Source organism: Vidua chalybeata, chromosome 3, assembly GCF_026979565.1.
Source record: "Vidua chalybeata isolate OUT-0048 chromosome 3, bVidCha1 merged haplotype, whole genome shotgun sequence".
NCBI lineage: Eukaryota > Metazoa > Chordata > Aves > Passeriformes > Viduidae > Vidua > Vidua chalybeata.
Window position 1 is genome coordinate 50,524,796 of NC_071532.1, and position 144,179 is coordinate 50,668,974.

Genomic DNA, 144,179 nt, shown 5'->3' on the forward strand with positions numbered 1-144,179 from the left:
ATGCAACCTATGACTGAACACCACCACGTCAGCTAGACCATAGCGCTCAGTGCCACGTCCAGGTTTTCCTTACATACGTCCAGGGACAGTGATGCTACCACCTCCACGGGCAGCCCATTCCAATTTCTGGTCACCCTGTCTGTAAAGAAATTCCTTCTAATGTCTATCCTGAACCTTTGCTGGTGCAGCTTGGAACAATGTCCTCTTGTCCTATTGCCGGTTGCCTGGGAGAAGAGACGACCCACACCTGCCTACACCCTTCTTTCAGGGAGTTGAAGAGAGTGATAAGGTCTCCCCTGAGCCCTCTGCAGGCTAAATGCCCCCAGCTCCCTCAGCTGCTCCTCATGCCCATCTCTGAACTTGCTCCAGCATCTCAATGTCTGTCCTGAATTGAAGGACACAAAACTTGGACACAGGACTCGAAGTAAATAGTCATTCTCAATCTTTCTTGTAGGCTCCTTTCAGATACTGAAGGATGAAATTAGGTCCCCTTGGTAGATCAATGCTTTTCCTGCAGTACACTAACAGAATTGTCTCCAAGCTCCTTCGGCTTCTGGAGGGCATCTAACAAAAGCCGTGGTCTCCTGCCTGACCTTTTGACTACCTGGTCTGATTTAAATCCTGCTGAGTTGGCAGTCCACTACTTCATATATTTCTGTCATTCTTAATTTATGTTTGTTTTCTTTTTTCACTTCACCTTCCTTCACAACTCTTCCAATGTTTCTCTTTCCAGATTGCTGTTGCTGACTGCTCTTTTTTCCCTTAAGCACCTCATCCTTTTTGTCTCTTAACATAGTTACATTTTGAACTTAAAGTAGACATTCATCTTTCTTGCTATTTGAAATACACAGTTAACTAAAGTTTTCTGCTAACTAAAGTTTCTGAAAATCACACGTACGTTAGTTTATAGTTAAAATAATAGACAAAAGGTTCTTCCCAGAAATGTACCATTATCAAACTTTTGCAACTCCAATTACACTAACAATGAAACCAAACAGATCAATCACATTCTAAGTTAAAATTCCTTAAAATAACCTATATTAAAGAAATAACTTTTTAAAAATATTATATCTAATTATTATGATTTTATAGACTTAGGCCAATTTGGCATCATCGGTCACTTACTTGGAGCTGTTGTCACATCAGTGTCTCTGCAAGTACAATGATTGTGACCCCCCTCCATGGTTAAATTGCACATTTTGATTCTATTAGTTACACAGATGCATGTGTAGAAGAGGTTTCTAAATCACTTATCAGTAAGTGTTTGGGTTCCAAGTGCCTTTGCTTCTTATAGTGATTGTGGGCTAGTTCAGTCACTGGAGTTTGAAACATTAATATATGCATATCTTTACCTATAAGTTAGTGTAAGCACCCCAAAATACTTCTACTTTCAAAATAATTTTGAGGTTTATTTGTAAGAATAATTTGGACATCTTATTATTTTAATTGAGTGAGTAATCTGGACATTTTATTATTTTAATTGAGTTGCTATTTTATTATTTGCATCTTTGCAGCAACAACTCTCTTTATACATTAATGGAGATCACTTGGCTGCGCCAATTTGTACAATACCCAAAGACTAATACAAGGAGGAAGTTCCCCAGCATGGACTAGTCCCACATAACCAAGTGTCAAACAGTTCTGAAGTGTGTTCAATAACTGTACATTTCACTAAACCCATTATATGTCACATGAAAATGTCACATCATTGCTTGCTGGAGAGATGAATGCTTTTCCCTGTGGTATAGCATCTCTCTGAAGCTGCTCAGATAGATAGTTTGGGAATCAGATTGTTGGGTCTCATTTCCAACTCCTGTACCATAAACTTACATACTTGCTTTGTGCCAGTTCAAAGACTGAGCAGAAATAATAAAAATGACATGACATGTAGCAAATTAATTTCTACTTCCAAAAACCTACAGATGAATGCAGCATCTTTGCCTCAGAGAGTCCCACTACAATGTTTCTGTGTTTGACTATGTGATTGTCCTTCCCTCCCCTGATCAGCCCCTGAAAACCTCCAGCCCGACAAGGGATTTTTCTGTTCAGAACTTTACTGGTGCCCATCATGCCAGACTTAGCATCTATTGAGATAAATAATTAAATCTTTTCAGTGGCTTTTCATTGGGAATTAATTTTGTTGGTCTGGAAAATATGCTGTTTGCCACCGGATGAACTGAGGAAAATAGTATTCATGCATATTAGTGAGTAACTTCTCTGTATTGGCACTTGCAAGTGCAACTGACACAAACAATTTAGACTTCTAGGTCTTTTGGTTTGGGAAGATTTGTATCACAGCATTCCCCAGAGCTCATATTAGATACACAAAGAAGGTTTATGTTTAAATACCCACCAAAATGTATCATTAGTGATACACTTTTGATATAGTAGATTCAGCCTTCAGTACATGAAACACTTGATTCGAGTATTTTGATTTATGTTTTAAACAGAACAAGAACAGGACCTTTTTGTCCTGGATTTTTAGGTATTGTACCTATTCTTCTCTTTTTAATGTACCTTCTTAGAATTCAGAGTTCTGAATAGATAAGAGTTAAACTATTCTCCATGTGGTGCTTAATTTTACTGTATTTTATTGTCTATGAAGAAACTGTTAGATTACATATATTGATATCAAAAAAAATCCATCCTTTTAAGACATCCGAGTTAGAGAAAATCATCATTGTCACAGAAAAGCCAAGTTCAGTGACCCAAGGGGATTGAAGTGCAAGATTGTTTTGCTGCCCATAACTCTTAGAATCAGACCTAAATTATACATCAATAATACATTCTTCTTAGAAAAGATATATTTTTACAGTTTGATATGTGACCAGAAGTATGTATGTTTATTAGTACTAAAAACCAAAAGGAAATTTATTTATTTAAAGGCAATACCACTTAAAACTGGTTTCAGTGTCTTTTATCAGCTATGAACTTTCTGAAAACTAGCTGTTACACATATTAAGACTAATTTCTAAAAGTAAATACAACGCATAAACAGAGGCAGGGTCTGGTGCTCATCAGGTGATGGAGGTGTGCCATGTCTACACTCTACGTGCTTTTGATATTCTTATTACAGTTAGTGGGTCTCACGTACCACCTGATTTGCACTGAAGTAAGATATATGCTCAGATTTTTTTTTTTAATTAAAATACCTTCAAATAACTTTCAGCCTTATAAAGTATGTATTCAGGTCCAGTTTCCATTTTGCATCTGGTTCTCCAAGTTTAGAAAAATGGCCCTGGGGTTATTTGTCATTGCCTTTCTAAATTCTTCCGCATACATAATGCTGTGGAGCAGGTTTTACAATCTCTGTCAATATACTCCCTTTACTTGCAGCTCATCAGGAGTTCTGGGAACTTGTTCTATCCTGATTCTTTAGTGTAAAGACAAGTAAATTAGGTCTAGAAATGAATGGGAGATGTTTAAAAATATTTCCTGTTTCAGACTGGTTTGTTGTTACTGCCTCATTTTTTTTCAAAAAAGAAGATACCTTTGGACATAAGGTACTTTATTCCAGACAGAAGAAGATTTTGAGAACAGTGTTAATAATTACAAATTAAAGAAGTTCCTTTTCTGCTTTTCTAAAAGCATATGTATTTTCTTTGTATAGAAGCAACATTTTAGTAGGAATATAGCCATTTTACAGACATTGTACCCATACTTTTGTAAATTTCTGCATGTATGTTCTGTGTTGCAGTTTACAACCTCTTTCCAACCTTACATTTTTGCAATTTTGAAAAACATGAGTTTTGTCATGTGCTGTTTTTACCTTCTATGAAATGGCATCCATATTTCCAAGAACCTACCAGTTCGACCAGTCCTGTTGGGATTGTTTTTTCATCAAAAGGGCATCCTGCATTTAAGGCTATGAGATTTTCCATGGTGAATATAAAAATCCTTTCCACACAGAGCCAGGTATCAGACAGTAACAACAATGGGGGTTTTGTTCTTTTCCTTCTGTACAAGGAGAGCACCTTTGCAAGGAGCATTCGTCACATGAACAGTGGATCTAAAGCAATGTGGTTAGTCATGAAAGTGAGTGTACAGGCACATCCTAGAAGGGAAAATAATAACTTCTTTCTCAGCAGCCTCCCTAGAGTGTTGTGCATGAAATATGCATGGGATCCTGGCTGAAACCATCTACTGTCTCTAAACCTTCTCAGTTCAGAATGAATAGTGTCCTTTCCATAATGTTCACTATTGCACCAGTTTTCTCCAGTCTCTCCTTTAAACATTTGATTTGTGTATGTCTATCAGGGTCCTTGTAAAAGTTGCCCATATTTGAAAAACTGAATTCTTTTCTCTTTCATCCCAATACTTCACCTGATTGAAAAGAGAAAGCAATCAAAAGAAAGCATTTAAAAGAAAGGGTTTCAGTTAAAGCAGTCAAATGGAAGATACTGGAGAAGAGCAACTTTTACTCCTTATGATTTTGGCAGATTTCTACAGAAGATTTCATCTCTGCATGTCAAAAGGTGGTGAGCCCTCTACCCTTACCCTGCCAGACTTACATGTGTTTGGTAGTTTTCAGAGAGGCATTCCTTTACAGAATATATTGAAGGCAGAGTGATTTTTTTAATGTTTACCTGCCTGAGCAGCTGATTGAATACCATCTCTCTTTAGATTTTAAAACTATCTTTGTTTCTTCCAAAAGGAAAGAATGTCTCTTGCTTGCATGATACTATCAAATAAGTCTTTTATTGAAATGAAAGCTCCTTTTAGATCCTTACAATATTTAACTTTAAATTCATCTGGCCTTGCTGCCATATTTATTTACAGTTTATCCATAAAAATGTCTACATCCTCTTTTATAAATATATTCTCTACAATTTTGTAGAGTCAGGAGGGATGAGATTAACTTTTCTTTGTACTTTTGACACTAACATACGTATTTATTAATAAAATTATTTACATATTGATAGCAACTGCCTTGAAGTATTATAAGGCTATATTCAAATTACTTTTTAAAAATTATTTGTAATACCTTTGTAGTCCTTCAATATTTTTTTTTTTTGAAGCTATAGAATTTTCATTACTGAAGTCCCAGTTAGTCTGAAAACAGTCTTAACCTCCATTACCTTTATTTACTCAGCTTCCGGTCACCCTGAATTCTTGAGCCGTTCTCATTGTTCTCCTACCTTTCACTCTTTCCTCTTGCTCCCTGAATGTGGAAATGCAGTGTAACTTGATGATGAAACAGGATGTTATCCCTTCCTGATGGGATTATTCCTCACTATTCCTTCCTGATTATTCCTCATTATTCCACTGAATAATGATCTCCATCTGGGAGGGTTGTTAATAGCTACTTCAGGAAACTTCTGGCACATTACTGAATTTGTCAGAAATTGGTTACGAGGTGGGAAGAAGTGCTGAAAGCAAAATTTCACATCTCTCCCATATTACACACATACTCAACCCTCCCTTCTTTTTATATTCCCTGCTTTTGGCTGTATATATAAATGCATCTGTCCTTTTCCTTACAGTTACATCACTTACATTTTCTTTTCCATCTTGCTATTTTTTACCTAAAGAATTTTCAATTATAATCAATTATGCAAGATCTTTAAATTCCCCCTTTAACCTTTCATTCTGCATATTTTTTCCTCACAGACAGCAATACAATCCTGCGCAATTTTGATACTCATGGGGTTTGTATTCCAGCCTGTTCCTTGTGCTTTGGTACCTTCTCTATTCTGGATTCATGGGTTTACTATTTCACAGAGCGATTCTCCCTCTTGGTCAGGATCTGACTCAGCCTGTTCTTTTAGCTATTTTCCATTAATATCAGTTTCCCAAGGAATTGAATTCATTCTTTTTTTTTTTTTTTTTGTCCACAGCGATGTTCTTTGTATGTTAAGATAAATAAAATATAAAATCCCTTTTGTGTCTTATATTTTTTAAGGATATCTATAATCTAGTCTATTTCTTAAATTCCTCTAGAGCAAAACCACCCCCATGTGCTTTCAAATATGCTTCATTTGTTAAAGACAACACTGTTGTGACATTTCTCTGATGTTTCAGTCAGGTATAGGGGGGATATTAAGATGCTGTGTGCTCCATCTGTGGTGGCTTTAGGAAGGAGTCTGATAATTAAAGGTTTTCCTCTCTATATATAACTTTGCTTTAATATGGTTTACAGACTCTCATATCTTCACACTTTCTAATTTTTATGCTATTTTTTCTGTCCCTTGTCTTACGCTTTTCTCTTTTTTCCCTTCTGAACATCTTGACTTATTTTGAAGATCTATTTCCAACTGCATCTCTTTATCCACTTTTATTGTGAGGGATTAGCAAGGGAAGCTGGGATCCATGCATGATCACAAGAGAGGCAGTGGCCACCTTTGCTGGCAAAAGCCCCATGCTGCTGCCCTAGCGTAGGCAGTGGGCAGGACTGTGTGGTCTGCACCAGCAGCCCACAGCCAGGGACACACAGAGCAGCAATGCAGAGGGACCGCAGCTTTGGCCTGGCCCTGCAGCAGAACCTGGAATGAAAGCAGCTCCCTTGAGACAAGGTTGGCCCTGGCTGTGGCTGCCCTTCCAGCAGCTGACCCAGACCCCACAGCCAAATCGCCATCTGCTTTGATCATTGACCTCACCTACACATCCCCAGCTCACATGTATTCTTATAAAATCTAGGATAATTCCATCACATTAAGGAGCATAACTTGTACTTGCTTCGTTATACCTGACAGCAGAACTTGATTTCAAAATACAGTAGCATTTTCATTGTACTACACAGAAACCACTCACAGACCCCATTTTTTTAATTTGACAGTAAAATACGTAAAATATACACAGAACTGAAACTTTTTTTTTTTTTGCATTGAGAATCTCAAGATGTCAGAGAAGGATGTAGTTTTCCTGTCAGTGTATAAATAATTTCTGAAGAAAAGCTATTACCATCAAAACTTGACTCAGTTAGCAAATGCTAATGACAGTCCTGTAATGTAAAATCAATAAAAGTTATTTGAATTAAACCTCTTATTTGAGCAGAGTGGAAATACACTTAATTAACACACATTCAAGTGTTCTAAATAAATGCAATCTCTTTATTTTTGAAACATCATGTTCTGTTCCAGTCATTTTAGCAGGGCTATATTTGGTAGAATTTGGGCTAAGCCTACATAGTGCTATAACGTTCTGAGTTTAAGTGGAATCATTGCCAAGTGCTTTATTTCTCTCTGTTCCTTTAGGAAAAAAAAAAAAAAGTTCAGATCTTACAGTTCTTTAAATTAATCATAAAATGAGTGTGTTATGGACTGGAAGGATGGAATGACTATACGTGCATAAATACAGAGAGATGATTGCATCTTTTCCTATCCACTCATTTTTTCATTGAACTGTCAAATTATGTGTGTTTTCCACCAAAGTAATTTTCCAGAATTTGTGTCTTTGACAGAGGAAAGAGAATATTCTTGAGTGCATGAAACACATATCTCTCTTATAGTGGAATATTAAATAAAAGGTAAAGAAAAGCAGCACTTTGCATCATTACTCTTCCATGTGCCTTTTCTTTTAGGCTAAGATCAGTTTTGACTCTCTTATAGAAAATAATTAAATGAGGAAGCTATTAGAATGTACAGTCATCTCTCTGACTGATGGGCTGTGTCCTGAATTCTTATCTCTTCTGTACTCCCCAGTGATCAAAACCCAGTTGTAATAAAAAGCAATGCTGATTCTTCGCAAGAACCTAAGCACTGTTGCTACCTGGCTGAGGTAGTAACCTAGATCTCATAGCCTGAATAGGAACCAAAAAGTTGCAGACTGTCTCAGCCTCCTTGTCCTCCTCTGACCCATGGACTGATGTACTAGGAGTTTTCTTCATGGGAAATATCTGGGTAGTGCTTCTTTTTATAGGTGTCTTCCAAATGGTTGAGAGACAGTAAGGGCAAGCCTCAGGCACGATCCCTGCAATTCATTTGTAGAGGATGTAGCGATAGGAGGAGTAGCACTGGAGAGCAAAGCAGGGCTTCCCAGGAGCACACAGTGGGTTCATGCTTGCTTCCCCACATCTCCATCTACAGCTCATCTACAGAGTGAGAACAGAAATTACTTGTTCCACTTCCCAGTCCATTTCAATAAGAGTTGCAGCCCTGGTAAAAAGCCTGGGACTAGGGTGGCCAAGAGTGCACCAAATGTGTTTTGTAATGATGGACTTGGTGAACTTAGAAGTCTTTTTCAACCGAAATGCTTCTATGATTCTATAACTCAAAACCTTTCTCTTGTTTATATTTGATCATAATAGTCTAGCCACTCAATTGACTGAAGACTTAGGAAAAACAGCTGAGAAAAAGAAACCCAAAAATAGTTTATTGAGATTTTTGGTCAGATTATTTATTTGTGTAGTTTGATCTTATTAACTTGAAAGAAAGAGAACACTTTTAATGTGGAGCTACAATATTTACATGAAACCCCCTCCCACAAACTCAGAAGCTACCTTTCACATAAAACCTTTTTATCAATAAGGGCTTTTCTGATATTGTCAGTGTACTGGAAAAGCCATATATATATTATTAGATATCCAAATACACTAAATTGAGGTGATGCACTCGAAGTGGCAAACCACTGCTTTTTTGAACAAGGCATAGTGGAAGAGGATGCAGGAAACTGTAAGAACAATAGGTCTGGTCCCATTTTCCTCTTCTATTTATATAGAGATTATGAAGGAAGTTAAATGGTTCTGTTTCCTCACATCTGACCCGTGAGAAAAATAGCCTTTGCAGTCAGTTTTAACTTGGGAACACATACAAACTCTATTTCCCAGTCATGAAATAAAGGATATGTATTCCTCAGAAAGGGACTAAACAAAACAACTCTTTCATTTCTTCTGGTGTGAGATACTAGTCTCAAGCCTTCTGCTTGCCTCTGTGATGGAAACATTTTGATCTGTAGTAACCAATTAACCAACGTACCAAGTCTTTATTGATACTATTTGCTATATGCAAGTGGTTAATACTGAGCCTTTGTTAACACTGTTAACTAATTATTAGTTAACATTGACTTAACTTTGCTTTGTCTGTGATACAATTGATTGTTTGAAGAAAAAAAAACTACCCCTCCAATTTCTGTTTCCTGTTAGCACTGTAATTACAATTATTTCTGGATTTTAGAGCAGCAATAGATAAACAAATTCTGGAATCATCAGCCCCCTCCCTACCCTCATAATTTCTGCCCAATTTGCAGATCAACAGAAGCCTACTTTCATGTCCTCTAATATTGTTTTACAAGATTCCATTAAAATTGTAATGGAGATTAACTGTTTACAATGGAGTAATATGCTGGTTCCTAATACACTACATAGTGATGATGCCTTCAAAGTGGCAAACCTTTGCTTTTTTGAATTGTGAAAAACAGAGGCAGGAAACTGTAAGAACAAGTTGGTGTAAACTTACTTAAGGAAGGCTTGGATTCAGAGGAAGTGCATTGAGAATTTTCTGTAGCTGTTCACAGAGAAAACACTTGCCTGTGTGCAAGACAGTTTTTGTGCTTCTTTCAGTAAACATAAAGGAAGTGGGATCCATCTGTGTTGTTTGTGTGACAGAACTAATAATATTGGCTTCAAAATATGACATCACAATACCTTCAGAGGCAAATATTATTCATGTACATGTAACACAATCACATAGGATAACTATAAACTGAACAAAAGAATGGTCATATATTTTTCTTAACTGTATTTTTAAATCTAAGCTTCTGCTATGTGTCAGAGGTCCTTGGACGTAATTTCCTCAAGGAAAAATAAGAAAGGGTAAGACTTATCCCAGGGTCTTGGGATATTCAATTGCAATTCACTTTGCAGATGAGAAATTAATAAAACTTAGATATTAGATGCAGGAGAAAATTGTCCCGTTTGTAATCAAACCATGTGGCATAGATAAAAATGCAAACTAATTTGATATTCTCATAGTACTTCCCTGGTAGATATTTATCTCCTGTCTGAAATCAACACACAGTTTAACCTTCTTCACCATCACAGAAATCCTCCTAGGCTATTAGGTCAATATGCGACACCACTGCTAGTATTCCATGGGAAACTATGCTGGGAGTCTGATCGTTGTTCCCTCTTGCAGTTTCACACAGCAGGAATTCAATTATTTAGGATCAAATGACTTGTGGCTGCAGTGACAGTGAAATTAATAAAATTTGATGACACATGAATTTGAACCTCATTTGGATTTCAGTGCTGGTATTGTATCTTGAAGCCAGAAAAGAATTCCTGAAAGGCAGTTTGTATACAGATCTTACTCTAAAAAGTACACTTCCCCATATGCAGGAAAGAATAAAGTGTTTCTGTATGTGACTTAAAAATATAATATAAATTCAGTGCAATTGCAAATATTATCAGATTCAAATGGTGTGATATGCACCATAAGTACTGTTTTTCAGCTGGAATGCAGATAATCAAAATTACAGACAAAATTGATCCTTAAAAATGCCTATGAACAGGAATCTTGAATTAAGTGATCATTAACTGTCATGAATCCAGTGATAAAGAATGTCTTCTTCCCTGTTTTTAGCCAACTGTAAACTTCTGTGAACCATGACTGCATGGTCAGCAGGTCTTGACATTTCACCAATTAAAAAAAAATTACTCTGACGACTTTTGCCATGACACAATTTCATATGCTAAGTAAATGCATTCTGACAAATGCAAATCCATAGTTCCATTTCAATAAGATTTCCTTCAGGAAAAGATTTGATATACTTCTGCCATGACTCATGATAATTGCCTGAGCTTTTATGAAACTAATAAAGATATTACATCTACAACTGTATTTGATATGAATGTGAATAGTAATTCCATATTAATGTAACTGTCATCTCCACTGCCATTATTTGACATCTTTTATGGAAAGTCTGTATTTTTGGTTTTCTGAAAAACTCTCCAAAATATCAGTATGTGTATGTATATATGTAAAGGGAAAGGTGAAAGGGAGATGATTTTTTTTCATTATGCATACCAAACAAAAGGACAGAGGGTCTGAATGATTCAACTGTTCCCATGCTGTCTGGAGTTCTGGAGATGTGCTGCTGTTTCCTTGCCACACAAGATTTTTGACACCAGGAATATGAGAAAGTATTTAGTCTACATGTGATTCTCTCTCAAATATTCAGCTCTTATAACAAAGAACAATCTAAACCACATTATATAAAATCAGCTATTAATACATTTTTTTCTCTTTGTAAACTGTCTCCAAACACTGTTTGATGCACTGCTCTCTCAAAACATTCATGCACATCCTCTTTCCTTCACATCCTTTTGCGCAGAAAAACATCACCCCCCGACTAATTTTGACTTTGTGCCTGTTGAGAAAGGCTTTGGAGTCAATCTTACAGTTTTCAAGTAACTGCTCTCAAACACATGGTTTCCCGTATAACTACTGTTATTTTAGCTTGTATTGATACAGCATCTTTCTGTCATTTCATGCAGAGGTCTACTCTTGGCTTAGGGGTGGAGCAAGTAATTTCAGTGATTTACTTCAAGATTTTAAATACTCCTCTTTTCTATTCCACTGTAGTAAAAGTTTACATGCTAAATTTAGGAAGCAGCAGCATTATATTGTTTGAGATACCTAGTGAATAATAAGAAGACTTTGATGCACTGAGGCCATTCCTGAAATAAATTCTCTCTCCTGGACAGACATCAGTGAGCTTAAGTGAATCATTCCATCTACCTCAACTGAAGTGCTCATTCAAGAACCAACACTGTCAGCAGTCATTGTGTTTGTATTTTGTTGTGGTGTGTTTTTATGTTCATGAAAGTTAGATTAAGATAGTTATTTTATTAATGTTAGTTAGGTTAAAATTGTATGTTCCTTGTATCCTCCCATTTCTTTCCCTCACAATTGGTTTGATCCAAATTGTTTACCCAAAAGTTCCCGCCACTTGGCTCCCCCGTTAACTGTCAATCTCCTCACTCCTCCCTGCTTTTTCCTTGTTTGGTTCTGCCACTGAGCGTTTGTTAACACACCTCTAGTTGTCAATCCTGTAACCAACCCCAAACCAAGTTTCTTACAGAAGTTTCTGTGTCAATCATCCCAGTTCAGCTCGTCTATTTGTTCTCTGATTTTGTACCCACCCCTGTCATACTGTCATTGGTTGTTATGATTTATGTAATCCCCTTATAGTTTACCCCCATTGGATGAGACAGGTTTACACCCTTTTCCGCCCACTCCCTATTTAAGTTGCTGTAACCCTTGATTTTACTGACACTTGTCATCTCTTCATCTCCTCCCAGCGTGTTTCGGCTATCTAAGCTGCGTGACCCACACCGCAGCACTCAGCACTGCCAGGGTGGCCAGAGCCATTCCCCTGGAGTGCCCACTCTTGTGGTGGCCACCCGGCCTTATACGAGCAGTGCTAGCCGGAGCATTCCATCCGCTCGAGGTCATGGGGAGTAGCCGCTGCAGTATTTGTAGTCTCTCTTGATCTGAGGCTGGTCTGGCATATTTGTTTTTACATTAAAAGAAATGTTTATGTTTTGCTAAGTTACTTTTTCAACTCACTGAGAAAGTAAAAAAGAGAAAGTCTTGGGTTTTTTTCCTATTGTTGTCTTCTCGTTTGGTCTTTTTTGGTCATTATATGAAAAGTAAAGCTAAGAGCCCATATAATTAATATTTTTAAATGTGGCTATACATGCAAATTCATGGAAAGTTTCCAGAGCATCATTATGCTTTTCATTTTGGCTAAATTACTTTCTCCCTTGAAACAATTGCTGACTTAAGACAGAGAAAGTGGTCAAGGAAGACAATGATTGGACCAAAAACTATGAAGATGCTTTGGATATGGAGTGCTGTTTTCCTCATTGATTGGCTTGTCTCAAAAAATAAGGCCATTCTTCTGACTGCCCCTGATATCCATACTCTCTGAATATTACTTATTCCCCTCAGCTTTCTAAAACAGCACTGACTTGAACTTTAATTTCTCATTGTACCCTGCCATGTTCTAGAAACAGATATCTTACATTTTCTGTGGGGTTACAAAGTCCACAGGAATAAGGAATGTAGTAGATCCTCTACCACTTGAAATCTTTAAATCATTTGAAGACTTCTAGGACCAATTTTAGCCTGGGCTGATGTGGCTTTTGAGTCATAACCCTACAGCACACCTGTGCAATGGGTGTAACACACCCATGGTGAGAAGTGATTCAGGGCAGGTCAATGGCACAGATACCTGATGGGGCTGGGCTAAGACAAGACACATCCACACACTCCTGTTTGAATCACAGCACCACAGTTTCCATCCAGCTTTGGAGACAGTACGGAGAATTTGGCACTTTGAACAGGTACAAGTTACTGGTGTTAAAGCAAGGGGACAGGACACAGGCACACGCAGCAGGAATTGATGTCTCTACTAAATCAACATGTCAAACAAAAATGTGTTGTAAGACGAAAGTAAGACCTGGATTATGTAAGAAGCCGGTTAAAATGATCTCATCTAACAGTGAAATCTGCAATCATGGTGTCAGTTCTAACATTTTTTAGCTGGGGAGGATCTCAACAGAAAATACTGTGTATGCACATGTGATGCATAAGCCTGCCTGCACATAAGCACATATAATACAACAAAAATTAAAAAGAACATTATTATACAAAACAAGAACAGCATGGATTATCAACATATACTAGTAAAGTGAGACTATCTAGTTAATATATGCTGGAAAACAATGTAGATGGCCATTACCTAGCAAATGACATTGTAACTTTCCCCTAAATTTTTCAGGCTTGGCCCTAATGGTGTTACACACCTGTCTCTGGAGAAACCTGTAACAACAAATATGTTTACCACGTGTTTACTGTAAACATTAAGTACTTTTGTAAAGCTAATTTCTCATGGGGTGAGAAGCTATTCAGATTCCGTTCAGAATCAATGAACAGCTGAAAGGTAGAAGGAGACAAAGAGGTAAAGCTGGTATGAACTGATAGACTGAAAGAGGTTACTAATTACTAGTGCACTCTTAATACTATTTCTGTTTGGACCTTCTCTGCTGTTCAAAGCTGTCATTGAAGACATGGGAAAAGAGGTAATGAAGTTTGTGTGATCCTATTTTAAATTACACAGTAAAATACCTGATGGTACTGAAAAATGGAAAGTAGTGTACTGGGGGGAGAGTAATCCTAATTATCTGTAACAGAACAATTAATTACTACCACTTAGGAAACAGTTTTTGAAACCATTGTGCAAGCGCTTAGATATTTTCAAAAAGTCAAGTAAAATGTTGGGAATTTTTATTATTGGGAGTGAGAACAAAACAGAAAACATTCTTACATATTTTGTATATACTATACCTGCATGCTGAATAATACTGACAGTTCTGCTACTTCAGTCCCAGAAACTAACACAGAATTGTTTGAAAAATTATAAAGAGAAACAAGAAGGATCAGCAACATGGAGACACATTCATCTAACATGAGATTAAATTAGGGACTGTGGTGGAGGAAGGAGAAGATAGAATAATTACTTGCTCCAGTAAGTGCCAGGAGCCAGGAGAAAAACCGATAGTTTTCATTGATTGCACTGTTTTCCAAATGCCTTCTCTTGGTCCCTGCTGGAGGCAAAGTGTCCAGTTAAATTGATGGTTTGATCAGATGCAGTATGTCTACTGTGTTGCTCTCAAGCAATGTTTTTTACATCGTGCATAATTCCTCTGTTTGGCTGCCTTCATGGGCATCTGGGGGAACAGTAACAATGAAGAGAGATGCCAAGAGAGGTCAAATCAGAATAGTCTGTTTTAAGGCAGAATCTCATGAGTTTTAGGGAGCACTCTTACACAGCTGAAATGCATAATGAATTATGAGTCTGAGGATGACCTTCACCAGTTACATGAAATATGTATGAGCAATATTTCCATGTCTGTCCTGTGAGCTTGTAAAGGACAATTTTGCACTTTCATTTCTAAAACAGCATCAATTTGTGGAAACAGAGTGATGGGAAATCACCATCTCCATAATTATCATGTTTCCTGCTCACTGCTGCTGCCCCTGTAATAACATAACCAGTCATTGAGTTCTGATGCTGCCCAGCTAATTTTTGTACTTTGGCAGCATCTGTTACCTTATGTGTCATGGTAACAGATGGTTTTGACTTCTTATTAACCTATTTTAACATTATATGACTAGGAAGGGCCATGAAAGAAATAGTAACAAAAGTGTTTCAATAATCTCCTGATGCCTGGAGACAAATACTTGGGAATAACACTTCATTTTCAAAAGACAGAATAAAAACAAATATATTAGGCTTACTCAAAAAAAAAAGTGTTAAAAGAAAATAAGATGAGGAATTACAGAGTTTTCTTCATCTTTCTCAGATATATAGTTGATGTTTCTTATAAATTAGGGTCTATGAGTCAAAACTGAAAAGAATTTTTAACACAGATTTCATCATCAGCATAATAATAATGCTTTTAGTCTGAAAAGTCACAAACTATTACTTGATCAAACAAATTATCCATAATAACAATCAAATTATGCAAAGGCCTATATTATTTGTGCAAATGTAATGAGGTTTTTTGATGATTAAGAAATCTAGATTATGTGCAACTGAAAGCATGTAGTTAACAATAAAATCAGAAGATAAGCACTTTTATTCTATACTGCTAAATAACTGGAATCTTTGATATATTTGGTAACATACTAATCAGATTCACTTTTAAAAGCTTTATCTCAGATCTACCTTAAAAACTACCCTTTTTTACTGTAGCATTTAGCATTTTGTCAGCCAATATAACAAAGACCTTAGAAAAGCAGTACACACATATGGCATCGTATGCACAGAGCATCAGTGCTCTTCAGATACTACATTCTCCTGGGAATTTTCAATGTCTTTTGATTCAATTCAGATTGATTTAAATTTCATTTATTTCCTTAGCAATTTAGTAATGTAGCTCTTTTAATCTTGTTTTCCTTAATATCAAGGTTTGTTTTTCGCAAAGAGCACCTCTTACTGATGTAAAATCATCATAATATCTAATCTGTTCCAGAAAATATCTTGATAGCATATGGAAACCAGAAAGCAGTACGGTTTTGGGTTTTTTTTTTAACTATCAAAGATTCTGTAACAGATCAATACATAGTGATAATTCAATGGAAAAGTTAATCTTTTCATGAAAACACCATCCAAAATATTCCTTGCAAATCAATTTATCTAGCTGCAGGTTTGAGCCCTAGCAGAGCTTGCTGCAGTGGTTTGAGGTGCCATTAGTTATTTATTCCTACTCACACCTGGGATGGGAGAATGTAATAGGGGACTGGCCCCCACTGGCACAGCTCACAGTCTGAGAAAGAATCTCAGCCTCACCTTCAGAAACTAGTGCAAGAAAACTGTGAGTTGCAAGGGCTGGAAATAGTTTCTTTTATCAACTCTGCTTTAGGGCAGTCATGCCTGGTGAGGAGGTGGGAGAGACAGCTGGCAACGGCAATGCCTTCAGCTGTGGCAGTGAGAATTTTTGGGAGAGCCTTGGTAGGAACCTTGACTCTGGGGGCTGGCGGCAGCTTCATTGCTATGTAGGAGTTAATGCAGCTCTCAGCTTAAATGTCTGAGTCCTTGAGAGAGGACGTAAACGTTTCTATGAGGTGAAGAGAGACAAGAGTAGTAGTGAATGCTATGATACAAGACAGAAAAAATTAAGTTGCATTCTTTCTGCAGCGTAGGGTGCGATGATATGGGTGCTGAACGGAAACACAGATACACTGCATCACAACTTTATCGACGGTAAATGGTGTTAACTTAGCTCGTTCGTTTTCTTTGGAAGGAGAACTAGTTTTCTAGGAGAAAATAAATGCAGGAGGCCTAAGGAATGTGGCATGAAATCACCCGGGGAAGCCAGCGGAGATGGGACATAACGGGGCATGGGACGGTGATGGAGAGTGACTGAAACAAGACGGTAAATTATAGAAAGCCGACCCACAGGAAGAGGGGCAGCTGCTGAAGGGCTGGCCTTGGAAGGCGTTTTACCTGGCAAACTCAGTAACGCCCGCGCCGCGGGAAGAATTTAACCACGGCACGGCACGGGGAGAGGGATCCCGGCAGGGCAGGAGGGCAGCAGCACACTACTCCCGCACTATCCAGCCCGGGCAGAGCCAAGATGGGCAGGAGCGCCGCCCCGGGGCCGTAGGAGCTCAGCGCGGGAGGCGGCGCGGCCCCGGCGGGGGCAGAACCACCTCCGCCCGCCCCTCGCCGGCCCCCGGCCCCGCCCGGCGCTGCCCCGCGGCTCCGCCGGCTCCGAGCGGCTACAGCAGCGGCAGCGGGTGAGTGCTGGCGGGCGGGAGCGGGTCGGGGACAGCGTTCCTCCGACCGTACGTCGTTCCCTCCCTCCCTCCGGCCCAGGAAGCCGTCCTTCCCTCCCTCCGCGCCGGGGGCAGAGGCGCTGCCCGGGCAGCGGGTGCGGCTGCCGCTCGCCCGGGCGGGGCCCGCGTCCCGGTGCTCCCTGCGCGGGCGGCGGCGGGAGCCGGCGGGAGCCGGATGCCGGCGGGATGCGGGAAGGGAGCCGCGCTCTGCCTCCCAGCGCGGATGGGCGCAGGGGCCATCAGTGCCTGCAAGGGGACAGGTCGGCGCCGTGGGCTACAGATGCGTCTATGCGTGTGTGTGCTCGCAGCGTTCGGCGCTCTTTGCCAAATAAGGAGAAGTTTAATTTCCATACCACATACTGCCTTGCGGCAGTGTATTGGCGTCAGGAGTACCAGAGTCTAATAGCTGGCGTGCACTTTTGATAGTTGGTGTGTTGAGCATCTACGGTATAAAGCAAATATTTAAGTTTTGAAATACCGAGCATCCCTACTCCTTGCTCAGCCACTCCTTGCTCTGATCTCAAAAGTCTTGCCTAATAATGTAGAATTTAACTTTTATTCTAAATAATGCTGTTTATATTGATGATGTACATGTATGAAAATAATTAGAAATCAACGTGAATTTAAACAGCTGAAAGTAAAAAAGAGCCTTTAAAGTGAGAAGAATGTCTTTAAAGAGAAGATAATTTATGCCGCTGTGATGACCAGTATCAAAACTGGCAGTCTGACAAATAAAAGGAGTGTAAGCTTTCTAAGAGATGGGTCATATTTTCCTTGCTGACTTGATCTGTTTAGTGCAGAGTCCAACAAAATCCGGAAGTTTGTGGAGTTCATCTAAGGCAGTGGCAGCTGTGCAGCCTTGCTGCCCTGCCCTTTGCAGCGGTGGTCCCACGGCAGCATGTCCCGTTTCAATGTCACCTGTCGGTCTGCAGCTGATATCCACTGCAGTGCTGCTGTTACTGTGCACTAGGGATGAACTTATGGTTTGCCGGGGGTTTTGCCCAAAGCCCATGCTAATAATTAAGCTTGCTCAGTTTTGCATGTTAAAAAGGATCATTTTTTTGCATGTGAATTTTGGATCTAAAAATCGGACTCTGCTGCAAAGGCTTTTTTGCCTCTTGTGTAAATCATAAGGGGTCAGGAAGTAGAACTATGTCACCCTTACCTATTTTAATTCAATAAAAAAAGAAAGGAGGGGAAGCTTGTCTCTTAGGAAGAGTATGTGATGCATTAAAATGTCTATTTTTTAACTCCACTTTCATACTAGTGCAAAAATCCCAGTTTCTTGAAATACAGAGTGGGTCTCCGTGCTCACTGAGCCGTTTTTAGCAAGTGCTCAGCTCCAGAAGCTCTCAGTGGCTTTTGTTCCAGGCTGCATTGTTGGCACTCCTGGAAACTGCATTTGATGCTTTGCTTTATCTGCAATGCCCAGTTTCTTGTGCTTACCTCAATGCAAGTTTTTGCTTAAGGAGTTCAGCATCTAAAAGTTTCATTGTGTTGATGCTGCTTTGTACAGGGTAGGCCATAAAACACTGTTCAGGTGTCTGCAGTTGTTAACCTTGGGCACTTTGTAGCCAGGCAGTGTTGTGTGTGACTGTGGTGCTGCCAAATGCCGTGCCACATATGGCTAAACTCTTGTGAGGCGTCGGTGCACATCGGTGCAAATTGCTGCGTTTCAGGCAGAGAGGTGCCCCAGATAGGTCTGGCAGTGTAGTAGATTCTCGGGATCATTTTGAATGGCAAAAATGTTGACTGCCTTATGTCACTTCCATAGTTTGGATCAGTTCTGCTTTCAGTAGCAGGTATGCAGGAGCTGCTGTCCTTTAAGACACCGTGTGTGTCTGCAATATCTTCCCAGTATATGTAGAAAGCTATGGTGTGGTTTAAGAAACCAAATCTACCACATATCCCAGAGAGAAATTTAAAGGCAGATGTTCCATTTTAATTGAGGCCATTGATGGAAAGTTGCAAAGCCCCTGAAGACGTGTGATGTTAGTGAGTTGCTCTGATTGTGGGGCAGCTTAAGCTCATTCCTTAAAACAAACAACTCTCCTCTTCCTTGACCTTTCCACATCTGTCATATTTTGAGATTGGCTCCTTATATTTGTGTATAGAATGTTATAAGATTGTAACTTCTCTTCCCTTCAAATGCAGACGTGTAGAGGCTCTTTATCTGTTCAAGACTAAAATCCTAGATTATCCTGTAAGACATGCATCTCCAGGCTACTGGGATTTATGAAGTGTTGTGACATTCCTAAAGAACTGAGAACATGCCAGAATGGTGCAAAGGATTTACAGAATTCCTAATAACTTTCTAATTTTTTTTTTTTCCTTTTAGACCACGATGAATGTGGAACATGAAATTAGCCTCTTAGTTGAGGAGATTCGGCGGCTGGGAACCAAAAGTAAGTATTGTAGCATCTCTGTATGGATGTGGTCACATTATAGGTGCATGTATGTACATACATGCCACCATGCATACATGTCATACAGATGTAGTCATGTTACATCAAACTAAGAACTTGGCAAATTCAAATAAGCAGGTAACCTGAAAACCTGCATATGCACTTCACGTTGGACTGTAAGGTACTGCCTGTGTTCCATCCTTTAAAGTAGTTCTGTTATAAAGTTAAACAGTTAAGCCTCTGTAGCAGAGAGGATGTAGGCCTGAAATCCTGCTCACTGAATCCTGAATCAGCTACAAGAGTCACCTTTTCTTTAGGCTTTCAATACTTGCTGCAGTCACCACAGAAGAAAGTTACACCTTCTCCTTCCACCTCCTTCCTTGTTAACTCTTTACTTCAGAATTCATGCATTTCAGTTCTGTTAATGATCTTATTGTTTGGAAGAAATTGGTCCGTATGCCTAAACTAATCCAGGAGTTATATATGTAGTTCCAAACTTCCTTAAATTTGCTTAGAGGGTATTATTTTCTCTTTAAGATTGGTTCTCATTGCTAAAACTCCTATTTCTTTACAAATATTTATGCAGTTTGTGGATGTGCTACCTGCTCCTATATGTCAGTTCTGGTGCCATTTGTTCAGTTCCACTTGTTTTTCAACACCTGAATGCATATGTACATCTTGCATTTTCTATGACTGTATCTGCTTTTTAGGAATAACATACCTTTAACATACCTTTTTAAATTTTTGCTTTGTGTGAAAATTCACATTGCAGCCTTTTCAATGTGACCCTTAAAGATTAATGAGTGAAACAATTGTGAAAAAATATTTCAGTGCATGGTTTAGATTTAGGTTGGAGGAGCAGGGTGTTGGACTTAATCCTTATAGGTCTCTCTCAATTTGAGATATTCTAGGATTTTAATTATTTAAAACTAATTTCCTTCAAACACTGTGAAGAGGTTCAATAGCCTCTGCTTGTCATAGGTTTCAGAAAGTCATCAATAAAAGTAAACGGAGCAGATATATGGTCCTCGATACAAATCTCTGGAAGGAAAGGCAAAGTTAGATTAGGCAGGAGTTCTGCCTACTGTTTATCATCAGCATTCATAATAGTATCCCAAATAAACTGGGAAACACAGTGGGATTTGCTTTCAATGTTCTCTGTGTCACCTTATCTTCCCAAGAATCTTCTAACTTGAAGGAAATCTATATTGTGTCTTTTATTTAGATGCTGATGGACAAGTGAGTGTGAAATTTGGTGTGCTGTTTGCTGATGAGAAGTGTGCCAACCTCTTTGAAGCCCTGGTGGGAACTCTTAAGGCAGCAAAACGACGGAAGATTGTCACTTACCAAGGAGAGCTGCTTTTACAAGGTGTTCATGACAATGTGGATATCATGCTGCTGCAGGACTGATGCAGTGTTTCAGCTATGTGTTCATGGAATTGCTTGAAACAGTTTGATCAATCAAACAATTGTTTGATTTGCCACATTCTCTTAATAAGGTTGATCATTCCAAGACATTTTGATGTATTTTCTATATCTTTATAGTCAAAAGAAAACTGTCCTTTTTTAGAAAACATTTTCTTTTGTAAGTCTTCCTAAAATGGTACTGTATGTGAGTAATGTAAAAGATGCCAGATCTTTTTCTCTTCTTTTTTTTTTTTTTTTTTTTTTTTGATCTCAGGTAATTCTCTCAAATGTCTGATGGTTATTTTCAAAATATGAAGAAGAGGACTGGTAATTTAATGTTTACAAATGAAAATGTGCCATGAAAGTATAAAATAAAAGCACATACTTAAATTTGTGTTATTCTTACTGCTTTGGTTTCTCTTTTTATTTGCAATCTGAAATGAGAGCAAACTGAATTACTGCAAGGAGCATATTTAGGCAACTGTTCAGAAAGCACAACAGTGAGATAGAAATAATTTTGCAACATGATTCAGTAGAAGAATGACTGGCCTTTGGATTGAACAGATTGTGCACAAAAAGCCATGAATGTTAAATGTACCTCATTCATCTGTGGCAGGGTCATATGCTTTTGTTTTCTTGTCCTCTAGACTTGTGAAGGAAGTGGGTGAAGGCTCCCTGAACGCTTTCATGCAGTGTTAACCGGAAGTTAGTACAGCAGCTTCAGGCTGTGATTCTTTTCCTCATAGAAGTCCTACTTTCTCTAAATGTCTCCAGGCAGAAGGTGGCAGAGGAGGGGAAGAAAAAAATCCCTCTTGATTGTTTTCTAGCTTACTGCCAATTCTTTTTATCAGGTAGAAGTGTACCCTCCAGTAGGGAGAAAGAGTTGCTGCATGAGGAAAGCAGCTGTGAGTAAGCAAACTACTTACTGCTCTGTGCTTACACTCCTCAGCTGCAGTTCTTAAAGTTGCAGGATAGGTGAATTTCCCTTAGCAGCCTTTTACAAGTGCAAAATGTTTGAAAAGTGTCTCCTCATTTACAGATCCAGCAAATGTGTGCATTGTTATGGAATCTCTACAAAGCTGTGTAGTTCCAGCTGCTGCCCCTTTCGTCTTATTTTGCTCTGCTTTGCGCAACAGGAAAACAACTTAGATCCTGTGTGCAAACAGATCTGGGCTGCCTCTGCTTGTGCTGGCCCCAGAAGCTGGAGAGCAGGGAAGTGATATGCAGAGAAACTTGAGCTGTCTGGGTCCAAGCCAGCTGGAGTGGAGGAGCAGAGCAGGAACTCAGCACAGCTTACTGGCTCCAGTGCTCTGCCACTCTGGTGCAGCTTTTCTGCTTCCAGATCTGAGCTGGGAAGTGCCTGCACCCCCATGCTCCTCAGGTAGAAAGTAAGGGGAACAGAGACCCATCCTTCTGCCAGAGGGCTGAGACCAGACAGCTGCGAGTTGCCAGATAACTACAGCTGATTTTTTTCTGCTTCTATTTTGCTGCAAGAGACTGGGTTGTCTGCGTTCACAGAATAGCCTGAGTATGCTGACAGATACCAAGTGCTTTGTGGTTGTCTGAGATGCCAGTTTTGGTACAGAGGGTACCGACCTATCCCAGACAGGAAGTAGCGCTCTATGCAAGCTCATGACAGCTCTTTAAGAACTGAAGGGCTTAGCCTTGAAAATTCAGTAAAAACCAAAGTTTAGTTAAAACCAGTGCTGAGTTGGAGCCAAAACAGGACTATGAAGAGACTTTTATGTCTCTCTTACTTTAGATTTATCTTAACAATACTAATAAAAGTGCTCAGGGCTTCTGGGAACACCATGTAGAAAGAGACAGAGAAACTTGGAATTAAAATAAATCTGTAACAGAGGAGAATGTGGCTTGTGTACTGCCTGAGGCAGTTGAGTTTCATTTTCTCTCTGATTCTGAAAGCAGGAGAGGAACAACAGGAACAAGGATGTATATCTGAGAATTTGCCTCCAGTGCAAAGTTTAATCCAGTATCTACTGGCCTCAGAATTGTGTAGGGTTTTCACTTCAGGTTATATACAAGCACTGTTGACTTTGTAATTTATTTTTTTCCCCAGAGAAAATCAAATACTAACATTTCGTCCCATGCATGGGACAACACATCTGTTAAGGAAATAATTTCCACAGCAAATGGCCTGGACATGAGACGTAGTTCCTGAAGCACTTGATACAATAATAGAAAGCTGGGGGGAGGAATTAGCTATTTCTATAAACAGTACAAATCAGTATAAGTCAGCACTCCTCTGCGATGTGTTTGTGATCTTGCCAGCTATGGGTCTGAAGGAAGTTTGCAGGTCAGCCAGGAGCACCAGTCATTCCAAAACAGAAAGTAATTCTGGGGAAGTAGGAAGAATCAGAGATTTTTGAGAACAGCATAAGAGCTATCAGTAGCTGTCACCAGCCTGCGATAATGCTGGGAAATCAGCGGAAGTGTAGCTTGGCTAATTTAGTCTCCATCTTCATAAGATCTGAGAGCATGGTGGAAACTTGAAGAGAGGTTGGATGAGCTCCAGGCAAAGCTAACTGACACAATTTAAGATGTCACCTGTGCATGTCTTCAGCTGGGACTGTTAGAGTAGCTGATGGAGTGTGTGCACTCACACTCACTCAGCTGTTTCCATACAAAGTCCAGTGACTGGAGATAAATATGCTTTTCAAAGGAGTTTAAGCTGTGAAGGTGCTGAGGTGCAGGTCTGTGTAACCTCTTGTGGGGGGTGGTGACATTTTAAACTTTGCAGCTATTTCTCTTGTGAGCATAGTTTTTTTAGTTCTGTTTGTTTTGCTAGGAGCATGAGCAAAGCAAGGATTGAAATATATGCAACACTATATTTTATGTGCCTCTCTTATTGGAATGAATTTTGAAAATGCATGTTGTGTTTTGCTTGTTTCTTATGTTCCCTCCAAAGCTTTGCTGGAGGTATTCTTTCTGCTCCAAGGATTTCACTTGATGACAGCAATGCCACTTTCACCATTCATTCCTGTGTAAATCTTTGCCACAAAAAAAAAAAAAAACCCCGACAAAAAAACCCAAAAAACCCGAACAAACAAAAAAAAAACCACAAACAAAAAAACAAACAAAAAACCCAAAAAAAACCCCCAAAAAACCCACAAAAAAAACACTTGAAGGAAAGAACAAGAAGAAGAAGATAAGCAGGAAGATTTTGCATACTGAAAACTTATTATACTGGCACTGATACTTAGTGGTTTTATTTTAAATTAGTTGAATGTTTTATAAATAGGCTGAGATTCTCCTCTATTCTGACAGCACAAAATATTAAGCATGTTTAAACAGTTGCAGAGCCTTTGCTAAGATGACACCACATGATTGTCACAGGACTGGCCTTATGGCTCAATACCAAAACACTAAAGCTTAATGATATCTTCGTATATCTCCACTTAGTATATAAAACAGTCCTAAAAGTTTGTTCCACAGTCTACAACATAAGTTACGTTCAAAATTACTTGAAAATCTTTTGTCTGATAACATGATAGGAATCATGCTTTCAAGGACTTAAAAAAAGCACAACGTGTTTCTTTTGGAAACTGGCAAAGTCATAATTTTGCAGAATTCATGTGATCTGCCTTTTCTATCAGCAGCAAAACCCATACCAGTTTAGATCTCCTAATGATTTGATTTTCAATGCAAGATATCTTCAGCATTTTGATCTGAAATGACATTCTCAAAGAAAGTCAAGAGCAAGTTGAAGAGTTGCTCCAGTGCAACAATTTCCAGGATTCTGTATGGTCAGTATTTCCAGGTACCTCTGGTTTAAAAATAAGTCAAATGGATTATTTGAGGATAAGTGCTTGACAGTGTTTCTGGAAAGCAGTGTTTTTAACATCTAGTTACATAAACTGACTAATGTGAAATTATTCTAATAAACTTTTCCTGAGGGTGGTGGTTCAGTTTAGTTCTGCCACTCTGAGTACAGCTTTAGCCACAAATGCACTGCAGTGCGTATTTAAGCAGCCAAAACCAGTCTGCTTGCACACATTTTGAGTAATACACCAGAAGCAGCATTACCTGCTGGTGTAGCCTAGATGTCATTGCAGGTTATGCTTATCTCTGCCAGAGCACCTGAGTGACTCAAATATCAGCCTGGTAACCTAGAGAGTGAGTTGTTCGACCTACAAATGCTCTCCTGAGTCTTGTCAGATCAGATCCAGATCAAAACTCCTTTCAGAGAAATGCTTAGAGTCAGACCTGAGCATTTTCCAGTACAGCATTTTCACAAATATAGAGCATTATGTCCATGACCTTGTTCCTTTTTGGACCTTCTTCCTGCAAAACCACTGAAAGCTGAATGACACTAAGGGTTTTGCTGCCACCTTGCCATGCTTAAAGCTCTTCTCCAGAGAGGACAATGGTATGTTCCGTGTACTTGTATATGCATATTATGCATACTTATTGGTACAAGAGGTACTCAAAACCTGACTATTTTTCCCAGTGAGGAAACACGCAGTAAAATGACAATTATATTTGAATGGGAATATAGTGATCTGCATTTCCTGGTCTTTGCTAAGTCTGCTAAATGCCACAGAAGATCATGTTAATAAACTTGATAGTCTGTATCTTGCAGAATTAGGTCTTTTGCAAAGTTTTGGTAATAGAAGACATATTACTGCCAGGTCTTTATTAGTCAAGAGGCCTTGGTTCATCTCTGCAGCTCATGTTCTAAAAAGCTTCCTTTATAAAATTCTGTTTTGGAGCACAGTATGATTTTCTTGGAAATCTGCTTTCAGTTTTCTTAGGGGAAAAAAACCAAAGTTGACAGTTGCTGAAGACACTCACCATGATTCATCAGGACTTCAGCACCCTGAAGCAGTTCACACAGAAGTCAAGATACAAACACAGAAATAACTGTGTTGCAGGTAATTTCAGTGGCATGGGAATATTTAAATTCAAGTATGTGACATCTGCACGGTACTCTGGTAGCTCCAAGTCCACAGATACCTAAGGTTTCACTAGAAAACTTTGCTGGAAACCTAAAATCATGCAAACTTTCCTATACCCGGAGACATTGCCACCTTGTCTCCACTGAACACCAATGTGCCTAAAGTCAACCAAGGATGTGTGCTGGGAAGCAGGGACACTGAGTAGTCCTTAGCTTTATACAAAAATGTCCATAACTTTCTCCTTAAGCACCCACTCAGACATCTTTCATTATCCCGACAAATTGGTTCTGGCCTGAAGGGGATGGGAGCATCAGAAGCGGATGGGTACAAGTTGCTGCCAGGCCCCTGCATGGCATGTGGTGTGCCAAAAAACATCAGCAGGAGAAGAGAAATTGTTGTGTGAATAGCTGTGCCTCAGGCTCCTTGGGAAGCTGGTCTGTGCTTCTGTGTCAAGCAACACTGAGGTTGAACGGTTTGCTCAGCACCAAGAGTGAGATTCCCTAACCTGTGTCTTTGTGTCTGGAAAACAAGGCCTCTCTGTGTGCTCACATTTGCATTGTGTTCCACTCAAGCATGTCCAGCCAGCTGGCCCCATAGCAGGAAACTGCTGTAGTGGGACTTCTCAGAGTTGTTTTCTTCTCTATGAACACTTTTGGCAGTTTATAGAGTCATAGAATGTTTCAAGTTGGAAGGCACCCATAAGCTTGTAGCACACATTGCTTGGTTCCCTTTCAAACACCTTGCATAGTGAGAAAAAGAGCTCCCAGTCATGCCTGGGACCCCATTCATAGATGTGCACCCTAGTATGGGTGTTGACAGCTTTGTTGACATTACTGAACACATCTCTTAAAAGTATAAGAATATGTGGCACAGAGAATGAAGGGTTAAAACATGGCAACACCACAGTCCCACTGCCTTTGCTAAGTTTAGGCCTGTACAGGATGTGCTTCCCCTACATTTTGAAAGCAGCCAAAGACAGCAGGATTTGCATTTGGATGTGAAAGTCCAACCTTCCTCTCTGCGGTGTGCAGCCCGCGCGCCAGCAGGATGTTGTGGTGGGTGACAGGCAGGGGTGAAACCCTTCTGCAGAAAAGAAAACAAAACCAGTTCATGTCCGCAGAAGCAAGAGGGAGTAAATGGTACAAACACAGCAGACTAAAAGATACTGTGAATTTTTGCTTTATGGCAATCCAGACTACTCGTGAGCGTGCAAGCACTTATTTTAAATTGCTATGTTTTGAACAAATAAAGAAACACCACTAAAGCTGTCTAGAAAACTCCTGACTTGAGCTGTTCCTTGCAAGTTGAATGTGTTGCTGTCAAGTCTCATGACAGTCTCCTTTAAATTTAAGAAACAAAACTAATCATCTTTGCATTGTTAGTTACAGACAATGTCAATAATCTTGTCCAGTTAATGATGTCTTTAGGGTAAAATGCAGACAGTTGGCATTTTATCCATTTATAATAATTTTCTTAAATGGCAGTGCCATCCCTTCTCTCCCTCTCTGCCTCTCCCACACACACTCAGCATTTTATGAGTCAGGCTGCAAGAATATGAAGAGGCTGATGCAAAAATTAGAATTTGCAAAGTTCTTTTTTAAAGAATGCTTGAGGTGCTTTTTCTTTGCCGTCCTTACTTTTCATATTTCCAAGCTGCTGTCTGCATTACAAGAGTAATGTTTTCATTAAATCTAAAATCTTGAGGGTATTGTATGGCTAAGATGAGGCCACAAAAGAAATACATTTTCTTTGCATCAAATTTCTAAGAATGCTTCTGTATCTTACAGAATCTTTATTTTTGCAAGCATCTAGAAGCCAGTGGGGCAGTTCACATGAGATCAAACCATGTATTAGGCTGTGGATATAGAAGCAAAGAAGCAGTAAGTGTGAAAATCTTGAGTTTTATTACTGCACTTACTATCTAAGCACATTTCCATCCTCAGCACAGGTAGTGTGTGAGCCACCTATGCATTACATCATGATCCTGTGGCTTCACAACCACAGTAGTTAGGGCTACCATACCACTAAACCACATGGTATCAAGGCCACAGCTTGGACATAAAATCATACTCTAGACACATCTGTCTCATGAGAATGGTTTATATTACTAGCTTAAAAAATTACCATTACTGCTTAAAAAAATCTACCTGGCATGAGCTGTGTTTCAGGTTTAAAGGTTCACTGGGGTGGTACAGCTGTGAAGGCTGCTGGGTGATCTGGTCACCTGGTTGCTGGAAGGCAGCAAGCCTGGGGGAGAAGTTCAGGATGAAACTTCTGAGGAAATCTGAGGTTCTACTGGGTGCTCTGCCCAGCCCTGCCCATAGTTGTGAGAAGAGGCTCTGCTCCAGAGACACTGTTGTCTCTACCATGGATACAGCCATGCAGTTCCTCCTCACCTGGAGCTCCACAGTCTGAGGGGTGAGCATGATACGTCCACCTCCCAACCCTAAGGTGTGCCTTTTGGGGTGACTATCCAATAGGGTGACTATCTCTGCCCTTTTTGGAGAAAGTAAAGTGTGAGTTTGTGCCTCTATAACACCAGCAGTCCATTTCACAGGTACCTATTCTCTTTTGTTTTAATATCTCTAGGGTATGCCCAAACAACATAACCGTACCTGTTATGCTACCAAATATCTCCATTTTTGCATAATGGGTAGACACAACCTTTTGAATTCTTAGCCCAAAGACCCCAGAAGATGTTCTCATTAAGGCATCTGTTCGCAGAACCTATCCCTATGGCTTTTCTGGTAGCACCAGGGCTTTTCGGTGGAAAATCTCCAGAGTAAGTATTGTTTGAATTTGTCCAATTATGCACCACAAATCCAGTCCTGACTAGAACATCTGTTTTACTGATGTAATGCTGCAAATGACAGTATCATCTAGACTTTCATTTAGTTGCTTTCCAAATATTTTTCTTGTCAGACATTTTTTCCACTATTACAGCAAAAAGATTTAAAAAAATCCATGTAAGACATTGTTTTGCACTGGGTTGGTAGTAAGGTATGAGAGAGATGGAGAGAAATACAGTGCAGGGCACTTTCTGGATTTCAGAAAGAATGGCTGACAACAAGTAGATTAATAAAATAGCCATTTGAATAAGAGAATAAAGAGAGAAAGATAGTAAGTAATTCTTAAGTCCCCACAGCATCAGACAGGTCCCATATGTATTTTCTCAGGGCAGAATCTTCTAAGGAAAGGTTCTTCCTTTATGATCCTTTGAGCTAGTAAATAATTTCCTTATAAAAAACCCAATTCTTTTCCTGAAGGATGATTTCATGAGAGCTTCTCACAGCACTTTCAGATGAGGCCAAGGCCAAATGGGATGATATAATTGCCGGTACCAAGGGCAAGCTGTCTACAGGCTCCTCACTGAATAATGGGGTGGCCAAGTTTGTCCCATGGTTGAGGGGTCAATCTGTGCAGCACAACTGAGGCTGAAGGCCATGATGGATATGCAATGTGGCACAGCACAGGCCTGGGACTGCTCAGGTTTGCTGTGGAGGGTGATTGATTCCTTGATGCACAGCCTCCTTCTGGTCAGAATCACTTCATAGATGAATTTTAATTGATTCCTTCTAACACTCCTCTTTGGCTCACTTCTGAAATGAAGTCATTTAATGTACCAGTGAAAATGGGAAGAAAAATTGGGGAAGTACATTCTGATGTTGTTTTCAAGCAGAGTAACTGGTCTTCTTGAGAGCTTGAGTGTTTCATGTGTTGGAGTGGACATTAAAAATTGTCCCAATGGGAATTTTGCCAAATACACATTTCTATAATGTAAGAACTACAATGTATCACATAAAGTTAGGATATCAAAACATACCTAATCCTGCTTGATGTCATGTGTTGTTTCTGGGCCTTCCTCTTGCAAAATGTTGATCTTTTCTGATTTCCAGAAAATCAGAAAAGGTACTCTAATATTGGCCCATTTTTTACTGACCCAGACTCTTCTTCTCCACCCTGTCATGTCTAAACTGTCAATTCACCACCCATGGACCAGACTGAGGGAGCTGTGGTTACAGTCAGGGAGGAAGTGTGCAGCAGTGTCAGGGTTTCATTTTGTAATATTCACTTGCTTTTTTCCAAAAGACATGCTCTCTCCTTTAGTCTCCTGCCTTTATTTTTCACAGAAATTTCATTTCCTACATGGTGGAACAAGTGAAGCAAGGAGCCTCATTAATTCCCAAACTTGCTTTTTCTTATCACTGTTCTCCCTGTATGACAAGATCCCTGTAGAATAAAAAGGAATAACATTTAATTATGGGTTATCTTCCATTGTACATACACTAGGATCCAAATTAAGGCTCTATGGAAGATGCCTTTTATAATTCTAGAGTGTTTAACCGCATTCTAAAGCATATCATGGAAGTGCTGTATGATGCATCTATATATTCATTGATAAGCATTATCTCCATATTGATAAGCATTTCTACATACAAATCCTTCACTAGGAAGATGGAAAACAGGGTCTCACTCTGGATCTGTGTATGAGTTGTTGGTAGCACACTCTCTTCCACCCCTTCACAAAGGCTTGTGCTCCATTATTTTGGCAGGATACTGATGGGGCAAATGCAGATGGCCAAAGGATTTTAGCAACCTGAAAAATGCTTGTCATCCAAGCTTGAATGGAGTTCCATGGGAGGCAAGGCAGCGCCCATGTCACCACTCCCTGCTCCAGACTTGCAAAGGCCTGCCACAAGGCAGAGGTAGCAACTGAGCTCCTACAGAAAAGGTCAGATATCTTTTGCAGTAGCAAAAACTAATCAAGCTAAATATGTAGCTTCTCACAACTTGCACATACAAATTCAGTTTGCTCTCTTGTTATTCTTACTGTTAAGCTAAGTCATGGCAAAAGGCAGGAAAATTTCTTCAGAAGAATGATTTTGGTTTGCTTAAAATTTGGTAAACTTAGAAATGTGTCTTATTCCTTTTTTTTTTTTTTTCCTTTTCCAGTGGCTTTTAGAAGCAAGTGTAATCTTTAAACACACCCTATCTGATCCTGTGTCATTAATGACATCTTACTGAGCATCACCAATCAACAGCGGTTTGTTCCTAAATCCTTTTTTAGAGATTTCCTTTCTTAGCATTTCATATTAGCACAGTACAAGATCTCAGAGAGTGCAAGACTTTTATAAATAATACATAAACTGGATGCAAAATTTGTTTCCCCTCCAGTCCTCAAGACTGCCTATGAGCAAGGATAGAGGATGAGATGGTAAAGACTATAGTTGTCCTACACTCTGGCTGATGTTGCTTACAGGAATGAAGCTGCTGTGCTCCCACTTTTTTCCACTTCCATTTTATGTAACTTACACAATTTTGTAAGTGCCCTTGATCTTTCCATCTTTTTTTTTCCTCCTTATTACAGCAGGGCAGTCTTGTGAAAGCAAGAATGTTGTCTCTCCGGCTTCTTTCTCCTTGCAGAACAAAGCATTCCTCCATTGTGGCTTTGCATTTTACCCAGATGGCAAAATTACATACAATATTACTAGATCAAAAAGGTGTTTGAGATCAGTTTGCACAACAGCAGGTGATTACATCAAATGCAAACTGCTGTATGATTAAACCTAATATTTCTAAACATATGCTGAGCTAGAAAGGGTAAGTTTTTTGGAAGTTTTCCAGAAGAAATTATTTGATTTTGCAGTTTGTATTTTGATGTTTATTGAAAATGTCTCAATCAGAGTTGTAAGATTGGGTTCAATATATTCAAAGTGGTTTGAATCTTTCAAGATCATGTCTTTTTTTTTCATTTCCAAACCCAATGGCTTCAAATCATCACATTCCACCACAGCTGAAGTGAATTACATATCTTAGCAGTGCTGCAAACTGCAGTCTTCTATCCTGGAACTCTCTCCACAAAGTATTAATGTTCCCCAATGATTTCAAATCACTTCACACACTATAAAAAGGGCTAGGTGATTAACACTCTTAAAAACTCCTTATGCTTGGCAGAGATTTACATTTATATCCTAGTCATGTTGAAAACCAGGTTGATACTAACCAAAAGATGTATTATTTTGTACCTTTGAATGTAAGGTATTTCCTAAGCTTTTTGCTCTGCTAGTCAGCTAATTGTGGCAGAGTCTGTAAAATTACACTCTGCCTCTCAACTTCACCAAGTTCTCATAAAAAAAGCTGAGAAAACTGGTGGGAATTTTTTGGCATAAAATGCAAACTCTGCCACTATTAAATTATATTTCCCTAAGCTAAATACTGTTTATCACTACCCTTTCTTCTCTCCTTTTTCTTCTCCATGAGCTGTAGAGAATCTTCTGTTCAGCATGGGATATTGTTTACATGGACAAGGGGATGGCTCTGAGACCATACAAAGCAGATCCAAAGCTGCATTCAAGGATTAGAGTAAATCCACTGTATTTCTCCCTCCTCCTCCCTTCCTATGATCTGGTAAAATGAGGAGACACAGAATAAGTGCATGTGAGGTGGGATCAGTGGGTGTTGATGTGTTGGCTAGAAGCAGATAGACCTTCCAGATTTGTTGCCAATGGATACAAAAGTATTTGCACAGGTGGAGTAAGAACAGTCCACTGTGGCAATTCTCCTGTTTCGGTTTTTTTTTTTTTTTTTTTTTTTTTTTTTTTTTTTTTTTTTGTTTTGTTTTGTTTTTTTTTTTTTTTGTTTGTTTGTTTGTTTTGTTTTTGTTTTTAATGCAGAACAAGTTATCCTTTCCCTTTCTGGAAAGGAAAGGGCAGAGCTTATTGCCTTTCCTAACTAGCTTTGAGCACATACAAAATCTCCTCTATTCTTGTGCACATAAATACAACCTTCACTCGTGCTGGTTCTGTCTTGGAGATGAACTCCTCCAGTTGGTTTGAATGATTTTCTCTTCCTTATATTCCTTTTGCTCTACCACACTTTTTGATGTTAGCTGTTGCTATTAGCCCTCCTGAATGGAAGTGCCAAAATCTGTGAGTTTGCCTTACCTCATCAAACTGGGGCTAAATTCAGTTGTCAGCATATTGCTGCCACTATGGTCAGTCCCATCCAAGGCTATAATGAAGGGCAGTATCAGCCACGTACAATACTTGTGCTGCAAAGTGCAAAGCTTCTTGATGAAAGGATTCCTTCCTGAGTATGTGGCTAGGGGATTTCAGGCTACCAACAACCCTGAGAGCAAACAAGCTGAACCACATAGTTCTTTTGCAGCACAGAGAATTACTGATGTGTTGGTAGGGAAAATCAAACATCAGCTCCCCCAGAGCACCAGGTTTGTCCAAGCATCTTATTTTCTCTGCTAAGTTTGAAGGTTTTCAAAATTTATTTATTTATTATATTGCCTTTCTTTGTCCTGTAGGGAAATGAAAAGTCTGCAAACTGAACCATGCCTGCATATGTATATCAAGACAGGCAGTCTCATGGTCCTACAAGCAGAGAGTCTGTAGGATGAATTGAGCTATAAAAACAGGAGCAAGAAGTCTGTGTTGGTCTGCCTTTAAAAAGAATAGTCAGCTATAGGATCTGTGAAGATCTCACCGTGATGCCTCTGAGATTAAGAAAAGTCCAGGCTGTTGGTTTTATTTTTTAATGGGAAGCTTTTAATCTTCATCTGTGTTTTGTATGCACACAGAGGAAATTTGGAAAATTAAATAGAAATTTAGAAATTAGCTGGTCTTCAAAGCTTGTCACTGTTATTTTTTGTGCTTGCTATTGTGCCCCTATAGAAGCAATCAGAACCCCCTAGAACTACTGCATGGGGCTCCTCATTTCCTCTCAGCAAAGAACAAGTTACAAGGATCCAAAAGTTAGGAAGTGCAATCTGTTCCTCCCAGAGAGGGTCCAAGGGATACCATGACAGGTGGGCTGCCACTTTTCCCTCTTCCAGAGGAGCTAGCTTGAGTTTAACTCTGATGGAGATCAATTGTTTTGCCTGAGGGAAGCAGGATGAAAGCTAGTGCACTGGAGAGCTTGGATAGCTATTTCCTGGTCCTGGCACCCAGCCCCAGCTCTTTCTGTGACAGCTTGATGACTCGTTTTTCCTGTATGCAAGATGAATGTTTCAGTATTTACTTACTTGGCAAAGAGAAATGATGATTAATTTGTCTTGGTTTTTGCAGTCTGATGTACAGAGTGTGATTAGTTGCAGTATGTGTACACATCACCCCCCAGCAGCATGAGCATGAACCTCAGCAGGAGCAGCTGCTTTCAACTCCTCCTCAACCATGCAGGGAGGTGCCTGGATATTCCCTTCCTTGGTTCCACACAAAGGTGGTTGTTTGTCTTTTATCTGAAGGTTTAGTGCAGGTATGGGTGTTTTGAAATCCCATGGTTAACCATTCCCCAACTTCTGGGCTGGCCCTTTGTGTGGTGATGAAGATACAGTGAATGTCATCTGGCAGTCTTAAGGGGCCAACTGTATTACAGATTGCCCAGGAACATCATCTTCATCCTTCTGTCAGGGCAATACCTCCCATGAAGACAAATTTTAATCTAATTGTAACAGTATTCTTTGAGTACAATGAGAAATGATACAAGAAGTTTGTGATGACAACAATATAAATCAGCACAGCAGTCAATGGGAACATCCCACAGGCCATTCATCCATACACTTCCATTAACTGGTGTTCATTCTGTGACTTCATTATTTTTCCCTGCTTTACTGCAAAGGATTTACAGGTCTGGACATTAAATCTATCTGACTTCTATAACAGAGTAGTAAACAACACTGCAATCTAAATTTAAACTCAATACCTGAGAGACCTACTCTTTCAGATTAGAGATAAGGGAATTTAGGGGAATAAAAATGGTCGGCTCTTCCAAGACTCTTCATCTCTTCTCAGTGTTTCCAAAGACTAAATATCACCTTCACACTTTCCGCCCTTTTCATCATGTGCCTGAAGCTATACTCCTTAAATTTCATATGGATTCACTAGAACTGCTAGAGCTTGTGGTTCCAATACCAGCTTTTCCTTTCTGTAATGCAGAAAAGAGAGAAGGAGCCTAAATGATCTGCTCCAGAGCCCTCAGTCTTACTCAGAGATATCAAGGGATGATGGCAAATTAGAGAATAAAAAAGACATCTCCATTTTTTTTCTAGTGTCTCCTTTCTGGTTGGTAGCAGATCTTTTTCTGCTGGAAATTACATATATACTAAAATTTCATTATTATCACTTACGGTTATTTAATGCATGTTCCCTGGTGTGAAACTCTGCGATATCCAACACACTTCTCTTTTGGACATTGAAAAAGACTTCTTACAGAAAGAAAGACCTTTCAGCCTGTGACAGGAACGGTGATGGCTGTGCCAAGTGGAGATGCTGATGGCAATTGTGTACCACCTTCGTGCTATTTATGACTTTTACCCATCCTCATCCTGTCCAAGTCATCCCAAATACTTCTTGTGGCAGAAGGGTACTGAATTGTTACCTAATGGAGGCTATTCCTGAAAAATCACAAACCTCAGATGTTCAAAGCAGCAACCAGACCCAGAGTAATGAATACCCTCATATTAAGGGTATGTTTCTGTGGCAAAGCAAGTACATTGGGCATCCTCTTATCTTCTCCTTTTTGAGTTTTCAGGTTGCCATGCAAGCTTTTTTTTCAACTTTTCACTAAAATTATCTGCAGTGGCCTCTTTTAGCTTAATGCTCTGCCCAGCAGCAGGGGCTTTGAGAGAGGCCTCAGTTTGCAACACCCACTGCCTGGATTGTGTCTTCATGCAAGCAGCCCAGAGGGACCCAGGAGGGAGGTGGTCAAGCCAAACATAAGCTGCAGTGTGAATAAGCACAGGGAAGATGGTGCTGGGAAAATCTCCTGGGATCTTGCTGTTCCGAGTGTTGGCGGGTGGCCATGCCAGACCCCCTTCTGAGAAGCTGTCTCCAGCTTGCTGGTTTTGCCTTTTTCAAGGAAGTAACGTTTTGTACATTATTTGTAAACAAGTGGAGCTGCGTTAAAAACACCCACTTCTCTTATCATTACTCTTCTTACCAGAAAATTACTACAGAACCTTGAATTTTGGCTAGACATGGAGGTTAAAATACAAAAAGAAGATAAATACTAATTTAAATACACAAAGTCTGCTTGGTTCTCTTCAGGCGTCCTGCAAAACTAATTTTCTTTTCCTCCTTACCCCCTGCCTGAGGCACCCATTGTCTATAATTCAGGATTCACTTGGGAATGTAATTTCTCTTGGAAGCCATCCTTCCTTGTTATTTCTGATTATTTTTTTCCCCTGGAACTTGACATTTGTGGGAAATACTAATGATTTCTGAGTTTTATATAATTTGGGTCAAAGCTGAAAATTAAAAAGAAAAAAAATATATTGTCCTTGAACTGGGAATATGGCCTTTTCAGGCAACTTCATGTAACTAGAGCACTCCTGAATTACTGTATGTATTTTTGTGTAATTTCAGGATAGCATTCTGAGGAGTTCCTCTGCAAATGCACAATGCCATTGATTTTTCAGTGTAAGGCTTGATTTTAGCCATGGATTTCAAGGAATTTTACAAAGAACATCCATCTAATGGTCCTTATTCTAAGGAACGTGAGATTTTAAACTCATGAGAGAGGATGATTTGCTCAATATCATACCATAAATGTATGGAATTGTTGGGAAGAGAAGGCAAAACTCCTGTAAGGAAAATCAATAATTCACAGAACATATGCAGCAGACCCTATCCCTGTATCTCAGCACGAACTGATGGTTTAGTTTTGAGTCACTAATACAGAGTCTATTGGAATTAAAGCTATTTCTGAATGACCTCTCTCAAAGCTTGCAGTTACATTTATTCATGAATTTTAGTTCTGTTTAGATGTTTAGATGTTTACAGCATCCCATTTGTCTTGTTCTATTGGCCTGTAAAAGAACAAAATGTACTATTCTTCAGACCTGAGTCTATATAAAGAATGACACTCTATTGGCATATAATACTGGGAAAATATGAAATAACTAAGCTGCCTTTGGCATCTACGTATTCAAGTTGGATTAGTAGAAAGAGAAAGGTCAAAGTACTGGCAAATTCCTTCTCTCATCTGGAGGGAAGTGAGCAGAAATCTCAGAGGCAGATGTGGAATTCTGACTGATAATATAACAGACTGAGCTGAGAATGTGGGGGAGGAAAATCCAATCAATTTAAGTAAAATGTAACAGATATAGCTATGAGTAAGTTTTATCTCTATTTAATAATAATAACGAAAAAGGTTTTAAAGTAGAGCAATTAGTTGAAAATTATTAATTTAAAGATAATTAGTTGGAAGAGATCTATGAATGTGAATCTTTCTCATCAAGGCTGAGAAAATATTTCTGAGTTTATTTTCTCTTTATTTTTACATTGCTTTCATACAGCTGCAAATTATATCTCTTCCTTTGCTACAACACATCTTGTTCAAAGCCATTTTTAAAAATCTCACAGTTAATGTTTTGTTGAACAGTAGAACTTGAAACCAGAGCCAGAAATTCCCTGAAAACCCAGAAGGTCTTGTTCACTTTTTAAATGGGAAATTATGGATTTCATGCTTCTGAAAGCAAATGACTGTATCCTCAGTCCAGGCTTCAGATGCCTCAAGACATTTAGTACACAATTTTTTCTCTTCTTTCCTATGCCATCAGTTAATTATGAACCTCTCCTCTCCTCTCCTCTCCTCTCCTCTCCTCTCCTCTCCTCTCCTCTCCTCTCCTCTCTCCTCTCCTCTCCTCTCCTCTCCTCTCCTCTCCTCTCCTCTCCTCTCCTCTCCTCTCCTCTCCTCTCCTCTCCTCTCCTCTCCTCTCCTCTCCTCTCCTCTCCTCTCCTCTCCTCTCCTCTCCTCTCCTCTCCTCTCCTCTCCTCTCCTCTCCTCTCCTCTCCTCTCCCATGCAGTAAAAACCCAGAATCAGTATAATCCTAAGACCTCTAAGCTGCCAGGTGCAGACCAGTTCCTGTGGTTACAAGCTGACCCAATGGAATGGGCTCCCTGCTGGCTCCAGGATCTTAGTAGGGCTGAAATATACTGTGGGCTCCTTTTTGGCATCCATACATTTTTTTTTTTCAGGCACTGGCTATTGCTGCTGCAGTCAGTCACAATTTGACCTATATGCTGGAACAGATTTTGGTGGATGCCGATAGCGGGGGAGTAATTCACTACCTGGCATTATCTGACTGTACCAGTCAGCAACTCCCACGAGTCTGGGGGGAAAAAAACCCTAAAAGTTCACACAGAGCTATAAGCTATTCTGTGACAGATTTAAAGCCTGGAACACGTCTTTCCACAAAATATACTTACCCCTCACTATACTTAGGCATGTTCTCAGAATAATCATTCGGGATTAGCTCTTGAAATAAAATTAAAGTTGCAGCAGCAGCCATACCAGGGTTGTTACCAGCAGGACCCAGACTGGGTGCATGCTGAGGGTAACAGCTGGTGCAGAGAAATGAATAACCAGCCATTGTCCCTGCACCTGGCTGGTACCAGCTCCCACAGCCGGAGACGATAAACAGGGCAGCCACAGAGACGATTGGTGTATTTTTCTGGAGAGAAATGAATTAAATGGTAATTGTGGCAGAAGTGCATGATGTGTAGGAATTATGTATAAATGAGATGTGATGAACAAGATCTTCCACTTTCCCCCATCAACGAAAGCATTTTAGCTCTCTTGTCTTAGGAACAGAAAGACCTTGGGGAGAGGGTCCTTTCACAAAATGGAAAAGAGGGGGATCACCAGACCAGGAATGCAAATGAGCCTTCCGGCGCTCTGGATGAGACTCTAATCCTCATTTTTCTTTGCGGGTGTGGTGGAGATTTGGATTGTTGCTTTTGTTAGCTAAATGCAACCAAGACACAACTTGTACAGGAGGCCCATCTGTTAATAAGGGTGAAGATGGTGAGAGAATGGCGAGTGCTGAGCTCAGCCTGCCCTGCCACTTGCAGAGGCGGGCATACACAATTGCTACAAACCTCAGTGTTGTTTTCAGACATGGAATGCGGAATAGCTGACTGTTATCACCACAAAGGGCTTTGCCTGGTGACTGGGAAGGGACAGGTAAGCCTGCTGCACTGGCTGTTTTTAGGAGGCTGGAGGAAGAAACCTTGTCCCTGTGCTGCAGCTGCCCTTGTCCCATCACCAGGAAATAAGGACTGGGTCAGTGGGATTGAGTTTTAGCACAAGGAGAACATAATGCCCATGCTTTGCTTTGGAGTTATGACCTTCACCTTTGATCATGAGTGCTCAAAGTCCCTTGAGTTCAAGGGACTGCATACAGCACCACTTTCCCATATTTCACATACAGCTCTGCAGTGCTTTACAGCATCCCTACCACAGATATCTAAACCAATCTTCCCATTCAATTGAGTAGTAGCAATTAGTAATAGCAGAACCCATCTCCTGAGATCTCATTATAAATCCCCAAACCCATGCGTTTACACATAATCAGTGATAGTAGCAGAGACTAATCCCCTGCCTGTTGCTCATCCCAGGGATGGCAAATGTTTCCCCACTGGATTTTTGGAAACTCAATTGAGTTTTTCAAAAGTAAACACCACAAAAGTGAAATAAATACTTTCCCATCCCTTCTCCTTCAACAACTGTTGCTATATCACCTTCCTACAGTTGCAGAGAAAACTTGCCCATGAGTGTCTTGGAGCCTTTGCACAAAATAGCATCCATTATTCAAAGAATGAGTAACAGCTGACACATTATATACTGTGTTTCCTTTTCCTTTTCTTAAGAAATGGCAGGAAGAAATGCTAACTAGCAACTTCTTTGTAGTAAACACTCATGGAGAACTGGGAAAATTTCCAAGTTATGAATAATTTTGTGTTTTGCAGCTTCCCAAAAATCAGGTGTTTTTCACAGACACGTGATATTCCCATGGAAAAATCTGTGCCCTGCCTGTAATCTCAGCAATGACTACATGAAATTGATATATTTTTCTTCAGCTTCATCACCTACCAACTTCTGAACAGCAGCAGTGAAGGTGAGAAATGCCACCAATTTTCCCTCAGTAGCTGCAAAAGCTATAAATGTGATGATCTGGAAGCAAAGCTCCCAAGACTTGAAAAATACTTGGGGCTTCACAAAAGTCTGTATTCAGTCAGTTGTCACAAATTACTTATGAGCTGAGAAGCTCACATTTTTACTGACAAACTTCAGGGAAAACTGCCCAACTGCAATGAGCCTGTCTGCCACTGTTCCACACTAGGGACAGAAAAAGGTACTTCAGGAAGCCCAGTTTTATTGTTTTTTGAAATTGGAAGGCTTCACATAACACTACTTAGGAAAAATGGTGACTTCTAGGACCAAAACTACTTACTGAGACTGGGTTGAAGAACCAAAGTCACTTCATCTCTTGATTTTGGAGTTTGGGCCAAAGCCATTGAGGAAAGGGGAGCTGCAGTACAGATATGTCCAGGCACTCAGCAAGGGGCTTCTCTAACAGGGGATGGGAGGTGAAAGTGGCAGCAACAGAAATCACAGAGAGGGGTGACAGAGTGAGAGGTTGAGGGACTCATTTCTCTTCAGAATGGGTACTTGTGAATGGCAACTAACTGGAGCCCAGTTGTGAGTTTTTAGTCATCTCAAGCAGCTGGGTGAGTAGTAATCTGTTATCTGGAGAGGTGACAGTAATAGCTAGCAATAAATCAACCAAAGTACTCCATTTTATCTCCCACAAAAGACGTTTTACTTTTATTTCTTCTTTATGGGTAGTTCTATTTGATCAGCTTGAACCTGGACGTGAATGAACATTTGTTGTTCAATTCATTGTTTGGAGAACTGGAGAGGTCTGAGTTTGAGTTTTCACTATTTTAATCGAATTATTTATTTTTAAACTTATGCTTACATAAAAGCACCTAAATAGAAAGTTTAGAATACAGTTTTTTTGTATTAAATATTTCTGAGAGAAAGATTTGAAAATAATTCACAACATCTTCCCATTAGCTCTCTCTCACACTTTTTGACAGTCATGGAGTGGAATATGTCTCTCTGTCAGCAATTTAAGTAGAATGGCACTATTTTATCTTCTCCCATTTCTTGTCGATTGACCCTGATTTCAAGTGTCTAATCTGTATCTATTGAGAAAGTCTTGTTTGTTCCTATACCATCATGCTGATTAGGTGTAATAATTTATTTCTGTTATTGATGTTTTAAGCTCATTTTTTAACCTCAAAGAGATTACACCAAGAATGAAATACTGGCCAATACCTGTAAACCTAAAGTATATTGCTCAGGGGAATTTTTATTCTCTGTAGAAAACAGACCTTGTACATTTTCTCAGCCTCTTGATTCTTTCTATGTGCAGCTCTTTTGAAGTATAGAAATATCATGCTGTTTACACTGCTGCAGCTGTGTCTTAAGGTGTCTTCTATGTTCTAAATCAAAGTTCAGTGAGATTTAACAATTTGTGAATGGCTACAAATCAAGTATGCTAAGGTCAAGTTCCTGGGAGTGTTGCTAGGTCTTTGTATAGAGAAAGAAATAAAATATAAAAAATAAAAAACAAGAATAAAATGCAGTGAAAGGTGGCATGTTTTGCTATCATCTTCCATGGAGTTTTCACTGTTTTATAGGAACTTGAAGGCTTGAAAAGTTTTTCTTGGAAGTCTGACCCCCTGTTACAGCAGGCAAGCACCTTTATGTGCCTGTGAAATAGTGGAAAGGTTCTTTTTGATTTTTTTTCCTTTATAAACCTACAGTACTAGGGGTAAAATTTGCTCTTCCCAAAACAGATTGAAGTCCTGCAACTGAGGTGGCTGGAATCAGGATTTGTCCAGACTTGTGACCTCAGAAACTGGCCACAATTTCACCATTCCTCTGGTTTCTACATAGAAATGCAATTTAGAAGCTTCAAAACTGTGAACTAAGGTAGGCAGGGACATTTTACTGTGGGACTGCAAGACACTGGAAAGCACATAATTTCAGAACATTTCCACCAACACAAGGAACCTTTTAAAAATATCTCTGAAATGCTGACATCTGCAGGCAAAGAAACTAGGCTATTTGACTCAAAACTTCTTGTGATAGTCGCTTCAAGAGTATTTGAAAATACAGCTGCTAATTTTCTTGGGAAACTAAGGCCCTGGCTACAGGTACAAGATGATACAGAATGTATGTCATTTTTAAAAGGAAAAGATTTGGGAACTGTTCCAGTCATTTTGCCCAGTTACTTCAGACAAAATTGTGACTTACAAAATGTGGCACATTCCTATCAGAGAGATCTCACTTATTTTGACCCATCCACTTTGCTTTGATCTCTAGAGCACAAACAGCTCAGGTATGGTTTTGTCCTCCCAGCCACAGACCAGTAACATAATTGCTCAATTTCTTGCATGCCTGTTTACTTCTTCCATAAGGAAGTCATGGATCCTCTCCAGGATCTGGATGAGAAGGAAAAAAAAGTTAATTTATGTGCAAGGAAAAGCTTGCCAAGCTCAGAATAACGGCTCATCCTGGGAGCTGGAATAATGTTCTTATGATAGGCTGCCGTTTTTTATTCCCAAGTTGGATAAGCTGGTAGGCACAACGTGAGCGTACGGGCAGGTGACACCTATGAGCAATGAGCTGCTGCTCGTCGGCCAGGAAAAGGCCTGTCACGAGTGCTGCTGTTTTGCAGCTGACGGGCAGCATCTCGCGTCCCTGAGTGCAGGAATCCCAAGATTATTAGGTACCCATTTTCCGTAGTGCCTCCCACCGAGCCCGGAGTCCTGGAGAAGATGAGGTTGCTGCCCCTCGACAACGCCTCTGTGGAGGCACGGTGCTTCCAGCTCCGCTCCAGAGGAGCGCGGCACTTGAGTCCTCCTGTAACTCGCATCCAAAAGGTTCGCCCCCGCAGTCCGCCACCTACGGAGCTACCCCCATCAGGAACCACATGAGCTGAGAAATCCAAGTCAGGGCTGTGCAGCTGTAAGGCTTTCTGCTTCGCACCCCCCACCCGAGACCACATTGTTTTGGTTTCCTTTCATCTCCTTTTTATTCCTGCACGTTCAGGTGACATTTTCCAAGTGTTCCCCGCTGTTCGGACATTCACAGCACCCGGGACGCCGCGGCGGGAGCGCCGGGGCCGGAGCGAGGGGAACGTACGGAGACCCCCGTCCCCGCTCGCCCGTCACCTTGCCTCGGCTGCCGGGACACCGCTCCGGCTCCCGAGCGCGACCCGCCCCTCCCGGGAGGCCCGCGTGCCCCCCACCCGTGCTGGCGGGAGCGGGGCTTTCCCTCTCCCGATAAGCCCCTCCCGCCGCCCGCGCCTGGCTCGGGCCCAGCCCCCCCCCCCGCAGCGCACGCCGCTTCCCGCTGCCGCCCGCGCCTGCTCCGGGAAGAAGAGGGGCGGCGGTAGCGGGCGGCCGAGAGGGACACGCCTTTCGCCCTCCCCGGCCCGGCCCCCCGGGCCCCCACCGCCCACCGCGGGCGCGGCGCAGCGCAGCGCGGCCGCCGCCGCCCCGCCATGAGCCGGAGGTAGCGGCGGCGGCGCCTTCCGCAGCCGCCGCCGCCCGCCCGCCCCGCCGCGGCGGCGGCCGGGCCCGCGATGCCGAACCAGAAGGGCGGCAAGGGCAAGAAGAACAAGCGCGCCAACAGCAGCGGCGACGAGCAGGAGAACGGGGCGGCGGCGGGCGGCGGAGCCGCGGCGGCGGCGGGTGGCGGTACCGCGGGTGGCGGCGGAGCCGGAGCGGCGGCCGCGGGCGGCGGCGGCGGAGCGGGCGGCGGAGCGGGCGGCGCGGCTGCCGCGGGCGGCTCGGCGCCCGGAGACGTCAAGAGCGGTGAGCGGCGGCCCGGGCCCCGCGGCCTCCCGCGGTGGCGCAGGCGGCGGCGGGGAGCGGGGGGGCTGCCAGGGGGGACCCACGGGGCGGGGGCGCGCCCGGAGAGAGGGGTTGTGCGGGCGGGTGCCCGGGGCGGTGGGGGGTGCCGACTGGGCCCTGCGCGGCTGCCGCCGGCGGGATCTCCCCGAAACACCCTGCGGGGCGGGGGCTGCGCGCCGGGGTGTCCCCGCCCGGTGACCTGCCGGAGGGCGGGGGCTGCCCGGCGGCGATGCTGAGAGCGGCGGGAGCCCGCGGCGCCCGGGTGCCTTGGCTGCGGGCGGCCTGGGAGCGCGGTCCGGGGGCAGAGCGCATCCCCGGCGGGCGGGAAGCGCATCGCTCGCCGGCAGCGGATTCGGAGCTCCGTTGAAAAATCCCCGCTTTATTCCGTCACGATTAAAAATGGAGTCCTGCTTTTCGGTCAGTTTTGTTTGCCGTTGTACAGCAGTTAGGTTTGTCAGGGCAACGTGCTCACTTCGCATCAACCATTTTATGCTGCCTTTGGTCGGTGGGTTGGATTTTTGTTCCCGGCGGTTTTGGTAAGGTGGTGTCTTGCAGAAACTTGAATTGCTATTTGTGTTTGTTTCGCTGCAAAAGGATGTGTCAGGTAAAACTAAAGGCAGGCAAAGATTTTATTACAGTTTTGCTAAGCTAAAAAACCCCACCTCTTAGTTCTGCTGCTAGGTTTGCAAACTGCGGTGCAGAGTCCCTACTCTTCACTTTTTTCCTCTCCCAAGTTCAATTTCAGCTTTTTACTCTCCATGCTTTTCAAAAAGTGGGAGGGTGGCTACAACTGGTATTATGCTTTGTGACGATAGTTTTGCCTACTGCTGTTAGAAAGGCACTTGCAAGTGTCTTAGTTTGGTTTTTGAGATGTCTGATTCCCATGTATTATTTAATGGAAACTTTTCCTTGGAAATATTATCAATTAATTATGAATCACTTTAGCTCACAAGTTCTTTGCCAGACTGCTTTTCTAAGAGTATTACTCCAGAGAATCATGGAGAATGATTAGAATTTCCTTTTTGGGTTTGTTTTGGGTTTTTTCTTTACTATTTGCTTTAAGCAAGTGAACAAGAAAAAAAAAAAAAAGAGGTTAACAGGGGTTAGAATATTGCTGGAGTATTTTTATCATGGTTTCAGTATGGTAATGTAATATCTCCAACATCCACATTGCAGGTGGTGCCTTACACGTTGGCTTTTCTTTGGATGGGGAGGAGGACTGTTTTGAATTTTTGTTTTGCTCAAGCACAAGTGGCAGCAGTGGTGCATTTCTGGAGTGGCTGTATTGTCTGTGGATGATGAGGTGGTGTTCCATCTGCAGGTGCTGTAGGAGGTGATGCCAGTGAATGCTGGTAGTGGTACAGCTCGCTAGCTGGACTGGTTATCGGTCGTCTTCTGCATGTGTGTCCCACATGCTTGGCATAGCCTTCCCCTGTGCTGGCCAGCTTCCTCAGAAGTTGAGGCTGCCTTTCTGACATATAACGTGAGGTGCTCTTTTATTCTCTTTCCCTGCTTCCATATCACTTCAGTGGTCAGAAGCATCCCATGACTCTTTCACCAAATCCCTCACTTCCCTTTTTTTACCCCTTTACCACAGAGGTGCGACCTTGGCTTCAACATTTACTGTATGCTGCTTGGTCAGCACACCTGATCTTTGCCTTGACAGGATCATTGCATCTCGTCATACATTTATTTTCAGATAATTATAAAGGCTGGAGGGGTAGATGTGGTTGCTAGCTTTATTTTACACTGGCATCATCAGATAGTCCTGAGCTATACATTTTGTAAATTGTATTCTCCCTGGTAAGTGCAAAGCTTTCAACAGTTTTGGTTCGGGTTGTGCTGCAGAATTGGGAATCTGGCTCATGTGCAGGGAAAAGATTATACAGTGATAATGCATTCCCTCAAGTCTTCAGACCTAATGAATCTGAAATGAAGCTTTGTACTGTAGCCACCGCCCTGGAGGCAACTAGCCCATTACTAGACTCCAGACATTTGTAAGAGGCTGTGCACTTGAGGGTTGCTTGATCACTGAGCAGTTTATGGAGGATGTGGCCTGCTGCAGTGAGTGGTGGGGTTAATAGAGTTCTGCTGTGCACAGTCAAGGCTTGACTGTTCATGGGAGACTATCTGGGTTGTGGATTAAGTCTGCTGGGTTGCTGGGAAGCTCATAGCTGTGCTGTTTTGGACACTGCAGCTGCATGCTGTGACTTGTGCTGCCCAGGCTCACTGGTCCTGTGAGACTCTGGGCTTGCTCTTCTCTTCTGCATTGTCACCCTATGCTTCTCTAGTGTAATTTGTGTGTGCCTTGTGTCACTGCTCTCCTACTCCACCTGTACCCTGGGAATGCAGTGCATGATCATAATGACATAACCTGCTTTCTTTCATTAATGGGGCAAGACAGAAGTATGCAGAGATGAAAGCAGTAGGTTTAACAGTTGAAAATGTCTGTGCAGACCTTGGCTTTGCATTGTGATGTCAGTATGATAGTCTAATTGCACAATCACATCAGGACCCTATTTTGCTCATGAAGAGACAGTGATTCAGGTATGGGGCTTTTATAAGTCTTCACAATTTGTTGTGTGGTGCATGTATTGTTTCTGCCCCTCATCCATGTGGCATAATGAAATAGAATTTTTAATTTCCTCTGGGCTTCTCTGTGCAGCACTGACTAGCTGTGCCATGTGATTGAGATCTGCCATTACAGCATCCCTTTATCGTGGAAAGTTCTTGTTCACTTTTACATTGTGATAAATTTTGCCTCAATCCCTGCACAATTTTTTTCCTTTAAACTATCAGCCAGTTTTTGACATGATGACTGAGAAATGTTAGCAGACTTTTCTCCTGCCCCAACAGGGGATTTGTTTATGGTTGTTTTTTTTTTGGTGGCATTTCAATTTTTTGGTGGTTTTGAATTTTTGGTCTTCAGAGCTCAAACTACGCTTGAAGGGTTCTAGAGTCCCACAGGGGAATCAAGAAAGCAGAGAGCATAACCACTGACCAGATGTGATGGCTTTTCTTACCTTGCACTCTCAATTTCTCAGCAGGTATTGGGATGATGCCTACAAGGGGGATTCACATTCTCTAGCTATGTCCTCTGTTCCTATCTCTTCCATCAGACCATATGATAGATTAATCTTTCTTGACCAAAGTACCTCCATTTTCTGCACTAAGTGATGCACAGGTCAAGGAGAGGGGGTTATAGGGTGTGGGTGGACTGGTTTAACGGTATCACAGTGCACAGGGAAAGTGAGATGTGATGTCACAGAAAGTCTCATTTCTTAGATTACATGTCTTCAGAGTGATTGAATGATGTTTATAAAAAAGATTTTAATTTTCTGATTTTCTAGCTGGTTTTCTGCGTTACTTTTTATAAAATCTGAGCTGTCATTGTGTAAAATTATACCAGCAACTGCATGGGATTTTGCACTTACCCCATTGATGGCAGTGTTCCTGATGGCACTAGTTGGTTACCTTCTGCAGACATGAGTGTAACATTTTGTGGATACTTTGTCCCATCATCAGAAGAGGAGAATCCACCTTTCAGATCTGAGGCTCTGAGGAGCAAATTCCTATTCTGTCTCTGCCTTGCTGAGGCTGGACACTTTCAGACTGTGCTCCAGCTGTTTTATCCCTTTATTCTCTAAATGTCTTGCTCTAGTCTTGACATAGAGTTGTTACTGACCCTAATATTCCTTATTCTATCCATTTTCTTTGCCTTGTTTCCATTCTTCATCTCATTGTCCAGTAGAGCCAAGTCCTCTTCTTTGGCTTGGTGATCCCTATCTTAACATCTTGCTGCTTCATCCCTCTGTCATTGTCACTCTGTTCTCTTCAGCACTGTTGCTGTGGGAAGACTAGAGAAAAGAAAAAGCTGTGTCTCCATAGCTGTGCTTTTCCCCTTTAACATGTAATTCAGTAAAGCCAGCCAAATTAAACTAAAAATACCCCCACAGCATAACTGTCTCTAAATCACTGTCCTACAGTGTACTGGCCACCTGTTTTAAGACTTTTTTTTTTTTCTCCCCCGCCATAGGTGAGCCCTTAAACTGCACAAGTGTCAGGGCTGGTGAGGTGCTTGGTTGGCAGGTGGAGCTGGTGGCAGTCAGATCTGTTGTGCTTTTGAACACTTCACCTGGGTTTCACAAATTTGTAAGACTGATTTACTTTCAGATAAAAATGCTAATGTAGGAAAAGTGTATGGAGAGGGAAATCAGTAAGCACAACAGTGACTAATGTGTTGAACACTGTGACTGGCCAACAATTATGATTTATTAAAAAAGAAATTATTATATCCTGGATGTGGGATAGTTAAAGATGGACGTAAAATTCATCAATGCAATGTTTAAATTTAAAAATGTGATTTCAGAGAATGAATTGTTGTAGTGTTTAAGCCTGGATTAATATTTGCTGTCAAATGTTCCCTGCTGCATATAACATCCAGTTCCAGTTTGGCACTCCAGTGATGTTCAGTATTGGCACCTTCTGATTATTTAGCCTGAGGGAGTCCCACTAGTATCAGTGAGACCACTTGGAAAATTAAGTTTCTATTCTGTTGCAGTGACTACAAAATTTAATACCTATTAATTTACTAAGGGGAACTAATTTTGCCTTATAATACCATTGTGTTCTTCTAACTGCAGAAATCAATTGAATGCAAATTTCACTGTCTCTATCAATGCAAATCAGGTTCAAAAGGACTTTCATGCTAGTTTTAGGATTTGAAAACTATGCAATTACATGCTTTGGTAGCAAATGCGGTTCATGTTTTGCAAATCTTTGCAAATGGAATCATGTTCATGGTGTTACTGAGTAAAACAAATATTATCCTTTCATGCAAGCAAGTACACACCTATTTAAGTTTGAGGTTTTTAAGTTATTTGCTATCAAAATGGTTATCAGTGCCCTGACAGCATTCTGTGGTCCTGTGATTAGTTATTGCTCAAGTGTAGTGCTTTCATGAATAAAGTTTAGACTTGATGTTTGCTCTGTTTCATGCAAGGAAATACAGTTTTTGATCTCATTGCTTTGCTTTGTCTGTACTCATCCCATATCTTACCCACAGTGATCTAACAAGTAGTGACAAAATGATTTTTAGCCCTTGGAGACATTTGTAAGTTTTCTTCAGCCTTGCTTACAGCCTTGCATATTGAGACATCTTTTGGTATTAAAGTACTGTCATGGCTGGCAGAAGTCCATCCTTCTCTGCTTTTCTTCCTGCAGCATGTGTAAGGGAAAAAACAGAGGAAAACCTTGCATTCAGCTCAGAGTAAAATACTACAGCTAATCTTCAAGGTGTCTAAATTATAACAGGATTAGTAGAACATGGGCTTTCTTTAAACTCTTTTGATAGAAATTCAAATAATTTCAAAGAGGCCTCTTGAAGCAGTAATCTAGTCACTGGAGTGGGTAATTCCATTTTGAAAGCTTGTGGGATTTCAAGTGGAGCATTGGCATTTCCTGGTAGACTTTAGTGACATTTATCTTGAGAGCATTCACTTCAGCCTTTATGTCTTTCTGTCAGTCTCTCAGAGTCCATCAGTCCTCCTTCCTGGGCTTGAGAGGGATATTGCTGTTGTTCCTGTCTCCCAGGATGCCTGCTGGGAGAGGAGGCAGCTTCTGTTGGAGCCTGGCTATTGAGTGTGCCTGGCACTCCCCATCTTCCCTTGTGTGCACTGCTCCCATTATGGGAGCAACAACTCTGCATCAGGAGCTGCTGTCTTGAAGAGATGCTGGGTACTGCATCTTCTGTTTCCCACCGAGTTTCTACCAGCTCTTTTTAGCCTTTGGCATGGAAAGCAAAATACAGTTTGTCGCACTGAAACTTGGGAAGGATAGACCAATGACACAAATATCCCTAGATTTGAAAATATAATAGGTGTTGGTACCACTTGATTCAACCTGCTTTCCTTTCTCTCTTGCCTTCTTATGCTTTTGGACTGGGTGTGGTGGCTAGCTGGCTCTCAGTCTGGGCGAGTCCAGCCTGCAGTGTTTACATCTGTGCTTGGCATTAGGGCATCTACTGCATGCCACAGTTATCTCTATTTCCAGCATGAGTTGGAGTTTGCCACTGAAAACTTGTGAAGGCAGGTACAGTAGAATCTGCATTAGTTATTATTAGAATGACTGTTTCTTGAAACACCAAGGTTAGTTCTCTGTAGCAGTTCAAGTTATTAAAAGCTCTTGGAAGACTAAAGTGAGAGGATTTAATGGTTATGGTGCTTTTCTACGGGGACAATTCATGTGCAGACTAAGCAACAGCCAGTGTTCAAAACACATTAAGGCCCACCAGTCTTGAGATAGTCATTAATCTCTGCAGTCACCTTTATAGAAGTCATCAGAAAAATCCATGTGATGCTGAGGAGTCTTCCTAGCTGGGGCATGATTGCTTATGGCACAGAGTACCAGTTGTCTTCTGACCTGGTTAAATGAAATCAGAGTTCACATGGGAGTATTGGGAGTGCATAGTTGTCCTGGTACTGATACAGGTAGAGGCTTAGGTCTGTTCTCTGGGGATATTTCCAGTTGGATTCAGGTGTTACATCACAAGCCAGGGCAAGATTTATTCTATACAGAGGGGGTCTATACATCCCAAGCAAAAGTCAAAGCTTTTGTTTGTGATTGTTTTCTGTATTTGGACAACACATATTAAATGCAAAGAAACTGGCTAAGTTGGCTAGATGATAATTGTACCGATGATGGTGATTTCTACAAGACCATATGAATTCTTGTGTTGGATTTCAGCAGCGTAGGCAGTAGGTTCAGCTTGGAGGACAGATGGCTGTGTAAACAAGCTACAAAATTGTTGCGCACATGTAAGTGCCTATCTTCCTTAGTTTGTACAGTTTCAATCTTGATTTTCTGCCTTTGTTGAGGTGATGGTTGAGCTGGGAGTGGGTGGTTGAATGAGAGCTGCAGATAACTGTATCACATGCTGGTTGCCGATTTCATAAACAGGCATTAGCTCAGACTGTGCTGTTAGTTAGAAGGTGTTCGTGTGGCAGGTATGAGTTAAGCCTTCACGATTTCCATGGTATTTTCCTGCTGCTATGAAGTTGCTAGGTGTGTTTTTTTTATTTATTTTTTTATTGTCAAGAGATTGCCTTGGAGGTCAGATGTGAAGTTAGCATAAGTGAAGTGCATGGAGATGCTTCTAGTAGCTACTGAGCCCTCTTGGAGTCTCATCACCTAAATTCTCAGCTGAACAGGGTTTAGCAGCTCCAAATTACCGGAAATCTTTTCTAGGGGAAGGTGATCACTTCATGTTACTACTCACTTAATAGAATAAGTGACATCTTGCACGTGGGGTAAAACATGAGGGAATGGGACTGCTTATGGCTTAAATCCCTTCTGAGTAGGTGTTGCCTGGAGCTGTGTGTTCCTTGGGGGCAGGTTTGAGCTCTGGATTGGCACCTATTGACAATGTCAATATGTAGGTGCATGATAGATGTAAAGCTATCAGCCAGACTGGCTGCAGACAACTCCTCGTTGCAATGGCACTTGCTCTGTCTGTTGCTTACTGCTGGCCTTAGCTTCTCTTTCCAAGAGCAGGAGGGACTGTTATGGTACAGAAAAAAGCCTGTGATGCTGTCCTGTTTTTTTTCCCTTCCCTCCTGGAAGCTTTCGTCTTGATCATTTGGCAAAGATTGCTTAAGAAGTTTTGAAGAGATATCAGTCATCATCAGTGAGTGTTACCAGTATAAGCCCCAAGCTGAGCTGTTCTGAAAGACTTCTCTTACTGTTTATCAGCTGTTAGTTGTTGTTCCTGCTGCACTGAAGATCCAAGCCTGCCTTTTGGATCAACTTGTGAAACGATTTTTCTTACTGCATTCTTCTGCTGCTCTTAGGCTCTTAGGAAAGTGGTCATTTCTGTATTGCCATTTTATTTGTACTATTTAACCAGTTATGAGTATGACAATACCATTTTGTCACATCTTGGTAATCTTTGGAATATTAGATTGCATTACAAGGTTCAACAAAGCAAATACATCAGACACTTAATTCAAGTTTTCTCTTTCTGTCTGTTTTGTTGTAGTGGTGGTGGTTTATTTTCTACAGCTGCATTACAGTATTACTGCAGTAATATGGTATGACTTCAATTAAAATAAAGCTATGCTGATGGCAGGGGAAATTCAGAAGATTCATGCAGATGGTTGGTAGGGAGTGGCCTTCTCCAGGAGCGACTCAGCTCTGGTTCAGGCTGGCAGAGTGAACAATTCCTAGCTGTGTAAGGTTGTGAAGAGAGCAGTGTTCATGGGAAAGCAGGCTAGAGGTTAAAGTGTTCGGTTTGCAAGGTATCTGTCCCACAGGAGCCCTTCTGGCCTAGGTAATGTGCTGGCAACTAGTGTGTCCTTGGCATAGATGAAGAGATGCTAGAGTAACAGTAGACCAAGAGCAAACCACAGTTAAGTGTCTTGCAACTAATCTGGAGCCAAGACCTTTCCCTTTTTTGGGGGACAATTTCTTTTTCCAGATCCCTAATAATCTACTGTTGCCTGACAGTTGTTTCAAGATGACAGTAGGGCCATTTTGTCAAGCCACCACTGCACTTCCCTCTCCCTGTGCCCCCAGCCTCACATGTTTAACACCTCCCTTGAGTTTTACCAGAGATGGCAAATCTGTGCAGTGAGCTGAAACCTATGCCGATGAGTATGGGAAATAATTATCTGTTTCTGTCCACTGACTGAAAAACTCTGGTGCTTAACACAATGGATAATGTGGGAGCATAGCAGGGAAGAGTGAATTTTGCTTTAGGTACCTGCATTGAGGACTTGGAACAAATGAGAGCAGTCATGAAACTGAAGCCACGGAATCATTGCATTTGGCTTGCTGGGTGCATCTTTGGTTTAATGATGGGTGAGAAGTAAACAACATTCTCCTTAGTATACTTCACCAGAGGGGAGTTCCTCAGGCAGCTGTTGTTCTTCTGCTTTCATTTGGGTCATAAAATGGGAAGGATGGTCTTCATATACTGCCTTTCTTTTTTATTAAAAGGTAGAACCAATTTGTGTGGGAGGATTTTTTTTTGTTGTTGTTGAAAGAGTACTTCTCAGATGTTCTGTTTCTGTTCCTATTCCTGGCTTTTATGGATGTTTATAAACCTGAACAGAAAAAATGACAAAAAGCCAGAAATACCAATCCAGGTTCCTTGCAGTCTTCTGTCATATTCTCATTTTTGAAAGAAAAGTTAATTTTATGGTGACTCTGTCAAACATAAAACACAACCTTGTTTAAACAGTGAGCTATCTTTGCACAAATGTACGTGTGTTTGGAATGTTGTATGTTATTTCTGTTTTAGAAGACATTTATGTACTGCTCCTTCCAACTATTTTCAAAATCACTGTTCCAAATCACTACAGAGGAATATAAGAAAACATTTATTTTTTTATGTGGAAACATAATGTATTGAAAGAAGCAGCACACGCTTGTAGTTGCAACTTGACAGCCTACGTTGAAGCTGTTCTGCTACACAAAACTGCATGCTGTCTTGTTTTGTTCTCTTAGGCTGTGAAACCCATCTTGAAACTGAGAGTTAAATAGAAATTCTTTTATCGTTATTTTGGCATTCTTTTGAAATGAGCTGCTGGGAGATTAGATGTTGCTCTGATACTGTGTAATCTTTCATTTTCCCTGAAGTTCAGTTTCATAGCTTTGGAAAGCAGAAACTTGTTGAGTTGTTAGCTACTTGGAAGCAAATTATATTTAGGTGACAAACCAGCTTAGGGCTATAGGTGTGGATGGGCAGTTTGGCCATGTAATTTCTATTTACTTCCCACCATAATCTCTCTTGACAGTAATTGTTAACACCATCATCATAAAACATTAGGACAATGATTCTAGCTCTGACCTTTTGAATAATATCTTAAAATTTATTTCTAATTATGGGAAGTACAAGGGCTTGATAACAAGAATTTTTTCAAGTCTTGTAATACTGAAAAAAGTGCTCTGTCTTATTTATAAAATGGTGATTAAATAACCCAGACCACTTTCAAGGGTGTGAATTGATGGGAAGAGCTCTTCACATTACCTAAAAGGAGGCTGCCATACTGATCTGAATGCTGTCTCTTTTGCTTCTAAGGCATATCTGTTGCCATGAACTGGAAAAATTGCACAGAAATGTCTTTTCTGTTTCTCATTTATTCTTTATGGAGGAACATGTGGCATGGTTATGTTTGGCAGGACACATGAGTACAGAGAAAGTCTGCAAGGGATGTTCGGTCCTGCACAGTCTGTTTTGTACAGATAATTTGAAATGTGTGGCAAAACCAAATGTTGGCTTGAGGTTTTTGTATGCTTTTCAGGTAGTGGAATTTTCTGCTTTCTTAAATACAGGAAAACTACAAAAAGCAGTAGAACTTTCTACTGAGACGACTTAAATTAGCCATACTGGGATTCTCAGTTTCTGTTGTGGAAATATTGCAGCAATTTAATCAGGGCCTTCTCCAAACGAGCAGACTTGATAAAAGCAAATCTGCATCAGTGAAAGCAGGTGCTTTGACTTGCATGGCATAACCTGTGCTGTGGAGCATGGCAACATGGCAGAGAGACCTCTTAGTTTCCTGGAGTATTTCCTATGCTACAGTGACAGTAGTGAAATGTCAGATGAGTCCCCAGAAGAGGTGAGTAGACACCAGCTTCTCCTCTGAGCAATGATGTTTTCCAAAGCAATTTCAGTGCCACCATTTAACAATTTATTGGGGTCTTTTGCATGTTGGAAGGCCTTTGTTAATTCTGTTGCTGTCTTCCAGCTGCTCTAGACCTGCTTTTGCTGTGGTGATTATGTGACCAGCCAATTTACACTGCAGATAGCAGATCAGATGAGGGAATGTGTGAAAACTTCATAATCATCTAGTTAACTTAAATGTTGAAGAAGACATCGCTGTCCAGAACTTGCAGAACTTGCAGCTTTGCCTTTGCAGCGGAACCCATGGTTCCGCTGTGGGGGAAGTTCCTCAGGTAATCTGGTGTCTGTAAATTCTTAAGGAGAAACTGGAGAAGATCTCATTCCACAGTATTTCCATTGACTAACTAGGAAAAGGGGAAAAAAAGGTCTGTTGAAAGTCACCTTTATTTTAGCCTCTAGACACCGAATACATGATGATAATTAAGTAATTGCAGACATATTCTCTGGAATACATGCGCTGTGGTGATGGTTTTTGTGTTTCAAGTCACTTATTTTATTAATTTCATTTTTTGTCCACATAGTGAAGAAGAGTCTGTAAACTTCTCAGGGAACTTGAGATCATATGTTTTTGCATACAAACTCAAAAACATGTTCAAAGGCTGATCAAGGAAACGCTTCCCTTTTTTAGTCAGTTACCTATGCTGGTATGGATGAACACGTATAGTGTCTGTATTCAATTCTAGACTTGTCTGTGTAGTACTTTCTCAGCTGTCAGCTATAATTATACCTGCAACTGTTAGAACATTTACTCTCTGAAACACAGTGAGAGCATAAGTTGTTTTTTGGCATGTTCTTTTTCTTTTGCTGCCTTCTTGTAATGGTGGAAAGGAATATCTACCAAAATAGATGAATAAAGGAAATGCCTAAGTGAGAATTGTTCATATTGGTGCCTCTGGTACCTTGCCTCACATATGACTTCTGACAATTGACCTTTCATGGGTTCAGTTTAACTGGTCTTTAATTGCATAAGGATGCTATAATTAATAGTGAACTATACTTTCAGACCTTAAATATGATGAAGGAAAGATTGAAAATGAAGAAAAGCTTTGCAGAGATGCTTGCTGTAGTAATGTGACTTGAATTGAGGTCTGGGAGAATGTGGGGGAAACCTCTGAACTGGTAAACTGACGGATTGTGTTTCAGAGCAGGTAAGTTATTACTCACTTCTGGTCTTGGCCAGCAACATTTTAGTAAATAATAGCTACATTGTACTTAATAATACTCAGTAAAAGAGTGAAGGAAAAATTAGTCACTGATAGCCAATAAAATTGTTGCTTCTCAAAGACATCTCCAAACTTGAATGTTCTTAGCGGGCTTTTCAGAGATGCAAGACAACCAATAATAAAATATTTGTCACATTATAGAAGGAACTTCCAAAGAGTCTTCAGGAAAAGCCTCTCATGTCTCTGTTCTCTCCAATTTGGTAATTTGTTTTTAATGACTGAAAAGTCCATATTTTGAAATGAAATAGGCTTTTTCTTCTTTGAAGGAAAGCTTCTGGGAATGTGTTCTGCTTGCAATTTACAGGCCACTCCCTGAAGGAAAGGTATTGCAGAAAAACTCTTCTTGTAAGGGTGTCACTTCTGGCATTAAAAACAGAGACAGAGAAATTAAGTGAAGGATGTGGCATCTTCCAGGGAATGGCTCAGGAAAGTTTTTCTGTGCAATTTGTGCCTCTTTCTTTGGTATAAGTAAGTTTTAAGAACTTCAGTAATCTTGAATTTATTGAAAGTAGCTTTGAACATTTTGTTTGTTTATAGCCTTTTCCAAAAACTTGCTGGGAAAGGGACCACTAGCACAGCAAAGATCTGTTTTTGCAGAGCATCTAATTTGTATATAACTGCTATAGGACAGGTGATGATGGATAGCATCTCTCTTACTGAGAGTCAAAGTACATCTAGGAGCATAAAACCTCTCATTCTACTGCAAATTATATAGTTTTATTTGTGCAAGCATAAAAATGGGATTAAAAACAATGCAACAGAGTGGTGTTTTTTTAACCTGCTCATCAGATAGAAATTTAAAGTCCTAAGGGGAAAAAACTTCAGTCATGACAGTCTCTCTCTCCTCAAGACTGTGCACCTCTGCCATAAGTCCTGGGGCTCTGGCTGAGACTTCAGGGGAACTTCAGGAAGTTGATTGCTGTGTTTTAGATAGGGTGAGGCAGCACTTGACCACAGAAGACCTGGAAGAAGCCTGCTAATATTTGAAAGCAGCCTAAAAAGGTTGGAACAGAGCTTTCTGATGAAGTGCAATAGTTAGGAAGACAGAAATACAGAGAAGAAATTTATTTGTAATACTTGAGTAAGCATCTGTGGTGGGGGTCAACCTGCTACAGCATCTAAAAAGTTCTTACAAAAACTGCAGTAGAAGATTTCCAATCTCTTTGAGACTCCCATCTGCAACAGAGCAGCCAGCAATGAGAGTCATATGTAGTCTGTGGTACTTTGGTGAGGAACTGGAAAATGTCATTGGTTCATAAATACAGAAAATTCTTTTGTAGAGCATTTTTTTGTGTAGAAGCTGATACTGTTGCTGTGAGATAATTGAAGTAAACTGTTCTTTGCTCAAGGATATAGCAAAGCTACTACTTTGCTGATAAAATATCATGTTGCATTTAGATTTTTTTCACCTGTCTGTGCTGCAGAACTGTTTGGTTTGTGAAATTTAGCTATCCAGAAGGTCAGTGGTGGTGATATAGTCTGTATTTGCCTAAGCAATGTAATGAAGGCTCTCCTTTCTATACTAGGAACGTAAGCTCTTTGTTGTGCTTTTCAAAGTTCTCTGCTCCCTCCTTTTCTCCCTAGCTGTTGTCTCTTGCTCAGTCCCCAAAAAAGAAATTTCTTTTCTCTCAGAAAAGATCAATTCCTGTCCCTCCCCATGATTGCAAAGCTGGGCTTACTTGCTTACTTATGTGTATTGCTTATGTGTTTTTCAAACTGACATCTCTGTGTGTTCTCCCCATGTTGCCTCTCAGGCTTCAAAGCCAGCCCTCCAGTAACATTCACAATGCTTTCTCCCTACTTCTTAACACCTTGCAATGGTATCCACAAATGCTTGAGGAGGGCAAATGCTTCTGAGCATTTGGTTTGGTTTTGAATATTAAACAGACTATAGTGTCATCTTGATTGTTTATTTGTGCATTTCTTTATCTCTTTTCACCTGCTTATCTCTTTTTGGTAAGTTCTGCTTTTTTGCACCAACCCAGAGCTCCTGCTTGTGGCCCTTCAGTAAGACAGCCTGTTAGTAAGAGCTTGCGTGTGTTTGTCACAGTATTTAAAGAAAGTACTGCAATAAATGGGCTATTAAGTTATTAATGTATCTGTTTTACCTTCTACAGAAGCCCCTTGTGCTACTCCACTGATCTGTAGTTTTGGGAGGCCGGTGGACCTGGAGAAGGATGACTACCAGAAGGTTATATGCAACAACGAGCACTGTCCCTACAGCACTTGGATGCACCTTCAGTGCTTCTATGAGTGGGAAAGCAGCATCCTTGTCCAGTTCAATTGCATTGGCAGAGCCAGGAGTTGGAATGAAAAGCAGTGTCGCCAAAACATGTGGACCAAGAAGGGATACGACCTGGCTTTTCGGTTTTGCTCCTGTCGGTGTGGGCAGGGTCATTTAAAGAAGGACACAGACTGGTACCAGGTGAAGCGAATGCAGGATGACAAGAAGAAGAAATCAGTGTTGGAGAAGAGTACGGGAAGGTCCATGACGGAGTCAGCAGAGGAGGCCAAAAAAGGCAGGCCAGCTAATAAGCCGCAGAAAGGCTTGAGTAATGACCTCCAGCGAAGGCACTCTATGGACAGGCAGAACTCCCAGGAGAAGGGTGTCATGGGTGGCAGCTACGCCGTTCGCTCGCCTTGCGTCTCTCCTGGCCAGTCCCCACCCACCGGCTACTCTATCCTCGCCCCCACGCATTTCAGCGGCCCTCGTTCCTCGCGATACTTGGGAGAGTTTTTGAAGAATGCCATTCACCTGGAGCCCCATAAGAAGAACATGGCTGGTGGGGGCATGTTCAGGAATGCACATTTTGATTACGGGGCAGCTGGCTTGCAAGCACATAGATCAGGACACTTTGATACCCCAGTGCAATTTCTGAGAAGGCTCGATCTATCTGAGTTGCTCACTCACATCCCCAGGCATAAATTGAATACTTTCCATGTGCGAATGGAAGACGATGCCCAGGTGGGCCAAGGGGAGGATCTTCGGAAGTTCATCCTTGCTGCTCTCAGTGCCAGCCACAGGAATGTTGTAAACTGTGCTCTGTGCCACAGGGCGCTGCCAGTGTTTGAACAGTTTCCGCTGGTGGATGGGACCCTGTTCCTTAGCCCATCAAGACATGATGAAATTGAATATGATGTTCCCTGTCACCTTCAAGGTACAGGTTGTCTGTCAGTCATACTAGGTTTCATTAAATGATGGAACTGCCTTCTGTGCCCTGTCCCTGCCATTACAGATTTTCATCCTGGTTCCGCATTTTTAAGCAGTTCTGTAAAGCTTGAAGTAATGTCCAAAATATTCATGTGGATCAGACTGAAACACTTAGAAGAAATTACAAAAAGATGCCGTATAGAAAGATCCATGCCTTGTGTTTGGGTTTAGAACTAAACAAGTTCTGATCCGATTTCTAGGTAGACCATGAGAAGCTTTTCCAGCCAGTCTGTTCTGGAGCTTATGCATGCTCATTTATCTCTTGGGAACTTTATTCCAAGATGTAGATCAACCTTTTAAACAACCTTTTCAATTTAAGCATGCTGTGCTGCAGCCTGGGTGAAAGTTGTATTTGTTCCTCTGATGAGGGTGAGGTACCTCTCATCTGCTTTCAGACTAGAGAGTATCAGTTTTGTTTTATAGCAAAGTATTATTTCTTAAATACAGAAAAGGCTGTAGTCTGGCTTGTGTAAACATAGGCCTGGAGAGGTTGGATGTAGTAAGAATAAGCTTTTAATATGTTGTGTTAAAGCAGCAGTGTAGCAGTGAAGGTTTTAGACTTCCAAACTTACACATGCTTGAGCTGTGTCTTGATTATGTCCTAGCTCTCAGATGAGTTGAGACCATAGCATGTGTTTCTTTTTTCCCTCTTAGAGAAACAAATGGATGTGGGCCAGCATGAGCTTCAGCTCTTCCTGAAAGCTGTGGCCCAGACTTAAGAGAGCAGGGTGGTACATGGCTGGATGTGCCTGTCCTGCAGCCTGCTGGCAGCCGGCATGCCTAAAATAAGTCAGAGAAAGTATTCTGAGTCTGGTGGCCAAAAGCATAGAATTATATGTTGAAAAGTGTATTGGTAAGGGATTAACCAGAGGTATTTTAGCATTAAAGTTTCTCACCTTTCAATAAAATACATTGTATCCCATGCATGGTCATAATATGTGTTATGTAACATACCTTTGCTTAGTAAATTTTGTATTTTTTTTTTTCTTTTCTTAAATCACTATGCACTAAGTCACTAAACTGTATTCATGCTAACATTATTGTTTCTGTCTTGCCTAATGTACTTGAAGGAGAAAAACCAATAGGCAAATATACAAGCCAGAAAAGTTCCAGGATAAACAGGATATACCTATGTGAGATAACTATGCTTATTTGCTTTGATGGAGAATCACACAATGTGCTTGTGATTTTCAGTATAAAAAGCTGGTTTAGTAATAATAGTGAAACTCATTGTTGATTAGCATTTGCCTCTAAGAATGAAACTGTGAAATGATTTTTTTAATCTTAATTATTTCTTCACTGTTCGTTGATATATCTGAAAAACTTGTTCAGACAAGTTGCTGTGAATAATTAATTGTTAAAATTTTTGCTTCCTTGTCCTGGGTAAGATGGTTTCTTACCAGAAGTATTCTCTGAAATGCAATTAAGCTATAAGGTGCTATTCCAGGCTGTTATTTTCTTTTCAGTACAGAAAATCATTTGTGTTACCTCAGGCATGTTTAAGATATTGCCTCATTTCCAATACAAAAAGTATCCTGAAAATTAAATGGGGGGAGAACGTAGTATTTTAAAATGCAGAAATGGTGCGGAACTTCAGATGGGGAAAGATATTTATCTTCTTGCTCAACACAACTGCTGTGCATGGAGTTGTTTGAACATTACCAATCTTGAGTGTTCACTATAGGAACAGACTTAATTATATTTGTTATATGTATATTATATACATTTTAGTTTCATCCCATCATGTTTTCTAGAGCTGAACATGCCAGTGTAGAATAACTAAATTTTTACCAGCTCACACTAGTAAGTGTATTTTGTATGTATATTTTAAGAAGTCTGTTTTTTCTTGTTTTTCTAAAATAGTTGGCTTAAAAACCAAAACAACTAAAAACACAGACTATTAAATTTGTGTCTGATATAGACTAATCATAAATTATTAATATTTTGTTCCCATTTTTGTAGAAGAGTTACAAGATCTGTGTCTGTTGAATTACAGTTTGTGATGTGTTCAATGCTTTGATGCTAAAGAGCACAAATTGCAATCCAAGGTGAACACATGTTGAACACAGTCCTGTTTTGTTGCTAATCTGTAAGTTCACTACTGCTTAGCTCTGTCTTACATAGCAGTGCAAAATCTGGTATGTTATAGGATTAGTACTCGCTGTCAGGCCACTTCTAATATCCAACTATTAAACTGCAAATCAATTTAGTCACTACAAGGCAGGCATAATTTTGGTACCAGATCTTTATAATTTATGTTGGAATTTTGGTTTTCTGTGAAAGTCGGTCTCAGATTTTGCATTGGTTAGTTCAGTCACATGTATGTAGTGAAAATAGTTGATTTCCAGGTCTGAGCCACTTGTTTTTTATGGACATAAATGTAACTCAGGTTTTGAAAGCATTGTGCATACAGAGCCTAAGGTGATGACAGAGCTCATTATATTGATAGTTCTGAATGGCATGTTAAAGTCTTTGTATGTGCTATATGTAATGTAAATATACTTGTTGTTAATGAACAGTCAGAAAAAAGTACATGAAAAAAATTTGCTTTTCTGACTGTTGCTTTTTTTCCATGGGGACTGTTAATTAGGTCGTTGGTTCCCTCTTTGCTGGAGTTGCTGGTAACAACCAGCAAGTTGTTAAATGAATCTGTACCACGTTTGCTAATAAGCTTCAGCACTTCTCCACTTCTTATGTCAGGTGGGGCTGAAGCTAGGGCAATATTCTGGTTTTGGAAACACAGCAGATGATCTTTCAGCTTAACCTGGCATCACTTATTGGAGGTTTAACAACTCCTTTTATAAAATATTCTGCTAAAACTTACCAGCAAATGATGTAAGGGAGAGTGGGCAGGGTGATGACTAATTCCTGAATTCTGCATAGCTTCAGTCAAGCCCTGTGTATTTCCTATGGAGAAGTACTTTTTACTTTATCATTCACTCTTTATAAAGAAAAAAAAAAAAAGATGTGATTTATATCACTAAAGGTCAGATATCACATTGCAGAAGATGTCTGTTTTAGTCTTCTCTTTTTGGCTCCTTAAGATGTGTCTTTTCTGTCCACAGGAAGGCTTATGCACCTCTATGCTGTTTGTGTAGACTGCTTAGAAGGGGTTCACAAAATTATCTGCATTAAGTGCAAATCCCGATGGGATGGAAGCTGGCATCAACTGGGCACTATGTATACCTACGATATTCTGGCAGCATCTCCCTGTTGTCAGGTTAGTACCATACATAAGTAAGACTCATAAGGTGAAATTCCAACCTATTAGATAAAGTCAAGGTTGTGTATCTTTTCTCCCTTTCCTCCTTCCATCCTTCTTTTCAAGCCTGTACCTATGAGTGCAGTACAAGAGGGCTGATGGGTCTCTGTCCCTTAGTCTTCAGACTTTAGCTAGACTAAAGTCATTGCAAGGGTCAGTGGTTAATACACTTAATATTTTTAAATAAAGCCCCCTTTAAATGCATTGGTAATTAAATCTGATGCTTCATCACTAGCATCACTAGTGTCGGGCATAGTTCCACATTTTGAGCAGACGTTTCATGTTTCCAGGGTTTTTTAGTTCATAAATTGTGTTTTATCATAATTGTAGCAAAAGGCACCAAGGGAACAGAAAGTGTCCAAAGTGTCTTTGTGCTTGGAGGTTACTCAGCTCTCCTTAATCTTTGTTGTGGCTGACCTTGGTGATGGCACTCACCCACTGTAGCCTGAAGCAACTTTGTGTTCATTAAACATTCACCTAATCTATCCCTTGAGAGAGGAAGATCCAAGGCCTGGGGCTACTCCAGAGTGTGCCTGAGACTGCAGGATTGTTTGCATTCCAGAGAATTAATTGTCCACATGATGGACAGAGCACTTCTGCTGTGCAGGTAGGGGTAGACAGCTGTGAAAAAAACATCTGCCTGGGAATGACTCAGTGCTCCGTTCCAGATGCTTGCTGGGACACACAGATGGTGATAGTGGGTCAGGAGGGGAGTCTTGCAGAGATACACCCATTCAAACTGGGACCATTTCATGGTAATGTGCATACTTTAAAGCCATCTGAAATACCAGTTTGTCAATATGCAAACTGACTGTTTATTTTAAATTTAATATATTTACCAAAATGTGTTGCTCAAAAGAGAAATTATATTGCTGCTGCTGGTTAAGGTGACATTGGTAGCAATTATAACTACAGACTGATACATTACCTCCAAATTTAGTGTCTCTTAAGGCTGTAACTTCCTTCTAAAAATAGGAACTTCTAAAGGTAAGGAAAGCTCTGATACTAACTTGGTACCTAAAAGTCAGCAGCTTCAAATCTGAATTGCTTCTTTTGAATGTACAAGAAAAGATTTAAGAGCTCATTATACAAGAGTCTTAATTACATGATTAATGGACAGTGTGACAGTACATGGTATAAGAGCTTGCTGTAAAAGCATTAGCTGCAGTGGCTGTGATTACCAGATAATAAGCATTATTGTTTCACCATGATTGTTACAGGTGGTTCTGTGCATACAGAAGAATGACATTTAAATATGGTATATAATATAATTCCAAAATGCCTTTCTGGATTTATTTTGAATATTTTCATGCCTTACTTCAAAATATTTAATTCTACATCACAAATTTGCATGTAGAATAATAAACTGAAACCAACATCAGATTGCTAACTCTTAGCTGATGTGCTGGACAGTAGTAAAGGAGAAAACACTTAGGTTAAGAATTCCATAAAAATTCATAACCTAGTAGATTGTATTGCTTAAAATTTTTGCTTTTCAAGCAGAGCAGATTGCAGTGAAGCTTTTGATTTTTTTTATTTTTGAGTCTGGTCTCAACAGGGATAGTACTTTAATAATCTCCTCCTCTCCTCATCCAGGAAAATCCTGTAAATCAAGATGGCCTAAACAATACTTTTTGTTCTTTTCAGTGAAGAGCTGAAGCTTTCATTAGTGTACTGTGCTGTGAGGTTAAACTAAGGTGCAGCTCAGGCCCTCGCTGCTCATTTGCCATTTTTACTCTTTAGCTTCTTTACAGTCTCAAATCCTTTCTGCTTCTCTTGATTATCCAAAGGGCTTGCTGTGCTTTCATGCTGCCTGTTGCTTTCTTTGTATCAGATGGGCTGTGTTTCTCAGCTAGATTTCTTCTGAAGTCTCACTTTTTTGCAACAGCTGAATATTAATATCTCTGTCCATCCTTACCTATGACCTTGAATTATTTCTCATATCCACCCAGTTAATGTTGCTTCTTTCTCAGTTGGATTTTGTAGAATAGTTTGTGTATTGAAGTGATGTTTAGTTTGTATAACCTGATAAGTATTATAAATGTTTAAATAGACACTTAAAGTGACACAATACCATGTTGTGCTGATAAAGTAGATCAAGTTATAAGTTTGTTAAGCCAAAAGATTAAAATGCTGATGTATTTCATAGACAGATGATGTTCAAACGTCAACCTAAATGGTTGAATTGCATGGCACAAATATGAAATTTCTCTCTTTGCTTTGATACTTCATTAATGATTTATTGAGACACCACGTCTTGTGCTGGGGGTTGAGGAATTGATTCAGAGATTAAGCAGCACAAAATAAACCTTGATATTCTCTACCTTCCATCAGTCAGAGTGGGAGGTGACTCACTCCCCAGAATTTGGTGGTGGTCTTTAATCTGAAAGGCATGGTGTGTGCCTGCGAGTTCCCAGTCCAAGTGAGGAATGTCCCTACCGGCACATCCCATTACTGCCAGTTTCCTGACTGAGCCCTTCTCCTGCTGGCAGGGACAGGGGACTGCCTCTGGCACCTTCTTTTCCAGAGGTGAGAAGCTGAGGGGAGTGTGGTTATTTCAAAAAGGTTTTTTTGTTTGTTTCTTTGTTTTTACAGGCTCGACTGAACTGTAAGCACTGTGGGAAGCCAGTAATAGATGTGCGGATTGGCATGCAGTATTTCTCTGAATACAGCAACGTCCAGCAATGTCCTCACTGTGGAAATCTAGACTACCACTTCGTGAAGCCATTTTCTTCATTTAAAGTTTTGGAGGCTTATTGACGAAAGCTTTGCTTTAGTAATAGCTATTTTATGGGTATTTCAACTTTATTACATATCTTTTTATAGGATTCATTCTGTGATGAAATCTAATTTCTTTTCTAACTGAAAGAGCAGCTTCTTTGTCAGTGTACATATTAATATGTATATATACATGTTGTTAAAACCAGAATCCTCCTGACAAGATCTCTGTGAAGGTTGGAGGCAAGCCGATTTAATGGCCTTTCAATATATCCCGTGTGTGGGGTACAGTTCAGCTAAAAATTATTTGGGTTTATTTTTTGTATAGTTGTAATACAGTTTATAGGAAGGGTGTGGGGAGACATAAAGGACAGAGAAATATGTCCAGTTGGAAAATGGGTAATTGCATAGGGTTGTTCCTCCAGCTTGGTGGAAATGGGAAATCCTCGGAAAGAAATGTTTCTGTTGTTGTTGAATTTGTTCAGCCTTTTGCATTGGTTCCTAGGGGTGCAGAAGCTGGCCCTTTGTTGCCAGTCCCCTCAGCAGGCTTTCTTTCATATTTCCCATGACCAGGGTAAACTGAGGTATCATGACAAGTGAATGTAAATGTGTCAGAAAATGCAATCTTGAATGAATTCTTTCAGCATCGCGTCTTCCTGCTATGTGCGTTTGATGTGCATTGCCCTCACTGAGTTATAGTGCAGGAAGTAGTGCTGCTTCCAACAGGGCTGTCATGTGCCCAGCTGGGTCACCTGCTCATACCAAAACAAGTTGGAGATCTTAAAATGCTTTATTTAAAGGTATTTCTTCACAGACATTTTAGGGAAGGAACTGGCTGAGCTGAACAGGGATGTGATTGTATGTGCCTGCTGGGACTGAGGCTTTGCTGTCTGCTGCAGGCTGGTGTGACTGGTGTGGAAGGAGAACCATGAAGTGGGTCTGGGCCCTCAGACCTGTATGAGCTGACAGGTACTGAATGCAAAACATGTCATTACTTTTTAAAGCAATTAATTGCTGCACCTTCTTCTTTCAAAATCGTGGTCAGTCTAGGATCTAAAAACAAGGAGATGTTTTAAGAAAGTAGACTTAACATATTTACTTTCTACATGCCTCTATGCTGTACATAATAGACTGCATTAAGCAGTGAATTTGTATCAGAGAGCTTGGCCCTGTAGACTCTTCAGTTGTTCTTTCTTGACTCCCATTTCTTCCTTCCTTAAATAAATTTTTCAAAAGAGGTCATTAATCTTTCGCTTGGTTTCTCAAATCGGTTGAGATTTAAGGGACATTTGGGTTTTTTGCTTTTCTCAATAGTATATTTATTAAGTATTTGTCCACTGGGGAAGTGTGGGGTTTTTTTCTGTTTACATGGTGGGATTATTTTTTGTTTCTTCTGAAGTCTTTTGTTTTTCCAAATTAGAATCTTTTTGGAGTGTATCTGTTAAAACCATGGTCTTGAAAATGGCCCTGATAGTCTGCCACCCTGGGAAAGAAAGCAAAAAAGTCAGAAGCCAAAATAGTGGTTTTTTCCTATGTTGGACTGAGAATTACACTTTCTACTGAATTAAGAAATTACTGTGCACATAAAACTCAAGCTGAATATCCATGTTTCTTTGTGTGTAAAAATGCCGAGTTCAGAGTTTTATTTCCTGGCTGTCTCCACTGCAGAATTAGCTCCTTTTAGCATTAGCTACCCTTCAAGTAATACCCAAGCTGCACAGAGCGCTTCTGATGGTACAGTTTGAGTGGCAGTGTCCTTGGGTGCCACCCTGCTCATGTGGTCCAGCGCTGCTCTGAACAGCCATGTTAGCAGGCTGTGGTAGCCTTCACCACTCCTCTCCTTCTGTGCAAATTCCTGGGCTTGGTTTTGGGTCTGGAGCACGTTCTTGGGGTTTTGTGCAGTTGTCCTGTTGGCAACAGTTTGGGAAAACCTGTTTCTTCTTCTGGGAGAATTAATGGGAAAGACATTGAGAGACTTCTAACACTGTCCTTTCATGGCTACTACAAAGTTACACGAAGCCCAGCTGCAGTGGGACCAGCACTGTGCCCATTGTCCCTAGGAGCAGGACCTGGCCTGGGCATACCTGGGCAGGACGGAGATTTCTTGCAGATTAAACCTAATTAGCTGTGCAGTGTAGACTTCCCTTGTGAAGAGCAATGGAATTATAATTTGCATTAACTTCAGCTTTGATGGTGTGCTGAGCAGCCTGCTGGACTTAGGGTGGCTAACAAGGTTGGAGTTCTGTTGCCTGGCAGTACTATGAGAACCAGACCAGACAGAAAACAGCGGCTGTTGCAGCAGCCTGAAATCACACAGCAAAGACAAAGCTCCTGAAATTTAGCAACTAAAGAGAGGAATTAAAGCATACATCTCTTACTGTAGGTTCAGTCTTCAGTGCCAGTCACACGGCATGAGTCTGGGCTGTCAGCTTCCACATAGGATACATGGCATTGTGTGCCCACTTTTTTTGTACAGTGGTGGGAGGAGGTGTCACTGTACAATGCACATGGTAGGGGAGAAGTGGCATCTGGAGTTGTCCTAGATACTTGTTTGTTTGCTTCCCTTAGAGTAGCTTAATTTGCAGTTCTGCCCTTTAAGTTCTTGGATGCCTCTCTAGACCTGTATGTGTGACAATCAAAAATGAGTAGACATGGAATAAAGGAAATATGGCCAGCTTTAAAAATAAGTATTTGAGAGATTGTGTAATACATCCAAGTCAAAACCAGGAATGGAACAGACTGAGAAAATGGGAAGGGAAAAGCACATTTAAAGTCGTAACACTGACAAGGAATTGCATACAAATCTCTCTAAGAAAGCAGTTTAGTTCTTTGCCAGCTTTTCCTTTTAATTCTGCTGTTGAGTCTTACCTACTGCTTAAGGAACGCATATTTTCTTGTAAAACACATCTCTCAACTGGAGGCTAGCAGCATACATAGCACTGTAAAAATGATCCTCAGTGGAAACAGCTGAGCTACAGAAAGGTTCTTCTGAACTTTCCCTCCAAAGTAAATTATCTCAATTTGTAAAGGTTTTCCCTGCTTCTTGTTGGTACTGAAAGCTGCTCTTGGGTTGCTGGAAAATACACAATTGTCTCTAACATGCAGATTCCAGTCAAGCAGTCAGCCCTCACCTTTGGCCAGGAGAGTTTCCTGGGCTTTGCTGAAGTAGAAGTGCAAATGCAACTTCTTTGGGACCTAATGGCTACTTTGGAGGTTAAACTAGACCACAGTTGCTCTGTTTCCTGTCTTGACGAGCACTGGAAGTAGTCATGAGCTTACAGATGCATCATAAGGGAAAATTACCTCCCAAGCTAAGGAGCTGCTTGCTTTGTTTATTTGGCTAGTTTATTCTTCATTACCTTTCTTTTCTCTGATGCTGTGTGTTCTTTTAAAGCTGGCCCATGGTCAGATTAAATTTGCCTGAAACACGTTTTGTAAATGAGAATGTACTCCTCTGGATTTGGAGGTTCATTCTGCTCTTCTGAAGTGCACGATACTCCTTGTGATAGCAATAGGAGTTGCATGTGCAAATGCTTTTCTTTCCAGTAGTTAACTCTCCTTTCCATAGGAGAGGCTTGCATTTAGGTAGACTTCATATTTTGGATGTGTATAACTGAATTAATTCATCACTAAGATGTCTACAAATAAATTTTGATAACCATAGCTAACAAAATGGACATCTTTTACGTGTTGATGTGTAATTTGATATTTACCAACGTGAACAGCCTGAAATTGTTGTTCTGTCTAATGCTGCAGAGTCATTAAAACTACAGTGTTTTATAGCCAGACCATAGACTATCCTATAGTCTATTTACATTAACATCTCCAGTAATGAGCTGTGTATTCATAATGAGTTTAATTGGAAAATTAATTAATATTCCTACAAGGGAGGCATCTAGCCTGATATTTTTCTTTTTTCCTTTTTTTTTTTCCCCTCCCATGTGTTCCTCATTTTGCTGTACCAAGTAACCAAGGACAAACATGTTGTAAGGCCACTGGTGAGAAAACCCCTCAAAAATATACTTGTCCATAAAAGTTTCTTGTTGAGACATTCTTGGATTGCACTTTTGCAGATGGAAGAATATGTACATAGCAAATGAATGTTGATGAAATTAAAATAATTGGTTATGATATCATTTACATGTGTTGTTAGAGAATATTTTGTTGTGAGTTCTCTGTATTAAAAAGTAATAAATACTGTCAGACAGCTGATGGTGTGGGTTCTTCTTTCCCTGTTTCTTACGCCTGCTCTTTATAGAATTACTCCAGTTGCTTTAAGTTTAAAGGACACAGTAAAACCAGGTTTTTTGTGTTGGTTACAATGGAGCTTTGTTGTTGTCATTTTGAAGACTGTTGTACTACAGGGGTCATGGTGGGGTGTGTGTGATGCCACCTTGCCAAACTGAAGTCCTGTTCACTTTGTTGACATCAGAAGTGCTCCTTCTGTAGCACAGTCAGTCCTGCATGAGCATTTTTAGGAATGCCAGTCTGCTGTGCCAGCTGCTGCCTGTGGGGCTGAATGGAGGACAGAGTGCAGAATCCTTCACTTCTCAGTGGAGTCTGTTAATGGAAAAGTACCCTGTGATGCCTGTGAAATACCAGAAGAGCTTCTGGAGGGGAGAACACAAGAAGATAGCACCTAGGGCAAAAGGGTTTCCCATGTTATGACAGAACACTTCATCGCTGAAACCTGGTTGCAAATCTTTGCTTCCTAAGGTTTTTCAGCAGTCTAACTAATAATGAAATCTTCCATTTTAGCAAACCTTGCTCCATATGCTTATAGCATGATTTTTCAGCCTTTATGTCTTACCACAGAGAAGTTCAGGAATGATGCAAGTGGTCAAAGCCATCTGGACATACAAAAGCTAAAGCAAATATATCTGGGAGAGAAGGAGTGCCACAGTTCAGGAGGCATGAGGTGGGATTTGGAGATTTGGAAAGACTCTCTAAAGAGCCCACTGTAGCTGTGCAGGTTTAATTTTGGAAGCAGATACTGCGGCTGGTTTGAATAACCTTGAAACTGACAACCTGTATGTTAATTGTGAAAAGCCTTCTGGATAACTGCTGCTTAAAATACAAGTATCTGCTCATGGGATTGGAATGTAAATAGCTGTCATCAGCTAATTGCAAGTGACTGCAGTGATTCCATATTGATATTTTGCTGAAGGGTCTTAGGTCATGGTTTAAGCCGTAAGCCAATGTGGGAAAACTAAATGTGAACTAATGTTTTGTAGAGACTGTTCCCCTAGAATAATTACTGCAGTCTTTGGTACTGAGCACTAAACTGCAGAATTTCAGGTTTGATCTGCTGTGTTACTGTGTTGCTAAGAAATGGAATAATACTGTGAGAATGTAAAGGAAGGAAAAAGTTACGGAAATAAAAAGATGTTCAAGCCATTACATGATACAGTATGTCGTTAAAATAGGGGTGGCACAGGCAGATTGGGTTAGGAGCATGCCTGGGCTCATTTTCCTCTTGAAGGCATCCCTGATTGTGTCAGAGGAGGGGAATGAACTATTCAGGCTGCATATGTGTGTAGGTGTGTGCACCTAAAAATACATGCCCATGTTTCACACAGATACATTTGTATTTGATTTCTATTCTGACAGTATTCTGTGAAGCAATTTCTGTTCGTTCTGAACCTGGACATATAAAACAAAACTGCTGCTGCAGTATTTTAGGTACAAGAATATTTTTTGGCCTTAAATACATCTGTTAGTCACTGAGCTTCCTGCACGTTTGCTTTTCATTCAGTAATGTCCAACCAAGATCAATGGGATGTGGAGAGAAGCTAAAGCAGCTGGCATATAGCTCCTTAATCTACAGACCACCTGATCTGAAATTCACATGGGCTACTTTGCAGAGCAAACCAGCTGTGGTGGCATCCAGGAAGGACTCTCAAGTCATGTTTCAAGAAGATATATTCTCCTTCCTCGCATGAAGAAAATACTTTCCTTCTTGTACATTTCCTAATGTACCTCCCTGAGGTGGTGTATATTCAAGAGTTTGCATTCAGCTCCATTATATAATGTAACCCTGGAGCTACTCCCTTTGTTAAACATGCACTGTACTTGTTTTCTTGTGAGAAAAACGCGTGTGCAGATCACATCCATCTTACAGTTTCTGTGTCCCATTTTTCTGGCTACATACTCATTTAATAGGCAGCTGAAAAAAGTAAAAGGCTCTGGCTGAATCTTTTCAAAACAAATTCTCCCTGGTTATCCAGATAGAGTTACAGAATAACAAATCAATGCTGCCTTTGTGTGATGCCTGCATGACTGTTATTAATACAAGAGTTATTAATACAAGAGTTATTAATACAAGATGCCTGCATGACTGTTATTAATACACACTCCATAACTGTGGAATGGAGTCTGTGGAGATAGAAGATAATCCAGCCATAATACCAAGGGACCTTAATGTATATTGCCAATTGCCAAATACTTCAGCCTTTTTCCCCTAATTTTCAGGTGTTTTTTTTTTTTTTTTTTTGTTTGTTTGTTTTTTTTTTTTTTTTTTTTTTTGTTGTTGTTTTTTGGGTTTTTTTTTGTTTTTTTGTTTTTTGTTTTTTTTAGTGCCTGAGCTTTTAAATGAGTCTGGCTCCAACTGAAGTAATACTTTGTGTTTGCAACGTGATTAATGTAGGCTCAGTTTAATTGCCTGAGACTTGTTCTGAGAAACATCCCTGCTAGCTGATTACTTCTATACTGTTTGCAAACATCCCAATCCCCACATGACAACCTGATCCTTTTGTATTTGTGTATTTAGGATGCATCATTCTATTGGCACAAGACACAAGTACTAGCTGAGGAAACTTGGTGTCTCTGAGACGAGTGCTTCCATTTCCATGTATTTTAATAAGACCTGGAGGCAGCACCTCTGAGGTCAGAAATAAGGAGGACTGAGAAACTGAATCAGAATCTAAAATCAATATTTTAATAACAAGGGAATGTTTTCTTTAAAGCTTTGTTTAAGTGATTGCTATAGTTACAAGTCCTGTAACAAGGATATTCCAGTTATACAAATAATTGAATTTAGCCTGCTTTTAAATCTGTTTTTTGCCAAAGAATGTATAAGACTTTGTGGAAGTCTTTCCTTGCCATTGGACAGCCTCTCCTTTTGGTGCAGTCATGGCTAGTTTGGCTGCCAGGTTAATGGCAAAAGGGGATCAGGCTGCAAACCTCAGCATACAGCTGGGTGGAACATAGAAACCGAATGGTTGAAAGCACAATAACACACAAAGTGTAATACACTGCTTCAGGCAGCGCAGCAGCCAGGTTGGTTGAAGTAAGAAGTGCAGAGTAAGGGCTATTTCCATTCAGAAGTTTTAAGGCAATTCTTCCTGTTGATTTTGTATTCAGTTCCTCACTTAAAAATTGGCAATGCTTCTGCCTTGTTGAATTTAACTTCCTCTGCCCCTGGCTGGAAGAGTCCCTGTTCCACTTCTTTACCTCTGCTGTCCTACCCATGCTGGAGTTGAAGAGATACTCACAGCCGGGGGGATCATGGACCTGGCTCCTTGCAGACCCACTGACCTGGCTCTGTGCACTTTAGTGCTTGCTTACAAGATGCATTGTGGAGAGTTGGAAGCCTTGGAGAGGGCCAGCATGGACATGGCTGAGCTGAATTGTTTTGCTTCTGTGTTCTGCCTCTGTCATGTCTGATATGCTTGTGATCTTCGGAGAACTATTTAGGAGGCTGTCATGGAAAAGCAAGGCAAAAAGCAGCAGCACTTAGCCACCCCTGTTGCTACGTGTCAGTGATGTGAGACCTGTTACACAGGGAACCTAAAGCATCATGAGCCTGCTCAAGTTCCCAGCACCACGCAGACGTCTGGAGAGGGTCCTTGCTTCATTAGTCATGCACTGGAAGATTGGTGGGAGCATGCTGTCACTACCATGGTGTGTGTGACTGCTCAGTGCTCATGGAGAGGAGGCGGCCCAGCTCTGCAGCAGGTGGAGCAGGATTGCCCACCCACCTTTCGCTCTGTGGGAAGATCCTAAGAGAAGTAGGTTTCAGCAGCTGCCTGTTTGTGGCTGGAAAAAGTGAGAAATGAATAGCTTGCAGCAGATCTAGGAAGCCTGTCTTGGCTTCCTAGATCTGCTGCAAGCTACTCATTTCTCACTTCCTAGATCTGCTAGGAATCAGGATTTTGGCAATGTAGTTGTCCTCTGTCTCCTGAAGTCTGTGGAAATGGGGTTGTGCCTGCTTATGCCTGATTTGTACTAGTGTTTTGGATAATTGATGGACACCAGATCTTCACAGTACAGGTATTGCTGAGAACAAGCACGGTACAAATTAGTCTAGTCATGTGTTTTGCAGATCTCTCATTAGCAAAGAATTCTTAATAAGAATTAAATATTAATGACGGTTTATCCACTAAATCCCTTTCACAGGAAGAAAAGAATCAGAAATATGACTCATACGGTAAGGTGAGGACATTTGGCTGAAGGCATGAAAGAGGTGATGGGAGAATTAACACTGCAGTTCCTCTCTGGATTGTGTGCAGCAGAGCAGGGCTGGAGGGAGAGACATTCTGACTCAACAAACTGGGGGAGAGGTGGAATTATCACTTTGCTGAAGACTAAGAGAGCTTCACTCAAGCTGTTTGATGACTCAGTTTATTTGCAATATAAAGTTTAGCCTTTGAGAAACCGTTGTCAAATACAAAGACCTCCCTCTGGTCTCTGTCTTGTCATTAAGGTCACTATTGCTGGTGGGAATCACCACCCATAGCAATGGTCACAGCCCAATGCAAGGACACCGTGGGATGGGAGTTTGTGGGCTGCAGTCAGCTTTCGCTGAGAATGGTGTCTGCACGCTGGCACTTGCCTCTGCAGTGCTGTTGTGGCCTTACTGGAGTTCTGTTATTTGTGTAGATTTTGATGTGCTTCATGTCTGGCCTCTGATGAAAATGTGCTGTCAGGAGAGGAGTGCTGGAGGGCCCAACTCCGCTCTGCTCTCTCTGGGTTGAGAGCAAGGCTGCCCTGTTGTCCCATGATCACTCAGCTGCCACCTCGGCACAAACACACACCTACACTTAAAGCAGCTGGATTTTCTAGTTCAGATTACTGCTGAATCCTCTCTTCCCTCTGTGCTCAGCTGCTGAGTAGTGGAAATGTAGTTTTGTGAGGTAAGCCAGAGAGAGTAAGCCAAGTTTTAAACTAGGTGTGTATAATCTTCAGAAAAAATACTGTGTAACTGTGAACTCTCATTTTCTTATTATTATTTTGATAATAAGGCTGCCAAGGCACAATAAATGTTCATGTGGGAACTTACACTGGCTTGACTGTGTCAATTTGAAAATGCACAGGACCCAGAAATGTCAGTATTGCACTTTTGGAAACCTGTAGTGTGGCAGTGAGGACCCCAAAATAAGTCTGACTTTCCTCTGCAGTACTGTTGCTCCCTCTGACTGCTACAGCGGCACACTGCACACTGCAGTGGCACAGAGGAAGATATTTCAGACAGGCTTTTTTGAGTCTTGGAGTCAGGAGTGCCAGGGCACAGACCATGTGAGAGCTTCATCATATTGACTTAACCTTGCCCCTGTCTTTTGGGACCAAGCTGATGCCTCACAAGTCCTTGCAGTTATGTAGTTCATCAGCCATGACTGTTAGCTAAGTTGTTTCAGCAGTTTTCAAAATAAAAGTATGTATCCAACAGACTTCAAAAGGGTTATCACACATATATTTTTCAGATTTTGGTGGTTGGAGAACCTCTGGGAGATGCTCTGTAGGGTCTGTTTCTGTTTAATATACTTAAAATGATCTGGATGCAGCAGTTGAATGTCCTGTTGGCAGGTTTGCCAATAGTACTCAACTGGGAGGTGCTGGTGACTGTGGAGGGAGGAGAGGCCTTGCAGAGGGATCTAGATAGATTGGAGTACTGAGCAATGATTCATGGGATGAAATTCAACAAATCCAAATGCCGGATTCTGCACCTGGGACAGAGTAACATCAGGTACAAGTATAAATTGGGAGAGGAGAGTGGAGAACAGCTGTGCTGAGAGGGATCTGAGGCTGTTGGTGGGCAGCAGCTCAGTGTGGGTCAGCAGTGTGTGCCCAGATAGCCAGGAGGGCAAACTGTATCCTGGGGTGCATCAGACATGGCATCACCAGCCTCATCTTGAGCACTGTGAGCAGTTCTGGGGCCCACAATTTAAGGAGGATGCAAAGGTCCTTAAGTGCATCCAGAAGAGAGCAGCAAGGCTGGTGGAAGGACTGGAAGGCATGTCCTGTGAGGAGTGGAGGAAGATTTTGGGCTTGTCTAGTTTGGAGAAAAAGAGGCTGAATTTTGACCTTGTTGCTCTCTGTAGCTGCCTGAGGAGGGGACATGGAGAGGGAGGTGCTTATCTCTTCTCACTGAAATCCAGTGATAGGACGCATGGGAATAATTCAAAAATGCAACAGAGACTGGGTATTAGAAAGCATTTTTTTTTAGCAAGAGGGTGGTTAAACACTGGAACAAGCTTCCTAGAGGAGTGCTTGATGGCACAAGAATGTCAGTATCTCAGAGGCATTTGGATAGTGCCATTAACAAAGTGCTTCAATTTTTGGTCATCTCTGAAGTGGTCAGGCAGTTAGGCCAGATGATCATTGTAGGTCCCTTCCAACTGAACTGTTCTATTCTACCCTAGTCTAGAGTAGCTTCTCAGAAATAGGCTGGTGGGACAAGACAAAATGTCTTTACAAGACAGACTTAAGCTTCTTAACCTTTAAGGATTAGAAAGGACTTTTGCTTGTTTTGCTTTCTCTTTGAACGTAGCATGTGGGTGTGCTTTAACTAAGTTCTTGTGCTGCTACATTTTTCTTCTTCTTGATCCTTGTAACATTTTGCTTGGCAAGCAGGAACAGTATGTGTTGAAAGTTCATACACCTGTGTAAATGTTATTGTTAACAATTACTGCTCTGCTGAGAACTCACAAAGTTTTGACAAAACCTCAGGAGAAAAATTCTATCAAGCACAGGAACCTGAGCCTATGGGAATTAGTGCTCAAGTAGCTGCTGCTGTGCCACTCATCCTGTGGGAGCTGCAGCCGCAGAGGGATGAGGATTTTGCATTCCAAGGGACCTGGATGAACCCACCTGTTGGCCAACAGTTTTTTCTCTGCTCATCTGGCACAGCTGCCTACAAAATCATCCCCTGAGCAAAGCCAATTCAAAATGATTTGGTTTTCTGGAGCATTTTCATAACAATTTAAAGCTGCCTGAGGCATTTTCACCAGGTTGGGTTAGAAAATGATCACATGAGCTGCCATGCTGGAAAAATAGGTGAGGGTTTCCACTCTGATGGAGTTCATGGTGAGGTACTGGGAAGACTGGTGGATGAATGGGAAGTGGTAGCTTCTTTACTCAGATAGCAGCAGTGTGAACAGGCAGGGAATGCACTGCTGCAGTTAAACATGTACATGGGTTCTCTTGCTATGAAATGGGAATGTCCTATGTCATCTCAAGGGCTGGTTTTGTCCAGCCTGGAGAAGGATCAGAGGAAATCTTAAACTAATGATGGGAGGCTTTAGAGAAGACAGTGATGCATAATGGCAACGAGAGAGGTCAAGGACATGGGCTGCACCAAGGAAGATTAGATAGAAAGAAAAAAAATTCACTGTGAAGAAAAATCAAATATGGGAATAACTATCCAGAGACAGGCAGTCTTTATCCTTGGAAAAACTCAAAAGTGACAGGACCTGAGCAACCTGATGTAGTTTCAAAATTGATCCTGCTTCCCGTAGGAAGGGGAGGTGATCTCTAAAGTTCCCTATCAATATAAGATATTACATGATTATAATTTTTAATGGCATCTTAAATTAGATGAGAGCAATTAGTCTTACTGAGGAGTAAATATTACTTGCACTCAAAATAATTCACAACCACATTCACTACACACATTTTACAAGCAGCAATATGAAGCAGAAAGGTCATTAATTCGTGTGAGACACAGGGTCTCAAGAGCAGAGATCATAATGCAAAATTTGCATGAGTTCCAGGTGTACCACCACCTGGTGTCTGCATTCTGTGTCTCCCCTTGCTATCCACTGGTACCTGTGGGACTCTCCAGGGTGCAGCAAGAAACCCAGGTCCTCTCTGGAGTAGAAGGGCACCAAGCAGAGCAGCAGTGTCCCTGCAGCTGTGGTGTTGCAAGGTTTACACCACTAAAACGTCTTACTACAGCTCTACGGGTCTGTAACAAAACACCTGCATCATTCAATATGTTACATTAATACATAATTAGGATGTCAGTATGGTATCTGTCAATTCACCAGTAACTGTGGCTTAAGCTGTGTTTCATTAAGAAACTTTATTGTTATGTGTGTAACAGAGATATAGAAATAGATAACAGCAAACGTAATAAACTAATGATGTGGAAGTCCTGGGTGGGTTGTCAGCTGCTGTTCTGCAGGCACAAGGTCACTGTGATCTTTTACAGAAGGAGAAGTTCAATCTTCTTTTGTCCTAGCTTTGTCTGGAATAGGGTTAATTTTCTTCCTAGTAGCTGGTACAGTGCTGTGTTTTGGATTCAGTATGAAAATAATGTTGATAATACACTGCTTTAGTTTTTGCTCTGTAGTTCTTATTCTAAGTCAAGGAATTCTCAGTTTTCCATGCTCTGTCAGTGAGCAGGTGCACAAGAAGCCAGGAGGGAGCACGGCCAGGACAGCTGACATGAACTGTCCAAAGGATTATTTCACACCACAGAGTGAAATGTGCATCTTTCTTGGGTTTTATTCCTCTCTCACTCTTTGTTATCTCCTGTTTCATCACTACTATTATTATTATTATTATTATTATTATTATTATTATTATTATTATTGTTGTTGTTGTTGTTGTTATTGTTGTTATAATTATTATTATCATTATTTATTATTATTATTGTTATTATTGTTATTCTATTTTAATCTATCACAGTCGTTAAACTGTTCTTATCTCAGTCCATGGGTCTTACTGTTTCTGATTTTCCTCTCCATCCCACTGTGGGGATGAGGGTAGTGAAGGGGTGGTTACGTGGTGTTTAATTGCCATCTGGGGTTAAACCATGACACCTTTCTGAGGAGCCAGCTGAACGTACCGTGCTGTTGTGAACTATGCTTGTAAACTGTAGTTATTTTCATCTAAAGTGTTATGGGTGTATTTAATGATGCAGAAAATGCCAGGTGAGATAAATGGCTTGACCAAGGCAGGTGAGAGATCTGCTGCTAAGACATCTCTCATGGTGGCAGGTCCATCTCTTTCCGACTCTATGTCAAGCTGCTTTTTCTGTCATTAAGACTTTTCTGAACAGACTTTCTAGCTGTGCAGAATAGCACCAGTTAAAGATGTGGGTTTGTGCAATAGTCTGGCAGCTTAGAGAAGGTCTAGAACCACAGACTTAAAATCAAAACTGCCTTCAGTTGATGTAATTCAAATGTGACCCGGGATTTCAGGAGGTAACACTGCATTACCAACCCACAGATAGAGGCTGCTTCTAGTAAAAATGACACGGACTTCTTCACCATTTCTCTTCTTTCTGTGAAAAAAATGCCTCATTTTTTTTGACATTACATTCAGTCTTCAGTGTAACAGAAGCAGAGTCTTGTGTTTTGGGATGCTGTGGTCTATAAACTTTGATTTAATAAGAGAAAAGAAAAGAAAAGAAAAGAAAAGAAAAGAAAAGAAAAGAAAAGAAAAGAAAAGAAAAGAAAAGAAAAGAAAAGAAAAGAAAAGAAAGAAAGAAAAGAAAAGAAAAGAAAGAAAAGAAAAGAAAAGAAAAGAAAAGAAAAGAAAAGAAAAGAAAAAAGAAAAGAACTCAGTACATGCATATTGCTGAGTCATTTTGCCAATTAGCCTCTACCACAGTGACTGGGACCTGAGATGTGATCCTAGAAGTTTGAGTGATCACCCTGCTGCTGGCACTTGACCTGTTCTCCTGTATGAGATCCCAGGGTGTCTGTCTGGAAGTGTGAGAGCTTTCTTTGTATGCAGAAGATGTAACACACAGTTCCGAAGGCTGCAGCTGGTCATTATCAATGTGCATTGGATATTGTGTCTTCCCTGTCTTTTGTTGGGGGGGTCAGACTGAGATTTAAAATACAACTTTCCAATTTCTCTATTTGGTCCAGGAGTTGTCTGTTAAAATAGTCAATGGAAAGGCTACCATTAACTCTGAGAACAGCATTATACTCCAGAGTCAACATCCAAATATGTGGATTCCTTTATGAGAAAAGGATGGGTGGAGTTCAATTAGCAGTTATGGTGACCAGAATTGAGGTCATGTTTCCCTAGATACCATCAGAACAAAAACCCAACAGGATCACTGCAATGATCTGAGTTAAAATTAGCTCTTCTTGGTGATTGTGGTGGTGTATTTTTAACCTGAATTGTTTGAGTGACCCAATTCAAATGCAGCCATGCAGTAGCACACTGGTGAGGACAGTGGGTGTAGCATCTGAGTGGGAGTGATGCCTTGAATAGGGGCACAGGGGACAAGATGTAACTCACATTTCTGCCAGAGATAGCATTTTATTTTTATTTCTTTGGAAACTGGTGAGAAACACATGGGAAGAGATAGCATGATGACTAGCAGCACTTTACACTTGGGACTTAAGGGTCTTTTCTGTGTAGGATTGGCTGTGATACTGGAGGTTTGTTCAGCTTGCAACTTTGTTTCTCAGAACCTGAACTAGCTGGCAGTGTGCAGGCTACAGCTTTCTGGTGTCAGCCATAGGGGACTTGGACCACCTAACCTGAGGAAACAGAAATTCCAGAAACCAAACGAATGCCAGCAGATGCTGATTTTAAAAAACCTATTGCTTCTTAGTAAGGAAGAATCACCACCTCTCCTCACCCCCAAATCTGTGCCTGATGGTAAGGAAATAACTGTGTGAAATAAAAGCAAGACTGAAGGAGTCAACCACAGAACACACCAGGACTGATGACACTGCCAGATCAGAATAATGATGACAACAATGAACACTGTGGAGGCAGGTCTCACTGCCACTTGCTGCCTCCAAATGAGTGTTGAAAGCCATAGAAGTGTGGGTTTCTTTGCCTTGAGTGTAGAGGCACCTGAGGTAGTGCAGCAGAGCTGTTGTGCAGACTGCCATCCCAAAGGCTTTTCACAAGGTTACTGTGCATAGTCCATTTTATATTGGGTACCAGTGGAAAAAAAGAGCAAGGGAGGCCAGGCATTAATGTTGAAGAAGAATGAGAGAATCTAGGTTAGCACACAGAAATCTGTGATGGTGATTTAATCTTCCAGTCTGATGCAGTGGATAATAAAGAGGTCATTTAAGTGGTTAAATTTTACAGATTTTCCACTTCTACTGAGGGTACTCCAGCTTTCCACAGCTATACAGGCCATGAGATTACACATAAACCATCTCCATCTAAATACTCTATGCAGACTGGGATCAGCCAGAATTTTCCCTACAATTGTCATCTCTTGTAAACATGTGAAGCCAAATCCTGAAACTAAAATCTATGGAGGTCACTCTCCTGTGCTTGCAGTACTATATGTGTGCATACATACTAAAAATGAGGAGGAAACTGCTGGGATAAAATTCAGTTGGTACATGAGAAGAGAAAAGAGAAGAGAAGAGAAGAGAAGAGAAGAGAAGAGAAGAGAAGAGAAGAGAAGAGAAGAGAAGAGAAGAGAAGAGAAGAGAAGAGAAGAGAAGAGAAGAGAAGAGAAGAGAAGAGAAGAGAAGAGAAGAGAAGAGAAGAGCAACAAGTATGTGAGAGAAACTCATAGTAATAGGAGCTGCAAGTATGTGAGTGCAGTGTTAGAATTTCAAGGGCAAAAATGAGGAAGGTGGAATAGAGTGGGAGTAATTTCCCCAGAAGGCTGTGTATTTATTAATGAGAAATGATGCTGTAAGAATAAATAATAACTATGTAGGAAGTTTTTATCTGCAGGATCCTTGTCTCCCTGCTTGCTGAAGTTGGAAGGTATGAGACATGAATTACATAATTAAAAATGTGACCATAATGATTATGTAAAATGGAACCAACCTAAAGTTGCAAGGCCATTATTATTGCATTAAATATTTGAATGTATAAGAAAACATCAACAACTGAAGGTTACTTGAAGAAAAAGAAGAACATATTTAAAGAAAAAGAAGTCAGTTTCATGCAGGTGGTTACTAAAATGGCAACAGAATCAAACAAGATCAAGAATTAAAATCCCCAAAACATTAACAAGTATATAAATTGCATTAATTTTAAAAGTCACCCTGATAACAAACAAAACTTGTAACAGAAACTATATTTCTACCAACTTAAGTCAATGGAAACTAAAAGAAGTGTAACAGCTGAGTATAACTTTTTATCTTAGGATACAGATTTGTTATAGATTAATGTTTTCACAGGCACATAACTGGCTTGGTTTTCAGAGATGGCCATTCACTTAGGGCTTTGAATCTAAATATTTAATGGAATTCATGTTGTCTAATTTAGATACCTAACAATAGACATATTAAATTTAAATTAGTTGTCTTAGGCTGGCTCAAGCATGTGAAGAGAAAGATCATCTACAGAGAGAAAGTAATTCCTTCTGACTTAGATGCCAGTCTTATAATGGGATAACATGTCCTCAAAAGATGCTTTTCCTTCTCCACTGCTTATAAAAGGAGCTTAAGATAACCAAGACTCAAATTATCTACTTTCACATGATTAAAGACATGAGATAAATCCTGTAGGTCTTGTTATCTAACGTAAGGCATTCACAATTGAAAACTGTAGTCATGATAGCTACAGGCCATATCCAAACACACTTTTGCAGTTTATGTTCTGTATAGTCCAAGGGTTAGTTCTGTAACCAAGCAGTTCACAGACATATTTAACCAGGGTATGGACCATCTTGGCAGTAAGCAAAGATTCAAACCCCAGTTTTGGAGGGTGGCATGCTGGAAAGACTCTGTGGCCACTGTTTCCCACAGTGTGTCAAAGATGACATCTTTCCTCTTGGTTCACCTGTATTTCAACATTGGCTTGAATGACTCGCTTTGTCTTTGGGGTCTTCTTGGGATTTGTCTATAAATATGGGTTTCTTTGATTATAAGATTTTCCTTTCCAACCTCTAAACATCTTGTTTAATTTCCCTTTTCAAATTCTTAAGCTATCGAGCTAAGACTCTGAAAGGACTGGATGGAATTCAGAGGAAGGAAATGAGAAACAAGGAATGTCCCCCAGGATTATTTTAACCTTCTTTCAAAAAGCTTGCTTACTCTCCTTGCTGGAGACTGTAGAGCTGTCTGGGTAGGTATCCTCTCTTGCCTCCTTCCTTCTTCATCTCTGTTTTTTGGCACCAGAACAAACCAGTTTCTGACAAGGTGGCTACATTATTAAGCAATAGTTGTTGGCAGGCAGATGGGAAGAGCTGGTTAGACAAGAAAGGGGATGGGAATGTGGCCAGCCCCTGGAGGTGTCTGTGAGAGGGATTCCTGCTTTCCTGGTTCCTCTTTGCTTCTGGCTTATTGACTTGTGCTCTGCTTCCAGAATGGGGTGACAGGTGAGTCCTCATCCTTCTCCTGGGAGCATTAGCACATGCAGCAGTGCCAGGAGGAAGCTGTGGTTCATCTGGCTGTAACTGGGAGGGACAGCACCATCCAGAAGCATGATCTCAGGATTATTCTCTTGTATTCTTCTGGAATACATCTTGGTACCTTCCACTCTGTTTTCTGCTCCTTGCTTAGAAACTGGGATCTGCAACCAACTTCTGAACTTCTAACCTCGTTTGTGAAATGGAAATAGGCATGATCCCCATTGTCAGCCTTGTGATTCCAAACAGTATGATAATGTAGCAGTTTTCTGCTGGATGTAGAAAGAGAGTTGTGACCCCTGCCTTGGGAATTGCCATCAATTTGGAAATTGCTGTTTTCAGTTTTTTTATGTGAATCTAGAAAAGATCTTTCCCCTTTCCCGTAGTTCTGTTGAAAACAAAACCTATTCTAGAACACCGAGCAGAAAAGACCAATGGAAGGTAAGGCTGAAAGCTTGTGGGTGTTTAGGTTACAGTGCTGAGTGGTCATCTCCTTGCCCAAACATTCACCTCTGGTTGTTGCACTACTCCTTGGATATGGCTGACCACATTTATGGTTTCACTATTTCACTTTGTAATTACAGATTCCTTTTACCTCATTTATTAAAATCACTGTGTGTCTAAGTAGGCCATCTTTTATGCAACGTCACAATAAATAGGTAGGACTAATTATGAGTCTTTAAATATATGCATGAGAATTTCATTGGTTTTTGAAACATGGAAGTGCAACACTAAAATTATTTTCCTGAATGAGATGACTCATTATGCCTGGGGAAAAAAGGATCCTGTGATTTCACTGTATTTCCATGTCATTAAGAAAATATTATACTTCAAGCAGATGAAGGACTGCAAAATTTGCAGACCCATTATTACTGGAGAGTGTTAGCAAAAAGAAGTGCATTGCATTTGCATACAAATACATGAGGGTGTTTTAGGAATCAATTTTTGTTTCTTAAAAAAAAAAGGTTTCTATGTAGAGGACAAAGCAGAGCTCTGGTTTGCAGAAGACAAGCCTAGACACACGGTGTCTTCAATCCACTGCTTCCATGTCTGTGTCCCCTGTTTGCTCCACAGACTGACCCTGGACAGATCTATCTTCTGGGTCATCTGCACATTCTGCAGCTTTTGATGGACACTGAATGGGTACTGGCATATTCCCAAGGAAGATGGGTGTGTTTTGATAGAGGGCTGGCACATTTTCGGGGGTTGCTGGCATGCTTTCAGTGGGTATTGGTATATTCCCAGTGGGTACAAGCACACTCTCAGGAGGCATTGGCACACTTTCTGTGGGTGTTGGCACCCTGTCTGGAAGTGAGGGCATGCTTTTGGTGGGCTTTGACACATTCTCAGTGGGCGCTGTCATACTTTCAGTGGGTGCTGGTATGTGTTCAGTGGGTGTTGGTGTGCTCGTGCTGGGCTGCTCACAGTTTTTCCCAGCCTCTGAATGTGGAATGAGAGGAGCAGGAGGTTCTGGCACCAGGATGGCATTACATGTTTGAGTGTCACAGGTCTCTGGATTGCTGCTATTGCTTGGGAGGGACTCCTCTGCCTTGTGGGACACCCTGAAAGCTTCAGCCAGCTGCTTCAGCATCCTCTTGTCACTCTCATGCAACTCAGTGCTCGCCTGCTCAGAGGGGGAAGGGGTTGTTTTAGTATCATCATCTTCATCTTCTTCTTCTTCTTCTAAGATGCCATTTCCATTCACCTCTTCTGGGAACTGTGCTTGCTTTATTTTTTTGTACAATTCATTTCTCTCTTCCTGCAGAGCACGGCAGAGGTTTTCTAGTCTCTGGATTTTCAGCATGAAGCACTCATATTCTTTGGACCTCATGGCTTTCTGTAGTCAAAGACATCAGGCAAAAGTACAGGCTCAGTTTGGGTGCATGCAATTCATTAGTGAAACTGGCAATTAGGAAATTATTTGAGCAGCCTTCAGAGGATGCTGCCAGGTGGCTGGCTTTCACCAATTGCTCTTCAATAACTATGGTGTTTTGGACCAAAATTTCTAGAGGAAATTCATCCCTGTAACTACAGTGTATTAACATTCTGGATACATATTCAGCTCAATCTCACTCAAATATATTTGCAGGAATACCTGCTGGTGGTCTGAAGAGATGGAAAAGCATAGTGGATGTCCATACAGATAAGCAGCCAAAAGCCTGCTTAGACTTTTGGTTGGTGTGGGTGTGAATTTGGAGGCAAACAAGCCGCTTTAATTTTTGTTTGTTTGTTTGTTTTTTGTTTATCTTGCTTCTGGGCTCTGTAAGAACATCCTGAATTGGAACATTTTCTACACCCAGTGAGGAAACCAAAGATACAGAAATCCATAAAAACAGAAATAGCAATAGCACAGAGCTACAAAGCTAACCAGAACGATCTAGTCCAAGTTCAGCTTATGTTTGGGGTGAAACTTCAGGCAGCCTCTTATCTTCTTTGAATGAGTTCCAATGTGCTTATGAACTTTCTTTGCAATGCCCCTGGGACAGCACATTTAAAAGCATGGTGAGACACAGTACTTGCTTTTGACTCTTAGAGTCTGACTATACAGGAAGTTAATGAAAGGCATGATTTTAAAGTTCATTAGCTAGAACACATTAATTCCCTGGGTGGATGCTCTTATGCAGAAAGTAGCATGAAGTGAACTAATGCCAATTTGCTTGTATAGGAGAGCATTAAGAATCACCCATTTTTAGAGCACTTAAAATTCAGAGTTACATAATTCAGTTTCTCATGGATGTAATGGATGCCTGCATAATCTAAAAGCCCTACCAGTTGGGACAGTCTTTTTCTCTAAAGACATCCAATTATCAAGGTAGCTTGAAAGAAAGACCCTTAGATTAAAGAAGACATTTTTCACTGACTTCTGGGATTATCTCATCTCCCAGTTAAAGCTTTAGGTGGGGGAAAGGATGCATCTTGAGATGGAAAGACTGCTCACCTCTTCAATCATGTCCAGTAATGCTCTGTTACAGTTCTCAAACCTGGATTTCCATGTAGCAGTATCCTTTTCTAACTTCTTCATTTTCTTTGTCATCTATAGAATCAGGAAGAAAAGCTGAGTCACAACAAAAATTCCATGCTGAAGATGAAATTAGGACAGCACCTTTATTCAAGTCTTTGGCCCTACTCAGAGCTCTGCTACCAGCGGCTGTAGTGTCTGTGCTAAGTAATAATTTATGTTAAGGGATGGATTTCATTTGAAGTAGCTGCTATATCACTTTCAGCCTCTAGTCTGTAGTCCCAAAAGTAGGATCAATTGATTATAGCCAACTTCCAGCATGCAAACTACCACAAAAACAAAAGGCAATGAATTTGGTGGAATCTGTTTGTCTCTTTACCAGACTACAGTGTTAGACTGCTAGGAAGTTAAAGATGGGCTCTTCTGAGCTCTTAAGGCCAGGGAAATTCCCCCTGGACTAGTCACCCCTCTATACTAACTCCAGAACACACCACTAGCTAAATAGCACCATTGTTCCTGTTGGTTTTCTGCAGGCAGAACTCTCTGTGAAGAATTATTAGGTGCTGCCTGGATCAGGTCATGAGGATTTTGAGCCTTGGTGGCAGAGCAAAATATTGTTCATTATGAAAGCAGGTACAATATGTAGATGTGTTTGGTTTTTAACTCCCATTCATTACAGGAAATAAGAACCCCAGCTGCAAGGAAACTGTCTCTTGGACTGTTTCCACATGGTGTAAAGGGGTTGGTGGGCTTCAGCTCTGCCTACACACTCTAGTGGAAAGATGTGTAGCCTATGTCAAACTCTCTGTACCAGTGTCAGTCACCCAGAAGGTTCTGAGCACTCCTGGGAACATGGTCTGATAAATGTGGCTCCAGGCTCCCCTTCTGGTATGTCTTAGGGTTCTGTACCCAACCACCACATTATATTTTAGGTGAAATATTTATTCTTCCAGGCATTTTCAGTTTTAGCTGAAATGGAGAGCCTTCTACTCTCCTTTCTGCTGTTCAGCTTGTAAAGCTGAAATCTAACTTGCTGTCAGTCATGGCTGAGTGTGTCCTAAATCTTATTTGAATGTTGATGAAATTATTATTCAAAATGTGCAGAGATGGTCTCATCTCAGGTAGAGTTATTAGAGTGAGAAATATCAAAATCTAAAAGAAAAGTATCAATTACAGAGTTCAGGCATGAGCTCCTACTCACTTTTTCCATCTCCTGTTTGAATGTGGCAAACACTTCATTGCTTTTGGCCAATGTATTCTGAAATTCTTCAAATCTTTCAGAGTAGAGAGTGATCTGTATTAACAGAGAGAAAAAAAAAAAACAAAAAAAACACCAAAAAACCAACTCAGTAATTTCAGAACATCCAGGATGGTGAACTTCTACTTTGGTAGAAGATAATAAAATAAGTATTGTGTTTGGACATGGAAATTAGTTTGTTTGGAGACCGTGAAAGCACAAACATCAGGGAACAGAAACTCTTCGCAACTTTTTATGGTTGCAAACTATTATGATTCCTCCACTGCAGAAAGATAAACTGAGTAAGAATAGAAAGAGCCAGACAAGTGATTTTAAAAAGACCTGGCAGTTAGGGATGCCCTACTCTCCTGAATGTTGCAGCTGTGGTATCCCTATACAGGGTGTCCAGAAGAAAAGTAATTCTGTAGATACCAAGACTTCTGAAAACATTTCCCTTGCTTTGATCTCTGGCCCATCTCCATGGGCAAGGACTAACCTGAACTGGTCCAGCCACTGGTGCTGTAGAGGACCATTCAGTGTGATTAGCTCAAGGTGAGAGCCAGCGTGAGCAGAGCTGTGTCTGAGCTCTAAGCCTTGCTTCACCATGCAGATGCCACCAAACCCCAGCTTTTACCTGGGGGTTTCAGCCCTGACAGAGTAGGTCAATATTGCATGGTTGCCTGGCTGTCCACCTCCCTTGTGGATTTCTCAGAGTACTCTTCCAGCCAGGCTGGGACCTGGTTGCTACCTTGGCTAGGATGCTTTTGATGTCCAAGTGAGCTGGGGGAGAGGCATCCCCACACCACGCTGCTGTCATGGTTTCCCTTCTTCCATCTTTCCACCTGGCTCAGGCTGTGGCCAGGAGCTGCACAGGCAGTGCTTGATGTGCTTCACTGGACTCCCCTGTTGAAGAGGAGTGTCACTGCTCACTTTCTATGTTACCTGGCATGTAAACAAAGCCCACCCTTCACTTTCACACCACTGTGATTCTGCACTGGATTCTTTCAGGATGCATCCCTGCACGACAGCTTGAGCAAACTGAGAGGGCACCTTGTCAGCTCTGTTTTGGACTGCAGCTGTAGGCAAGGCCAACAAAGACAGAGCAAGCCATCCCCAGCCAGCCTCTTCTGCCAGTTTCACTTCACTCTGTGAAGCAGAGCAGAAGAAAGTTCTGTTGCAATGTGCCAAATTTCAGACTACCAGGGCTCCATATTTTGCTATCAGTTTATACCTGGCAGACATGTGAAAGTCTATCTGTGGCTGTATTTTGTCATTATTACAATTTTTTTTGGTATGTAAAATCATCAGATGGTTTTGGGGGAACAAATATTCTAAAGATCTGAGGTCAGTTTTTCTGTAAGAATTTCTTGTTTTCAGCTTTGGTTTTTGTTGTTTTGTTTGGTTGTTTTTTTCTGTTTGTTTAATTGTTTGTTTGTGTTTTTTTTTCTCTTTGGAAAAGAAGACCAGCTCCAGCTTGTTCCGTTCCTTCTGGTGCCAGAACATCCCCAGCAGTGTTTAGGTCATCAGACATTTCATCTGTCCAGCCTGGCAGCTGTTAGGAAAAGTGATAGTGTCACATGTGGTGCCTGAGGCAGGGTGGCTGCAGAGCACTAGGAGGGTCAAGAGCAGCCTGCAGTATTCCAGGGGTGGAATACGGGGTGGAAGCTGGCTGTCCTCTCTCTCCACACCAGCAGGGAGCTGGATAAAGAATTACCTAGGAGCTTTTCTTTAGTGTAGTGCCAGCCAACTCAGCCCCTTCCCTGATAATACTGTGAAGTTACTGAGGAAAAGAAGATTTAGAAAATGTTGCTAATAGTGGGGTGGGTTTCATTCTGATTTTGAAATCAAGTACAGTTATATTATGCATCATGCTTGTTCAAGCTAGTTGTTATGGTGCCCCTTGCCATAGCCACAAATGCAGGGTTCCAGCCAGGTATAACCTGGGCTGTAAGGGCCTCGGAGGCTGAGAGGAGGGTACAGGCTGCAGCCCTTCCCCACGGAGCTGGGTGAAGACACGGGACGTTAACCCGTGCAGAGCACTCAGTGGTGGCAGTATGAGAGCTAGCTGACATGAAGCTTGCATGTTTGTATTTATACAAGTCTGTAGCCAGAGCTGTGACCTAGGCACAAACAAAAATGCAGAGGGATTTGTTTTAGCAGCCCAAGTTCCACAGCCTAGGTGGGACACTGATACCAGGTGTAGCAGTGGAACGTTGACATTTGGAAGAGATGTCGCAGCTCTAAGGAGAAATGCCTAAGCTTCCCAAAGTCAGATGATGGAGCAAGGGTAGGAGTCAGAGAACTGAGGCTCCTAGCCCAGATCTGTTTTAAAAAAGCTCACCTCAATTCTGTCTCTGCTTTCCCTTCCAATTTTTGCATATTGTTTAATTAGGTCAAAAATATTTCACATTTGAACAGGGCAAGCTCTGACCTCAGCTGGGGCCCTAAGCAGCACCACAACACTATGAATAGCTTCTGCAATTTAAACTGAATAATAAATGAATGTTTTCAAAGTGGCTGGGAACAGACTCTGAGAGATGTCACTCACTGGGAGCATGCACTAGTGCTCCAAGATCAGGGAGACGAGGACTGCCTTGCTGCATCCAGCAGGACTGTGTGAGAAGGGAGGGCAGAGGCAGCACTGCTGTGAGTACAAGGCCTTGTACTGTGAGTACAAGGGGAAGTGGGGGCTCCTCAGCACTGCCATGCTGAGAGGGTGCTATGATGGGGATACCCCTTTGGCCTTGTTTTGTTCTTCTTGGTTGCCATGGTTTAGTGGTTGCCCTGCGCTGGCTACCAAACTTTAAAAGTCTCAGCTGGCTTCTATCTTTTTATTTGGTTTCAATGCATGAAGCTAAAATAATTTGCCTAAGCATTATGCCTGGGGAGAGCGTGCAGCATCCTGGGAAGCAACACCACAGTTTGGGTGTACCTCCTCAGCTGGTGCCAGATCCCTGTCACCATTTGGAGTGCAGGATTTGGTTGTCTCTGGCACATTGTACCATCCAGAGACCGGCTGGCAAGAATATGATGTCCCCAGTTCCTTCCAGCTCAAGGAAGAAGTGGGTGTTTATCACCTCCTTTGGAACAGAGTGATATCTCACTGTGAAGGTTATATTATGACTTCTCCCTATCTCACTGACCCAACATCTTCTCATAAATTTCTGTGCAGCTGTTCCTCTGTTAATCATAGAATGACTTGTGTTAGAAGGGACCCCAAAGACCATCCTTGCCATGGGCAGGGACACCTTCCACTAGACCAGGTTGCTCAAAGTCCCATCCAACCTGTCCTGGAGCACTTCCAGGGATGGGACATAATATCTATTTATTGCTTTGTGTTGTTTGTATCAAGGAGCTCTTTATGCTCTTTCTGTTCTGCAGTTGCACAACACCTTGCATTACAGCATCTGGATCATGAGGGAGGTCCTTTGGTGCTACTATATTGGAAATAAAAATTTTTGAAAATAATATTAATAATGTTATTATTCCCAGTAATTCCAAATGAAGGCTGATATGTAAGTGACAGAGCTCTCACACTTGAGCAACACACTTAACTGCATGTTTCATTTCCGGAAGTGAATCACCTAATTTTTGTCTGCACAAGTCTGCAAGGGGCACATGCATTCGCAATGCCTTTACAGACTTGACTGTAAAGGCATTTTTGATTCAAATGTTCTAGTTTTTATCAATATCTCCAGCTTCATTAAACTGGCTACAGAGGTCTGCCTGCATAATATTTTTTCGTCTGGTTGAACATAAAAGTTTAATTAAAACCACTCTGAGAAAATTGAGAGCAGGTTTGCAGTCAGGACAGACTCAGCTGGAGGTCTTTGAGGCTTCATTGCAGAACCTGTCAAACTATTGTCAGCAGCAGTTTATATGATGTTCTTCGGTGTGCCACTAGCTTATCTCAGCCTCTGAAAAAGAACATGAAAAACTAAACCCTTCTTAGCATGTTTCCAAGTTATCAGTTTAATACTGAAATTTCTTGATGGTTCAACAGGTAGCAGTTAGACCATCTGCAAGAAAAAAGCTGGGACAACTTGCCTGTATGATTAACTGTGAGCAAGGGCTAGAAGGGTGCTTCCTAATGGATGAGGAGATTGGCAGCTGCAAGAGGGGCTGACAGACTGACACCACCCCCCCTCAAGGTTCTGCTTGGGGGGAATCTTTCTCACAGACAGGTAATAATTCTGAATCTACATAATTGTTTCTTACATGTAGAAAAATCTATTGATACTCTCTCTTTTTGATGTCATCTAGTGCTCTTACTCATTGATTCAAGGTCTCACTCAACTATTAAAAGTGATTATTGCATTGCTCCCAAAGGGTAGTATATTCTGCCTATGTCTTGGTTTTACTGCCTTTCACTCCAGCTTGACTCCTGGCATAATTTTGGCAAGTAATTTTATTTTATTGGAAGTTTCAAATTACAGTTACGCTCTGAAATCCTAAAGACCCCTCTCTATAAGCCCTTAGTAGACAGAATTCCTGTTAATGAAAATGCTGCCTTTGCACCCCAGTTCAGAAAAGCATATGGGCATAGCAGCTCCAGTTTGGTAAACTTGTTTCCTGATATGTATGTACTCCAGTGCTTTACTGTACAAGAAACCTGCCTGACAGGTAGTTATGGTGACTAATCAAGGCACTGTTCTGTGGTTGAGCACTATAAACACTCGTAAATCAGCACTTTAGAAAGATTAGGGTCAGAAGGGACCTTTAAAGATCACATAGTCCAATCCTTCTGCCTTAGGCAGGGACACTTCCCACTGACCAGGTTGCTTCAAACCCCATCCAGCCAGCCTTGAACACTACCAGGGACAGGGCAACCACAACTTCTCTGGGCAACCTTTTCCAGTGTCTCACCATCCTCACAGCAAAGCATTACTCCCTCACATGTAAAAGCCTCTCCTCTTTCACTTTAAAACTTTAACCCTTTATCCTATCACATGCCCTGGCAAAAAAATCTCTCTCCATCTTTATTAAAAAAATCTATAAAAAAATCTTTTAAATACCAAAAATTTGCAAAAAAGGCCTCCTCTTTTCTTCTTTGGACTAAACACCCCACATGTCAGTATGATTTGCAGTACGGACATTACCTTACAGTTGACTCAAAAATAACCTGCTTCTTTTGCAATAGCCTATGGGATGTAGAATGAGGCTAGAAGGACTACATAGAAAGTAGTTTGGATACTTTACCTGGGATGTGCCTCATGGGTTAAAAACTGGCAAACAAAGGCACACCATGCAATCACCTCTCCTACGTCACCTGTGCCTGTAGGACAGTCTCTTGCTCCTTTAACATTTTGGCCTGGAGCTTCCATTCTGCAGCTTGGTTCAGGAGCTGTGTTTTGGGCAACAGAGAGAAAATTGTTAGGTCCCTAGATTATCAGGTGGAAATCCTCATCCTCCAGCTACACATGTTTCTGTGATAAGGAGTGATCTAACTTTCAGGTGAATATAGTTAGGTAAGGCAGACTGTTTAGTGTTATCCTGAGACATGGGACAGGCTATTTGCATTCCAAGGGCATGTTTGAATAGGAGTTCAAAACCTACTTGGAATTAAGTGGGCGATGAAAAGTGTGGTATTTAACCACATCTTCAGCAGACTTCTAGAGAATGGTTATGATACTTTCTGGCATATTAATTTCAGCGCAGTTCCAGCCAAATTCCCGTTCTTCAATGAATAGCAAATTTCCTTTTGCATGAATGACCATGAGTTAGCATGTGGGTATGGTCATAGTCAGACCTGCATCAAAAAATCTGTGAGTTTTCAGAAAGCCAGTGCATAGTAAATGTCATACATTTGCTGCTGCCTGTTATCTTTGGGCTCTGTTTCCAATGGCAAGTGGAGAATTCCAACTCAGGGTGATAAATGTCTCAGTTTAAGTAGGCAGCCCAAGAGGAGCTTGACTGCAGTTTCTTTCCTGGCTTCTCCTGGGAAGGTGTGCTTCCCTACTCCACGGTGTTTGGTAAAATCACATTCTGATGTGCAGGCTGCAGATAAAACAGGTGAAGGATTGGTCAAGGCTGAATGAACTGTAGGAATGAGGTTTGCAGAGACCTTTCCTGGCTACAGTTCTGAGTCTGCACTTCCAAAGTACACAGTAATATTTTAGCTATTGGTTTAATCTGAAAGCAGGAAACATTTACCAGAGTGTTAAAGAAATGTCCCTGTCATCTACCAAGCATTTATAAAATGTTTTATTAGTCAGGCCAAATATATTTTAGAAAAAGAATGCTAATGATAGCTTGAGAAATGAGACATAAAGAAGTTATTTTACCACAGGATTTTGCTCTGTTGGATTAAATTGAACTTAAATGGTACTGTAAATTGTATTTAGAATAGCACAACTGGGCTCTAAAAATATATTGATAATTAAAAGGACTGTGTACGTCAGTGGATCTTATACTGGAAGTGAAGGGTAAGTAGAAGCACATGCAGAAAATGTATTTGATACTTTTGATAAAAGTAAAAACTTTTATTCTAACCATTTTATTGGAAATAAACATGTAAACTGTGCAAATACCACCTGGTAAAAGAGCTGAGAATGAACCCTAAAATGCTGATGGTCTCCAGCTGTTTGTGGCACAGTGATTAGACTTGTTGCATAAACATATGTATATTAGCTCTAGAAAAATATTTCTTCCATCAATTCGGCCCTTTGATTTGGACCTGCTGAATTTATACCATCTAAAGTTTCCTAGACAAGAATGTTTTACAGCTCAATTGTGAAGCAATGATGTGTTATACTTGTATTATACCTGCCTCTTAATATTTATTTTGAGAATTTAATTTGATGATTGATTCCATGGAGATAAACCAAGTTCTTTAATTCAGATCTTGTTGATTCAAATAGGATATGCCATGGCCAGTAAAAAGAGTTGGTATGGGTTAAATGAGTATCAGTTTGTGCATTTATTTTCTCAGAAAAGGATACGATTTACATGTACCAAAAAAAAAAAAAAAAAAAAAAAAAAAAAAATCAATTCTTTAAAAGTTTAGATGAAATCTGGATTTTTAGGTTTCACCTTTCTTTGATATCTACTTTTTTAGAGTGTCTTTTAGAATTTATAGGGCTTGAGTGATTTAATGAAAAGTGCTTCAAAAGCCTTCAGAGCTATCCAGTCCCTAGACCAGCCATTACTTCTAAGAACTGGAACTTTTATCTGAATTGCTTTAATCTCAGCTAGGGTTACCTCCATACCCAGTGTGACTGGAATAATGAAAAGTCCCACCTCTTGCACCATGTCTTTGGCCACAGCACAACAGATGGACAGAGAAGACAAAGAAAATTTGCTTCTTTTGCTGCTTAATGAAATCTCTCTCTCTCTTATTGACCCACATAACTTCTGCAATCAGCAAAAATCCAAGAGTTAATGAACTCTTCTGTAATGGAAGAAAGCCAGAGAGAGGCTTGCTCAAATTAGCACACGTTCTTATGCAGCCTGAGGTCATCTCCAAACACCAAGCTGGGAGAAAATGAATCAGAACTGATACATTTATTAATAGACTATGAAGTGGTAACAAGGAGGCTGAAGTATCCAGAAATGAATAAATATTGCATGTGGTGTTTACAGAGCAGCACTTTAGTGAAGGGTAGTGATGCTACACTCTATTATTAGAACTATGATAGCTGCTGGAGGCCCAGACAGTCACAGGGGCTGGCTTAGTGAAATTTAAGCTTCTCTTTTTGCTGTAAGACTCTGTAAATTCCAATTATGTTGTGCTGACCAGTTGTTGGACAGTGATAAAATTGCATTCTTAGGTCAAGTTGTCCCTTTGTGGAAACCACACATTAGGAACCATTGCCGCTTCAATAGGGAATTGCATTCTTTGATGCATGTGTAGAATGAACTGCGCAAGCAATGAGATGACCTCCTTTTGAGGTATACAGGCTCTGCAAGAGGGAATGTCTCTTATTGTCTGAGGTAAAGAAGTTTTGCAAAGGGGCAAAGATTCCCACATGGAAGAAGTGCATGGGAAGGCATCAAAGTGAGCCTTCAAAGAGTAATCAAATAGATAAAAGCATACAATAATTTTCATTTAAGAACACTTGCAAAATCCTGCAGCAAAGGTCATGCACAGGGATGACAAAATTCTATGGATAGAAAGGTTCTGAAAGCTGTTCTAACTTTGCACATTACTGAGCTGGAGAGATTTACAGCTAAGCGAGAGAACTCCACCAAAAGCACCTTAGTTTCATACATACACGTGTATACATTACTCCCACAGACACTAGCACAATAGCTGGGTGGGTGGGACTAAGAGCACATCAATAGGATGGAGGTGGGAGCCAAGTGTAGGCCAGCTCTCTAGGTGCTGGGCTACCTGTGATGAATTGTGACATGCCTAATTATGCCTTGACTCATTACATGGCTTTTGGCCTTAATTTCTGCAGCTAAATCTACGTTGCTTGGGGGTGATGGTAGCCATACATCACCAGCGTATCTCAAGGACAGGATTTTTAAGCATTTATTTGGACAATGGGAAAAATATTCTTTGTACACTATGCATACCATTATACACCCACTGTGTAAAGGTTTTGTAGCTTGTTTTCAAACCTGTTATTTCTTACACACAGCAAAGCCCAAAAGAAAATCTTCCTCTCCCACTTGTAGACAGTGATGACTTTCAGTGCTTTAAAAGAAATGAAAATACCAATTTTGTGCATACCAGTTCTGGATAATACATACAAAGAAGTTTTGGCTAAAACAGGGACAGTCACAGATGACAAGCAGCCCTAAAATTCATGTTCTGAGAGATGCAGCATGGAAGATCATTGACACAAGGCTGTATATGCCAGTTTTCCACAGAGCCAATGCCTGGTCTTTTATATCTTGTTTTGAGGTTTTTTTCCCCCCTCAGTATTTGAAATCTGGTACTCATTAGCAGAACTCCCTGATGGTGACATCAGTAAAGTAAGCCCATATTTGCTTTGCCATTGTAAGTTATTTCTTGGACATCTGGAGATTTCTGGAGTTTAATTCTGCCAAGAATCAATGGTCATGAATGAAATTTTGGGGTTTGGCTTTATAAAGGTTTCAGAGTGAAGGAGAATAAGTCAGCTGGACTACAAATTGTCATGCAGTGATATGCAGATTTGCACAGAGAAACCCCAGCTCATTTTCACCCTCACTCTTTAGCAGGGAGTAAAGCTGAGCAGAAGTGGGTGTTCCAGCTGCAAGATAAGTGCAGAGAAAGAGGATAAATGCTCTAATGGGCTGCTTTTGGTAAGAGATATATGCTGTGTTTCCCCTGTGCTCTAATGGCAAGTCTTAGAGCCCCATATTTTCATCTATTTTGAGTATTTTAAGATACCCGTTAGTGCCATGCTTGTGCTAATATATCTATTTCCAGATATGGGGAAGGGATAAATGTCCTCTCTTTATAGAAATCTCTCATGCTGCTCCTGAGTTAGCTGGAGGACTGGTGAAAACGAAAGCTTTTTTCCAGCTGATGAGAGCCTGTCACTCCCTCTGAGAGCTGCTGCTTCCACTGAGAAGAGGGACTACGTGCCTGCATTGAACTCCGATCCTTTGTAGATGTGAGGATTGCTGTGAAAATACCAGGCAGTCTGAGAAAATTATTTTTAGTCTGATTGAGTCACAAAATGTGTGAGACTACAGATGGAGGAGTGCCCTCCTTCCATCCCAGCTGTGCATGCAGAGGACATCCCTCCTGCTTTTCCCTGTCCCCCTGCTAGAGATGTCCCTGCCTCCAGAAAGGGAGGAAGAGCAGACAAAGCTGCTAAACTGATCCAGACCCTGCCTGCCTGAAAGAGGCACTGGCAAACCAGTGCAGGGAGGGAAACAGTGAAGGGGAGGCTTTGTAAAAGCAAGTGGCTCCTGTGGATTCCTCCACTGGCCAAAGCGCATCCACAGCAGGATGCCTGGGGAGCCTTGGAACCTGGGGGAATAGCAGCCTTCAGCCATTTCACTTCAATCCCACATTCTTGGTCTCCTCTCTGATGGTTTAGATGTGTGCATTCATTGTGTGGGGAGATGGAGTATCAAGTACCAGAGACAACTGAAAACCAATGGCACCACCTGACCCAACATCACGATGCACCAACTGCACAGTAGCAGTGAGTTAGCTGAAGCAGTGGGCTCTAACGCGCTGCTCTGCAGCGTGCCTCTAAAACTGTAAATGTCAATGAAAGCAGCCTTTCAGAGGCTGTTCCTTTGCATTGAGTGCTGATGGTAGCTATAAAAACTTCTCAGCTACTGTACCCTGGATTGGACCTGAATATGTTAGTGAAATAGCATGCAGAGCTTGTTTTGGCCAAAGCTAGAAAAAAGACAGACAAATTAGAAGGATAGGTACATACATATTCCTTCTCTTTCTGGTGTCGCTCCTCTGCTTCCTTCATCATTTCCTGAGACTGTTCCAACTTGGCATCCACCAGTTTCTGTTGAAGTTCTCTGTGCTTAAATATTTTGTCAAGGTGCTACAAAAAATAAATTCTGATGAATGTGAAGGTTTAATTATCTACATAGACCTTCATGCTTGTACATGTACAGCTATTTACTGGAACACTTAAAATCATTGCAAAACAAGAAGACACTCAACCTATTGCAATTACTAAAAAGTTACAGCTCTGATAAGAATAAACTGTGCCAGAATTGGCATGGGAAGGGAAACTGGTGTACATTACCAATTTTGATTTATTGTAAGAAAAAAATAGCCTTAACATCTTTGCCAGTTCTATGGTCAACATATGCAGTCATCAGTACAATCTAGTATGACTGAAGATCAAATAATTGCTCATGAAAAATAAATATGCTGGGGACAGACTTTTTTTAGCTGTTAAATGGCCATTGCATGTGAGCCACAATGTGGATGATGGTGTAGACACATTGCACCTGCAGTATTTGGGAGCATGTGCACAGCTCATGACATTCTCTGTGTAAATAAAAGCCCAGCACATCCCCTTTGTTCTGGACACACCTGCACAATGGAGGGCCTGGGTGACAGGACATGAGTGGGGATCTGGTGATAAGACCAAACAAACCAGAGTCCTCCTCTAGCCTGTAAAATGTCTGCCTCCATGGTGACTTTCAGGAGATAAATGTTGCTGATGGCCTTCTTCACTCAATTCACTTAGATAAAATTCATAGGAGCAATTATTCTGTGTTTGTCCCTCCGGTTTACTTTTTCTTCTTATAGACACCACAAGAGAAGAGTGTACATTTCCTTCATTCAGTATAGGAATTCATACATGATTCAACAGATTTGGAAAAGCAGGTATTGTATCAGTCATTCCAGAGTGTAAAGACAGATAACTTATGTTTTATTCAGTATGATAATGTTGTCTGATTGCACTGAGGCTCACAGTAAATGTATTTAGAATCTATAAAAAGACCCATTGTGATATTTGTTGATGTTTATAATAAAATTTAAAAACTGGTAGTTTGGGATTTTACTGGATGATTTTTTCTGGTGTCAAAAAAAAAAAAAAAAGAATCTATTTCAATTCAAAGTGTCTCCTTTATCTGTCATCCTAAATTTATGCTTTTGGGAAAGGGTCAAATAGTTTACATCAGAGTCCTTCTCAGCAACCTGCTTCTGGAGGGAACAAAATATATTTGTTGTCACCTGCAGAACAGGCTGTCTAAAGGAAAGGGAGCTGGGATGTACTCAGGGAGTTTAATGGGAAGGAGGAAAGGGATGCTGGGGGAGGTCCCCAGGGATTTGGAGGAGCTGTGACGGGGTTGGGGCAGCTCAGCAGACAGCTGGCACGTCTGGCTGCTTGGGTGCCTCAGCGCCTCTCCCCACAGCGGCAAGGCTGCCGTGGCTGCCACGGGCGGGGCGCCGTCCCACACAGCTCCATACCGCAGAGACCGGAGGGCTTGCTGCAGGCAGTGCTGCTCAGAGGGCAAAGCATGGTGGGGGACAGCCGAATGATGGCCATCCTGCTTCCCCTGGGACAGCCGGGTGTGCTGCCCGTCCCAGCCGGCTCCAGGGCACTGCTCACCTCTTCCCGCAGCTCATACTGGTCAATGATGCTCTTCAGCTTCTCTGCCAGCTCCGTGTTCTCCTGGCAGAGCTTCATGTTCCTCTCACTTTGCTGTTCGATCTGAGCCTGGATTTCACTCAGTGTGCCCTGGAAGTGATTAGTTATTTCTTTCCTCTTCTCATCTTCCTCCCGTGCCCGCTGGATTGTTTCCTCCTGTTGTTAAATGGGAGAGAGCACAGTAAGTGAGAGGCATAATAAGCAGTTCCTGAAAAATACTGTTTCAGAGTAGCATAAGGCTTCCCTTTGAAGGATTATATGTGTTTGCATTTCTCTTTGCAGATTTTCTTGCTTTCATCTGCTCCAGCATTACACATGATTCTAAATTTACAGAGCAAATTACACAGTGGCCTTGAAAAAATTAGGGAACTAAGAATTTGCATTTATAAAGATGGATGTAGAGCAGAGCTTCAGGTCAAAGCAAACCTGAAGGAGAGGACATACATCCATGTCTTGATTCATGATACTGCATCACAGTTTTTTTTTTTTTTTTTTTTTGGAAAAAGATATTTAGTGGAAACAGTCAAAAGCTCTTTTATCAAAATTTTCTTTGAATTAAAAAAATCACCTTTTACAATGCCTTGTTTTAACAAGGAATCTTCATATCAAATTCATTCATTTGGGATTTAAATTTTTAAGAGAAATCCATCACTTGCTGAAGAATCCCTTCCAATTCCTCAATTTTCCTTCCCTAACTTTTTAGTTGACATGAACATTTGCACTAATTTGCTAGCTAGTGAATTCAAGGAAAGTTTTAAAGTTGTTTCCCACAGAATCAAAGCAGACATTCAGATTTAATTTTTTTCCCCTATTGTTGAAATTTGTTTATACAAAAGACAATGCAGAAAGAATCTGGATTCACTCCTTTGGATCAAGTAATGTAGACAATTTTTATCCCTTCTTCATTTTCTTCCAGGGCAGTCTGCCCTTCTGAGGAATGTAATCCTGATATAGAATTGCTAGACCATATCTGCTGTAGTTACAAATCAGGCCAGGACTGTGTTAAAAACTCTACAGCATGCAAATGGCATACTCTAATAAGGTTTCAACTAGCATAGTAATTTGCATAAAAATCTCTGCTAACACTGCATATGGATATTTTCTATAAATATATTTGAATAAAGCCTTAGCTGACTCTAATAAGGTATAATTTGTATCATGAATGTGACATAGCAGGTGTTGATTCAGGCCCTTCTCATAAAGTAAGGTGAATACCAAATGACCCAATCTCTGTTTAGCATGCACAACACGAGCCTGATCTAGGACAGCTGCTGTTCAAGGTAGGGCATGTTTGTCCTTTTGCTGTCTGGGGAGCGATAGGGAGGCCAACACCTTGGATGAAGGGAAGAAAGCAATGGAGCCATCAATAATACCCTAGTGCACAGAAATTAATAATACCCTAGTGCACAGAGCCCTGCTGTGCTCTGCACTTCACACAAGAATCTGTGTGTGTATTCATAAAGAGTAATACAAAGTGTGAACCCAGAAGGACTCTCTCTCCTAATAGGAAGGAAAAATTTCATGTGGAACTGGGCAAATGACTTGGGAGTTGGGTCCTGGTTCAGTACCTGGCTTGGAAATTGGACACACAAAATTTGCAGCAAGATGAAAGAGAAGGTCTTCAATTTCTTTTTATCAGTTGGTGAGAATGATTTTGAAACATTTTGCTTGACCAGCAATTGAGCTATTTGTAGGTATTTTTTGTTGGAATCCTTTTAGCAGAAGAATGATCTTCCAAAGTAGAGTTAAAAATGCTGCTCAGAAGGTGTTTTAAATCTATTGCTTTAGCATTCCCAAAAGGAAACATTTAATTTTCTTTTGAAAGGGCATGTTTTACAAACAATGTTATCCTTTTTATTTTTATTTGAAACTTTTTCCAAATTTGACTTGAATTCCTAGGTAGTTTCGATTAAGTCAGAATTCCAGTTTATCTCTAATACACTGTTTAAAAAACTCCTCATGCCTCTCCATTACATAGGTGCAGCCCTGAGCAGGCAGAAGAGTGCAGGTGCTTCACTTCCAGAAGTCAGAGTGAGAAATTGAACTTGCATGTCTGAAGTTCTATTTCTATGGCTTCAAAACACCCTTCCTCAAAAACATTTCATTGTTGTAACACAGGTAGCCTTATAACATATCACTACCATGATTTAAAGCTCTCCAGAGCAGTAAGTCCATATGAATATAAACCAAAAAAGGTGGAGTGTGCATATGTCACAACAAACAGTTCTGTTACAAGGTGAAATGAGACGTCCTGAAACTACCAACCAAGCAAATGTAAAAAACCCAACCCTCTGCATACGTGTTACTCAGAAGATCTTATTTCCTGCTCTTCTGAGGTAGAAAAATGATACAATACAGAGCACAGAGACAATATAGAGATTCATGGCTAAAGACACTGACCCAGCAAGCATTTATTTGCAGGATGCAGGATTTCTCTGTATCTGTTCTGCTTTGGAGAAAAACATATTTGAGAAGGATATTTGCTTGGGGATGGGGGCTGGTATGTCCTGGGGAGCTCCTCAGAGGCCCTCATTTGTTAAGTCCTTGAGATCCCAGTCACAGAATAAGGGTGGGTAGGGGTAAAGGGAACTGGCGGAGCAGAAGGACAACAGTGTGGCTACGGCACTGAGCAGAGACCAGCCATAAACTATTGTTCTCTTTTCTCTGCCCTTTCTGAACCTTTGCACTCCCACTCCATGTTTACCCTTTCAAACATATGTTCTTGTCCTAGCGCAATACTGCTTTTGCTCTCGTGTTTTGCTGCCAAGAGTGTAAGAATGCATTGAGTAAAACCTTGTTAAAATTAAGACAGGATACTTTGCAGTTCGGGATTTAGCACATGAATGTGAGATCATTTGCGAACAGAGGAGTGTGATTGATGCTGGAATTGTTCTTTTGCCTCTCTGGGGCAGTTCCAGAAGCCTATTGGTCTGCTGAAGCCATATCAGCCAAGATTATATGAGTAAGGAATCCTCTTTTCAATGAACTGTGCTCTTCATTCCCAGGCACCATGGTCTGAGCCAGTTTGGAGCTGAGCCCATAACTGAAGCTGTTGACTTTTGTGACATTTGTATGAAAGTCATTGCTTAATGCCTGGTGGCAGGAAGGATGAGGGACCTGAGCTGTTCATGTCACTACAAGATGCTAAGTAGCTACAAAACTGCCAGATAATTGGCAGAACATGGACTCCATGCAGAGAAATGAGTTGCTTTTGCTCTTAGCAGAGATGCTCTCTATTGCAGTGGGAGCAATTCTGCTATTTTGCAAACCTTTATTCTGCTTTTCTTGGAGGGAGAGTTAAACATCTATGCAACTGCAAGGAAATAATCAGAATAGCTGGACTGTACGTAAATGAGAATTTGAGGCTGGTATCCAGTACTAACCAGAAATTTTTCTTTGTGGATTTTCAATGCATCTCTGCATTGCATATTCATCACCACTTGGCTGCATGGATCTGCAGTTAATGGGAATTCCACACACCAGATGAGTGAAGATGACATTTATATGACATGATGTGCATATAATGTACCACATGGTAAGTCAGAGGGGGTTTTTGATCTGGGCAGGCCAGCTTTCTCCTTTGCTATTGAAATGACACAAACTCCTAGCTTCTATTTTCCACGTTTTGAAACATAATCAAACTGCTAATCCCAAGCACTAAAAATTATGAATCTCTGTCCTGCCAAAACCAAGCATAAGATTTTAAAAATACCATTTGATGGATTTTCTGGTTTTGGGCCCTCTCAGTACAGTCATAAGTGAAAGAAAATTGCACTCATTTAAAGAAATAGAACATGAGTTTCTGGACATTCACAGATTTCCAGAAGCATAAAGCATAAAGGCAAATATTCCAAGAACTATACTAAAATTCTTAGGGAGACAAAACTGGATAAAGATAATGAATGCCTTTGTTTATTACTTTATTTCTCATGTGTTCTGCATGTGTATTTTGTCTTACTGTCTTACTTAATTTTGGGTTTTTTTCTACACTGATAGCATGGAAACCAGAGGAAAGATAGTATTCTGGGTTTCTTAAAAGGTCTCCAAATTCTCATAAAGAAGTGATGAAAATTTGAACACTTCTTCCTAATACCAGATCATCTTGAGCATCTTCCCTGGCTCACCCGGCAAAGATACACGACAAAAATAAGAACTGAGCCTGAAATTTATAGGTTTATTTAGAGAACGTAGTCACAAAGTAAAGCAGTCCATCAGGTAAAAAGATGTTGAAAAGAGACTTTCCTAATTGTAAAGATGAAATGTGTAAGGAAGTATTTATATACAACAAGAATGGAAAAATCATGCTCTCTAGTAGGAAGATTAATAAGCATAAAGTAGCTGGGAAACTGTATGATGATTTCAACAAAATTTGTTCCAAATAGAAATAGTTTTTCTAAATGCTCCAGTCTTCACTGATTTGTTCCACTGATATGATTTGCTTAGGAATATCAGTTAAGGCTATGCAAAGCACTGTACACTGTATCCTTAATTCACTTTAAAACTGGCTTGTATTTCTTTTGAAAGATTTTACCCACAGGTGACCTGGTAAATCACTGTGGATCAATATTGAGGAATAGCTCAGGCCTAATACAAATGACAGGCACAAATTTAATTTTCACTACCAGTTCTGTGCGACTATAACTGAGCACAGAGAGATTTGCTTCTAGCTTCCCTATGTGTTAAACTGCTTTTATCCTTCTACTAGGGCACAGTTTGAGTGTATGTGTGACTATTCCCTCTCCCAGCTGTATTCTTACCAGCACACAGTGAAAGCCAGAGCAAGACCTTGAAGGCCCACTCCTGAGCCGATGGAAATGAATGAAAAGGCATTACCAGTAATCGAGGTTATATCAGGTGGAATTCTTGCTGCTGACAATTCCTCTGTGTAATTCCATACATAACTATATCCCCATAAAGAAAGGGTTTGAACAGATCAAAGCAGAGGCCTTTTGTATACTAATACCAACACCATCACTAACATGCACTCAGAAAAAAAAGGATGATCACAACAGAAATTCTTGAACATACATTTTTCAAGGAACATAATCATATTATAAATTTCACATTTAAATGGTGTGATGCACCAAGCAATTGGCAGACATGTTGTATGGATCCCAGCATTTTGACACTCCTGAAAATTTTCTCTTTTAACTGATTCTCATAATCCAAACAACTTCCACAAATAATGTTGCCGTTCTTCCTGTCTTGACATTTGGTGTCTTTAGGCAAATGTCCTGATTGACTGACCCTCATAAATCAATTGAAAAAGTCTAAGTGCTCAAATTACATGAAAACACCCACCAGCCTCCTGTGAGTCCACTGGAGCAAAGCTGGTGTTCCTGTGGTTCTGTCCATGCATGTGCATTTGCATCTGCACTTTGAGGGACATGGTCTGTTAGCCCCGCTGCTCTCCTCTGCACTGAGCTCCCTAATAATGCAAGGAGGGCTTAGAGCTAGTGTGGGCAAACCCAGTGTCCAAAAGTACTGGGATATTTCCAAATGAGAAACAAAGGGCTCTTGGTGTAAATGGACCTCGAGATTAGAGTGTATATATAATTATAACATATTGCATGTGCAGATGCAAAAGTCCCTTTGATTTGGTACTATAGGGAGATGGCAAGATGTCAGCATCATCTTTCCCCTCACTGCTGGGTGCTGTGATAAGGCTTCCACTCACCTTGAGGTTCTTGTTGTGCCTCTGGAGCTCTCGGCACAGGCTCTCGAGCTTGCTGCGAGCGAGGATGGCTCGGCTGTGCTCACTCTGCAGCTGGTCCTTCTCCTTGCTGATCTGAGCCTGTCTCTTCTGTAGATACTTCAGCTTTTTCTGCTCAGCACGATGTTCTTCAAGCTGGGCAAAACAGGGATTAAAACAGGGAAACATTGATTAAAATGAAACAAAGAAGGATAGAAAAGAAAATAAAGTGAGCTCTTTTGGTTTGGGGAAAGTCTTCACACTTTCTTAACTTCTTACAAAATCTTTTCTATTTACCAGCACTAATGTGATAGGAGAGAGGAACCTGGAGATCCCCAAGCCTGCTTGCTGCAACAGTCCCAAGTGCACTGCAGTGTGGGTGGGTGAACATAATTTTTAACATTCTTGTCACACCATTTCAGCTCTTCCTTCACTGGTTTGAATTTCTTTGACGGACATTTGTGAGGTTTTTATTTTTGTTTCAACATTGGGAACTAGAGTAGTCAGTAGTGCTTTATGTGATGAAATTTATCCAGATCATGAGGTGATACAGTAGTTGGTCATTCTATTTTATTTTTCAGTTTCCAGAAAAAGAAGCAGTTTCCTAAATATCCAGGAACCTGCTGGACAAAACAACAGAAGAGGTGCTGGAGATGAGGAATGCTGTTCATGTAGGGACTTTGTTGCTGATGGAGGAAAATTCTCTTCAGAATAGAGTTTCCCAAAATGACACGTGGCACCTCCACTTGCCAGGCTCCTCTCACTCATAGGACCATGTGAGAGCATCTGTCAGTTGTGTTTCTGAAGGTTCTGTCATTAGTGAGGGCGGGTCATGGTGTATCAAACCTCTTTTGGGCTCTTTGCCTCCATATAATTCCTGAAGGAAATAAGGACAGTCCCTGATGTTCCCTTGGGAGCCTGCTGTTCTGTGGGTACATGACTCCTGCCTTCCCTAGAAGGCTGGTGGGGAGCGGGGTGTATTTGGAGGGGGCAAAGAGGACCAGCAACATAATTACTATTAGCACAGTCTGGTTATTTCTTTTGATGCATGTCTACCACTGGATATTTGGGAAAAAATTCCTGTACTGTAAATTAATACCCTAACAGTGAGGTCAAAGAAGTCTTTCACCTCTGAAGCTTTTTTTCATCTCCTTTTCCAACACACAATAACCCTCTTCACTGTATCACAGATGTGCATACATTGCAAGATATTTCTGAAGTCCAGATGTTTTCTGATTGAAAAACAGTAGCACATGAGTTTAAACATGCGAACCTTAATAATAACAGTTGCTGTTAGTACTACGTTATCTAATAATATGGTACCTCTTGTACTAATTAACCCCATTATGACTGGGAAAGTCTGTGAGCACTGGGGGATGATGTGCACCTCAAAAAAGACAGTCAACAGCATCATATTTTACACTTTCATCTGTTTTCTGCAGATGTTCAGTAATTCATGCTTACAACAGAGAGCTCTATGTATTATTAATCAAATCACAGCTAAGTGTACCACAAAACAATGCTCTCACCAGCCTGGAGTATATTTACAGTTTATGTCCAACTTTTAACACGTGTATTGTCTATTTTTGCTCCTGTAGATCACAGTATGGACTTTTGCATCTAATCAAACTGCACTAGCTGAAATAATCTTTCTAGTATTGTAGGAAAAGAAATTTCTTTTCTGTAATTAAGGCTGAGATCTTTTTCCTTCATAAGTTTGTTTTTGTCCCCTTCCCCTTTCTGCTGAAAAACATAAAAAGTGTTCTTTTTACTTCACATTTTGCATGCACAGCCTGTGCTCAGTAGATAATGATTTATCCAAATTTCATTATTCACTCAAATGGTGCTTGAGAGAGGGGGCTCAGAATAAAGTTGGTCTTAATCATGGTATGAGAAGTCTTCCATGCATTTTTTTGCTTCCCCCCACCCCATTAATATTACTTGCAGTAGAAACTTATATCTCAAAGTTCTGAGGAATATCTAAGACATGGTCTTACTTTTGCAATGAATAAGGCAGTGGTAAATAGGACTGCCAAAAGCGTCCCCAATGATAATTTTTTAAGAATAATTAATGAAATAGAAGTTAAAATTAACTGCAAATAGAAGCTATTTTGATTTTTGAAAACTGTCCTAGAAAATAAACAGTCAGTTTAGGAAAGAAAAGTTTTATCTTGATCCCACTGTAGACAATGTCAGAGCTTGTATTTATTTTTTAGCATATTGTTCTTGCACCCAGCACTTGTGAGATTCACCGGACCTCTGAAAATAATCCAGTTATAATCAATTCTGCAACAGCTGTTTGTAAGCAAAAGCTGTTGTAAACCACAGTCTTCTTTTCTAACCCAACACACTGGATTTAGTGAATGAGATGTTCTCTGCTGGCGAGTAGCATGGCAGAGCTTGTGCCCAAATGCCCGTTCCGCTTCCTCATCCCCACTGGTGTGGCTTCTACCTTCACCAGCCCATGCTCTGGCCTGCTGTATACCCGCAGTTGTACAGACTGTGCCAGGGCATGGGCTGGCAGGGGAATAACCTTGCTGGGTGGCCTCTTCAGCTACAGCCAGCCCCAACACTACTTGAAGTGGGGGAAGCACAGCCAAGCACCCAGCTCCATCACACGGCTACACCTTCCCCTGAGCTGTGCTGCAACAAGTGTTTGTGTCACCAGACCAGGGAGCTGACCTGGCTGGAAAACAACTCAGCAAAAGCAAGATGTGATCCGAAGTGTGTGATGGGGATGGACAAGAGGGAGCAGGGAGAGCAGTCACACCTACAGCCAACTGCTGACAAGCCATTAATCACCATACGCCCCTCAGCCGCTTCGAGTGAGCCGGGTAAGGCTGTCTCCAACAAGGTTTTTGTTGTATTTAAGGAATGATTTATTTCGGTGACATTGCACAGTATGTCAGAAAGAAGTGTTCAGTACTTTTGTTTTAGCACCTTTCTCCTGCATGGGCTACTGGCAATATAGCCCCTGTTTTATACAGTGCTGCAATGCCATTTTTATGCAGTAGAGAGTACTTTATAGAGGAAGAAGACCTATTTCAGTTAATCCGTGAGCATGAAGTCCCTTTAAGCATGAGATAAACTGTGAACAGCCTGAACCCAATTTATGAAATCAGAGGATTTTACATGAAAAATGGAAAGCAAAATTTCACTTCACATTATGATGAGACATGGACACAGCTGTGCATAAAACCAATTAAAAAGTCAATGATCTGCTTTGCGCATTTTTCAGCACTCCACAAAGCGTAAAATGCTGCAGCCTAGTCATTTGTAAAATTTCCACAGCTTACGGTCATACAGTCCTTTGACTACAAAGGAAAATATCCCTTCATCTGAAAATAACCCATCTTAAGTGTGGAAAGAACAGTCAGGTAGGTGGCATTGTTACAGGAGTGACATTATGGTGGCAGGGGCTTTGACTCTTCATTTCATTGTGCTGTCGCTTCTCTTACGATTAGTCTCAGTTGTCTATTATCTCCTTCCTAATACAGGAAGTTTTATACTATATCCTGTATTATTTTCATTTTGATGAAATCACCAATGCATAATTTAAAACAATAATAATTTAAAAGAGGAACATACAAAACTCCTTGCAGGAGGTAAAGGCAAGAGTCTAAGACACCAGTCTCCAGTGTGGGTCAGTCTGGTAGATTTGCCTTTAAGTACAAATATTCTGCCTCATCAAACTTTCTGGCCATAATCTTATTTTCCTCACTTTTTACTTTTTTTCTCTTTTTTACCCATGATTATCTGACCATGACAACTGTATTGGGATTCACTTATCAGGACAGACACTACTGGTATGTGAGGTTTAACCATGCTGCATGTCATGTATTTTTTATACCTTTTTGTGTAGGCAGTTTGTACAGAAAAGAGCCAGCAATGTACTCACCAGCTCAGCATACTTCTTAAACAACAGGTCCAGCTTCTCTTCTGGAGTATTCAGCTTATTCAAACTTTGCATTAGTAGGGTGGCTTCTTTTCCTTAGAAAAAGAGGAAGCAGAGATTTGATGCTAGAGGTAGTTTGTAGTTGATGTACTGTTATGAAATTAGTTGTTTGATGCATGGATCTGTAAAAACACAGCGTGAAATGAAGCATTTTGGAAGGAAAGGAATAATTTTTGCTACAAATTTCTGAGTTTTTCTTTGCCCCATAAGAACAAACATGCTAGGACTTTTCTCCATTTCAGACCTCAGTAATGCACTTTTTTCTAACAAAACCATTGTCTGTGAAATGCTTTTGTCCTGTGTAATCTGATTTTCATTCAGTGTTTTTGCAACATGATTAAGTCAGACCCATGGCACATTCGACTGAACTAGGACAGAAAGGGCCTGGACCCCAAAGGCTCAGGAACAGCTCTCTTTTCAAGTGAAAGTGGATCAAGTCTGGTGTATTCAGCTCCTTTGCTGATCAACCCTCACAAGACATCAGGAATATTAAGTCAGATATAGAGACTATGGTGTGGCAGTAAACAATCTGAGAGTGGTAGGTGCTGCCAGCCAGGTCTGGGTTACGTGATACTTGTGTAAATCAGTTCCCTGGCTTGGTGGAGAAAGCTCCAAAGGGAGTCTAATAACTCCCCGGGCGTGTAGAGCTAAATCACTGCACAGCCATTTAGGTATTGCTTCTCCTCTGATACCTCCTGGTTTTCATTTCAGCCCCAGGTATGAGCTGGAGCTTGAACACTGCTTGTTCATCAAATACCAAGTATCCCTGACCACCCTGGAGATAAGGCTGCCTGTGGTCCCAGGGGCTTGGACATGCTTTTCCAAATGCTCCTCTTTCCTGAGACTGTGAGATAAAATTTGCTTTCTGCTTTGGGCTGGACGTTTTCTACTTCCATTCTAGTGCAGACCAGGAGTATTGTCTCTGGAGAAAATCCTTTATTTCACAGGAAATTCTCTCTACAGCATCAGCATAAATAAGTGGAAGTGAGGTAAAATAAAAATCCTGGTGTGAACTGTCACAAGGGCAGATGGAGAACTGTGTGTTGGTAGGGTTTTCACTGAGCTTGCTGAGGTACCAGTAACAGCACTAAAGCCAAGGCAGTACAAACTGAGGAATTTTCTTCTGAACATTCAAAGAAATTTTGAGGAAAAAAATCCATGCTGTGTCCTATGCTTAGTCCATTGTCTGTAAAAATGTCCTGTAGTGATTCGCTTGCAGGCTTAGTCTGCATTTGGGTTTGGGTTCTCAGGCAAAGGACAGGCTCGAAGATTGGCTGGAGTTAAATGTAGGAAATAATTTACATCTGTATTAGATTGGATGTAACTACATTGCTCTCTAGTGGCTAGTACATGTATACAAAAACTTGCTGAGACTTCTTTCTAGCTCAGCTGACAGCCCTACCAGGGCTGAGGTGTTAGAGAACAAACGTATTGGCTTATTTAATATATATTATATGATGAGTCCAGGGGTTTACTAAATGAAAAATAACCTGGTCATAACAGTAAATTTATTCTGCAGGTCCCCATGCCAAATAGTAGCACCCTTATTGCTGTTGTGACCAGTGAGTAGTCATATCTGAGCAGACAGAAGAAGAAAACATTCACTAAGGTACAGAGGAGAGGGTAGGTTTTCCTTCTTCTAAGTGACTTTGTGCAGTGTGTCATTGGACTGAGAGCTTTGGCTAACCAATGTGGGCAGCCCAGTAGTACATCAGTGTTGTGTGATACAACTTTTTTTTTTTTTAAAGAACTAATATCTGATATAGCCTACATGTTGGGTAGTGCCAAAAATAATTATCAGTTATAGAAAAGTTGTAATGGTCACTGTAATTTTCAGTGGTAGCTGGAAGTCTCTATCATCCATACCAGAAACTTAACATGGTAAAGAGCAAGGACCAGGGAATTCTCACTTGTGTTTGCAGAAGGGCTGTGTGAGTATGTAAATACTTACCTAGTCCCTTCAGGATTTTCTTCTCTAGCTTCTGCTCCTTGTTGCCGCTGGGCTCCTTTGCTTTGGAAGCATCTCCAGGAGCCAGCTTCTCTTTCTCACTCTCTTCATTTCCATCTTCATACTCTGCATCCTCCAAGCTGCCTGGCTCTCCCTTCTCAGGCCTGTCGGTTCCTGTAGCAGTGCTTTCTTTCTCCATCAGGCTCGTGGCAGACCCGTAGGTTTTAATGATGTCCTCCAGCTGCCGGCTCAGCTCCTCCGAGATGTCACACACGGCTGCTTCGGGCCAAGTACTTGGCTGTTCCATGGGGACTGCAGCAGGGGATGCCAGGCCAGGGGCAGGTTTGTCCCCACTCTGCCCCTGGATGTCCTGGCCAGGTGAGGTGGAAGACTGGTTATTCTCCATGCTTAGTGCAGTCCCTGGCAGAAAAACAAATGGAGGGTTAATTTAAAGGCACAGAACTAGCTATATAAAGAATTAGCCATCAAGCTGTTCCCAAAGCTTGGCCAGCATGTGAATGACTTTGTGAGAAATTTGGGATGGCAGCTCATCCTTTGGTTCTGGCTTGACAAATATGTCACACTTAGATAAATAACCAAGGTGATTTGCCTGCAAACAGAAAGGCAAATTATATAATTTCCAAGAGAAAAGCCTACCCAAATCTAACACTTAAAAATGAAAACCTCTTATTCCCACTACCAGCAATGACACATGAAATGACACCCCAGTCACTTATAACATTTTCCTCCTTGAATAAAATATTTGCCACATGTTTACTTTTCTTGATCTGTTTACCTGCAACACTGGCTTCTGATATGGGCAGCTTCACTTCAGAGCTGCATTAATTTCATTTCCTGTTTCTCTCCTGTTGGCACATCTTAAGTCAATAATCACAAAAAATATTTTAAATTAAACCGCTGCACTGAAAATTGCACTGTGCCCTTGGAAAGACCAGCATGGTGCTTGAGCTACAAGTGACGTGGTTTGGTACTGTCACAATAACAGCAAAGAATAAGATTAACAGCTATAAACCACCCTTCTCTTGTACTTGCTGCATGCTGCTGACAGCTTCTTTGACAAAGTACAAACTACAGAATAAATCACAATGAAATAAACCCAACCACACATAACATAGTTTGATAGTCCATGGTGTTTTGTGAGGCAAATTTCAGCTAATTTATTACCAGTTTGCATAGGGAAGCTTTTGTTTTCTCAGGTTTTTGAGCAGCTGCACTCAGCCAGGCAAATACAGAGCCCCCAACATATCCGTGTTCCTGCTCTGGCTTACCCAGGACCTGGTAATGAGGTTGTCAGCAAGGGAATCCTGGGCACCAGGAAAGTTCAGAGTAGTGAAGGCCCCTTCCCTCTCAGAGGGAGAGGGTGCTGGCACCTCTGTGTTGCCCTCATGAAGTAGTGCAGAGGTGTGGGGTGCACAGCTGGACCTTGATCTGCAACTAACCCCCACTACTGCTTGACTGCAGACTCTGTACTCTTTCCAGCCATGAGTCCTTTCTCTCGCTGTTCCAGACTGATTTTTGTTCCTCTCCTTAATAACATGATTTACAATGGTGCCACTGGGGAAGAGGGGAAAAGTTTACTTGGTTGGTTCTTTTCAGCATCTGAAGTGGTTGGTTTCTTATTTTTGAAAAGATTTTGAAAACACGGAGCTAACTGGGAAGCATTTTGTTCCTTGTTCAAACAGGCTGTAACATATGTTTTCTATAGTGTCTAAATTTCTCCAGCTTTCAAAACTGTAAACATGACCAAAGGCATTATATGATAAAGAGATGTCATTTACTGTAATAAATGACTCAGTGCTTTTAAATTCTTCCCAGTCAAAGTGATATTTGGAAGTGCAGTGATGGCCATCACTAAGGCAACATTTTTGAAGATTTGATTTTCTAGCTGTATAACCAGGCTTGCAGATAAGATAGTCAAATGAGTTATCATCTCTCAAGCAAATAATTGAAAGTTTTGTGTGGGTTCAGGAAGCACTTGAAAACTGTTAGCTATAAATCCATGCCCCTGCAGTCCACCCATAGATATAACTTGCCAGCAGAAATGGCTCAGGAATGCATCTGGACGTGGTCTCACAGACCTGTCACACAATCATGTCTCATTCTTTCCTCACTCCTTGTGGTATAGTCATTATATCACTGCAAAATGATTGTAAAATTATAGCAATCTGATTTCATATCATATCGAGTTTCATCTACATTGAAAAATTAGATACTATATGTGCAATTTAAGTAAATAATTCCAGATAGCACAAATTTTAGCCTCCTGTTTGTGATCTGTTTTAATTAGAGGTAATTGACTGCCAACTAATTCAAGGTCAGTAAGAGTATTGTAAAGGCTAAACTAGACACTCCACAAAATATGTGTTTATCTCTGACATGTTCAGGCTAGTGTTTACTGTTGCAATCATTAATTTGAGATAATTGGCAGTTGGCAATCAATCAGCGAGAAAACCCAGGACTACCAGCTCTTGTTTAGGCAGAATAAAACTCTCAGAAAGTATATCCCAATTCAAAATAGCTATTTTTGTAATATGTTCATCACAGAGGGAGAGCAGGACTGCAAAATGCTCCATTTCCAAATATTAATTTCTTTTCTGACTATCTCCCCCTCTTTGTAAGAACATACAAGCTGATGTTCTCTCTGTACCCCGACTCTCCCCCTTGGCTGCCTCCCAACTTCATCACTCATGTGGTAGCACTGTCTGGCTAAAGGTTTCCTCTTCTGTGAATCACCAAGCACGTCTCCAAATACTGTAGGCTTTAAATCAACTGTGGCAATTGATCTGCGCATGATGTGTCTCAGTAACAAGGGAAAAACATGGGTGAATGAAAGAGAAACCGGATGATTAGAATCAAGGACACAAGATGTTTACAAGCTGGCCTTGCAGGAAATCTTCCCTAACATACATTCCTGGCTAGAAAGGGATTAGTTATAATCAGTCTGTGAAACCATGGCAATTCACATCTGCTGAATTTCCACCCACCAGCCCAGAATGGTGAGCAGGCAGGAACCCCAGAAATACACAGCAATGAACTTCTAACCCAAAGGTGCCCAGCTGCTGGGTCATACTAGCAGTTGTACTTACACACACAAATAAATATCCTAATGTTTTATTTTGTTCTTCCTCAGGCTAAACCAGAGGTCTGATAACTGTTTTCCAGCACAAACACAATGCCTGTGAAGACTTGTGTACCTTGTTTTGCACAGCAGTTTCCACAGCACTCCAGTTTATGTTGAGGGAGTCACAGCATCTGAGCTGCTTGCTGACAGCCTTTGATGCTGGGAGTTTTTACTGCAGTTGGCCCCAGATGTCCCTTGTACTCCAGCCTGCTTAACCTTGATGTACAAAAGGAATTCTCCCTTATCAGGCCATAAAAGACTTTTGGTGCCGATTTCAGCAAGACCCAAAGTGTTTACATTATACTCTATCTTAAACACAGTAATGCCTAAAAATTAGGTGATTGAGTCCAGAAGAGGAATTCCTTGGTTTTTCAGACTTGCCCAATTTTAGACTGGCCACCTCTTCAGTTTTGCAACTCCTACTAGCATTACTGTTGCCTCCAGGCACCTGAATTTCCAACACAGCCTTACCCTGTTTTATGGTAAGGGGGAGGACTGGCCAGTCTGACTGAGTCTGAGCATTGAATCTTTTACTTTTTACTCTTTTTGTTCTGCATTCCCAAATCCTGGACCTGTTCCACAGCTGTGAGATCAGCACCTTTCTTGGCCCTGGTGTTTTGGATGGAAACTTGACGCTTGTGGTTGCTGCCTACAAATAGTCGCTGTGGTCCTCCTCTCCTTCAGAGAGGAACACCCCAGGAGTCAGAGGGTGCTGCTGGCTCCTCACTGTGAGAAAGACTCTACTCCATTCTCCTTCCTCTGTTAAGAACTTGGGATAACTCAGGACAGAAATGGAACTTTCAGCATAGCTGAGCACACAGCATAGCCACAGCTGCACCCAGAGGCAAGAGCAAAAGGTGTGTGCCTCAGATCAGTCTGGTTACATGCTGAGTTTGTTTGTCTGCAATTGTATCCCTCAATATTTCACATTTACAGCACAATTTGCCTTCACTGTGCTTTGAAAACAGTCAGTATTTCCAAAGTAAAAGGTCAGTAGGCAAGGGCCAATGACTGATTTAGCAGAGCGGCAATAGCCATCCCACTGCTGCTGGGAAAACTGCTCCTGTGCTGGGGTGTGCCAGCCCACCTCTCACACTGGTGGGAGCTGGCTCTGCTGCCCAGGCACCCTCCTGGCACGATCAAAACACAAATTAAACATCTTCTTCTTAGCTTGTCTTGCAGGCTGCCTTGAAGACCGTCACAGAGTTTTGTTTAGCTTTTATAAACAGTGTGCTTCCCCTTCCTTCTCATGGGATTTGCTTCCTGATTTCTTTCTTCCAGCTTGAACTTCTAGAAGGTTTACAGACTGGTCTATATTTAGCTTTTGCATCCCCATGTATTCAGCAGAAGGACACATAGCACCTGCTCTGCAGCCAGGAGCTATTTTAAGCTCTTCTAAAGTGGGTGATGGTATTTAGCACTTTATGCTCAAAGTTCACATACACACACATTTCTCTAAAACAAAGCTTTACATATATTTGCACCAGCCAACACATGCTGATAAAATCTGATTTTTTATCTTCATATAACACCAGATTGGTCTGCAGTGACACCTCAAAGCAGCAAACATTAAACTCTGGAATTGCCCCTGCTACTGTATCTCCGATCACCCTTCAGAAAAGTACAAGTACCTTCTTACAGTCTAGATAGACACTGCCCTATGTGTTACTTTAGAAAGCAGAGATAAAAGCAGCTGTATCAGCTACCCACTGCATTTGAATAGCTTTATGATTTATGTGCAATTTTCTAGCACAAAATTGAACAAAAGTTTGGAGGTTTTGTGGCAGTTTTCCATACAGGCTCAGAACCACACTTGGAGGCTTTCTGAAGCCTCCTGCCTCACCTCTCATGTGGCACCTGAATCTTGACCACTGTTGTAGCAGACCATGCATGGCCCCCAGTCTCAATGCAACACAAGTGCTACCAAAGTAATCTTAAATTTCTCTGATCACTCTTAAGACAAGAATTTCTTACTTTTACCAACAACCTTGGATACCTTCCTGATTTTCTCAGATGTCACATGGTGCCCAGACTTTCCTAGGGCTGTTCCTAGAAAATGCAGGCTGATGCTCCCAAAGGGAAGTACTTACATTAAAGCCCTTGTGCCATGTCACCAAGCAGTGACAGCAAGGAAGGTGCTCATCAGACTTACCGGAGCAAAGAGAAGATCTGAGCAGAGGAAAAAAGTTGGGCAGAAAGCTCAGACAAGGGCACGCCAGCAACAGGTTCTGTAATCCTGTCGCTGAGGAAAGAGGGATGGGAAGACCAAGTGAGGGGGGAAGGACAGAATGACACAGGAGGAGCAAACAGAGCAGGGACTGAGTGTGCACTGTGCAGGGACCGTCTCTGATAGGCGCAGGGGAAGCTGCCTACTGGCTGGCAGCATGAGCCAGCTATGTTGGCTATTCCCTGCTCTGACACAGATAGCACGAGAGATTAGAGACTTGGACCCTCAGAAAGAGAAAATAAAGGAAGGATACTTACACAGCTGCTACCCTTCAAAATCCCTCAATGACTTGAAGCGTTGTGCTGTGTGAAATTTATCTGTATTGACAATGGATTGATCGAACTTGGTTGAATTTTTCTGTGTCTACCACAAAGACTGGGATGGATTTCCATAATGTGAACTCCCAGCTGTGACTGCTCTTTGCAGTCCGGGATTTGGGCAGGATTTGTTAAAAACAGACTGATTCTTAATCATAGACTCACTGGCTGGAAGAGACCACAGGATGTCTTTAGTTTAAGCTCTTGCTTGAGGGAAGCTCAGCTGTGATCTCAGACTAGGTCTCTCAGGGCTTTAAATTAGTCTTTAAAACCTCCATGGATGGAGACTGCATGACCTCCCTGGGAAGCCTGTTATCTGGCTTGACTGTCAGGCACTGAAAAAGTTTCTCTTTCTACCTAGCCTTTACTTCTGTTGTTCCAACTTGTGCCTATTGCCTCTGGTCTTCCTGCTTTACACTCCTATAAAGACCCTATCTCTATCTTGATAATCTCCTCCAAAGCTGTCCCTTTTCCAAGCTGAATATCCAACCTCTCCTCACAGGACAAGTGCTCCAGTGCCAGCAACCATGGTGCTCCTCTGTTGACCAACTTTTCCATTAAGGCAGCAATACTAAAAGAGGTGAGTGGTGTAGCTGCCCCCGATTCCAGCAGCTCCCAAAAAAATATTGCAGCCAAGATAACCTTCCTGACCTACTTTCTGCATGTGACCATGCTGGCTCATGTTAGCCCAAAGTTGTTACAAACATGCAGAGCGCTCCCCAGGGAGCTCAGCTGAACTCTGCTTATGCAGCAACCAGCATTTCCCACTTCTGTGACCCACAAGCCACTCAAGCACCATCTTGAGATGCCATATCACCTAAGCACCATCTGCTACCCACTCCCTAGAAGAAGATGTAGGTCAGTTTAATGCACAGATATGCAAACAGTGGAGAAACGATAGGCTGGTACTGGAAGTGGGAGCCAGGTCTATGAGAAGAGAAACGGGACTTGGTCTCCAGTATAAAACAAAGAGGCTCAGAACAAAGGGTGGCAAAACAAATGTATACTGTAATGATTTGGAATAAGCTTCAGACTGATCCATGGCAACAGAAGAACCAGAAATGCTTTGTGCCTGATTTACAAGGGATGTCAGAGAAAGCAGTACTGGGCAGCTCAGTATCAAGAAGTACCAGCTCAGAAATAGTCTGTATGTTAGCAGCATCTCAGACTTTTACTGGAGAGGACTAAAGGTCTTGCTATATTTGTGGAGATGGTGGGGCAAAAAGTTCACGCTTGAGGTGGTTTTTCATTAGTCTTATTTCTCTACTTGGAAAAGGCAGCTCCTATAATCTGTGGATGCATGGGTATTGTGGCTTCAGGGAAAATCAGTTCTTCCAATTTTCTTCAGACACTGGTGGTGGCTTGGTAGTATACCTAAAGAAGTCACTGATTTAGGGGTAATGAAAAGGAGTGAGCTTGCAAGGTCTGGAGCTTCTGTAGAAAATCTTTTGGAGAAGGTTGGGAACTGGCTGGATGTGTTTTGAGCGAAGATAAAACTCTGGCTATGTTTGTGACAGGGCAGTGTGAGAGATCAGAATACCAGTGAAGATAAGAGTGTTTGTATAGGCTCTTTGTGCTCCTCCTGATTTGACTGAAGAATTCTCCTGTTCCAGTCCCTGTTCATTTTTCTTTTGAAATAAAATCAGCTCTGAGATCAAAATGCACAACTGAGCTACCAAGGACCTAAGTAACAGCTGAGCTGCAGAAACTTACTCTGGCATATTCTCACTCCTTGTCAATGACAAGGCAAGACAGGTTCAGCTTTGCTCTCTTTCACTGGGGTTAAAGCTATTACGTGTCAGCTCATTTTTGCAGCAGTCTCCCTTCATGTATGGGAACCCTTATCACAGCTCAAATGAAATGATGGGATTCATTGGGCACTGGGTCCTTGGTCATGTCCCTGAGACATCAGAGTGCACTGATAATGGGAAATGAGTTGAGGTCATCCTTATAAAAACCTGCTGCAAGTAGTACAAAGCCATATATTCTGAGTTGTTCCTAAATATGCAAGTAAATAAAGCAGTCTGTGGTAGAGTCAGGAAATAGAAAAGCACAGATAAAATCAGTGCAGGGACAGAACCACTTGCTGTAATATCACAATTTCAGTCAATTATATTATAAACATCATTAGAAGGCCAAACACATCCTGGACTGCATCAAAAACATCATGGCCAGCAGGTCAAGGAAGGTGATTCTCCTCCTCTATTCTGCCCTCATGAGACCCCGCCTGCCCAGCTCAGCTCAAAAAAGGTGTGGACCTGTTGGAGCAAGGCCAGAGCAGGGCCACAAAAATGTGGGAGGACCTCTCCTATGAAAAAATAATAAGAGAATTGGGGTTATTCAGCTTGGAGAAGGGAAGATCTGGGGAAACCTTATAGCAACCTTCCAGTACTTAAAGGGAGCTTATAAATGAGAAAGAGGAACTTTTTACATGGACAGATAGTGATAGGACGAGGGGCAATTGCTTTTAACTGAGAGATGGTAGATTTAGGTAAGATATGAGGAAGAAATTCTTTACTGTGAGGTTGGTAAGGCATTGGAACATGTTGCCCAGAGAAACTGTAAATGCCCCATTCCTGGAAGTGTTCAAGGCCAATCTGGATGGAGTTTTCACCAACCTAGTCTAGTGGAAGGTGTCCCTGCCTGTGCCAGGGAGGTGGAACTAGATGATCCCTTCCAACCTGAACCATTCTATGATTCTATGTGTTGTAGGTTGGGTTGGTTTAGTCTGGGATTTTATTAATGTTAGTTAGGTTGGTTCCTTGTACCCCTATTTTTCCCTCAGAGTGGTTTGCTCCAAGTTGTTTACCAGGGGAGCTCCTGTCACTCACACATGTCAATCTTCTCACCTTACACAGTTTTCTCCTTACATGGTTCTGCCAGTCAGAGGTTGCCACTCCTTGTTGGGGGTGTCAGTCTTGTAACCACTCCCTGCTTCTTCATGAAAGTTCTGCATCAATCACCTCACCTTTGCATTCCTATTTGTCCCAGAGCACTGTACCCACCTCTGTTATGTTCCCATAGGTTGTTGTGATCCATGTCACTCCCCTGTTGTCTGTCCCCATAGGGCGCGGCAGGTTTCCACCTCTGTCCGCTCACCCCCTACTTAATCTAATGCATTCCTTTGTCCCATTGCCATTCACTCCGAGCACGCATGGGGGAGTAAAACTTCTCAGGCTCGCAAGCAAAGTGTCCTTCTCTCGTCCCTTCGCTTCCTCTCAGCGTGGAGCTACCAAAGCTGCGTTACCCACGCTGGGGCACTCCGAACCCTGGAGCACCCGCTCACATGGCGGCTACGGCCTTACAGAGGCAGTGCTAGCCGGGGCTTTTCGACTGCTTGAGGTCGTAGCAGGCAACCGCCGCAAGTTCTATGAGTCTGTGATTCTGTGAAACTGCATTGATCTGTTCTGTTTAAATATGACCATATTATACTTATGTCATTACATAATAATATAATATACTTATAACATGGTAGTATACAGTAACAAACAGGTATATAAAATATATAATGAAAGTATAGTGTTGATGAAGAATTTAGAAATGCCTATAAACATAAAATACATAATTTGAATTTAGAAAGAGCCCTCATAATGGATTTTGAGACACAGAAGCACAGAGACATGTGAAGAGTGGTCTGGAAGTCAGAAGGCTGCTGAATTTGGCAGTGTTTTTCTGCCATTGGCACCTACAACTAAACCAGTATAGGGAGAGTCCCAGATTTTCCAATGAAAAGTTTGTCAAGACCAATCTCTACTGGGTTTAATTTACTTGGATAGAAATGTTGTAAAGACCAGGACCAATAGGGCATTTTCCATGGTGGTCTCTTTGGAATAATTTCTCACCTGTTTAGTCCTGTGTTAATGTGAAAAGAAAAGGAGGGGAGGGGGAATAATATATTTGCATTCCACACTGTATCAATTTTCTACAGATTTCCTAGCTCCACATCAATCTCAAAAAGGTTGGAAGGTTGTGATTTGCCTTCTAATAAGATTTTATGGCCTGAAGAATTTGTCATATACCTAAGGTATGCCACATTTTTTTCTTCCAGAGCTCAAAAATCCTGGCTACCAATGGCACTTAATAATGCAGCCAAATTAGCTGACACAGAAAACCCCAATAGGCAACAGACTTAACTATTTTAAGCAAATAATTTAATTCTTAATCTACATCACTAAGAATATAATTTCTGCAGTGTAGCAAGGAACCCACTCTAAGAATCTGGAGGGAATCCCCATGGTCTGCTACTGAACAGTTTTTGATTTATTCTTGGAAAGATTCAAGTCTTTTGAAACTTTAAGAGCTAGCAAAATCAATTATCAGGGTTTCAATTTTCTCCAGGCAATTTCCACCACTTCAGCTTGCCCAAGAGACAGACTCTACATAAATACATTATGCTATATGCTACTTGGAGAATTTGGCAGAGTTGAGAATAGCTCCACTTGAAAAATCACACAAAAGGTAAAAAAAACCCTCTGGTGAGGCATATGGTCACACCTGAATACATATCGGCAGTTTGAAAATAACTCTTCTCCATATATAAAGGTAATTTATTAGGAAGGGAAAGAGCAGTATTAGCTGTTTCTATTTATTCTGGTACTGCAGTGAAGTTACTGCTGATTTACACCATTATAAGTGAGCACAAACCTAGCATGAAACTTCAAAAAGGTACTGAATCCTGAAACAATCTATTTTTGTCATGTAATTTCGTTTTAAAATGATACTCCTCCAGCTTGAAATCATCTTCTATCAACACACGATGGGAACAGAGTTGGGCCAAGTCAACCATCAACCCCAGACATTTTCTGAACCTGCCAGGGGAAATTTCTGAGCCCAATTCAGATATGATCATGCTGTAAAGCACCTATCAAATGTAATTGGGAAGTCTTTTAAATGCCAGTGGTATGTCAGTCAAGGGTGAGTTATAGAAAAGAAATTATATATTCCGACATGATAATGTAGACTGAATTATTTTGTAAAAGGTACTTGTCTTTGTCTTTTCCTCCCTTTTCTAAATCCTTCCATTTGCTAGTAATGTTCACTTGCATCAGTTTCATTGTCAATATGTATAATTTATTTTAGATTGCTGCTACAACTGGCTTATAAAAATTAGAAATGGGAAAGACTCATTAAAGGCTCAGTCCTGCAGCTGCTGTCATTGATTTCCCAAGCAGCACCTGCTTGTGAGCAGTAGAGAGAATAAAGCAAATTAGAAATTGAAGGCTTGAATCTCTCAGCTGTATGAGCTGTACATGGGCAGGAAAGCATCTCATAATTGGAGCCAAGCATCTTTCTCTGGAAAGGTCCAAATTCTGCTGATAATCATAAGGAAACTGAGGGGGGCAGGGGGCTGAACAACACTGAGGTTATGACTAACTTGTGTAAGAATACAGGAGGAAAGATTAGGGCCTGACACAATGAAAATGACACAGATTGAGATAAATGACACTTGGAAATCAGGGGAACATTTGTGGTGAAAGATGAAGATCTGTAGAAAGAAGCGGGAAAATAAGAGACAGTGATGGTGAAATAAATCCTAATAAGGTTCTAATTTTATAGGATAATGACAGGGTGGACAATGAACTGTTAGTTCAGAAGGAATGATCCTGTGATCAGCAGAACTGGCAGCACTACTCTGATGTCTAAAACTGCTGCTGATGTAAACACCAATGACCTATTTTAAGGCATGCATGGAAGGAGAATCACTACATGGAGAATGCAAAAGGATGCAAGAGGTATACTGGCACTGGCAGATCAGAACTGTGAAATGGTGTCAACTGGATTTTTATAATGGTTTTCTAGCTGTGCAGAAGCATCTTATTAAACATAACATTTGTGGGACAAATTAATAAAGAAGAAAAGAGAACCCAAGAGATGAAAGGATGAATAAAGAAAAGATCAGGTGAGAGTGAGCTTCATATTTTACTAAGCTGAAAGACAAATACAGGAGGTGGCACCAATGTCCCCAACTTGTTATAATATAGTAAATCTTCATTCTGTGTACATAAAAAGCCTATGCAAGTAATATTTATTGGGAAAGGCAATTTGGTCTCTAATTTAGATCCTGGACTTGAATAGGAGTATACAGACAGATACATAATATTTAGCCTTAGGTATCTTCAGATGTGTCTCCAAAACTCTATTACTATGAATTTAAAGAGTGTTTTTCCTCTAACAGCAATCTAAAGGAGAGAATGCTTTTCAATAGCCTCAGAGCAGTTATGTAATTTGAGACTCTCAAACTATTTGTAGTATGGGGAATTGCTGAACTAAGGGAAGAAAATTAACTCTTTAGCCCCCCACTTGGAATCAGAGAGAACAATTCTAGTTTGCCTGGAAACTCATCATCAGGCAATCTGTAATATTGTCTGTGTTTCTGTAACATTGCAAGATGTATCACTAATTACTGTTTGCTTCTATGTCTTCCAGTGTTTTCCAGTTGTGCAGTAGCTGCTTGCATGCAAGATTGTAATATAACCTGTTAAGTAACTTCAATATCCAGCAGCAGTGAACTGCAAAAAGCACATTGTACTCATTATTTGAAAGGGTAAACTGAGACATAAAGTGTTACATGTTAATGCACAATAAATAAGGACTTACCCAAGGTCATGCAGATGGGAACAAGATGTGCTCAGATTCTTTTCTACTTTAATTACAGCATGCTTACTTAAGACAGGAGGACCAGAGTTGCATACTTAGAGTGAAAGGGAAGTCCACCTCACAAAAATGTTCTGTGTCTTTGTGTGCTTTATGTGCTTTCACTTTCTGCAAAGAGTTTACATAGGTTGAAAAATTCATGTGACCTGTCCAGTCAGCTTGAGCAAAGATGGTCTAAAACCCACACTGCTTTTAACAAAAGACAGCTAAGTTAGGTAAATATAGGACTGGAGGGCCTAAATGTTAACCAATCTGATCTATTCCTGTACAAAGGAACTGTAGTCCACATGACCAGGGAAATGTGTAATTCTGATTTTCATTAAATTCAAAAAAACATCTGTGACATCTCTGAGAAATTTCAGAGGTTGTGACTATGACAACCCATACAGGAGAGTGCAAATAAAATCACAGGATTGTAATATCATTATTCTAATGACTACTAAATATTACCTTTTCTCGGTGTGTTTTCCTTCTCTCCCCTCCCATCATTTGATCTCTCATCTATCTTCCCTGTCTTGTAAGATAGACAGTGAGTAAGTCACCCAGAGCCACCATTCTGTTACATGATTGTGCTTTCCTGGTGCAGCAGGCTCCTACTGTCTGGTTGCACCTCCAGGCTTCTCAGTGTTGGCTTCTGTGCCATAATCTTTTCTCTCTAGGAGATCAGTTAGCAGAGAAGGCAAGAAGGATAGTCACAATTCATAAGACTGTGGACTGTTTTACCAACCATAAAATAGCAAAAAAAAAAAAATAAAACCAGTCTTTAGTCCTACCCTTTCTCACTTATTTGCCAGTCACAAAGAGGAAAAGCTTTTGGAGGGCACACCAGTCAGAAAGGCCCTCAGAAACCTCCTATATGCCAGCCAACAGCAAGCAAGGAGAAATTACAGTTCTTTTGAGTCTGGTTTTCTCTGTATTCTCTTTTCTTTCATGTCACCAACTACGGTTTGACTAGCTGCGTCCTTGTGAGGCTCTACCAATTTCAAAGTCCTGTTCCATGACCCAGTTCCTTTGTAGACCATCAGGTGTCAAGAATGCCCCACAGGTCATCAATCTTCCATGTAACCTTCATCAACAAAGTGGAAGAAGAAAGTCAAGCATTTCAGCATGATCACGCACCTCAGGCAACAAACACCGAGGAGTCATGAATCCGGTAACTCTTGGCATAAGCAGGCGTAAGCTGGCAACTTGCCTTTCTAAAGGAAAGTACAAAATCTCCCTACAATGGATGCTTAACTGGCAGTGTGAATTGGTTTGGATGTTAAATATTATATACATCTATGTCTTTACTTTTTTAGCAGAACAACCAGAAAACAAAAGTGTCTATATCTCATAGATGTGACATACATGAAAGTGATTCACGAATGTACTTAAGCTTCCTTAAAAAACAGCATGCAATTTCCTCAAAAGGAAAGAGGCTGACCAAAGCCACTGACAAGCACTTTGGAGCTGCTCATTTTTGTGGAGGAGGAAAAAAATAGGAAAATATTAGTCAATCATATTTCCATCTACTTTCTTTTCCTTCTCAGTAGTTAAAGACCACCGGCTACCAGGGTGGTACAAAACCCTCAAAACTAAGGAAGAAGACATTTTCAAGTTATTTCACTTTAGGCTGAGGAAAAAAGGTAATCAGAAGGTCACAGTAGTTCTTTATCAGAATGATTTTAACAGTAATAAACCCCAGAAAGTTAATGTCACAGCAAAATATGGATCAGAATGTACTCTTATCCATTCTTGACCCAAACACTTTAAGATTATACTAAAATATGTGACACTATATTTGAATTAAATTAATGAGAACATCATATAGACTCTCAGCCATCATAGCGATTGCGAATTCTGATGTAATTCCATCTGAAATTACCACTGTTACACGAGGTGTTGGAGTTAGAGAGGATGGTTCACATCTGCATCTGCAGTGCTGTGCTCATGCAACCCATTAACTTGATCCAACAGTGTCTCCAGCAATACCACTCCAAACTCTCAAGAAGGACTTAAAAGACCCAAGACTAATTTACACTATGGTGTAAATATAGATACATAAATATATATATGTATAAACTAACTAAGCAACATATGGTACTCCTAAAATGAATAATGTGTTCTGAGCACTTTCAGGCCCACTGATTCTGGTGGGGTGACTTCAGGGGAGCTGAAGACTCAGAATATTAGACTCAGAATATGCTATACAGCTTTGGCATAAAGTACTGCCTGCTCTCCAAAAAGGATCCCAAGGCTATGGGTATACTGAATAAGCCATCAGTCAGGTCTTGGTTTTTGACTTGGACTTCACTGACCAAGCAGTTACCTAGGTTAGAACTGGACCCAAAGAATACCGATCTAGATTTTGGTTATAAAGCATATCTGGAAAAATCACAGGTGAATAATGAAATTGTCTTGTTAATTTTTACAATTCAAGACCACTGTCTTTTTAAAGCTAAGCCTAAAAAAAAAACCCAAAAACTCAAACCCAAAATCAACAAAAAAAAAAAAAAAAAAAAAAAAAAAAAACCAAAAAAAAAACCAAAACAAAACAAAAAAAACCCAAACCAAACCAAACCAACAAACACAAAAAAACCAAAAAACCAAACCAAACCAAACCAAACCAAAAAAAAACACAAACAAACAAACAAACCCCAAAAACAACAACAAAAGAGGGAGATAATAGAATGTAACTCCTGAACTTTGCCTTATCTACAATCACAGTTATGAGAATGCCAGGGCAAAGCTGTTATGTACAGTAAGAGCTGGAGAGATCTGAAAGGGAGGCAAGGAAGAAAAGTAATCTCCATTCCTTCCTCAGGCCAAAATACTGAGAGCTCAGCTCTGGAATTTAGAAGTGCTGTGCTTCACTGATTCCTGTGGAGCCAATCTCGCCCTTTAAACACAGACCTTGGTGACAGAGCTTGGGGGAGAACAACACAGTCCTCTAATAAAGGACTTCATTGCTGGCAATAGTTACGTGTAAAACCATGTCAAAAAGACCCCTGGACTAAGAGGTTTGGGCTAAAGGAATCAGTCTAGTAGAGTCGCTGTGTGTATTAATCTAATTATTGTGAAAGTGTTGTGGAATTGCCAAGAAGCAGTTCTTGCATTAGGTAAGGGCTCTACTCCATCCATACATCACTACTCATTCTGACTACATTCATTCAGTTAAAATGTATACAATAAATCAAACTAAAAGGCTGCTTTTTAAAATACTTTAATCAATAAGAAAGGCAGGGCTTCAGCTACACCTAGCTACAAGCTCCCAGTACTGCAGCCTCTCCGCAGCACTCTGACAGCGAGCATTTTATCTGTCGTGGTAGATGACTACTGCTGTGGCTCATGTGGTTCAATACAGAAATTGTGAATGGAAACTACGTACCTCCAAGTAAGTATCAACAATTTAAATAGCTCCTTGTAAAAATCTGTCTGATTATCTGTGTGTCACCAGAGGACACAAGGAAAAATGATGCACCACAGCTATGGTCACAATGAAGAAGCTAATTTATTTCCTCTGACTCCAACCATTTATAGTTCTCAAAAGGTGCCAGTGGATTGGAGAGTGAACGTGCCACCTCTCCAACGACACTGGACAAACTAACAGTACATCAACTTTCTCCGCCTCTATGAAGGAATGCAAAACAATAGGTTGTTTACAGAACATTGTGTGAGAAAGTTTTCTACAAGAATGTAAACTCAGAAGGCTTTAGAAAATCTTAAAAAATCAGGGCGACAATCTGTGCATTGTCATCTTTCATGTAAAGTGCTTAATTAAAAATGTCAGGCAAGGTCTCAAAAAGCGACAGCTCAGACAGAGACCAAGAAGAGAGGTGATGGGATGGCGGGCTGCCCTGCACCAGCTCCCTCTCTGCGGAGCCAGGGGCGGGGCAACATGCTTGTCAGAGGTTGCTCTTTTCCTTATAGGGCAAAGTCACAAGGTGACTTGTAACAGACCAGTTGTCACCATTCCCCCCCCCGCCCCCAAATCTCAGGGCACTGCTGCAATAATGCACGGCACTGGCTGACCGTGCATCCCAAAGCAAACACGCTACTGCTCCAAATACTTTCAATGGTTACATTTGCCCTGATTAAACCTGGGTGAGGACATGAGGAAGCACAAGGCCTGTGGTGCTTCCTGGCCACTGAAAGAGTCCCATCAGACAAAGGTGAGATAGTGCATTACATGGGGTTTAAGAAGAGAGAAGGTGGTTTTCAGAAGCAGCACTGAGCACAGGCTTCAAGCTCATGCTTTGGCTACAACGGTTTCCAGTGTGACAACTGATGGGAATGGGACAACTGATGGGAATGGGATAACTGATAGGAATAGTACTGTTCCCTACTCACAGTCCAGGAGCAGGGACATGCATCCTGTGTCCACCCTCAAGAGCAGAGAAGCTGATGCTCAAAACTGCAGGCTTCATTGGCTCCATCCAGCAGCAGCTTTGCTCACTTACATTCACCTAAGAAAATTCAGGTTTTTCTTGTAAATAATGGTCCGTGAAGAAGGTTAACACCTCAACACTTCATGTTTTCTCAAATTCTCCACTTTTCTAGCATACAGCGTTGAGCCCTTTCAGACATGATGAGCAAAACCAACCTGTCCTGACCACTCCACTGATAGGCACCTGTTCATAGCGTGTGGTTAAAGGCTTTACTGGTCTTCAGACCTTTTCCCTAAAGCTTTCTCTGTGATGGTCACTAATTTTTTTCTGCCTGCTACTTAGAAAGACTTTGTCTTCATTTCCATATCTGTATTTGAACATTGCCCTTCACCTCCTTGTTGGATCACACATTAGCTTTAGTGCAGCCTGCTGATAAGCAGCCCAGAATATAACTGCATAACCCTTATAGTCCTATAAGGAACCTAAAATATGACTGTTTCTTTTCTGTACAAAGCAGATGCGTGCAGAAGCTTGGTGTCTTTCCCCATTACTGGGAATTCATTTCTGCCTTCAAATACATATTCTACTTAATATAAAGTTGATGGAGGGCATATAACTGTATGAGGTTTGTAGACAGAGATAATATCACTTATTAGACCAAATATTGTAACTCGAAGTAAATAGAAAAGATTTTGAGTATCAAGCCTTTAAATATGTATCCTGGCAGAGAGAGAGAGTGAAATCTGAAACACTCTGTGTTACTTGTGTTTGAATTGCAGCAGGTAAGACATTTTATATACTTTCAGAAATATCCCCGTCTCCTGCACAGTGCACTAGTGCTAGCAAAGCAGCCTGCAGCAGAAAACTCACAGGGCAACTCTTAGGAGGCTTTTGGTCAAAACTTCCCTCAGCATCTTATTGCAATGAGCATCTGCTCAATAATTAGTTTTTGAGCTTAAGAAATGCTGTGTACTGGCACTAATAACTTCAGCCACAGTTTTAGAAACTTGACAATCCTGAAAGTTTCTTTTATTTTACTTAACTGCTCATAAAATAGGCAATATGTTGCCAAATGAACACTCCAATGGAGAGAGATAACAAAATGGCCCAGTGAAAGAAAAAGGTGTGAAAAGTGGCTAGCATTTCATAAAGCCCGATAAGGTAGAAAATATTTTGCTTGGTTTTAATATGGTAAATAAGTCTTTCAAAATCTGTTTCAGGCCTGTGATCAAATTGACCCTCTGTAATTTTTTAAGAGGGGGAAAGGCACAGCAGATGGAAAGGGATTGAACCAACTCTATTAAAAACCTGGTGTTGCAATTTTTTTTCTAAAATGAGGCAAAGAGAATAACAGAGAACCTACTATAACAGCAGCTCATCTGTTCAGTCACTTGATGTATCTCTTTATTGTTGCAGTTACTGAGACTCAGCTTTATCTTGCGCGTGAGCACAATAGTGACACCATATTGAAATGTGTAAATATATTTTCATAAACTATGTAAAACACCTCCTCTTTACTGACAAAATGACTTAGAATACATGAAATCCTGAAAAAATGCTGCTGCCTTGGGTTCCAAATTCCTCTGATTCTTCATCTGAGTTTTATTGCACATGCACTGTTATCTGACAAATATATCTGCCAGACTATTTTAAAAATACTTTGTCTTATCATTTGAACAGCTCCTGTCAATGTTACCTAGTCCTTGTTCACACTGCTATCCCTATGAGTGATGATACAGAAACAGATCTGGTTAAGGTTGCTATGTGTAGCCCAGATCCATAACATTGGCATTTCTTATTCCCGTCTGCAGTAAACCTGAGGTATTTTTGAAGAAATGAAAGCTTCAAAAAGGACAGCTGTAGGGTCAGGGACAAGAACTGCTTTTTCTGACTTCATTTCCCTCTGCTCAATGCTTGTGACTCACAATTTTTCTGGGGTTTTTGATACAAGGGTTTATTGTCCCCTTGGGTACCAGCTCACACGTTAAGCCCTGGTGTGCCACACAGTCAGGAGGAAATAGAGGCAGAGAGCAGGAGGAAGAGGGCAGGAACAAGGTCGGAATAGGATGACTCCTATAGCCAGATGTTGATGCAGAAGACACCTATGCCCTGATGAACTAATTCTATGGGGCTTCACCGACACAAGCCTTTGGCTGAACACCAGTGATCCACAGGGCTTTGTATCCAACTGAGTGAGGAAAACATCTCCCAGGGGAAAAAGTGGAAAAAAAAAAAAAAAAAAGAAGAGTGACTAAAAAATGAAACAAATGAAAGGAACTCCGCAAATCCAGATGTTGGAATTTTCCAATCCCCCTAGCAAGACAAGATAAGCAGGGGATAATCCTTGTTTATATAACTTTTCTTTTTTACTTTTATTTTTTTTTTAATAAAACCTTAGACCAACAGGCATGTTTTCACCAGTTTGTGTGCATCTTTTCCAAATCCGCACCGAGAAATTTCGCTAGGGCCCGCACCCCCCTTGGGCCGGGTGCTGGGGAGGGTCGCCGTCAGCGGGCACGGCTCTCCCTCCACGGCTCCCCAGGGGTCCCTCGGGCAGGGCAGTGACGAGCCCTCGGCCGGTTGCCCTGGCTGAGAGCCGTGCCCTCCTGTGCCCCGGCACGCCTCGTTGCGGGCCCCTGGCCCTCACAGCCCCTGGCTGCGGCGAGGACGGAGGTTGCCGGCTCGGGGGCGGCTCTCGGCCCCTCGCCCTCAGCGGGCCGGCGGCGCAGCGCGCGGCCGCCGCCGGGGGGCGCGCTAGGGCCGCGGCCGCCCCGCGCAGGTGGCTGAGGGGCCGGGCCGGGCCGGGCCGGGGTTCCGGCGGCCCCGGCGGGCAGCGCCCGAGCCCTTCGGTGAGCGGGCAGCTGCGCCTCCTGCGGCCTCCGGCCCAGCGCCCACCCGTGAATTCTTGACTCCCGGGGAACAAGGACGAGGACGGCGTCAATCTGTGCCTTATTTCCCACCGAGCGCGCGTTGCGTGGCGGGCCGGCTTAGGGCTGATCTGCCGTCCAAATAAAGCAGCGCGTCTATTTATGGCCGTGGCTTAAAGAGGAGCAGATCTCATGTACCATGTTGGAAGTTCTTGAAAAACAGCCAACGTACAGAGGTCATGTTTCCTGTACTGACAGCAACTGTGAGACGGCAGTGTCCTTCGTGAGGAGCTGGAGAACTGGGTCACTGTGCATCCTTCACTAATCGCTGGGTTCCAATTATAAATTACTTTAGTCTATTTGGAAGCAGTGTGGAGGACAGAGAGAATCTGCTTGCAAGCCTGTTACTGCCTCAGCCATGGGAGCCAGTGGGAGCATTGCCAAGGGGTTCATGTCGGCAAGATGAGGGTCAGGCCCCCAATATTGCTCAGTAGATGATATAATGAATAAAAAAAATACACACTTGTGGTATCCACTGAGATCTGACTCTTCATTAAAAATTAAGGGACAAGGCAGACAATAAGATTGTTTGGCAAATTTCCCCAGGGTCTACTTTTAAGAAATCATAAAACCCCTTGGCGATGCCTTGCCCAAAGCCAGTGCTTTCCATAGCTGCTGTTACTCAGAGGCAGCAGCTCTCAGTTTTACATGGAGTTGTACGCAAATAGACTCTACCAGTGTGCCCATGGAACTGCCTACTCTTGGAAAATCTTGCATGGAAGTATTTAATGTTGACAGACTTAAGTAGTGATGTCTCAACTGTGAAGAATCTGTTGTTTAACCAACTTTATGAAGCAAAAGTGCCTATCATTAAAGTGAGAGTATTCCCTTTGGTTTTAGAAGATCATTGAGGCTTTAAACATCTATGCAATTTAGTATGCACATAATTTGATAGTCTGTTTTACAAGAAGTTGATTAGAATCAGAAAAATCACCCTCCCTAACTCCCGCAGAGGAGGGCAATGAAATGTGCGTAGATCAAACAGCCTTAAAATGGAGACAGGATTTATATAGTGGCAAATTGGGCAATGGCTCTTAAAACTACAGCTGTATTCTTCTAAACATTCTTTTACATTATTGGTGAGTTGGTAAGTTATGATTTACCATAATTTGATGTAAAATTTACTGTCACAAAACATTGGCAATCACTGGCTGAAACCAGAAGGCTGCTTTTTTTAAATTCTTGGTATTGAGTTTTCTAGGAATGGACTGTCACTGCCTGCAGAATGCATTTTTGTCATAGTTTTTCCAGGAAGCATACACTTCCTTCTTTTTACCTTTGCTAATACTTTAATATTTACTTTTTTTTGTTCATAAACATGTTAGCTGCTTTGTGTCTGTAAGGCAAAGAAGGACAAGTATCACTTTTCTCACCAGCTGGGGCAATCTTAGAAATAGTAATCACTTTAATTTCCCAGCTTGATTCAAAACACTGCTATTTACACTCCCATTGTGTGGTGATATCCTCCTGTTTACGTGACCAGGTTTAAAATTTAACTACATCCACCATGCTGTTTTTCTTCCTAATGCAGAAGACAAGGATTAAAAAGTAAGCAAAAAGAAGGCTCAGTGATACTGCTCCTCTGTTGAACTTGGGAAGTGTGGCTAAACAGGATTACACGTATTATTAGGGTCCTGATCCCACAGCCCTCACCAAACTAATAACTTGTGCAGGAGCTTTGCCAAAGGCCGAGTGAGGGCAGAAGACAGCAACAGTTGGCACTAACTGTCAGCTGCCTTAAAATAATGGGCATTTTTCTCTGAAATATTTTAAATAAACCTGTATGGATTTGTGTCAGTGGCTTCAGTTGGCAACAATTTTCTGGGGGAGAGGGGTCAGAGATGTCTCACTGTGGAATACTTCAATGATATATTCCCCTTTTCCTTAATCACTGGAAATGAAATAAAACTGGTTCCAGTGTCATGCAGATCTGGACTGATGCACAGGAGCAATATCCTGTGTTACCCTGTGAGGTAAGACAGAGGCAGAGGGTGACACCCACCACCCTCCCCTCCCATGTTACAAACTCTTTTTACATAGCTCTTCCAGGTGAGATAATGAATATACAAAAGAACAAAGTCTACTATATAAATGAAAGCAGATTTATAAAATTACAAGTTTAATAGATAAATATAATAAATACTTTATGCATCATAACTCTGGACAACTACATTTAAAGCAAGTATGTTGGCAAGTCACAAAAAAAGTTGCGCCCTCGGCAACTTTATTTTTCAGAAAACCACACTGACAGGAATATTACAATGTAACACATGAGGCTGTATGCTGTAAGTATGTTCAAATCCCGCTCACCTACCGAGTTCACCATGACATATATATGGGTGTAGTGTACCTTCTTTCTTGGAATGTCTTTTTGCACACCAACACTGTTGTACAGATAGATGTTATGTTCTACTTACCAGGGACAGTGGGGAAGAGTTTTGAAGAAAAATACTGGTAAATGACTTCTAGAAAAACTAAAGCATTTCTTAACTTTTTATTGACATTGGCAAATTAAAATAGAATAAATTAACAATATTTTCTCAAAAAAATGTTTTGTACAAAAATACTGTCAAAATTTCCTGAAAAGCTTTCAACACAGTAGTATCTTTTCATGTACTGAATAAACTATATTAGCACAGTGTCAAAACGCTGAAGACAGAAACAAAAAAAAAAAAAAAAATCTGTGAAATGTTTGCCACTAGTCAACATTCCATCCACACCATATTATTGTCTGTACATATGGGGGAGGGGGAATGGGTAGCAGACTTTTTAAGTAACAGTATTACTTTTCCTGATCTGGAAAGGTTTGGCCCACATCTGTTAAGCTTCCAGTTTAGCGTATTCAGAAAAAAAAAAAGAAAAAAAAAAAAATTAGTCTGCACTGCAATGCATAGTTAAAAATTAAGCAAGATGGCAGCTTTTGTGCAGTAGTATCTGCCCTTCAAAGTTCATGCAACCAACTAATGCATTTTTTTTTTCCCTGTTCACTCAGAATTTGAATGCAGTTCAAGTCATTGGAAATCATAGTTTACAAAATCCACAAGATTAAGCAATTTGCCAAGATTAATATCTAACAGTCCGGCACTGTGGGAATTCTGGGCATGTTACTGCGAGGAAATTAAGAGAGGGGGGTCGGGAGTGGGGCAACCAACATAAAAAGGCAGAGTTCGCTAGATATTATTACTACAGGAGGGGAAGTGAGTGACAAAGCTACGAAAAGAAAAAAAAGATGACAGCGATTAAAAAAAAAATTATACAAGCGCATAGTTGACTCTGCTTTCCAGATTCTCACCTTTTCAAGCCCTGAAAAGTGAGATACCGTGTCTAGGGGAATGTTTTCATTCGCACCGATAAAAGTCCTTTGTTTGTTTTAAATGAATCAGCAGCTCACCCTGCTGGGCTGCTGTTTGCAAACGAAGTCTGTCATGAAGTCAAACTCGTTCTGTCCCAACCACAGCTCGGGAAGCTCCTTGATGCGATCCAGCCCCATTTCGATGACTAAGGACATGAGGACCTCCTCGTCGATGAAGTCCGTGTCTATGACATTGGGCGGCAGCATTGCCGCGGGGACGTGAGGGACGGCGGGCGGCAAGCCGCTGCCGCCGCCGCCGTGCTTGGGGTTGCAGTCCCTGAAATGCTGCTGGCTGCCGCCGTTCAGCTGGTGGCTACCGGGGTGCAAGTCCGGCATGTAGTGGCTGTGGGGGTAGGGGTGGTGGCTGAAGTACTGGTTGTTCAGCTTCTGGAGCTGCATGCTGGCGCTCAGCTGCCCTCCCGGGCTGGCGACGGGGGGGGCCATGAACTGGGAGCCGCTGAAGCGGGCGGGGGGCGGCATGCTGCCGGCCGGGTGCCCTCCGCTCACGCTGCCCGGCCCTATGGCGTGCCTCACCCCGCTGCTCGCGTTCATACTCCCAGCTCCGTAATGTATATGGTCGCCCATCAGGGCGCTGAAGGCGTGCTGCTGCGGCGGCTGCTGCTGCTGGTGGTGGTGATGGGGAGTGGGAAACTGCCCCATGCCCATCCGATGCGCAGGGTGGTGATGGAGCCCGCCGGATCCGTCGGGGAATCGTCCGTGGTTCATGGCCATCATGTGGTCTGCCATGGCTCACCTGGAAAGTTAGCGTGTGAATATATTAGGAAAAGACACCCTCCTCGGACATCCAGCCGCCCTCTCCCGGACCAGCTGCATCTGCCTGGCCCTGGCAGAAATTACTTCGCTGGTCCTGCAATCCTCTCTCCTTCCCGATGGAGGGAATAATAATAATAATAAAAAAAAATCTTCAAAAATTTTTAGTGGCTCCACCATGGAGTACAAAAGGAAAAATAAAAGGAGAGCCCGCGGAACGAAAATCCCGGTCCCCTCTACTAATCCGGCGGGCAGCACGCCTTCCCATTCCAAGTCGGGCATACCTATCGGCGGGGAGCGTCGCATTCGGCCACCGCCGCCGTCTCCCCTCATGCTCCGGAGCCGCCCAAGCCCCCCAGCTTCGCCCTCGAAGGCAGCGGATTCCCACGACACTCTCGCTAACTTGCGGGGAACAAGCAAAGAATTGGCAAGTCCCACCTAGCCGCTGTCAGCAACTTTTGGAATTAAGTACCAATTATTTTGGTGAAAATACGGTAATGCACAGATAAGGACATGAAGCCAGGCAGCTGAGAAACACCTTTCCTCGCGTGTTTATACAGTCACGTTTTTCCTGTTGCACACAAAAGGGACACCCGGCACCAGCCACAAGAACCGCCGCACTCACCTCCCAGCTTCTTTCTTCTTCTCCTTCAAAGGTGGCGGTGGAATCAGTCAGCGAGAGAGTCACCCAGCATAGAGAGGGCTTCTCCGGCTCCCTCTCCCTAGCGCTGACGTGACCGGCGCCGCGATCGCTGCCGCAGCCCCGGAGCTGGTTCTCGCCCCTCCGCGAGGCGCATCGGCACTTGCCAACAATGAGCTGTGTTCCTTACACGGCTTTGGCCGCGGCTAATATAGGATTTCAGAAGGGAGGAGCAAAACCCTTACAGGCAACCAGAAGTAAAACCTGGAGCAAGCGGGGCGGGGGGGGGGGGGGGGGGGGGGGGAGGGAGGGAAAAGGGGGGAAGAAAAGAGGAAAAAAAAACCCCGAACACCCAACACCCAGCGCGCGCGCGCAGGCAGCGGGGCACACGCGTGTTCGGAGACACGCGGGAAGGGGCCAGGCGATCGGGAGGGCACCCGCGCACCCCGCGCTCAGCGCCTCCCCCGGGGACAAAGCGGGGCTCCGCGGCGGGAGCGGCACCCGCGCACCCCGCGGCCGCTCTCCTCCCGCCCACGGCCCCGTCCGGCCCCGCGCCCGGGCATGACCGCTGCCCCTTGCGCCCCGTCCGGTCGTGTCGCTGCAGCACGGCGGCCGCCGACACGCGTGGGACTGTGCGCTCCGGCAGCGCTGCCCAGGCAGGGCGAGGTCCTTCCCTCCGGCGCCGCCGAGGTGCAGGTGCCCGGATCCGCCGGCGTGAGGCCTCAATACCCGCGTGGGCGTCCATTGGGCCGGCCCCTCTCCCGGAGGCGAGATCCGAAATCCACCTTTTTCCACAAACACGGGTGCCGTATGCGGGAGGTGTATGTGGGGATACCGGCACGCTCCCCACTTCCCACGTCCCTTCATCTCCTGTTTTTTGCCCGCTGCTACCCGGGCTGCGCAGGGCGAGTGCCCACCCACTCTTGCCCTTGGCCGGTGTGGTGGGGTTTATTAGTTATTTACGACTGTTTCCATTGGAATGAAAAAAAAAAAAAAAAAAACCCAAAAAAACAACAACAACAACAAAAAAAAAAAAAACCAAAAAAACCACCAAAAAAAAAAAAAAACCACCAGAACATGTGAGCTGCGGGTGGGCACGGGCAATCGCACGGGCTGGGCACGTCCCCTACGGCTCCCCCGCTGCCCGGCAAAGCCGTGCCTCGCTGCACAGCCCCAGCAAGGGCCACGCGTATCCAAGCGCCCCCCCCACCGCTGGTGCCGTCGCTCCTGCCTTTTGCTCTAGATCCACCAGCTCCTTTCTGAAGGGCAGCCATGCTGCCCTTCAACTAGCAGGGAAGAGCTGAGGGGCTGGGGGAGGCATGCCACAGGGAAGTGCTGGATGGTGGCCCACTTTTCCACAGTGCCTTTGCCTGGCTTTCTGCTTCCGTGTTTGTTTTTCTTCTTGGAGCCGTCTACGGGCACGCAGAGAGGACGGTGCTAGGCAGGACACTCCCCCAACACAAAGAATTGTGAATATGAGGTCAAGACGGCCGTCGTGTAGGCTGAGATGGGGTTTCTGCTCCTCCACGTGTTTTGTAAGGTGCAGCACAGTGCAGGAGACCTCCCTGAGGAGGCACAGGTGAGGCAAATGGGATGCTTCAAGAGGCTCGCCATGTGGCAGTGTCTTGCCCCCTTTGGGTGGGCCAGGTTCTTAATTGGCTGCAGTGACTTATAAAACCTAAAGGATAGTTAGCTCTGCCTCCATCTCAAGGAGAGACAAGGCAGAGCTGGGCTCCTGAATGCCCTGAGGTGTGATGGATGAGTGTCTCTGTGTGGCTGGTGCAATCCTTTGGCAAAGCTACATGGGCAGGTAGCAGTGGTTGGGCAGACATGGGATACCAGGAAAATACCTGGCTGACATCTCAGCTGTGAGGGATGAAAGGGGTGAAATCAAAGCACTGGGAGGACAGGAAGCTTTAGAAGTGTGAGTTCCTTCAAGGAAGTTAACTTATCCTGGAGGTCCCTTTCCTGCAGCAGTTAAGTAGGGTGCCCACCATGATTTCACCTTTTGGTCTTCAAATGCATGTCAGTAGATGGATGTGGGAATTGCCTCTGAACAAGGATCTTCAACACAGGCAGGGATGGTCAGAAAAGTGACAGTACCTTTCTGGAGTTTTTTTCTTCTTGTTGGTGTGCAGGTTTAGCTGGACAAAACAATGAATAATATGAAGATCCTGTTCCATTTGGCAAGTAGTCAGCTGTGTATCATGACAAGTGGTTTGTTTAATGTCACATATCCATGGTGATACTGGTATGCCTTTTTGCTCTCCGCTGCTTTAAATTTGTGATCCTTTTTAAAGCCAAGCACACATCGTATCACTATCCTGTAAATGCCCTTTCCTATTTTCAGCTTTCAGGTGCTGGAAGCTGCCAGCTTGCCAAAGTGAGTTATGGACAATTGGCACAAGACTGCCAGAAGCAATAGCAGGGAAGTCACAGCCTCCATGACACTTCACTCATACAAAACATAGCTTCAGGTATTTACAGTCCACATACAAAGAATTAGGTGGGATGGTGCTTTCTCCATCAGGGACTACAGTGGGATCCAGATAAGGGTCAGCAGAGCAGTGCCAGACAAGGCAAGTCTGTCATTGTTTATGGCCACAGCAAAGTGGGAACACAGTTGGTTGCTTTCCAGGAACCGGCTGGAAGACTTGTGACTGGCAGCTAAGGGAATGCAGGACAAAGCATGAGCCCATCACCACTGAGCTCTCAGGAAACCCTGAATCTCATTTGTTTGCTACTCCTGATCTAAGCCATGGTTATTTAAAGAAATCTTCTTGCTCATTCTCTTCAAAGTCTTTTGCACATGAGTTGGTTCCTCAGTCAGGCAGCAAGAAAGCAGGGCAGTGCATATCAGGAGAAAGCTGGAGATGGCCAGGGGTGGGAATGAAAGCAGCAGGATTCACAGAGTTGGTTCTCAAGTGAAGAATCGGAGTAGAGTTGAAAGCAGAATGTGACTGAAGGTTCCATCTAGGACAAATCACTGAGAAATATCAAACATGACAATGGCAAAGAAAGACAAAGGTGGATTCTTGTTGAATGTTAACATCTTGGATTGGAAGGCTGGCTTGCAGATGTGGCCCTGCTTACTCATTCCAGAGTGGAATGTCTGCTGATCGTGGTGAAAGGAAGGAAAATCACAAAGGAGAATCCCAGATGGTGTGTTTTCAGATATTTACTGGAAATGTTTAAGCTTGCTGAGTATTGGGAATATATCCCTGGAACAAGATACCCAGGGCAACAAATTTCAGGGGGACTTTGATCTTCAAGTCCTTTTTTTGCAACTTTGAAAATGTAATCCCTAACTGTCTGTAACTTCTCTGTCCCAGATGATGGTGGAGGTGAGTTTCTGTATGTTCCCTCCCATGCTGACACAAAGCAGTCAGGAAAATCCAGGTCAGGACAGCTGCTAGGGTTATCTGATAGGAAATTTTATATTAGAATGATATCCTGGAAGAAATGCCCTTTCTGTAGAAATGACACTGCTATTGGGAAGACAAGCCATGATTTTCTGGCTGCTCTCACATCTGACCTCTTCAAAGCTACCTTCACCAAAGCTACCCACCCTTCCCAGAGGCACATGGCAATTGGGATGGAGATGCAGGATGTCCCCAGTTCTTTGCTGGATTTCTGTCTCTAGTTTCACTGCCTCCCCTGGGGAAAAAGGACAAGTTTGTTCCAGATGGGCACCCAGGAAGCAGAGAAATCTACTTTGGTCTCTCAGCATGCCTTTTTATTACCCCCTGGAATTCCCTTTGTGAGAAGAACACTTATGTTTTTTTTTGCTGTTGGGGTTTTGATTAATAGGGAACTCTGTTTTCTGGGTTACTGAGAGACTGGCTATTTTTATGGGATTGAGGGGAAAGATTGGACACAAAATTAACCATGGATCTAGTAATGAGATCCTCTGTGTATCCAGGTGGGAAAGAATTACCATGGCAAATTTGGCTGTTTGAACAGCTCCAAAATCCAGACTATGGCAGAACACATAGGATTATCTCAGTTTACTTAGTTCAATATCAGACACGAGTTTCCTGAACTCATCACTGCTCCCCTCTGTTGGTCCAGACACTAGGTAGGCATTCCCCAGAGCTGAGCATCTAGCCTCCCATTCCAACAATCTGCTATCCCAGGGAAGGCTGCTGTTTAGAGAGGTACTGCACCTGACATGCAGGTGGGCAGCCCAAGTGTGGATGAGATGACCCACTGGGGATTTCTTTCAGTGGTGGCCTGTGTTACCATGAGTTACTGGAGTGACGTCAAAGCAAATCTGTATTGTACTCCTAAGAGCTGGCTAGTGGGAGAAAGTCAGTGGAAATGCAGAAAGAGACGTAGAATCTGCTATCTCAATTAGTCTGTATGGGATTATTTTTTTCTTTGACAGGTTTGACAGGATAAACTATCTCTGTGCTGGTTGCAAGTGGTTACTGTGCTGAGAATTGGGGTTACAGGTGTGCTTTATTAGCAGCAAATCATTCTGAAAAGAGTTACCTAGGGCAAGGAACTTCCTTGAAGCATTAGGGGATATGTTAGAGGGTTTCATGTGCTTGCATCTCTTGTTGGTGTGCTGGAACCAAAGATGTACACGTAAAATTCCTGGTCAAAATTAAGGAACACAGGCTATGCAAGTTGTGCTACTCTCTTTCCACAGACATTTTTGTGTTTTGTTAGATGGATCAAGATACTAATGTGCCAGTATATTGTATTTTGATAACAATGAATGTGGCTTTGCACCCTTTATCTTCATGATCTTATTCATGTGAGAATGTCTTGGCAAGCTCAATTTTTTACCCTTACATGCCCTTTTTGTGCAGTCTTTCAAACTTGTGTGATCACAACTAAGAGTATTCCTTAAGTGTAATTTCACTGCAAGGTATCTTTTTTGAAAAATTAACTCTGCAAAAATGGGTAAACTTATTAGGAACGTTATTTCCTGAAGAGGCATGAGAGGATGTAAATATACTAAAATTAACACACACATAAGCAAATAATGAATCAAGCATCATTCCATTTGTACTTTGTCACACAGAACCCCAACACAGACCTTTTCACTACTCTTTATGTTTTGGTATCAGTGGGAACCAGAAATAACAAAAGGAAACATTCAGGTGCTTTTGACAAAGCAGTCGCAGCTTCTGTAGTAAACTGAATAATAACACAAGCTTCAAATAGAGCACAGAGGTGGAAAGCGGTCACCAGGGCTAGGTTGCATGAACAAGTATTTTTTTCATTTGGAGACCAAGGCACGTGCTAATACGACTTGCCTAGGTCAAGAAAGACTTCAAAATTTTTTTTAGAATGAGATGCTTTATTTAATTAAAAATTACTAGAAAGCAGTGTGCATACTTCTAAGTATGTATTAGACCTGGATGAGTACACCTAAAGCGTTTGCTGCATACATTCTGTAATTAATTGAACTGGTAGTTGACAAGTAATTTATTTGAAGTCCACTGAATAATTGAAATTTATTATTAGAATGAACTGGAATGCTAAAAACATTCTATTTTAAGTGGATGAGGCTATGCTGGAAGTAAGATTATTCTCAGAATGAGTAAGGTTGACAAAATCTTAACTTCTCAGACCACCAGATCAAAGTGACACAACTTATATCCAGCAACTGTCTGTACTTGGGACTGGATTTTCAGGTGATCACATCTTTATAGCACAACAGTCCACTTGAAACACTGATCTGTGTGAGTGTCTGGCCTGGAATTTAATAATACCCAATTAAAAATATAATGATATTATTCCATTGATTAAGTCCAGATTGTGTCTTTGCAATTTCAATATTTCTGACTTGAAGAAAATGTTAGTAAAATTAACATAATGGTTATTATAGAAGAGAAATATTCTGTTGCAATGCTGAACACCAATTTAGATATGGATAAGCATGTACTTTGGATGTGCTTATTGGACCTAACGGTATAATATGCAGCAGAATCTCTCTAAATCACATGAAAAATTCTGACTTTTGTGGGACTACAAGAGTTCCGTGTACAGCAAACAAGTGTGTGCAAATACGGTGATGAAGGATGTAGGAAAGTAGTTGTTTCATATAACCACTGTGGTCATTAAGGCTTGTCCAGCAACTTTGCCACTTTAAATTTTTATTTAAAGAAATAGGGAAGTAGTTTAGTCCTCCTCTTGATGATAAAGAGTTACAAGCAGCTGTGGTGTTGGTGTCACGTGTCATACATTGTCAGCAGACAGTTGCAGTTTCAGTTACATTTTCTCCTTTGATTTGATTATGTTCTTCTCCTAAATTAAATAATTATAATGTGTGTACTGTGTGGTGATGGTAGCACTATCTATTCCAGGCCTTTAGAAATATGCTGTGGGTTCAGGAGAATTTGTAAGCAATAAACCTTGTCATCTTGTTTGTCATTTTATGCAACTTACTGTGCACACACCTTCTCCAGTGGTTTTATTTTTTTTTACAAGGATGAAGAATCTAGGAATCATTCCAGTCTGACCTGTCATATCAGTGGATTTTCACTGCCTTTCTTAGGTTGAGAACCTTTTTACTGCAAAGCTGTATTTTGAGGCTGTATATTCCAAATTTGGTGTCATCTCAGTCCAGCACTTCACACTGTTTGTTCTCTGGAACACCAATAGGTTATCTTTGTTTTCTGTGGCAAGGGTTAATCTTGCTCAGACAGGCCATTCTCAGTGTAGAAGATGCCTATCTGTGCTTCTCTCTTCCTGAATGCTTGCTGCAGAGGAGCCTTGCTGCTATCCCTCTCAAGATTAGTTACACGCTTTCTATGTGGATTACTTCCTGCTTTCCTTCAGCCTTTCATTTTGGTTGGCACCAGAAAATGTTGTTTCCATTTGTGTAAGTAGCTGTTTCGTGGGCCCTAGGATTTGGAAACGACAGACTCATTTCTAGTATGTTTTAAGTTTTGCTCTGAAATATGTACAGTAAGTCTGTCAAACCCATGAAAAATAATGAAATGTAAACAAAGAAATGTAAATATTCAAAATTGTTTCTATTTCCTAGACCTACTCAAAACTCATGTTTGGTCAGCCCCTTATTTGGAAATACACACACACCCTGTTTTCTTATCAGACATATCTTTATTAGTGTTGCAAACTATACCATCATTTTTTTTCCAATTGATTATTTTTGGTTTCAGTTGTTTTTAGGAAAGCACAGCAGATGTATGTAATTTTTCACACTTTGCCATTCTTATGCATCAGCCTGATGATATCATACTCAAGCACTAATAATACTACTACTCGCCTTTTACATAAATTACCACTTCACAGCTTCAGAGCATAATACCAACATTACCTAATTGCTCCAGAATTGAGCATGCACTCTTTTCCTTTTAGAGTAGAAGCTTAAATGGATTTAAATGGTCAAATGTAATCAGAAAGGAAAACAAGTCCTTTAATAGCTGTGCAGTGGTCTCATCAAAAGGCCAGGAGCCAGGGTATTTGTTCTCTTCTCTCTCCCAGCTCCAGCAGTGTAATTAAAATCAGACTTAAGCACCCAAATTCCCTTCTGCTTCTGAAAGTCCTACATAGACCTCACTTTATTCTCTGTAAAGTGGAAAAAATTGATACCTTTCTGCTAGAAAATGGCTAGCAGAGATCTTTTTGGGTTAATGCCTAAGAATCACTACTGTGGCTACAGATATTTGACATCAAAGCATTTTACAGCTATCCTAGATTTCTGCATTTATTTCAGATCATGAGTGGGGCTCCAGCCACCTTAATGTCAGTAGAAATAGTCATTATCATCACTGACTTCAGTGTAGGCAGGATCCACTCTGGTATTTTTAACCTCATTGAAAAGGTAACCCTTCCAATAACCTTGTGTTCAGTCCCACCCAAGCAACAGGACAAATTTCTCCCCACTCTTTTCTGCCTTTCCTGTGTCCTAAATATTCCACTCCCAGTGCCTCTTACCAATTACCTCTGCAAGACTCTTTGGAGGCTCTTGCTTCCTTTCTGCTCAAGGATGAATTTTCCCTGCAAACTTTCAATCCTCATAGCTCTTGTCCAGGAAGATCACTGCAATTTTCCTACCAAATAGCCCATTTCCTGCAGCTATGTGCAACAACCCCACCAAATCTCTCACAGGGTGAATGGCAGCGGTCCAGCAACATACTATCAATCACAGTGAAGTTATGTTCTTTGACAACTTCTTTGCATCACCACATCCACTGCCTCTTTCTTCCTTGCAGACTCTTGACACCCCAATAACCAATTTCCATTCATTTAAAAAATGCTAAATCCAAGAGCTTCACTCACTATAATGCCCATACACAATAAACCAAATATCATATAATTTGCTCTGGTATGGAAGGTGTTCAGCGATAGCATGAATATGTGTTAGGGCTCTTGCATCTGTCTGAAGTTGTCTTCAAGATCTTAAGAAAAATATTTCCTCCAAGGGTGAAGGCTGACCTACACTTGTATTTCAATAAAGTGGTCTGCAGTTCCAATCCCTGTCTCCCCCCACAATTCCCATGCCAGGGTAGGAAGAGGATTATTACTACTAATGGACACATACATATTGCTTTTATTCCTTCATGAGTTTGAGAAATATTCACCACTCTGTATTTTCATTTACAGATTTTCTATAAATCTTCACATTTAAGGGCAAAATTCCTGACAGTTTGCAATGTTTTGAACATTTAATTCATTGTCTTTCATGTATAAATTCTCCAGGCTAGTTGACTGCTCAATATTATTATTATTATTATTATTATTATTATTATTATTATTACTATTATATGCTCTTGAATATTATATTAGGTCTTGCAGAATAAAACAAAATGTTCTGTGACTAATACTGACTTAAATTCAGTCTATAGCTCTGATTAATGCTATTTTAAACTCTCATATTGCTTCTCATGTATCATGGCTAGCAATTCCTTGCTCATTTTTTTTTCTTTTTTTTTTTTGCACAGCATCAGGGAACTTGATTTCAGAGAGAACAAATAGCTAAAAGGACATCTGAAATTCAGTTGCAAGTATTTTGCCTGAAGACAGGTATTCATAGCACAGGAAAAGCTGCTGGTACACTAAGTTCTGTATCTGTCTAACTAGCTATGCCAACACTAATGTCTTCTAGAGAACTCGTGATGCATCTGGTATTCAACAATACCTGAGGAAGGATTCCCTCATGACTACAACTGAGAGGACAAAACTTTAATATAAAGCAACTCGCCAGTTACATCATCACTGGTGGAGACATAAATCTGAGGGATTTCTGCCTTAATGCTGCCTGCCCTGCCGACTCTTGAACACTGGAAATTGAAGGCTCTTGTCATTTTTATTTTCTGTACAACTGATGAAATGGTACCTCCGTGGCTTGTATAATCAGTTCGGCTGATTACAACAGTTAATGGACTGACTCCATTTACATGAGCAGAGAGGCTGTGTTTCCTTTCTTTTTTTATGTATGTTTAAGTTTCCTTGGCTTTGGTGGTAAACAAAGCTATTTACCACAGTAACAGTTTATGACCAGTTTTCTACAGATTAGTAGCAGGCTGCATTGAAAGACTGTGTCCTTTTACATGTTTCCTTATTATGAATGAGGTACATAAGCATGCCATGTGCCATATCCATTCCATCCTTCATTGAACAAAAGTTCATGTACTCTTTCTT

The 144,179-nt window shown here is 41.4% G+C and overlaps 4 protein-coding genes across 4 annotated transcripts; 2 read left to right on the forward strand and 2 right to left on the reverse strand.

Annotated features, from left to right (window-relative positions):
- The first annotated feature begins 17,140 nt into the window (after nt 1-17,140).
- ABRACL (ABRA C-terminal like) lies at nt 17,141-21,491 on the forward strand. The gene is made up of 3 exons (XM_053938649.1): nt 17,141-17,246; nt 19,624-19,690; nt 20,916-21,491. The coding sequence occupies exons 2-3, from the start codon at nt 19,630-19,632 to the stop codon at nt 21,098-21,100; spliced, it is 246 nt and encodes an 81-aa protein (XP_053794624.1). The 5' UTR covers nt 17,141-17,246; nt 19,624-19,629; the 3' UTR covers nt 21,101-21,491.
- Nucleotides 21,492-43,405: 21,914 nt separating this feature from the next.
- Nucleotides 43,406-69,042, forward strand: HECA (hdc homolog, cell cycle regulator). Its single transcript, XM_053938372.1, has 4 exons — nt 43,406-43,695; nt 57,759-58,799; nt 61,918-62,072; nt 64,710-69,042. The coding sequence occupies exons 1-4, from the start codon at nt 43,464-43,466 to the stop codon at nt 64,872-64,874; spliced, it is 1,593 nt and encodes a 530-aa protein (XP_053794347.1). The 5' UTR covers nt 43,406-43,463; the 3' UTR covers nt 64,875-69,042.
- A 14,338-nt stretch (nt 69,043-83,380) lies between these two features.
- Nucleotides 83,381-110,564, reverse strand: TXLNB (taxilin beta). The gene is made up of 9 exons (XM_053938662.1): nt 110,162-110,564; nt 108,154-108,245; nt 104,241-104,411; nt 98,525-98,719; nt 96,878-96,997; nt 91,816-91,890; nt 86,511-86,603; nt 85,289-85,384; nt 83,381-84,187 (listed from the first exon to the last, which is right to left on the reverse strand). The coding sequence occupies exons 1-9, from the start codon at nt 110,562-110,564 to the stop codon at nt 83,381-83,383; spliced, it is 2,052 nt and encodes a 683-aa protein (XP_053794637.1).
- Nucleotides 110,565-131,894: 21,330 nt separating this feature from the next.
- Nucleotides 131,895-134,795, reverse strand: CITED2 (Cbp/p300 interacting transactivator with Glu/Asp rich carboxy-terminal domain 2). The gene is made up of 2 exons (XM_053939729.1): nt 134,541-134,795; nt 131,895-133,898 (listed from the first exon to the last, which is right to left on the reverse strand). The coding sequence occupies exon 2, from the start codon at nt 133,889-133,891 to the stop codon at nt 133,172-133,174; it is 720 nt and encodes a 239-aa protein (XP_053795704.1). The 5' UTR covers nt 133,892-133,898; nt 134,541-134,795; the 3' UTR covers nt 131,895-133,171.
- Nucleotides 134,796-144,179: the final 9,384 nt, after the last annotated feature.

Excerpts from the sequence above, each read along its gene's own strand:
- ABRACL (XM_053938649.1), top strand. The coding sequence starts at position 19,630 with ATGAATGTGGAACATGAAATTAGCCTCTTAGTTGAGGAGATTCGGCGG. Across the intron at positions 19,691-20,915 it reads TCGGCGGCTGGGAACCAAAA|ATGCTGATGGACAAGTGAGT; the intron begins GTAAGTATTGTA and ends TCTTTTATTTAG.
- HECA (XM_053938372.1), top strand. The coding sequence starts at position 43,464 with ATGCCGAACCAGAAGGGCGGCAAGGGCAAGAAGAACAAGCGCGCCAAC. Across the intron at positions 43,696-57,758 it reads GCCCGGAGACGTCAAGAGCG|AAGCCCCTTGTGCTACTCCA; the intron begins GTGAGCGGCGGC and ends TACCTTCTACAG. Across the intron at positions 58,800-61,917 it reads TGTTCCCTGTCACCTTCAAG|GAAGGCTTATGCACCTCTAT; the intron begins GTACAGGTTGTC and ends TTCTGTCCACAG.
- TXLNB (XM_053938662.1), bottom strand. The coding sequence starts at position 110,564 with ATGGAGAATAACCAGTCTTCCACCTCACCTGGCCAGGACATCCAGGGG. Across the intron at positions 96,998-98,524 it reads AGTATGAGCTGCGGGAAGAG|CACCTTGACAAAATATTTAA; the intron begins GTGAGCAGTGCC and ends TATTTTTTGTAG. Across the intron at positions 91,891-96,877 it reads ACCAGAAAGAGAAGGAATAT|CTCCTGAACCAAGCTGCAGA; the intron begins GTATGTACCTAT and ends CCCAAAACACAG.
- CITED2 (XM_053939729.1), bottom strand. The coding sequence starts at position 133,891 with ATGGCAGACCACATGATGGCCATGAACCACGGACGATTCCCCGACGGA.